The sequence below is a fragment of the Miniopterus schreibersii genome (assembly GCF_964146895.1).
Source record: "Miniopterus schreibersii genome assembly, chromosome: 9".
NCBI classification, from domain to species: domain Eukaryota; kingdom Metazoa; phylum Chordata; class Mammalia; order Chiroptera; family Miniopteridae; genus Miniopterus; species Miniopterus schreibersii.
Genome location: NC_138118.1, coordinates 74,388,714 through 74,532,892, shown reverse-complemented (window position 1 = coordinate 74,532,892; position 144,179 = coordinate 74,388,714). Strand labels below are relative to the sequence as shown.

Sequence of the window (144,179 nt, the reverse complement as noted above, 5' to 3'; positions counted from 1 at the left end):
CCCCTTACGTTAAGAAAAACGGAGAAAGCCGAGGCAGCGTGCTCTGGTCGGCTTCATTCCTGGTTCCTTTATAATAATTTGCCTGAAACATACCCAAGACGGAGCTAACCCCTGGACATACACAGAAAATAGCAAATGACTATTACATATCTGACATTTGAAATAACATGTTTCTGGAGGGTTGGCATTACAAGAGTCATTTCACTTCAAAATGTTATTCCTAATGTAATTTTTTAAAATTCATAAGAGGCACTTGCTAGAATTCATCGTAGCACTAAAGTCACTCAAAAGACAGAGGTCAAATTCATTTCATTTCTTTTATGTTTTCTTCTCTCTGCTAGATGAAATAAATGATTAAGCCTAGAACACTTGGCAGTTCAGCGAATGTGCTCCGTGGCACCATTACAAGATCGATTTTCTCAATACAGGAGTCTTTCTAGGGTGCACATTGCTTAGCTGACATCTGTCGCTGTTGTCATGGCAGCGCTCTCTCCAGCATAGTGAGAGGTCAGGCCTGACAGGGAAGGCCTCGCCAGCTCTACCCCAGTCACTTCAAGGTTAACAGCCAATGGACCAAAGAAATAGGCAATTATAGTACAGTCAATTCCGGTTAAGGAAATATCTGAGAAGTAAATATGTCTGATAAGTGAATGGAAATGAAACAGTCAATGCTATTGATGTGATCCCATAATATCAATAGCATTTTGTGGTGCAGTTTGGTTGTTCCCTGCAAGATTTCCATGCTCAAAGAAATCTAGCAAGAGAGAGACTATGCAAAACTTCATTACACTGCCATTAGCTTCTGTACTTGAAAAGAGAATTCCCGAAAGTGGAGCCATGAATAGGAACCGGAGAGCCAAGTGTCTTCAGGGAAGAAGAGCAAAGAAGATTCCCTGGGTGTCCATCCCCTGCTGGTTTAGTGCCCTGATGTTTCCATGTGAGCCTTAACGAGATTCTCAGCATCTCAAAGGAAATTGACTAAAATAGTATTTCTCATTGCTACCCCTTACTAAATTTACTACTTATCAGGATGAAAGTCCTTTCTGTGGTTTCAACAGCCCTGAAAAATATCAAGCTTTCCAAATTACCAACATGTTGGAATTAATAATTTCCAATGATATACATTTCTAAAGCATAACTTTTGATAGACAGGAAAAAGGGATTGCAGTAATAGACATTCTTTGAATAGAATTAGAAAAATGACAGGTGGAACTAAAATGTAAAGATTTTCAATTACAAGTTGCATAGCCCAGGAACTCGGTTACTGACAACCTCTGCAGGTTCATTAAAGTACACACGTTCATATTACCCACCCCTGATTAAATCTTGCACTTAGTATAAAGAGATCTTTCGATTTCAGCAGACACCTGAACAAATGGCAATGACTATTCTTCAGCTGTGAGATTTTGTTACTCACAAAGAAGAGCGGGAAATTACAGGTAAAAAAAAAAAAAATGCTTATGTTGTCACTGTGGTTGTGGGTCTCAGATTTTTGTCACACTGTTCTCAGCTGTGGTCACTGTAGACCATGGCGACTGCTGAGGTGGTTGGTCCACCCTTGGCCACATCAAGAGGGGGACCTCACCAAGCAGTGCTCAAGCTTCACCTGCTGGTTTCACAACTTGTTCCCCAGAATTCTCACTAATTAACCGAAGCCATCGTGTCTTCCTCTTGCTCCATGGGTGGAAGCTGGCTCAGCACCTAAGCTGGCAAGCTGACCTTCCTCCCTTCAGCCTGATGGTGTCTTGAGAACCAAGGGCTTCATTTGAAAATTCAGCAGGATTTTAGAAGGGTTATGTGTAGATGCAAGAAAGAGGAACCCACTCAGATGAGCTTAAGTGTAGAGAATTCTAGTAAAGGGACAACAGGTAATCCTGGAAAGGGTTGGGAACACAGGAAACAAATTACATGCAAACAAAGAGAAAGGAGAACTGGAACTGGAAAACAGAAACCAGGATTATTCCCTCTCCCTGTATCTCATCTCTGCCACGCTTTTCTTCCTCACTCTATCTCACCTGCTCTCAACAAGTCTCCTGCTTTCAACACGCTTAACCTGCGCAGCCTTTCAGTCCTGGCATCATTCTTACCTTATTAACTCAGTTTCTCAGTGCCCAAATTTCAAATCCCCGTACGACAGTCTGGTTAGCTCAGCCCAGACAACAAATTGCTCCTCCCACACTCAGGAGCCCCACTGGATTTAACCAGCTGGGGTGAAGGTTAGGGTGGGTATGGTCATGCAATTTAAACACGCCTGCCTCTTGGGGAGAACATTTTGTAAAGTATAGGATTATCTAACCACTAGGCTGTATACCTGAAACCAATGCAAGCAATATTAAAAGTAAAATGTAATTTCAAAATTTTAAAATTAAAAATAAACATGACTGTCCAGGCCTACCCCTTAAGCAAGGGCAAGGTACATACTCAAAACATACCCTCTATGTCGCCTACAAAGGTCAAAGATGACACGTATATTGAAAATCCTCCACGTGCCCAAAAGAGTTCTAAAGAAATGATGCCAAGATGGTTATTGGACATTGTAACTGTGAATTTGCGTTAGCTGGGTATTAGCGGAGAGCTCCCCATTGGTATAAAATGACCACCCCTGCAAAAATACTGCACCAACTCCTTCCTTGCCTAATTGCAGGATAAAATACACACTCTTACGCCGTGGCCTTCACAACGGGCTTTTGCAGCATTGCACCGTGTCCCTCTGCAGGCTGTTTGTCCTGCGCTTCAGCTACGCTGAGCTGTGTCTGTTCCCTGCCGAGCCCCACCTTCCATCTCTCGGGCCTCCCTCCACGCCACCGCTGTTTCCACTCCGTCTTCTCTCTGGGCCACACTATAATTAAATATAACCAACACATAGGGGCTCTCCAAGAATAACTAGGGGGTAATGAATGGCCCTTGGGAATAGGGTCTTTTCTCAAGCAGATAGTTTCAATGGACATTCATGTCATTTGTTAAGAGAAAGCATACAGGGCCTGTCCTTGGGGGCCAGCGGGGATGCCAGCTCCCTCATAAAACCTTCCCTTGACTACCCAGATGAAAGATCAATAATCTCTCCTTAGAGGAAGCATTTATTGTCTCTATCGCTGTTTTCCAAGTGTACGAACTGGTGGGTCCTTGAGTTACAAGCCCGCAGACGGTTGAGAAAGTGCATTAGAAGTTAAACCCTGTCACTTGAGGAGTTGTTTGAGCCGTGTCCAGTCATAAACTAGGGACCTGAAATGACATGGCAGTTCTGAGTTATTAGCTTGACCTCAAGTTGATCTGGAATACCATTTTACTAATATTTAGACGATCATTAAAACAAAACACAGCCCTGGCCAGTGTGGCTCAGTGATTAGGGCGTCAGCCCGCGCACCAGCCCTAGCGGTGCCTCTCTCACATCCACGTGCTGTTGTTCTTTCTCTCTCTCTTCCCCTCCCTTCCACTCTCTCTAAAAAAAAAAAAAAAAAAAAAAAAAAAAATCAATGGAAAAAATATCCTCAGGTGAGGATTTAAAAACAAAAACAAAAAGCCACAAATCATTATTACCAAATCTCTTCTAAATGCTTAACTATTCAAGGCCTGTGTGGTCCGCATACCCAGAACACTCTGATTTCAAATCGCTGGGCCCACATGGAATTAACCAGAAACCACCTTCGCCATTTTGATTTGACTATGTAGCTCTGGTTTGTAGAAACAAAAACAAACAAACAAACAAGCAAAAACCAGCCCCCGAAGCAAGGCGTATTAAATCCCTCCTATTTACTCCTGGTAAAGCCATAATTCCAGGACTCACTTTGGACCATGATAGGCTTCCCACTTGTTCACCTGTGAACCTACTCAAACACTGACCCTGGGCTTTTACGGACCCAGCAATTCTAGACACGTCACCTCAGCAGGAACGCCTATCATTTGCTACAGCAAGAGCGCAGAGAGCTGCTTTGTACTCTCAGATGCTGTGAAAAGCTACAGCACTGACTCCATCTGAGGGCCTTCTGTCTATTTGTCATCTCCAGGCAAATCTGAGAATTGCTGTGGGAAAGACAGAGGTGACTTATTTCGGTCCTTTGTCCTATTCTCGGGTTGATTTTTTCAGATTTGAGCTGTGGCTATTTTTAAAAATCCCATATCCAATATATAAGATGCCAGGAACTTTGCCAGGCATCTAAGAATACAGATACCTTATAGCCTAATGCAGAAGACAGATATGAAAACAGATAATGCGATCGAATAAATTTTGCAAATGAGGTACATTCTAAAGGCTGTGAGATCTCAGGGAGAAAATGGGTAACACTTGCTCAGACAATTTGGGAGAGGGTCATAGAAAAGGATCTTTTGGGTGGGGTATTGTATTAGTTATCGATTGCTGCATAACAAATTACCCCAAAACATAGCTGCTTAAAGTAAACCATTTTTTTCTCTACATTTCTGTGAGTCAAGAATTTGAGAGCTGGCTCAATCAAGGTTTGTCATGAGGTGGCAATCAAGTTCCTTCACATGGCTGTTGGAAGGAGGCCTCCCTCAGTTCATCTCAGTGGGGCTTCTTCATGGGGCTACTTGAGTGTCCTCATGAAATGTCAGCTGGCTTTCCCAAGCATGAGTAAACTGAGAGAGACACAGAGGCAGAGAGACAGAGAGGTCCTAGCTTGGATATCACATGCCACCACTTTCTGCATATTCTATTCATTAAAGTTACTAAGCACAGCTCACACTTTAGGGGATGGCAATTAGGCCCCATCTTTTAAAGAAAGAAGCATCATAGAACTCATGGACATATTTTTAAATCACCATGAGTACTGAAGAATGAATAGAAGCTTTCTACAGAGAAATAGAGAGGGAATGGTCTGGACAGAAGGAACAGCATGTACAGGTGTGAAAAACCATGAGTTTCAAGAAAAGTGAGGAATTCACCGGAGGTGTCCAAACTTATTTTAGCCTTTTAATTAGACAAAATCTTACAAAGAATCCCAGTACACAAAACAAATAAAATTTGTTCTACTACAGTTGAAAACAAGTGAAGGAAGGAGAAAGGGAACTCCCACTCCAAGGCAGCCTTTGGGAGAACTCCTGGAGGCTCTACTAGAACTTTACTAGTTGTTTGAAAGCCACTGCTATACCCAACAGCTATTAGGGTTCATCTATAGGTACAAGACATATTCTGTTAGTCTTTGTCTTACTAGGTAACAAATTATGTTCTTGTTCTATAACTGGGCTGTAATTAAATAAAAAGTAAAGAAAATTCTTATTAAAAAGAGAATAATGATCTTGTTGCAATATGGGGAAATCCCAATTTACTAATGGGATATATTCCACTTGTAAGAGGGCTCTTTAGAATTCTGTGTATCAGTTAGCTCTGGTACAAAGATTCTGTGTAACAAACCATCCCAAAACTCAGTGGCTTAAAACAACTTTTATTTATTCTCACAGCTGCAGGTCAACTGAAGATCAGCTCATTTAAGCTGCTACTCAGTTCCACGGCTCTGCTTCAAGTTGTAGGTCAGCTAAAGGGGTAGCAGCTGCCCATGGAAAGCTCATCTCATAGAGAGAGGAAAATCGCAAAAGGGTGTGAGAGGCAAGCAGATAAAAAGCAAAGCCTCTTAAGACCTAGGTCAGGATTGGCACACTTTTGCCCATCAGGCTGGCCAAAACAAGTTCCATGGACCAGCCCAAAATCAAAGGGTAGGAAAATACACTCTACCCACCTGAGGCTAAAGCAAGAGGGTGAAGAATTGGAGCCAATCAATCACTCAATCTACTACATTTTCAATGTTTATTTTATAAAAACAAAATTTAAATCGTAGCTTATCATATTTAGCTCATCAAAACTGATTTAATGCTAACAAGAGTAACACCAGTGGCCTAGCTTCAGGTAATCGGATGACGCGGACACTTTTTTTTTTTTTTTTTTTAAGGCACATTTTTTAAGTAAGCCAAGTTTGTCTTCCCAGCTCACCTTCTTCACCCCCTTCTCAACAATGCTCACATCTCTCCACACGTGCCCTGCATCTTAGCTGCCCTAAATCCCTCACCTCTATGCCTCACTCATCCCTCAACACTTCCCTCTTCCCAGTTATTTCAGCCCCCAAATTCAGAACTCTGAACCCAATATAGACCCTCCCAGCTGGCTGCCAAAAGGAAACCCATCTGATTTATCCAATTCACATTCACATATGAATGGCCCGTTGCTTCTTAACACTCCCCAAGATATTTGCCTTTTGAAAGGAGCCTGTCCCATAGCCCAGTGGTCCTCCCACTGGTGAGATTCAAGACAGTAAACACATGGGTAGAAGTGAAAAAGTCTGGGTTATTTTCCAAAAAGGGGATCATGTCTTACATAGGCCTGCCAGCTACTCTCATTTTGTGAAGGAATTGCCATTCACACATGTGGAGCCTGCTGTATTCACTTTATTACTCTCAGTTCTAATAGTTTCTTTTCCTCTCTGTGCCGCTACAGGGAACTGAACTCACCAAGAGAAGATAAATGTCAGTGGTGTGATTTACATCTCATTACAGGGACCAGTGTTGTTTCCCATTCTGAAATTCACTCCATAGGCCAAATCTTTAAAGACTTTCTTTTTTATTTCCCAACATTAAAATGACATATTTCAACATGATATATGCTTACTTTGACTTAGGAAGAGCTTAATGATTTGGCCCCTGCATTGTGTTTTCATGCGAACATCCCTATTTTGAACAAACAAACAAACAAAAAGAAATCACTATCTTGAGAACAATGCTATTAATCATCTTTGAAAATGTGTTTACTTTTAAAGACAGATCATAAAGAAAGATTCCAAGTATTAAATTTTAGTGACACCACTTTTCTACCCTATTCAAATGTCTGTGTGCAGACAAAGGGAAGTGGGAAGTTGAGAATTGAGGATACCACGTAAAAGACTAATCTGAATAATTTGGACCAAAAAATATAGCTTTATTGATCCTGAGGTATGAATTTATGTATGGTTCATTTCTGCTGATGTTTTCATGACAAAAAACAGCAATGCCTATATGCCTTATGACAGTATTATCATGTCATATTTTAGCCACTTTGAGACGCCTTTGAAATAGTCAATATCCTCCCCCATCACTTTGCCATGCAAACTACAGTACCTACCGTCAAGCCACCTGCGGATGGGCCCATAGGAGCAATTATTTCTCTTTTTGTCTAGTCAAGTGTCAATAACCACAGCACTGACTTCAGGTAGCCTACGTTAGGTTAGTATTTGGGGTCTGTTCATTAACAAGCTCCTTCTCACATATTTTCATACATTAGCCAAAGAGGTTCTCCAAATTACATACTATCTAAGAAAGAATGCTTTTCTCTTATTTCTTAACAATCAAATTCTGATCAAGTCTAAATATAGTCAAAACTCTCAGTGATGAGAACTGAGAAAAGAGGTGGGTAATAAGAATAATCGTTGGAAAGGCTAAGTACCCCACCCCTTGAACGGCAGGGCAGTCAATCACTCGTCAGTCAGGAAGCTATACCCTTATTATTGACTCATTAAGAGCAAACTCAGAGGTTAATGGCTGCAATGAGGCATGGGGTTCGGAGCAACATTTCTAGACCCTACATTTACCAGCCACAACTTGGGCAAGTTATTTAACCCCTCTCCGCCTCGGTTTCTTTACCAACCAGTGAGGATGACAATACATACCTCTTAGAAGTAAAGATGGAATGAGTCCTTATGTTCGACGTGTTCGGAGCAGCGCCTGGCACCCAGTGAGCGTCCATCAGGGTCGGCTGCCCTGGTCATGTCACCACCATCATCATCATCACCTGTGGATTCCTCTTCACCATGTGGTCTCTTTCCTCTTGACGCAGGTATTTGAGAGCAGCTGAATCGGCTCATAGCTGGTTCGAATTCTTGCATTTCTACTTAAACATTGCGGCTGGGAGTGCAGCTAGGACAGGCGCCGAGACCTTGGCGCGATCTAACAAAGCCGAAATGCCGGGTCCCTATAAGCTCACAGCGCCACGCTCAGGCATACCAGGAAAGGAATTTTTAGACCTGTGCACAAAAAGACTCGGTTGGATTAGAATTCATGGAACGTGGTTTGTAATAACAACAGCAACAGAAATGGAGACACCCAGATGGTCATCAGCAAGAGAAGGGATAAATGTCTTATTCAAACAACAGATAACAAACAGTAGGGAATATAAAGTATGTCACATGTATCCACTTGGACAAATCTCACAAACATAATATTGAGTAAAAAGGCAACTCGTGGAAGAATGTATCAGTGTGACCCCCTTTACCTACGGTTCAACCCCATGGGAAACGTGCTAAAAAACAGGAACGAGACGCACAACATCCTGACCGAGGTTGCCCCCGGGAGTAAGAGGGGCGGTATTGGAGTCTCCCTGGTGGTAATAATGCATTTTTTCATTTCGGTGGGTATATAAGTAGACATTCACTTTATTGCAAGGTTTAATAACTCACATGTATTATGAATCTGCAAGCTGTTTAACATTTTTTTGAAAAGTTCTTCAATAAAGAAAAAATAAAAGCACCGCGTTGCTTGGCCAGGCTATTTTTCTCGGGTGGCACCCCCATTTACACACTTGCGGCAGCACAAATTTAAAACGGCCCGTGTCTCCCCTGGTGCGCCAGGCCCTCTCCTGCCGTGTTTCTCTTTAGGTCCAGCCAGGAGGACGCTCTGCCTCCACTGGCATTTGTGATTGTCTCTTAATATAAGAACATAATATCTGCCGAAATGACCTGGACGCCTCTTCTCACAAGCGTTACCTATCGCCTCACAGGGCAGGAGGTGGGTTTGCTTTCCTACATTGCAAAGAAGACATGGAAGCACAAATCAACCACAATCTCCCCGCCCAACTGTGACAGTCGCTCAGCTTCCTTCAGGCGACTTCTATTCTGTTTTACCCCCAAAGGCCCCCCACGCCCACCCCGTGCCTTCCTTCTGCCTTGGCAAACCACCCACAAGTTCTTTTGGAAGTCGGAGAGCTATAAATCTTAAATTTAAAAAAACCATAAGAGAATGGCACCTCTGGGATTAAAACCCAACTCTCCTGATTACAGGTTCCGTAACTGAACATCCTCTAAATGGGATTTAAATCCATGCTCGCTGTTCATTATGCAACAACACGCAAGAGGAGAGCTGGGGAGGGGACGGAGCGCTGAGAGCTCGGCCCGCACTCACCACTCACCACTCACCACTCACCACTCACCACTCACCCGATGCCGGGAACTAGGCCCAGCCAGGCCAGGCCACCCAGCGGCCCTCCCCCCTTCCGCAGCCCCCCAGGGCTTCTCTCTGCATTATTTATTTATTTCCCAAACTTGGGGGTGGGAGAGGAAAGAGATGAAGAAAAGGAAGTGATTTTTCTTAATAGGTTTGCTCTCCTCGCTCAGGTAGAATCAATGCGAGTGGGTTGGAGCACACTCCCTGCCCTCCCTCCCCTCCACACTGCTTCCTTCCACTGTAAATAATTCAGATAATTACCACCACCCTCCCCCCAGGCTGTCCCCCTGGACGGTGCGGTGGGGTGGCCGGTAATGGGGCTGAGGCTGGGGGGTGGCACCAGCAGCGAGGCCGCAGGGCCTCGGCCTGTCCTTCTGAGCAGGAGGACCTGCTTCCCTGGGAGCGGCTGGCGTTCTGCTAAGGGCCCTGGGAGCCGCACAGATTTTAAAAGGCTGCTCTAATCTAGATTCTCCGTTTGTCATACTAATTTCCATCTTTGTGCATGAGAATAAAGCTTTTATGAGAGGCTCTAAGGCACCTTCCCACTCCCCCTCCAAAAAAAAAAGTGTGCCTTTTCTCCCAACCTCACCTCTTCCTAGAATTTTTACGTAGGTTATTTCTTCATGTAAACCCTTCGCTCACCTATGTGGGCCTTATTAACAAACATTTTTAGGAGCGGGGACGTTCTACTTCGGAACTGCAATAAAGTTCAGGTAGAGATGGCGCGAGTTACAATATGAGAAAGACCCCGGGCATGTGCCCTGACAGGGGACTGAACCGGCGACCTCTTGGTTCAGGGGTCGACACTCTACCACTGAGCAACACCGGCCAGGTATAAACAATATTTTTTTTTAAAAAAAACGGCATAGGCAGGAGGGTTATGGTCCCAGCTTGTTACTGGCATTGGGCAGGTGGCCATTAAAGAAAAAGCAGGACAACAGCTCTCACTCACCCCTCTGAGCTGGTGGATAGGCCTTGAGGGGTGCAGGGCAGTGGCCTTCGAAGCCCTGGGGCTCTCCAGGCTGCCCCAATACAATGGGAGTAGAGGTTGGTCTCTTTGCTCTGCCGCCCTTCTCAGGGTCAAGAGGGACAGATGCCACGAGGCTCTAAATCTGACCTGCCCGGTGCTGCAGGCGCTCAGTCATCAGTCACACTGGCCCATTTCATGGCTAAGTGGCGGCCTTGCTGGACAGTGCAGACACAGAGCATTTCCACCACCTAGAAAGTTCTGTTGGGCAAGGTTGCTCTAACGCCCACACGCTGCAGAAGACGGGAAGGCGGGCTAACCACCTGGGGAAGCCTTTCGAAAGGGAAGGAAAATGATCTCCAACCCGCAGTCGCTTCCACATTTGGTGCAGCCGTTCAAATAAGTAAATATCCCCGGGAACGAGCGTGGCACCCGGTGTTTTGAAGACCCGTTTCTCCCCGACGGAGCCTTGCGATGCAGCGGCACAGCGCTTCTCCACGGGGCCCTGTCCCTCGGCGGCCTACCCGCCCTTTCCATTCGGTGCTCTTCATTGCTAACGTGGCGAAGTTTTTGGAGAGCGGAAAAAGAACATACTCTGGGTAAAAGTGATTTTTTTCATATTCTAAAAAAGAGAAAAGAATTATTGCAAAATACAGTATGTGGAATAAATTCCAAGATACTAGCATTTTATGAAAAGGTGAGACATGGTTATCATCCCACCATCTGTTGCATCTGAGCAAGGACCAGGTTGAGCCCTCGGGTGTCTGTCCCCCACCTTCTATCAGGGGCCAGGCACTGTAGCTGGCTCTGGGGCTTACAAATGTCCCAGACAGATGCCAAGCTCACCATCAACGCAGGAAATGGAAAGTAAAACAACAGGATGCCCTAGAAGGGCTTTCAGCAGGAGAGGGGTGTGAGCCTGGCTGAAATCTGAATGCCGTGTGTACACTCACTGGATGTGCTTCAAGATATACACGATTCCTTGCTTGGCTGGTGTGGCTCAGCGGTGGAGCATCAACCTAGGATCCAGGAGATCACGGTTCGATTCCCGGTCAGGGCACATGCCCGCGTTGCAGGCTTGATCCCCACCGGTGGGGGAACGTGCAGGAGGCAGCCGATCAATGACTCTCTCATCATTGATGTTTCTCTCTCTCTCTCTCTCTCCCTCTCCCTTCCTCTCTCTGAATAAAGATATATATTTTTTGAAAAAGATATACATGATTCTGACTTCATCATTTTCAAAGGCCATATTTAAATAAAACAAATATTAGGAAACTGAAAAATACTGGTATGTTTTACTGTAAAAAAAAAAAATAGCACAGGATATGGAATATTGGTTTGCTGAATTTCTAGTGTTACCATCACCAGTAACAGCAGAATTTCAAAAGATTTCTTCTGACATCCAGAATGTTACGCACTTGTTTCAAATATGTTTTACCCTTTTTAAGGAACTCTGATGTCTGGCATGGCTTGTGTTTACCTCGATTTTCAGCTCAGTAGTCCAGATATTTATTCAATCTTCTATTTAGTCATCCGTTCTTTATGCCTTTGTTCACCCACACACATTTTCCGTTTCAACGAAACCACACTGGGCATCTGCGATGCCACGGACTGCCACGCTGCGGAGAGTCAAATATGCATCAGAAACCTCCCCAGCCAGCAGGCTAGGTAAGACATTCATTCATTTGTTCATTCATTCGTTTTCCCAGTCAGTATTTGCACTGAGGACTGCCATGTGCCAGGCATTACGATAAACCTTCTTTCAAGGTTTTGCAGTCACAAAGGAGAGAGAAACAAGCGCAGTCACTATAACAAAGGCAGTGACCATCTGCAAGAGAAGTGCAGGGACAGAAAGTAATTAGGGGTTTGGAATCATGGGAGCCCACTTCCTGCTGGGAGAGGAGGTTGGCTTCCTGGAAGAGGTGGCATTTGAGCTAGATCTTAGAGTGGAAAGCCACTGGAGGTGTGCAGACTCAGGGAGACAGAGGAAAGGAGGGACAGGGTATTCCAATTTAGCTGGACATCAAGCTGAGTTAAGGGAAGTAGGGGGAGAAAAGGCCGGACAGGCAGGTCACAGGGGTGACAGAGGACTTGAATGTCGACTGTGCCAGAAACTTCCCACCCGAAGACCATCCTAGTCAGCAGTGGAAAGCAGATTCCAGCACCCGCCCCTATTGACGAGGGGCAGCCACTTTATCCTCACTCGTAAATACTTAAGAGCCTCTGTCCTTTAGGCCCACTGGGTGACTGGTACCCCACGCTGTGGGAAGTCATTATGCATCGGTTACAATGCCGGGGGCCAGCGACACCAGAATCACATTCCAACTTCGTTCCTCTCCTTTCAAATGTTTACCTTATAGTTCAATGCATCTTCAGAGTGACAGATCTTTTACAAAAGCCACACGATTACCCCAGGAGAGTCAAGAAAAGGATTCATCCTCAAGGAGCAGAGATTCGTAGCTTGGGCGGTGGGAAGAACCCTGGGCTTGACGCCAGAAGACACCCCCGGCCTGGCTCTGCCATTCAGCGGCAGGGGCGTTGGGCAGAGCACACTCAAGCTCTGACCCTCAATTTCTTACCTTCCTGTAAAAGGGAGGGAGATAAATGAGGTCTGCCCTCACTCAGCTACAAAATACTGGGAACACAGAAGCTATTATTACATTTAGATAAGAGTTTGGGAGAGTTATACTGGTTCATCATCTGACAAAAACAAACCCAGAATAACTTTTTCTTTGTGAATAATGCCCTCTCCCTCTTCAAAGCACTAATTTTTTTCTAACTTAAAGCTACCATTTCTTTTAAAATATTTTATATCTACATTGAGATTATTTCCTCTGCTCTTCTTTTATTTTTTTTCTTAGCTCTTGCTTGTTTGTTACTTAATTTACAGAAAGCAAAAGATTCATTTTGTGATTTAAATTTTGAAACTGATCATGAATCCCTTGAATTCCTTCTGTGCACTTAAAATCATATTGCTGGCCCGGGAAGATACTCAGGGAGACAGAGAAAAAGGGGGACAAAGACATTACAATCTCATCAGTTACTTAAGATAATTTATGTTGTTACATTATGTGTATAGTTAGAAAATCTAAATAAAACAATAACTGAAGGTGAGGCTGTAGCTGAGACCACGTGCTTCGGGGCATAGAAAAATAGAGAACTCCCCCAAGGCAGGAGCAGGCAGGGCAAGTTTTATCCAGTGGGTGGGTCTGGGGTGAGCTCTGACGGTGGGCAAGATTTGAATGGAAGACAGGAGAGGGTGGGCACCCCAGGCCCTAAGAAGGCAAAGCGAGGGTTACAAGCGGTACATGACCATGGATGGGCCAATGAGAAAAGTGGCAGGTCAGGTGGATAGAAACTGTGGCACAATCAAATCCGTGACAATTCCTTAGTCTTCCTTGGCATTCACATCCTTGGCGCTTTTGACAATTACAGGTCAGTAATTCTTCCAAATGGGTTTGTCTGATGTTTTTTCATAATTATAGTGAGGTTATGCAGATTAGTAAGAATACCACAAAAATAATGTGTCTTCTGTGCGTCGTGGGGGTGGGGAGTGGGAGGGACTGTCTTATTACTGGTGGTTGGTTAAGGGGCAGCTGCTGGGTTTCACCACCATACAGTGCCTACTTTTCTTTTGTAATTAATAAGCATCTTGAGACAGATGCTTTGAGACTATACAAATACCCTGTCTCTCCTCAAATCACCCGCTGATTTCAGCACCGACCAGTGGATCTTGCGTGCACTGATGCTAACTGCAGCATTTGCAGAATCCTAGCTCGCACCCCCGAAACTAGAGGGAAGCAGCTAATGAACCATCCCCCTCGCTTCCCAGCCCGAACCTGACCAGTAATGAGATCTGAACCAAGTGTGCAAAGGGGTAGAAAGGCCCAGCTCCTGAAAGGAAGGAGCCTCGGCCACAATTTCGAGGCTGCTTTGCAGAGTCGACTGAACAGCAGTTGACAGACCTTGCTCAGAAGGCAAAGAGGACAACCAGGGAGCACAACCAACTTCCATGCTAATCAGGGTGAATAAAGCCATGACCCAGAACAGAAAACCACAGGGCCCTGTTTAACACAACCAGGGAACTCCACTCATTCAGCCAGACACCGTGTTTTCCATTTGTAATTAGAGTCACAAAGAAACAGCCTCCTCGTGCCCTACGCCACAAGCAGAACCCCAGACAACATCCTCATTTTCAATAACTCTTCCCCTTTATCTCACTCTGCCTGATGCCTAATAAGCTGATTGCTATTTACTTTGGACCAACAGCTAATCTGTTAATGATTGATTTTAAATTTTTACAGTCATTTGTCTCTAGCAGGACCTGAGACTGCAAAAGGCAGGCCTTTCCTACATGATGAATTGGCTTTTTCTTCTTAAAAAAAAAGGAAGAAAGAAAGAAAAAGAAAAGAAAGAAAGGAAAAAGAAAAACGTGGAAGTCAAAAGTCTTTGTGGTTGCATTCTGCTGACGAAGAGTTGACACTGACATTCCACGAGAAATTTCAATGCAATAAAAGAAACGGCAACTCTCCCTCTAAGACCCATCTGCCTTTGAAATTGCCAGCAAATAATACGAGTGGACATTTTGCTAATGGTGACATGGGGTAAAGACCCTCTTTCGTATGAAGCAAATTGTAATTGTACTATAAGTTTACAGAGCCTAAAATTCTTAATTAACAAAATTGATGCTCATGGCCCAACCGTAATGGGATCTCTAAACAAATGCCGTCACTGTCCTTTCAAACGATCTAAATTGCACACCATATATGTGCATTTTTGTCGGATATATGCAGAAAAGTGAATTTTGCCTCCCATTTCAAAAAAGGCTCTTGAATCGGCAATGGTTGTTTTAACTGCTATCACACAGCAGCTCTGCAGTTTCCTCCCCGCTTCTAAAAGCGGAGCTGCGGAGAGCTACTGTGTCCCCAGGAGCAGGGGAGCCCCACGCCTGGAGCGCTGCGCACATCTCAGCCCGCAGCCTCGGCAAAGCTAAGCTTGCCTCGGACACGCCATCTCCAATTTTGTAAATAAGAACGACTCCCGTGGCTAGCATTCCCATCAAATATTTATTAAAACGCACCCAAAGCCCTCCCGCCTCAAAGTGGAATTGGGCTCATCCAAGTGTCTCCGACAGATGAGTGTGATTTTAAATGTGACCTGCTAGGCTGATTGGGGAGAATCACTTGGTTAGTTCTATAAATGTCTAACCACTATGCTGTGCACCTGAAACTCACACAGTATTGAATGTCGACTACAATTGAAAAAAATTTACCTTTAAATTTAAAAACAAAGCAAAACAAACAGAAACATGAACCAACACTTCCACAAAGCGCAAAGGAAGCGTGCGGGTCCGGAGCGGTGTTTTGGTGGCTGTAAGCAGTGGCGGGTCTTCCTGGAGAGCCAGTGGCATAAATTCACAGAGCTGACATTTGGCAGAGCCTCTAAAAGGAAAGGCTAAACCGTTGGAAGGATAAAAGCCCTAATCTTATTAATATTTTAGATCCTGCAAGACATGGAGGCTCCATCTGCCATCAGCAAGGCCTGAGGAAGAGTCGAGGTGGCGGGGGACAGAAACCACGGCCTCTGAAATGGTCTACTGACCTTCCTGGGAGGCAGGTATCATGTGACACGATTGCCTATCTCAGCAGACCTGCTGGAAACGGGAGAAAGTGTTAAATATAACCAGGTAGACAGTGATGAATTGACACACTGAGCAATCGAACGCTTCAGTAATCAGCCTAAGGATCTGATATCAACATTTTTCAGTTTTGTCCAAATTCATTGAAAGGTGTGCTTTAGCAAGTTCACTTCTCATTGGCAAGACCTTTCATCTTCCCGCGGCTTTTCTGATTGGATTCCGTGTCGTCACTGCTTTGGGTGGCTCTCCCACGAGAAGCAGACAGACTGTTCACTTGTGGGAGAAGAGGGACCCGGAGGAGCACAGATATAAATGGGTTCTACTCCCACATTAATTTAAAAACTATTAAATATCTATCAAAATGGTTATTTAGAAAGAATTATTAAAGCCGTGGTGTATGAAAATGCATCAGGTACTGTGTTCTAACAGCACAGTAAACCTGCAACATTGAAATATCGCCCTCTACTTTGCAGGAGGGAGCTTCTATAACTATAATTCTAATTATAGACCTCTAATTAATGTCTACATGGCTTCAGATTACCTCATTAAATCTTTGCAATACTTATATTATCCCCAGACAATCTCTATCCATTAGAATAAAGAAATCCTTTAAAATAACTTTTTAAAATGCTACTGATGTGCTTTTCTTTTTATGAGACACATAAGTCATACAACTCACTTTAAGGTTTCATTCATCTTCATAGAAGTGTTCCAAAAACTCTTTAATTCAGAAACACTTTTTGTCCCTGGTTCAGCTGTAACAAGGCTGTCAGCTGAAGTCACTCCCTTCTTTGACACTTAAATAAAAACTGACTCAAACGTCCATCCTACATCCTGTGGGAACTCGTGTGTTCTCCCCTAGATTTCTGAGAATTCCTTAGAGCATGTATTTTCATAGTCACTTCTCTCTCCAATACTTCTTTGGACTAGATTTTTTTTTTTACAGTTTTTTAAAAATATATTTTTATTGATTTCAAAGAGAGAGGAAGGGAGAGGGAGATAGAAACATCAATGATGAGAGTCATCCATCAGCTGCCTCCTGCACGCCCCCTACTGGGGATGGAGCCCGAAACTCCGGCATGTGCCCCGACCGGGAAGCAAACAGTAACCTCCTGGTCATGGGTTGACGCTCAACCACTGAGCCATCCAGGCTGGGCTGGACTAGATTCTTGTTCTCACTGTCTCTCATCTCTTACAGTTGCCCTGTGCCAACCTAGATTTTGAAGCTAAGCACTTTTACTTGATTTCTGCCAAAACACCCCTCAAAAAAAGTATCCGTGTTGAGCAGACTCTATTTCCTTAAAAGTCTCTCATGAAATGTATCACAGCACCACCTTGCTTTCTCCTTTACTTCATGCCCCCCCTTCCTTTTTCTCCTCTGCTCTTCCCATCCCCAAATTCCTATAAATTTCTTCCACAGAGCAATTGTCTGTCTCCTAGCCCAGCTCCAGGCTATCTCCTGAGGGCCTTATCTTCATAGCCAAATGCTTCCATTAGGGTGGTAGACAGTCTCCTCCCTGAGAGGAATTCCTGGCTAGCTCTTAAAATAACAGATTTTTCCTCTGGGCTGCTCATATATTACAAGAAAGATCTAATTCCTGCAAACATTCAGGAAAAGAAACACAAAGAACAACTCCATTTGTGATAAGCACCCTAGGAAAACATGGAAAGTCTACAACAGATAGGAATATAGAATCAGAATTTGGGGCACTATACTTGAGGGCAGGGCTTGAGGGGACTCTGCTTTCAAATTCACCCTGAGAATGGTCAGTTAAATGATTGAGTCACAGATAGCTACAGAGCCATGTTGAGCTGGAAATAAGCTTTCATCCAAGTATCTTCCTAAGACTCTAAGCTCCCGGCTTTCCCCAGGAAGCCCAGTGTGGGAGCACCATAAATGGGCTGTGTGTGGGACTGATTTCCTCTTGCGGACTAAGCCAGCACCTAAAATGAGACAACGCTCTGATGCTTGGATGGGTAGAAAGAATTCCAGGAACTGACAAGAAGTTAATTGCTTTCCCTTCCCTCCCAGCTTGACTACAGGAGATAAAGCATCTCGCCAATACCCATACGCTTCAGGCCACTCAGAACCATATGGACAACAACTCAGCGTCTGACTCACGTGCCCGCATTAGATCAACAACCTTAGGAGAGTGTGAAAGTCCCAGATCCGTGAACACAAATAGAGGATGACTCGATCTATTGGCAAATTCAGACACATCCTAACATCTCTATTGGGATCATTGATGCAGAAGAATTTTACTTTAAAAATGCTTAAATGGGTTGCTATTCCAGGAATTTTTTTCTGGCTCCCGTAGCAAAGCAATGATGATTTCTAAACAGATAACAAAAGTTAACTAGGTTCAAGCCTAAACAAGAATTTGCATCTTAGTTCACTGCTGGAAGTGTATGTGCCATGTCTACTATGTTTAACTCAATGGGAGGCAGAAGTGAGAATATCCATCAGTATAAAATGGAATAAAATCATTGCAAACTACTTGAGAGGGAATCAAGTAGTTAACTCTATTAAAATTGGTTGCACCCTGGTCGGGTGGCTCAGTTGGTTGGAAACACCAAAAGGTTTCCAGTTCAGTCCCCAGCCGGGGAGTGGATAGATATGACATTGATCAGTTGCCTCCCAATGTCACATCGATGTTTCTCTCTCTGTTTCCCTTCCTCTCTCTCTAAAAATAATCAATAAAAACACATATGAGGGTAAGAATTTAAAAAAAATCAGTTGTAACCCATGTCCTTTAAATTATAATATATATGATTTGATAAATTCATATTTAATTCATATATTTTACATATGATAATAGCAAACATTTTTATAATACTTACTGTAAGCCAGGCACTATTGTAAGAACTTTATATATACTAACTCATGTATTCATCACAACTACTATTATTCCCATTTTACATCTTGGGAAACTGAGACATAGAGAGATAGTATAACTCACCTGAGGTCACACATAACAAATAGCCAAACTGGGATTTCAATGCAGGTCTGGCTGACCAGGCTTGTACACTTGGCCTCTGGACTACAGAACTTCCACTAAACGTCACCTCGCAGCTGACCCTCAGCAACTTCACAGTAGGAGCACCAAAAACAAGATCCACTAAGTAGAGGTTTGAGGACACAGGCACACCTCACAAATCCAGCCTAGCTGCAGGGAGGGCAAAGGCTGAATTAAGGGAATTTGCATTACAAAGTATTTTAGAGAGCACTGGTTTGGTTCATTCCAAATGCATACAGAGCCTTCAACCACAAGCTATTAAGTGTGTCAAGTATAGGTTGGGGGGGGGGGCTGCTTAAAAAACTATACTATTCAATATGGCACAATATTAAAAAATAATTTAACACATTCCTTATACTCTTACTTGAACTATTCATTCTTTTGCAAGTCATTTCTCCACTGAAAATACGAGGGGAAATAGTAGCCTGGCCAGGTGAACCAGTGCACGCTTTGCATAATCAGGATGCATGGAGACTACACGGCACAGCGATGGGTCTGAATCTCTAGCCTAGCCCACGAGACGCTGCAGGCCTGCAAATGCATCTTGCCCTAGCCGCCTTGCATGCAAGCACCCCTCTGATGCGGGCAGTTGGCGATCCCAGCCATGTCTGAACTTGAAAAGGCAGGAGGGTAGGACGCGTTCCTCCAACCCCCACAACTCCATTCTCTCTTCAGTTATTATCCGCAGCCCTTCACTCGCACATGGCATAAACACTTACTTGTTCATGCGCCTGTTTAATTAATTTCTGCCTAATCTTTTTTCTCCTAAGACTCCAAAGAGTAAGTATACCCAGCAGCGCTGACTGCCCTCTGTTCTCCCTTTTCGGCAAAGGCGAGGATCTGTTCGGGGATCTACCCACCCGCACATAACTCGGGATTAACCCTAACTGAGCCAAGCCGGTAACTGGTTTGGCTGTGTGCGAGTGAGCGGATGTCAGCTGAAGGGTTTCCAGAAAAGTCAGCTGGAGGGCTTCTGGGTTTCTGTATAAAAACATACAAGAGGAAGAGAGACGCTCTCTCTCCATTTCTGCTGCATGTTACTATGTTGAGATGTGATGTCTGGAGCTGCAGCAGCCATTTAGGACTATGAGACCAGCTGGCCTGAAAATGACAGAGCAGAAGGATGAGAAGAACCTGGGCCAGGCATGATGTCACAGAGCCACCAAATTAACCACAGAACCTCTCTGCTTTCACCTTTCTACTGGTATGAAAGACTCACAACCCTGCAAAATACATTTTTCTATCTGTCTTATTCCGAGCACTCACTGGCTCAGCAAGTGGAGTCAGGGCTTTCTGCTGCTCTGAGCTGAAACCTGATTGTAAATTCACTTTAATGAATTTGTTCAACATGTATTAATTAAGCACCTACTATCCCCGGGCATTGTTCTAGAACTTGGGGAGAGAGCAATAAATAAAACAGACAAGTCCCTGCCTTTTGGATATATGTTCTAGTAGGGACCTCACTTTGGGCAATGCCTTATACACATAGCACAGCACAAAATGGGAAGAGAGAAGGCATCCAGCACTGGAAGGATGGGAGGAAAGCTGCCTTTATTTGCATCAGAGCCCTTTTCAAACGCTGTTTGTCAGTCATCAGAGCAGCATGGTGATATTGGTATTATGGCCCCATTTTACAGGTGGGAATACAGGGGCTCAGATCATAAACGGCAGAGCCAGGATAAGAATCCAGGTCTTCACCAACTCTGACACTCTTTCGGCTCTCCTGATACATCAGGTCTGCAGGGTGGTGAGAGGGTCAACTATAGTAGCAAAGCTAGACGCCCCCGGATCCTGGGGTGCCGGTATGGGGACAGGTCATGGATACAGGTCTCCTACCTGGTCTTGGACCGACAAAGGGCCATTGTGGGCCCTGTGATGACTGTAAACAGGACAAGGCAGTAAAATTCAGGACAATCTCAAACAGATGGACAGCTGGCCACTGTGAGATAAACTCAGAGCTCTCGATGAGTCGGTGACAGCGCAGGAAGGAGCGGAGATGAGGGCTCTGAAGGGTCTGTGATTTCCTGGCCTGTCAGCACTGATCCAGGCTGCCCCGCAGGGATGTGGCCCCACCCTCTGTAGAAAATAAACAGGAACAGCTCCTGGGTCACAGATAGGTTGACAAAAGGGAGGGGAGAGGAGGACAGCTGGGGATTTTGCAATAATAATGCATAAAGAAATCCTTCCAGAAACTTCTGCCTGGGAGCCACTTAGGGACACAATGAAGGTGGTTCCCATTTCTTGAGCAATTGGTACATGCCAGGCAGTGTGCTAAGTCCTTCCTCTGTAGGACCATATTATGAAGTTAATTCTCTTGCTATTCTTGTTTTTACAGATGAGGAAACCAAGGCACCGAGAGCTTTAGTAACTTGTCGAGGGTCTCAGAACAGATAAGGGGCAGAGCTGGGGTTTGAGCCAAGTCTGTCTTTTAATTCCTTCCTCTATGCTCCCCTCTCTGACGGTTTATGGCGCTTGAAGACCCTGGGCGCTCGCACCCTCCACTCTGATGTAGGACAGTGCTTTTCAGTCGATCCAAAGTGAAGGACCCGTTTGCTTGCTCATCTGTGTTTCGTCCAGTCTGCCATGGATGGACACAGAGGCCTAATCCACTCCTCGCCCAGCCCACTCAGCATCCCCTGAGACCACCCTCTGGCCCTTCTCAGACGGTGCAGCAGTGTCAGATCACTGTGGAGTTTTAGCTCTAAACATTTCCTCTCAGTTTCTATGTGTGTCTCATTGCAGATTAGCAGTGAACAGTTCAGACAGGCACCGGGCCACAGAGCACACTTTACCCAGCACTGATCTAGGACACTTACTCTGCAGGCCCCTGGACCTGAGAAGGCCAGAGGGCCATTTGACAGTAGTGACTATTTGTCCACACAGGTACATCTCAAAGAAGGAGAGCCTAACATTTAAAAATTCAAGTGAAAAAAAAAGTGGAAGCAAAGACATTGATGAAAAAAAAGGTAGTTCACAGGCCTAAAAGCATAGTATAAATCACCCAAAAGCATATTATAACCACTTTCATATTATAAACCACTAAGATACAATTATCTAACAGTAAAAGAACAGAGAAGTAATTCTGGTAAAGGCAGTCATTGGAATAGTACATAGCCATTGGAGGGATAGACATGATGTTAAATAGAAAACAAGACTGACATAAAATTACATAAATAGTATGATCCCATCTTTAACACATCAAAATCTGCTATCAAGAAAGGACTTTATAGCTCAGCTGGCGTGGCTCAGCGGTTGAGCACCTATGTATGATCCAGGAGGTCGCAGTGCGATTCCCAGTCAGGGAGGGCACATGCCCGGGTTGCGGGCTTGATCCCCAGTAGGGTGCGTACAGGAGGCAACCAATCAATGACTCATTGATGTTTCTCTCTCTCCCTCTCCCTTCCCTCTCTCTAAAATCAATAAAAACATATTTTAAAAAAAGAAATCACTTTATCAACAATTTTGTCCTTAATTGTAATTTGGTAGATTATTTTAGCTATTGGCTAGCATCAATTTTTTCCTTAGCATACTTGTTAACATCTAGCTGTTATAAATTCATTCTCACTAAGGTGTAAACGACTGATAATGCCTAATATTTCCCAGGGAGCACTTGCCCTTTAATGGGAGACATCATTAGCTAAAAGAAATTGTCTGATTTCAATAGAAATAATACTTTGAAGCCAGGGAACAGATAAAACTGACTGGAATCCCTGGTATTATATGCCACATGCTCACAAGCTTGGTCCAAGCTCTTCTCCTTCCAAATGAAAAAACAAGAGTCCTTACCTACACCAGCAAACCACGAGGCCAAAAATATAAATGGCTGCCTTGTTCATCCACTGAGAAGGTATATATGTGAAGGCTTTTGAATTATTTAGGATTTAAAACTCACCTACCTCTCAAAAGAATTTAAAAACACCGAAGAAAATTTAAACAATTCAATTTTTAAAAAACAGAATAAAAACAGCTTACAATATCCAAATAATAGCTATAAAGATACTACTATAGCGGAGCAATGAATTTAATTTACATTTTCCTCCCAGGACACAGCATTATTTTTTACTCAACAAAAATTTGCTGATGGACTGTATCTCCCACTAGCACTTCTCACATCAGGTGTTCAAAATGAACAAACTTAATGAGAGTGCAGCAACTTCAAGGTTTAATTATTTCTTCCTAAAGAATCCTGTAGAAATCAATACATAAGTTGCGAAGGATTTGGGAAATTCCAAAGCAACCGCACACTCCGATAATGGTTTTATTTTTCCACTAGGCCGTTCAAAGCATCTCAGGCCTGAAGCACATTATGTGTGATTGCTTTATAATGCAGCGAGAGCTCAACAGACGCCCCTTCCCCTCACCTCACCATCAGATGACCCACACAGGTCGAATTTGGTGTCAAGCAAATTAAAAGTGTTATTTTATTATCCAAAGTAATTGTTTAAGTATTAAAAGACCATTATGCTGAATGGGCTATGTTGGTGATGATGCCATTAAGCGTTCGGGGCTAACTACTGGTTGAGCTGAATGCCCAGGCCTATGAGAGCCTTCTCGGAGCTCTCCTGTATGTGGCAAATCATTCTTAACCGGGTACTCCAAATGGTCTGTGTACCTCAGATACATTTTTCTAAGCCATTAACTCACGGAAGGCCCTCCTCAATTCTCCAAGCGACCATTAGTGAACAGTGTAGGAAGAAAGACCCCGGCCTCCCACTGTGATGTGGCTGAGGCTCAGAGCCACTCGTCGGATGCCATCTCTATTCACGTCAAATGTACTAGGATGCGAGGGGGGGCCAGAGAAGAGAAGGCTATTAGAACAGTGCTTTCATTAGAGCATTTTTAAAAAATCTTCTAAATACAAATACATTTTTGGAAGCCTCAAGGAATCTCAACTTTGTAAAAAATTTCGAAATAAACTCCTTAGCCTGGCCCTCAAAGCTCCCGTATCTGAGGACTCGCTGAGTACTAACCCCCCCATTAGGGGATTCAAGTATCATCGCTGATGTTTGCAAAGCCCTGCCAGGTTTCCTATTTTACAGATGGGAACAGAAGTTCAGAGAGGAGAATCTGCCCGAAGCTTCGTGGTGACCTGCAAGTTATAGCAAAGATCCGCTTGGGTTTGTCTCTAAAACACAGGCTTTTACTGCAGACTGACTCCCTAAAACACAGCCATCCAGCTTCAAGCGTAGTCTTTGCCAGGGGGGAGCTTATTTAAGTCCATAAACTAAGAACCATATGGTTAATCATAAAACCATCAAACCCCCATAAAATACCCAGAAACAAACTTTACAAGAAACGGGCAAGATCTATTTGTGAGACACACACATCCAGGGACATTCAAACAAAGGCCGGAATAACTGGAAAATCGTGTCTCATTCCTACACAAGGCTCAGAATTGCAAAGAAGCCAATTCTCCCCCCACCCCCAAACTAATCTATAAATTAAATGCAATTCTAACGAAATTCCCAACAGGATCTTCTTTGAAACTTTGACAAACGATTCTAAAGTTCACCTGGAAGAATAAACATTGAAGAACAGCCAGGAAATTTCTAAAAAATGAACAGTAATAAGATATTAAAATGTGTGGTCCTGGCTCAGAAATGCAGTGATCAAATGACCATGGTAGAAAGTACATGTGGACTTTTAGTACATAATAGAAGTAGCATTTTATATCAGTGGGAATAATATAAATTATTAAAGAAATGATCTTGAAAAAACTAGCCAGCCATTTGGAAGAATAAATAGAGCTGGATCCCAGCCTCACTCTTTATACTGAGTTAAACTCCAGAGGGATCAACAATTTAAATGTAAAAATTGGAACTATAAAAGTAGCAGGGGGAAAAAGATGAAGGCTTTTATTACCCAGAGAAAATGACAGTCTTGCTTATCACGAGTCAAAAGCCATAAATACAAAGGAAAAAACCTGATAAATTTTATTTTATTTTAAAAAATCTAAAGCCCTTGTAATTTTTAAAAGACAAATGACAAATTGAAAAATATTTGCAACACATATGATTTTTAAAGAACTAATATACTAATCTAAAAGGAGTATATAAAATACTTTCTTCTTTATATTCCTCAACATTGTTTGATTTATTTTACAATGAGCAAATACCATTTTTTTCTACTGAGAAAAATAATAAAGCTGTTCTTATTTTTAAAAATAAGTATTTGTTTAACCAGGCCTATGTCCTCCGGCATTAACTTCCAATATTTAAAGCCCCAACCAAACACTTTAGATCAACCCTAACCACAGGGATTCTCAAAGTTGGATGCACTTAACAATCACCGGGGGAGATTTTATTGCTGATTTCAGGGGTAAAGGAATTTGCCTTTAAATTTTAACAAGTATCTTGATGTGTCTTCCCTGCTAACCTCACTTCGAAAACTACTGCAGTAGCATATCCAATCACAGAACATTTTAACCGGCAAAAAAAGTATACTGGGAGACTATCTCTGAATTACCAGGAGATGTGGAAATATCCAGCGCTTCTTAAAGTAGCATTAACCATTAAAGAATTGCTATCTCTGTCTCATAGCTTTGGTGGCCTCTTAAGATCTGATGTGAAAATGTTAGTGCCAAATGAAACTTATTTATCTAGGTTTTATCCTCAAGCTCTCTTACATTTTATGCCAGGAAAACAATTCAGAATGACACTGAATGCTCTGCAGCCCCTTGATGTGAAGTATGGGGGCTCTGCCTTCTGCAGTTAAATGACTCTTACAGGAATTCAATCCGTGTGCAGTCTAAATTTCATTTACTGAAGGTGCCACATATGTTTTCTAAGGTGAAAAAAAATTCTGATTCCTTACTGGAACTTTTCTGCTTCGTCTTGACAATCTGATTTTCTCAAAAACTCGGAATGACCTTTGCAAGTTTCAATGGGCTCTTTGTTCCCTCAGTTTTCACGGCAGTGTTAGGAGCTTCACAGGCTTTAAGTATTGAGACACTAGTACAGTTCACTAGGTATGTGTGGCATTCAAAGCCATCTTGCTGGATTAAAAACTCAACATTTCATGTCAATTGGTGACGTCTAGATTTAAATATATTCTACTTTGAGAGATCTCCTATAATTGGATTTTTCAAAGGATATGAAGACCTTAGAAACTGATCAGTTTTTCTAATTATTTCTTTTTTAAACTTTTAGTGACAAGTACTTAGGTTCTACCACCTACATGTTTAGGCTTTTAGTCATTTCTCTCTTCATATATAGGTATTCTATACCTTTTTATTGTTTATCTAACAATGGGTCATTCCTCCCTTCTTCGCTCATTATTTGATCAATATCTATTGAGCGCCTAGATATGGTCTAGTTACTTTGCTAGATCATAAGAACGTAAGAATTTTTGGACACTAATTCTAAATGATATAATTTTGTTCTTTCCTGAGCTTTCCCAGGAAGGAACCAAATTTCACAGTCATAATATGGCTCCAGAACTATCCACTATACAACTACTGTGAAGTTAGTCTCTTGGTAAAGTCCATGAAAAAATTTTAGGGTGATTTCTTACCAGTTAGGGACTAGCAACTGGCATCACTTTCATCTGTTGCTCATGGTCCCCAGATGGGTACTTTTGGACCTCATAGTCTTCACTGGTGTAAAAATACCTAAGCTTCCTGACACTCGATGATTATATGACATGCTCTGACAGTGGCTGTACCTCAGACCAGTTAAGGGACACACTCTTTCACAATGACCATTCTTCCCCTAAATTCTTACCTTTCCTCCTTGAATCTGGGAGTGGATCATTGATGAAAGACTCTGCTGTCTGAACAAGGAGTGCATGTGCCCCAAATCCTCACAATGATTTGGGATTGCCACCTACACACCCAAGTAGTAAGAATTCTCACTGTTCATATTCTCAGCAACCTTGTGTTGTGGTTTGATTTCTGAGAAAATTAGAAATTTATTCACCCAGGCTTTGCTCATGCCAATGAAAATATCAAATTTGGTTCCATCAGGAGCTCCTCTTGGAGGTTGTTTCCATGGATTCCACTTATGAGAAAATCTCCGAGGAAGCTCTTTTGGAAATCCCCAATATCTGCATGTGGGGCAGAAGGCTTGACTCTGTGAGGTTTCAGCAGAGCCTCTCAGCCCTCTTGCTTTGACTTATAAAATTCAAGACTCTGGACAGTGACCAATAGGGTTGACAAGACATCTTTTTTTAAATAACTCAGGACCTTCACCTGACCCTCTGATCTTAGGCAAGTCACTGACACAAAATATGTTATTGTGACATGTGTTTGGTCCTATGGGAAGGCTGCTTGTGTTTACTTTGTTTGCTTCTAGATAGCCTCAAATACAACTTTGAAAACCCTGAGACTAAACACTGGGGGAATTACGGAAAGTTCATCTGGAAGTCAGCACAGACTTCATCCGAGTTCCTCATTCTTTTGGGTCAGATGGGCTGGGTAATAATTCTCAAAGAGTATTGGTGTCAGCTTGGAGGGAGGTCTCTAATCAATAGGCCACAGGGTTCTCTGCCTCTTTAGACATTGCCTCAGTCAAAATGTTTCCCTCGGCCACAGATGAGGACATGGATGGCATGCTTATCAAATCCAGTGAAATTCATTCAGTGTGTGAATCCCAAGAAACAGGACACTTGACATCCAACTTTGCAGTTTGTTTCAGTGAAACCATTTAAGCAGTGTCTGCAACTTTCAGTGAAGATAGGATTTCATTGCATATGAAGAGTAATTATCAAAAGATTTATACTGTTTGCTGTTGTTGTGTTTAGTCTTTCTCATTAGTCTTTCTCTCCCTCTCCCTCCCTCCCTCCCTCCCTCCCTCCCTCCCTCCCTCCCTCCCTCCCTCCCTCCCTCCCTCCCTCCCTCTCTCTCTCTCTCTCTCACCAAAAAGTATATGCCATTTTTGAAATCACAGTAAGTGGCCAGAAGAGTTAGGCCCAACAATTTTTTTTAAATATATTTTTATTGATTTCAAAGAGAGAGGAAGGGAGAGGGAGAGATAGAAACATCAATGATGAGAGACAGTCATTGATCAGCTGCCTCCTGCACACCCCTGACTGGGGATCAAGCCCACAACCCGGGCATGTGCCCTGACCAGGAACTGAACTGCAATCTCCTGGATCCTAAGTCAATGCTCAACCACTGAGCCACGCCAGCCAAACAAGTCCAGCAAATTTTAACCACCATTTTCTACCATCTTAAAGGAATACCCCAAGATATCACACAGGGCTCCTTGGCACACAGAACAGAAGATGAAGTTTTTACAGGCAAGTTCAAGTCCTGCAGCTCAAGGCTGTAGAATTTTGGAGCCAACAAAAAAATATTAGACATGATCTAGCCTAAATAAACATCCCAATTTACAAATGGGGCACTTTAAAGCTACAGGATTTCCAAGGCTTCCGAATGTCCTACTACAATTCAGATGCAGAGCCCGAATGAGAGCCCCACTCCTTCCTTGTACCTCACTCCCTTTATGCTCCAGGACACCCAGCTCAAGGCCTCCTCATAAGTAGGCAGTGATCCCCTTCTTTGGACCCCCCACCCCCACCCCGTGAGCCATTCACACCAGCATTCCCACAAAGCTCCACCCCTTCCATTGCGATTTCCTCTGGCTAGCAGTCCTTCCTTGCTGGTCTGGAAACCATTCCCTAAACATCTTCCAAGGTCCAGCTCAGACGTCAAACTTTGGGGAAACTATTACTCCATCACAGTTAGCTGCTCACTGTTCACTTTGCTGTACTATGTGAATTTCCAAACTGGTTTACAGCTCTCTGTCTCTCTCCCACGTGAAGCTGCTGGGAACAGAGACTAGATGTCAGAATCCCCAGCTTCAGGTACAGCCAGGTATACAGTGGACAATAAATGGCCAAATTTGAAAATGCGAATAAACAACAGTTAAAAGAAAGAAACAAAATGACAACATTAGGCCAGGCTCCATTCCATAATTCTGTGAAAGTCAAGGAGCTCACTATCCAGTGGAGAAGTCGTTTTAACTTCCCAACAAATGTTTGTTGAATGATGAGTTAACGTGATCTAATTCCAGTTTTCCCATATTGATGGGCTATAACCGAAGTTCAACAGGTCTCAGCATGTGCTGTGGAGCAATTATTTCTTATCATGACTAACAGGACTTCCTACTTTACAGTCCGACTTCCCCACTTCACTGCATTTATCGCAGGCCCCGGTGCTGGGCTCTCACCACAAAGCCGAGCAGAGAACCTGGTGGGAAAACTCACTCCCGCACATCCCAAGTGTGCTCCGTGCTGGAATGCTGTGCTGGCCGGAGCGGGAAAACAGCAACTGTTAGCTGGAGCGTAAGGTTGTATAATCAGTCTAGTTATCAACTTGGCAATATGTATCACCACTTTAAATGGGCATCCTTTTGTCCCAGCATTGCCACTGCTAAAAATGAATCCTATAAACATAGGGGCACAAATCTGCCAATCTAATAAGGCTATTCATGGCAGTAATGGTTGAAATGGCATAAATTTTAAAACTTTTACATCCCTACCTTGGAATTCCACGCAATCATTACAAAGGATACAACAGATGTAAATATTCTGAAAAGGAAAGATGTTCCATATATGATTACCTCAAAATCCCAGGCATTGAAGAGTGATGTTTGGCATTAACTCATTTGTGTGAACGAAGAAAAGATACACAAATTTGTATATGTATAAACATTACTGAAAAGATATACAAAAAATATTAACAGATTATAACAACAGTGGCATAGAAGAAAAGAGGGATGGGAGAATTTTACATTTAATTTCATACACTTCTACAGTGTTTGAATTATTTTAACATTGAATATATTACTTTTATGATTTCCAAAATTTTCTTCCATCTCCTTACCACCTTCTTGTGGTTTCTATTTCAGGTTAGTCAACTGGATTTTCTCAGGAATGAGGTTATTGTTCCATATTAACTCTCTCAAACTCATATGCATCTCCCAACTTACTCTGTCCAAATGAGTTTTGACTTTAAATATGACCTTTCCTGGGTCTTGAGCTTATTATTAATCCATGAAACCATCAGTGCATGGGACCCCCCCAAATCCAGGTATTGAAAAGCACGTTAAAACATCACGGGTTAAAACATCAACAAATATCAGCAATGCCACACTGTCATGATGCAGGAGGTCAAAGACTTGTGCACTCTGCACCAGGAATCACAAGGGGACCTAACTGGGGCAGTTCTGGTTCTGCCATTAGGACCAGGAGCCCTCCAATCTCCATGAAAGTGCATAAGACACTGCCATTATCCCCGGGTCATTGCCACGATAGGCCCAAACAACTCCAGTCTATCGTGTCAATGTGTATTTAGGGAGTCTTTAATGCACGGATCATTGGCGAGCTTCGCCGTAAAAGCCCTGCAGGAGCGGTGGCCGTGTGTGGAGTCAATGCACACCCGGGACTCCCCTGTGCCTGGATCATTTGCAGTGCACTGTGTGGATGCACACTCCAGGAGCCCTTACTCCACAGCCTGGGCGAGCCAAGAAACAATGTACACCAAAAATACCTATGAGATGGTTGTTACAGTGCATACACAGTAGTCACTCTTCGAAATGGCATGTCAGCAAGTTTAGTGTGCGACAAATAACTCCTCAAAGACACAAAACACTCCTAGAGGCCCAACTCCACACACGGACGGGTGGTCCATGGAACTGTAGCACGACTGGCGGGAGCGTGTGTCTTTCCATACAGTGAACAAGGGGAAAGGACCAGCCAGTTCGTGCAACCGAAGCTGCTTCGACTCAGTGTTGTCAAGGTTTTCAATATAACCCCAATTATCTCCTAATTATGTTCTGGGGCGTTTGATGCTTAACACGCGAGAATCTTCCCTCTCTCCCTGCCCTGTTCCAAAGCACCTGCAAGGTAAGGTGAGAGGGTTAGAGAAAAGCTCCTTGCGTCTTAAGCTTCTAGACCAGCACCATCCAACAGAACCGGAGTGTGAGCCACATATCATTTGAAATGTTCTTTGTAGCCACATTTTTTAAAAGGTAGAAAGAATCACACTTAATAGATTTTAATCATATATTTTTTTCCCCCAACATACCCAAAATATCGCTTCAATGGCCAATCAATACTTTAAAATAATTAATGAGACAGCTTCCACCCTTTCTGTCACACGGAGTCTCCACAACCCAGTCTGTACTTTCCGCTTCTGGCCCGTCTCAGGAAGGGTTTGGGCCACATTTCGGGCGCTCAGTTGCGGCCAGTGGCTGCCAGTGGCCCGCACAGCTACAGAGGCGTCAGAAAATGCGTCCCCCGCAGCTTCCAAGCCGGCTGTCCTCCGTCACCTACCATCTCAAGGCAGGTGCGTGTGTGGCTTTCCACCTCATGTCCCTACCCGCGCTGAACCTGCCCAACAGCCTTCTCTTAGCCCCGAGTGGGCAGCTGCGTTTGGGTTTTGTCACCATAAAAATGACCACAAGCAGGCATTCAGAAAGGGGAGGAAACCACTTGAGGACAAAGCGATCATGGCGAGGAGATCAGGGGCTGCTGGGGGAAGCGAAGAGAGCTGAGTGGGAAGTGCCCGCGGGTGGCCTCGCTGCCACCACCTCTCCCCCAGCTGTGCTGGGGCGCGTGGGGTGCGGGCAGCCGGCCCGGGGAGGGTCCGGGGGACCTGGGGCTGAGTCTTTCCCGGCGACACACGAGGCGGGAGGGGGTGCGAGGGGAGGGAGACAGACAAAGGCTCGAGGGAAGAAAGGGAGGGAAGAGGGCGACGGGACAGGCGCGGGGCGCGGGGCGCGGGGCGCGGGGCGCGGGGCGCGGGGCGCGGGGCGCGGGGCGCGGGGCGCGGGGCGCGGGGCGCGGGGCGCGGGGCGCGGGGCGCCTGGGCAGACAAAGCGCGGGTGGCCGCGGGGAGGAGCGGGGCGTTGCGCGCTCCTCGGGGGCCTCGCGGCCGCGCGGGGGGCAGGGCGAAGCGGCGGCTCTGCGGGAGAATCAGGCTCCGCCACACTCGGGGCGCCGCTGACAACTTCATTACCTCCGCGTATAAAAATGACTGCGGGCGGATGCAAATGGCTCGGCGGCCCGGCGGCCTGCCTGCGGCCCGCGCCCCTGCGCCACGCCCCGGATCCGGACCCGGACCCGCCCGCCCCGCCCCGGGTCTGAGGGCCCCAGTGCACCCCGGTTTGGAGAAAGAAATGCGGGGGGAAGCTGAGCACTGCGGATCCACTAAGATTTGCACGTGCATGTTAAGCAAATGCCCGGGCTCTGAGCCGTCGCCTAATTCACGCGTGGAAATGCCGGGGAAATTGCGCACCCCGCGGGTGGGATTCATAACTGAACCCGCGCTGGGCCCCGACCGCCACGCCCCTGCGGCCGATTAGGGTGAGCGCGTCCCCAGCGCCCCCTTGCGCCTTTCGAGCAACGGCGAGGGGGGTGCTCCCCGCGCCCCGGCCACAGGACGGTGCGGCGGCAGAGCCCCCCCCCCCCCCCCCCCCCCCGAACCCCCGCCAACCCGGGCAGGTCCCGCGCAAAGGACAAGCCGCTCCAGGGCCTCCCCTCCCGCAGGGGGCAGCCGCGCTCCCCGGAGGACGCCGCCTCCCGCTGTGGCCGCTCCGGTTACTGCGCGTGGGCTCAGGAGCTCCTCGAGGACCGGGGCTGGGTCGCTGTTACTAACAGCAGCAGCAGCAGCAATAATAGTGAACATCTACTGAGGGCTCGCCATGCACAAAACATTATGCCAACTGCTCGACCTCGGCTCTTTTTGCCACGACCCTACTGCTCTCCTGGAAACCGAGGCGTAGGGAAGCCCTGCAAGGGACTCAGGGCAACCCGGCTGGGAAGGGGGGCGCTGGGGTGGGAAAGCGGCCTGCCTCCCTCCGGAGCCGGCGCTCTCCACCCCTCTGCAGTATTTCTTTGCAGCTGACACTGCTGTCCCACGCCCCCTCCCTTCTCCCACCCACCCCACCTCCCAGGGCCATTCCTTCCTCTCCCCCGGGGCAGAGGGTGAATCCTAAATAGTCTAAATCTGTCTGATCAACCCCTTCTTTTGTCCAGGGCTCGGTTCAGAAAGAGCATGTGACCAGTGCTGGCCAACAAAAGGAAGGGGACATCTGCTGGGGGTCCTGGGAACTGCTTCCTTGCTCTAAAAAAGGACACAGAAGGGATTCCCACTCCTGCTGGGTGGTATCCTGGCACTGTGTGTGGTTTGATGGTGTTCGCTGCCTGGTAACCGTGGGGTAGCCAGCCAGCAGAGCTGCTCTTTGAGTAGCTAGAGTTGCAGGATTTAGTTGTCTTAGTGAGAGGGCTGAAGTTCAGGCAGGTCTCCTTCTAGCCCATCTCTAAGGCAGGGAAGTCATGATGTCGCCTGTTTATTTAGGTGAATTCCCTTTTGATAGGAGAGGAAACATAAAGCATTAAGCGAATGAAAAACTCCAGAAATTTGCTCATATCTCTTTCCTTCTGTGTTTCCCTTTCTCCATCAGTAAAATGACAAAAGTGGGTCAGCTCCCAGGCACGTAAAATGGGACCTCACACTTCCAGCTTCTTGTTCTGGTCACTCACCTCCAACCTCATTCAGTCTCAAGGTTCTAAGCAGCTTTCCCCAACTCCCTTTGCCATGGAGACATCTCTTTGTGGACACAAGCAAGGCACTTTTCCCCTCCCAGGGCATCAGACCCCCAATCCAACTGCTGTGCCCACCAACACCCCAGTGTCTGAGCTTGCCTGAATTCCATATGTTGTCTTCCGGCCTCCAAAGTCTCTATAGAGAACTTGCATCTGGTTTTGAACGTTTTGGAAAACAATGGCTACTTAACCAGTCACTTTAAAACGTACAATCCAAATTAGAATGTAAATTGGATTTTTATTGTGTCATTAAAATCATGCACATTTTTCATTCAAGTATGCAAAAATGTCTATAAAATGCATACTATATGCTTTAACAATTCATCCAGAATCAATGAGTGGTGACCTGCACAAATATCTCTATTGTTTCTCAGAAAGGAAGCCAAAACTGCTCAGCAAGACATTCAGACACTCCACCATCTGTACCTAACCAGCTCCAGCCTTATCTGTCTACCATTGTATACCATCAAAACACAGTTACACTTCAAAGTCTCTAGAATGCCCTTGACCCCATCTCCAACTATTCACATACCGCTGATCCTTCCAGGTCCCAATTAAATACCACCTCTTACAAGAAGCCTTTCTCATTCCTCACATTTAGTGACACAAAATATTGAGTTACCTAGAATTTGTTCTCAGTGATATTGAGTAATATTACACCCAGTATTCTTAAAATAATGCACATGTCCAAATAGCAGAGGATTTAACTATTCTCATGCAAACAAGTAAAATGAGTGATAAATATTATCAGCAGAATGTATACACCTCACTCCCAATTGAAGGTGAGCTGTTCTCTTAGATGTGATAAAAATAAGGCTTCTTACACCTCTTGTTTTTGTTAAGATAATTTTGATGTAAATCATAGAAAACTTGGTCTCTACTTGCTTACACAACAAGAAAAATGTATCTCCTGAAGAAGTCTCAAGGTAGCAGGTGCTGAGGTTAATTCAATGGCTCAATAATGTTTAATATTGTCAAGGACCCAGGTTCTTCTATTTTTCCATCCTCAGCTTGTTGACCTTGTCCTTAGTTAACTCTCCTCAAGGTCTCGAAATGGCAGCCATTGTTCCTGGCATCACATGAAGACATGGAGAGTCCAGACAAAAGAGTGGGACTGTTCTTACCTTAAATTTCTTCTTAAGAGTGGGGAAATTATACCAGAAGACCCATCCAAAGATCTTTTCTCATTTTTCATTAGCCAGAATGGGGTCACATGCCTATCTCTAACTTTTTACTGGCAAGGGAGATGAGATGATGACATTAAGTCAGGATTTACCCTAGATTATACTGGGGGCTAGAGAAAGGCGGCGGATAGGAAAGGCAATATCAAAACGAAAGGTGAATTTTAGCCAGTCTCCCAGTCATTGGTTTCTGCATACAAACCATCCCAAAACTAACTGGCTTTAAAAAATAATTTACTTTTCTCACATGGCTGGTGTGGCTCAGGGTTAAGCATCATCAGCCTATGATCCAGGAGATCGGGGTTCGATTCCCGGTCAGGGCACATGCCCAGGTTTCGGGCTTGATCCCCAGTAGGGGGCGTGCAGGAGGCAGCCGATCAATGACTCTCATCATTGATGTTTCTCTCTCTCTCTCTCTCCCTCTCTCTGAAATCAATAAAAAAATATTTTTAAAAATAATAATAATAATGTATTTTTCTCAAGGATATGGATTTGAGGGGAAAAGGAGTGATTCCCAAGAAAGAAGGGAACTAAAAGTATCTCTCTGCAACTTAAGATAGTTTATCATTTGGAAGTCAAAAATAGTCGCATTTAGATTATTCTTGTATTGGTTCTTTCCACAAAATACATTTTCCCAAAAAATGGTATATATGGCTTTAGTCAATAGCGAATTGATTGGCTGAGTTCAACTAGTAAATTTCTTCCTGGGTAGTAAAATCATGTTTGCTTTTTTTCCTAAATAACTAGCCACAGAATGGATTCCACCTAGGGGTTTCCCTTAACAATATTAATGCTGGACTGAACTTAGCCATTTCTGTCCTAAATTCTTTAGTTTGTAAACACCTGAGAATTAAGGTCAGGAGAATAGCAAATAATTCCTTTGATTTAGCAAATAAGTTGATCATTGGATTATTCGCCATCAGCATATTACCCTTTTGAAAACCTGTAAATCACCAAAGCTTTTGAGGGCAAAATTATTAAATAACCATTCCCCTCTTTTAATCAAGGCAGGTAGGGAAGTTGCAACACGCACTCTATGTTTTGTGATGTCACTTCCCTATCCTAAACAGGACTTCCAGTTCTCTTTTAACTTTTATATATGGGAGGCGGAAAGTTCTTAAGGGGTGGCTAGAGCTAGATTCATATCATTTACTAACATAATACATGGACTTCCTTTTGTGATTATATCTTCTATCTTCTAATAAATGTGTAACTGCCTCTATAACAAGACCTGTCAGATGATGAATGTTCCTATGAAAGTACTACCTCTCTCCCCTCTTTTTTTCAAGAAGCTCATGGACTTGCGTGCACAAAATCTGATGTACTTCAGCCATCTCTGTGAATCGGACCGTTGAGCCAGAATGACAGCCCTCCAATTTGATAAGTGAAAAAAGTGAGGCCCTACGATTCAGAAAACTTTCTCGAAGTTTCCAGGCTAGTTAGTGGTAGTGTGGGATCTCATTTTCTTGTTTTCTGGTTGATTGCCCTTTATGCCGTGCAATGCTATGAATGATTAACATTAAGGACAGAACTAAATCTAATCAGGTTATCAGTCAAACTCCTTACTATGGAGTTGGTGGCACCCACTCAGCCATTCCCTGCAGGGGCAGGTTTCATACGATATCCTCAGGGGCAGAGAGCGTGTCCTCTGACCTCCAGCCCATCAGATCCAGAGATCCCAGCCACCAGTATGTCCCATCAGGGCCCACTCACAGGTATTTCTCCTCAAATCCATTTCATGACATTTCTCAGCAGCCCAGGCAAACCGAGGGTGCAGGAATGAGCTGAACAAGGAGCCCCTCTCCTGCACCCCACCAGCTAGTGAACAAAGGGGGAAACGGAAGAGTCCAGTGGATAACGCATCGCTTGCCATCTTTTCACCATTGGAGAATTCAAAGCCAAATTTTAAGAATAGAATCTAACAGTTCAATCCCAAAAGTAGGATTTTCCTTCCCCAACCTTAGCTGAATTTTCTCCATTAAACAATTGTTTAGGTTTAGAAACCCTGGGGCCTGTATTTTCTCAACATGGAATTCTTCCAACTTGCAGCATTCACGCAAACCCACCGCTCATGGTTCAAATCATACATTTCTAGACAGGAAAAGGGGAAGTGTGCTCCAATTCACTAATATTTTTAAAATAATCGAAGCACAACTAAGAAAATGAAGCCTGCTGTCCCCTCCTCCTCCTCTCGCCCTTCTTCTCTGACCAACAATCGCATAATGCGCACTAATGAGGTAGATCGTGTGAAGAATTTTCTTCTCTTACCGTTGCCCATTCTTAATAAATTTTACACTGACAACTATAAAGTGAACATTTTGGATTTATGCACCTAACCTAATTACATATGCCGCATGTACGCATTTCATTATTTACTTGACAGATTCATTCCTTGATATCATAAATAATTAAACAAGAATCAAATATTAACAATCAGATACATGTTAATTCTCCTCAAATCTGTAGAAACAAACTATATTTTCATCTTCAGTTCAACAAGCACTGATTAAAATTTCTTCATTAGGCACATTTCCTAAGCAAAGTTCTCCATCTACTTTTCTTACTTTCACTGAAAATTAAAACCTGGAGCAAATTATTCCTGAATTACTTCATGGGGGAAAAATGAATATAACAGTCTTTCCAATAAGCCATTGGCTTTGTGATCGTGCTCAAGCACTGCTATGTCTTCTATATGAAACATTAATCTGTGTGTTTGTTAGGAATTTTCAAATATGGTTTTTAGTACGAGCTGGGAACCAGCATATTGGTAGCTGGTAGTATATTACCAGAGCTTCTTGTCTAGTGAGGTAATGGTTTCAACCAAACAATTGTTTTGTAACTTAAAGAATAATTTCGAGGCCTTATGGCTCATGCTAGAATTAAACTTACTGGGGCTGAAAATGTACCCCGAGGTCCAAGTGTAGCTGTTCCTTTTTCTGCTTTCATGAGCTAGGTTTAAATTTTTTTATTCAAGTACATCAACATCTTCATTGATCAAACTATTCTCACATTCTATCAAATTTGCTTTGGTAGAGCATACCATACAATTTCGTCATTTAGAAAATATTAAAGATTCATAGATAGCCACATTATTCATAATACAAGATTAATGCCAGGCTGACAGGTTTTTGTAAAGACCTGAGTCTTTTTTTTCTAAGTGCATATACCGTATCTATGTGAAATGTACCTCTGATGGTGCATATTGATCACTCCCGTCTCTTCTCTTCTAATGCTAAAGAGAGAATATTATGGGATGATTGTCAGGGTTAGTGTGTCTCTGACCTACACATGTACTATTAATAATTTATGAGCTGACTTGAAATACAGCACCAAGAAACCAACTGAAGACCCCTCCGCCGCCTGGGCTGACAGAGACTCGGCTTGACAGCAGGTGCACCCAGACTTTGGGGGTCTGCTGTTAAGACACACAGAGACACACATGCTCTAAGTGTCAGAGCTGACTGAGGGGAAGGAAGCCAGGCTTCTTTGTTAGCCATTTCAGGTAGCTACATTTACCTCATTTTATCCTACACTTTCCGTGGCATGAGATTTCCTTTTTAAATTATTTAATCATATTGTCAAGGGAGCTCATATTGTCTATAAACATCTGAGGACCTAAATTCAAACAATGTGGAGCAAATGATTAGGCCTTTCTTCTTGTTTTCCCTTCACACCCAGAGGTTGGCTGGTGTGTATCCTTCCAGACTGTTCTATGCTTATACAGAGACAGAGGAGGTGGGAAAAGAGAGTTCCTTCTATCCTCAAAAACAGTAGAGCACCCTATATACTGTTTGCTTTTTTCACTCAACAATATGTCGAAGATGTTCCCCATATCAGCACATACATTTGTAGCTCATTTTTTAAACAGCAATACAGTCTTCCATTTTATAGAGAGGTACACACCATAGCTCATTTATCTATTCCATCATTAATAGATTGTTAAGCCATTTCAGATTTTTCACAATTAAAAAACAATGCTGCACACACTGGACGTATATGCTGTGTACCTGCTCAACTATTTTACTAAGACAGATTTCCCCACGATAGTTCTAGTGGTAGAATTGCTAGGTCAGTAACTGATTTTTTAAAAACTCCTTAATCCATTATTAGGCAAGAATTCATAAATATTCCTACTAAGGATTTAAACAGTATAATATTTCATTAATAGATTTGCTCATAACATTTAAGTGCTTTCTTAAAGTATATTTTTAAACCTTGAATACTATAGAGTAATCTAGGAAAAGGCTGTCTAAGTTTTAGTTACATTCATTTCATGTGTGAGTAGCTTTATGCAAAAAAAGCAAACTAAAGTCTAAGTTGCTTCTAATGGTTTAGCAACATGTCATCAAGCCACATGTCTGAATATATTATTTTTAACCTCAATGTCCAAAGCAGCCAGTCTTCATTTTAACAATGCTACAAGTAACTGCCCTTAAAAGTGTGTTATTAAAGATTGACAACTATTAAACGGCTGGATGCTTTTCAAAATAGGTTCAAAAAATTTTTATGTTTGAAAACATTTCATCCAGGAAATCTAATTAAACACATAGTATGTTTATGTGAAACCGCCGCAAGTTGGTATATCTGTAAAATGCTCTGCTCTTTTAAATGACTCGAAGCCTTGCAGCCTCATGGTGACCCAGTTGCCTGTCGTGTTCTATTATGTGAGCTGGAATATGCTCTCAGGAAACACGCCTCTCATCCGATGACAGGCCTCCTATCTGCCAGGAGTCATGAAAATAGGAAGATGGATCATTTCACGTAGAGATTTTCTTTAGCAAGAAGATCAAGGGAAACCTTGTTATGCCAAATGACTTACTAGTCAAAAGTAGCCAGGACACTGAAAACTGGAAACTAGTTAATGGTTCGTAACAAGTCAGAAATAAAGACATTCGACCAAGAAAATGACATTAAGCAGCACCGGCTACAGGAGGAAAGAGCAGCCTGTCAGAATCAGGGACGGCTGTGGTGACAGGTAGACAATAAAACGGGACGACACCGGTTCCCCTCACCGGGGGTGTTTCCAACAGCTTTCTCTCGGGAGTTTCCAGGCGTTTCCTTTGTAGGAAACCTTGCCTCTAAAACCGGCCCCAGACCCTTTGGAGGGCTTATTAAAATTCTCCTTCTGTGTCAGAGTGTGTTACGCTGGCACCCGCAGTGAATTCTTCATTGTTCACAGCGAAGGGAGCGGGGACAACAGTCGGGTGGGTGGGGGAGCTCGGGGCAAGCTCCTGAGAGGGAAGCGAGTCCCAGGGGACACTGGGCGCAGGCCCCCGGCGTGGCGGACGGCACACGTCCAAACAGAGCAATACGGCGCATGATGCATATTTCAGATTCAGCTCGGTACCCATTACACCTGCAAATGGATTTCACACGCCGCTGGATGTCCAGCAGCACCATGAGGAGGACACTGTTCTCATTTTTAAGAGAAATATTCCTCCACTCACTCTTTGCCCCCAAACTGTAGCTATAACAGTGCACCCCTACCTGCCTCATCATGGGCTCCAAAGGCTAAGCCACGGAAGAATTGAAAAAGAGCAAAGATGCTGGGCTGGTGTTGCTCAGTGGTTGAGCATTGACCTAGGATCCAGGAGATCGGGGTTCGATTCCTGGTCAGGGCACATGCCCGGGTTGCAGGCTCCATCCCCAGTCTGGGGTGCGCAGGAGGCAGCCGATCAATGACACTCTCATCATTGATATTTCTATCTCTCATTCCCTCTCCCTTCTTCTCTCTCTAAAATCAATTAAAAAAATATTATTTAAAAAAAAAGCAAAGAACCCAGTTATTGCCCAATGAGTTCTTTAATGAGTTTCAAAAATGAGTCCACTTTATCTAAAATAATGCTATCACTGTTTTTTACTTAACGCTGTTCTAATGTAAAGTTATTTCACATACATCTATTGAAAGTATTAGAACACCACTAAACAGTCTTCTAAACCATTTCTCTCTTTTTTATTCTATTCCCAATGCATTTTAGGCTGCATGGCAAAATAAACATTTCATAATCTTTTTCAGCTACTTTTTTTTCCCTACTAATGTCATTGCAACCAGTGGGAGGTCTGTATTTTCCACACTGCAGCTCCACATCTCAAATTATTTCTGATATAGATTAGCTGTCCCTTAGTGAGTGATGAAAGACAAAATCCCAGCCTCTTTAAGCCAGTCTCCTCTGACAGCATGCACATATTTACATGAAATAAAAAGCAAATGTTTGTTCTTTTCACACAAGCTGTCAACTCAAACTCGGGTTGTTTAGAGACCTGTTCAGACAAACAGAATTGGGACTGATTACATGATATATGATAAAAAATCAATGATAGGTAAAAATCAAAGATTATTTATAAGGAAGTAAAGAGCCTGGCCAGTGTGGCTCAGTTGGTTGAGTGCCCTCCCAGGCACCAAGAGGTCTGGGTTCGAACCCCCTCCCTCCATGGGGGCACGTGCCCAGGTTGTGGGCTCAATCCCCAGTAGGGGGCGTGCAGGAGGGGGCCAGTTGATGTTTCTCTCTCATCGATGTTTCTCTCTCTCTCTCTCCCTTCCTCTCTAAAAAGAATCAATAAAAACATATTTTTTAAAAATTTACTTAAAAAAGTAAAGAGTAGACATGCAACTACATAGCACACTGACAATTAAAACCTCATTGTTTATTCATTTGACTGCTTGGTTAAGAAACCCTGGGCTTAATTTTAGTTGCTTGCTTGTCAGAGTATTAACTTCTGCTCCATGGCAGGGAGAGGTATAAGACAATGTTTGTTACCCTAAAAAGTTTCCAATTAAAGTTGATTTTCAGCTTTTTTCTCTCCAGGGAACTTTCTAATAGCTAATAGGAAATATTCTGGAGTCAGGCAAGCTGAGCATTCCTGATGTCACTGTCACCTAATCAGGGCCACTGGGCCACCATCTCCAGTTGCCCAGCACACTGCCGCTTCTGCTTAGGCAGAGGGCTACTCCTGAGTGCGCGGCCTGGGGACTGGTCACGCTTCCAGGGGCAGATTCCCGTCACCACAGCCCCCAGGCCCTGCTCTGCCTCGGCTCCCCTGGGAAACACCTCAATCCTGCGGGTGAATTTCGCCTGCCCTGGGCCCACTCTGTCACAAGCACAAGGACTGAGCTTGTCCTGCCTCCCGTGGACAGCACCCATCTGCTGAACACACATTTTAATAAGTAAACTCTATTTCCAGGCAAACACCTATTGGTCTTAACAAGAAAAGAGCATCTCTACAAGATTCTCTGGAAAGAAATCCTGTCAGTGCCACTCACTCTACCTGCAAAGACAAGGCCTGTAATTACTTTCCCTTCTTCATTTCCTCGTCTGGACAAGGCAACGGGAGCAGGAGAACCTAGCATTTTCCCCAGGTACCCTCCAGAAGGTGCGTCGGCCTCTCGGGCTGGCATCAGAAAATTTCATTATCTGTATTTGTATCAGTGGCTCGCTGCACAAAGAGAACCGGGGGGCAGAGGAGAGCAGGCAGGGCCGCAAACAGCAGCCAGCCGATTGTATATATGCAAATGCTTGCAGATTCCTGCCCGCCTCCCGTCTACAGCCCGCAACCCAAGCCTGGTCAGCCCTCCGCTCCCAGGCTGCCAGGCATGTTGTGGTTTTTGAAGGAAAATATTCAGAAAACGCTGAACTTTCAGCCACTGGGACTGAATCTAACTCAAAGCCTACTACTACAGGAAAGGCGAATGCATAAATATAAGCATTGGTTTCTCTAGGAAGACAGGAGCTGCGCAGAGGGTGAAAACAAGATGCCCTGGGAGGGGGAGGGCAGGGGAGGGCAAGGGAGGGGGGAGGGAGGGGGGAGGGGGGGAATAGTTACAAGCAGCTCTCCAGCAGGATTGTCAGAGGACTGAAATGTCGCCTCTTGGCATCACAGTTGTATATTCGCATGAACAGCCTGGGCAGGGAGGGACATGGAAAACTGGAAACAGGCACAATGAAGAAAATGCCCCAAATTCCAATTCATAAATACAAACTGCTCACTTTCAAGCAAATATGCATAGAGTTTGAAAACGGCAGCAAGAATCATCATGTATTTTGTTTTGTCTTGAAATCCATTTTTCCCAAATCATAATGCTTATGGAAATTTTCATGACTTTATTTGTATATATTTACTCTCTACATTTATTCTACTCCATGCAAATCGGTAATAATTCACCGATATGTATACCTTTCTCAGAGTAATACAGTTTCTCCTCAAAAATATGCTGTGAGGTAGAGTCAGCATTATACCCATTTTACAGGTAAAAAACCCAATGCTCAGGTGTTCGGCCCACTCCTGAACCAATCACCTGAGCCAGGAAAATACCATTGCTCTGATTGCCCGTAACTCAAAAGTTATAGCCCCCTCTGGGCATGAAGACTGAATCAGCTCCACTGAAAACTGAGAATGAAGAGGGCTGGCCCCCGAGGAAAAGCAAGAGATTTGCCGGAGAAGAATGGACAGTGGGCAGTAAACCAATGGATGGCCACTACCCTCAACCATGGCACCTGATAATTCATTCTGTCTTGTACCAGGGTTGGCTGTTTTCATGTGTAGCTGCCCCCGGCTTGAGGACCCCTGAGAAAAAGGACTGTTTGTTATCATTGTATCCCCTGCAGAACCCAAGACAATCCTCTGAATATAGTACATGCTCAATAAATGTTTCTTCACATAAATGAATTCATTAAACTAGCTTAAATTAGTTCTTCTTTTGCTCATTTTAAGTTCTGTGGCGTCTATCTTTTTGTTACATGAAAATACACAAAGTTTCAAACACACACCTTTTAACACTTTAAAAGACAGGGTCCCAACAGGTAAGTTATCTTCATAATGTATACATATATTGACTCTCCTCTAAAACCATTCTCTCAGCTAATTTTACACGGGTGAGAAAGAGAGCACGATTCTGTGTTGGCCCTCTAAGCACTTCACTTAGCTGCTCTGTTTTTGTTCAGCAAATGTTGCATTCGCTGAAAATTCAAGTGTATGCAACTCATGCAGCCTTTCACAAGGTATCATTATGCGGTTGTCATCACTGGGTTTCCCTGCAGTGTAGAAATGTCCTTAGTCTACCTGAGTGATTTAATTTCCATCTCCATGGCCTTTCTCGAGGACCCCCTCAAATCCTATCATCTCAAATGTGGCATTCTCTCCTCCCTCCTGGACACAGCCATCCAGCTAGAGACTTTGCCCGGCCTTGCTTGCAGATGTGGCCACGCGACTAAGTTCCTACCAAGTGATGGAGCGACGTGTGCAACTTCCAGAGGTCTTCTTAAAGAGGTCCGAACTCTGACTTAGAATAAGGAGGGCCTTGATGGGGGATATAAATGAGACAGGTTTGGCCAGGTGAAGGTAACTTTAAATTGAGTGACGGGCACATGGGGATGTATTATACTACGTTATCCCTACATTTGTGTATGTTTGAGACTTTCTATTGAAAAATAAATGAAATGGTGCTCACCCCAAGTTGTGCTCCCTCCTTTCTCCTTACAGGCTGGACATAGGGAATGACAATCTGGAAAGCACATGCTGAGGATGGGAGAGCCAGTCCACCAGCCTGGGTCCCTGAGTGACTTCCTGGAGCAGGGCTTGTCCATCTGCCTTCGAGAGTTCCTGAAAGAGAAGTTGATTTCTCACGCACTTGAGCCATTGCCTTTTGGGGTCTCTTTGTTACAGTGTTCCCCATGGAATTTCAGCTCCCTATTTGCTTACATTCTATTACAAACTGTCTCCTTTACGCCAACAGACAGTATCATCTCACCTGCCTTCAACATTCCTTTATTTTTCACTTTTTAAAAGTCTGCTGGTATTAGAACTCGACAAATGTTTCTTATTGTTACTTTTTTTGTTCCTCTAGAAGTCAGGCTGAACTACAGGCTACACAAATACCTAGACTGCACCAAGACAACCTTAAATTAAATTGCTCACAGTACAACTCACTGTCAAAATCCTTACAAAAATGTCACTTCTGAGTTTGGAGGTCTACTATTTAACATAGCAATGGACAAACTTGATTCAGAAAAGAACCCTAAGAAAGTTTGGGGGGTTAAAATTAGACTCTTTTCGTGTTTTTTAGGAGATTTTAGTAAAGCTTTAAATTACTCTTTAACTACTTTTTAAAAGTCAGACTGGGTTTCAGGTTTGCATGGGGTTCTGTGACATAGCAACATATGTTTGGAGAAACCTGTCCATATAGTCAAATGTTTCAACTTAATCATCCACCAATTATTGAATGTCACTCTACTATATAAACACTGCACTAGGCACAGTCTCTTATCAGAAACAAGTTGATCAAAAGAAACACTACACCACAATATTTTAATGAGTGGTCTCTTTGATCAGTGAAAAGCATAATCTCGAGCAAAGATTTCTGACTGCCATGTAGACTTCATGAATGGACAATTATATTACCATTTCAAGGTCTACCGCCAAAGAGGAATGGGAAATGCGGCACTGAAACAGAGCGCCCTCGGTCACCCTCAGGACAACTGAAGCTTCCAAGTTCAAGGAGACAAACACCTCTGAATTGCCTACTGCCATTCTCTCTAAGCTCTTCTGCTACTTTTGCTGGTTGTGCCACAGGAAAGGGACTTTAAGAAGGGTCTGCAGACCTTTTGTCTACCTTATGACAGTAATTCACCAACTCTAGAATGTGCTCCATATTAAACTGTGGGCTGGAGCTGGGTGGAGTGTGGGGGGAGTCAGAGATGAAATGCAGTCCTCACCCTCCAGGGGTGACTCCCTGTGGAGGGGGACAGACGGGTGACCAACCATGCAGGGGGATGAATGGTGCCATAAGGTACATGGGGACATAGGTGGGTCCTGCTCCAGAAACACTATGAAAGGGCACCTGACTTATGGTGGGTGTGGTCAGAGTGGCATCATCTCACGGGAGACACTTCATCAGTCTGAATAACTAAAGGGAATTAGTCAAGCAAGAAGGCATTGGGAAGGGGAAAGGAAAAGACCCTCCCAAGCAGAGGGAACACACTGTGATTTCATTACCACCTCACCCCTGCTCTCAGGGTGTCAATGAAGAAACAAACTCCAGCAGGGAGAGGGGTGTGCTCCAGGCCACTCATCTTGTAAGCAGTGAAACAGGTTTAAACTTAGCACCATCCTCCCTGCCTCCTATAGAACCTGGTCTCTGAAGGGGAGGCCTTCTCTCTTAGTGATATCCACACCTTCCCTTGAACCCTGGCCTCAAGGACACCTGAGGTGAATGCAAGTGTCCCTTAATCATTCTGGGAAGGAATCCAAAGTATTATAAATCCGAAAGATCATAGAGTTTTAGATTCTCTTCTTCTAATCAGTTTAAGAAAACTGCATACAGCAACCTCCCGCCCACACACACACAATTAAGGACTCGGTCTACATTAACATATGAAAGGCACTGAGAAGTCCTGCAGAAAAATTAATGTTAAACTTTGTTTAACTCAATGTGTCTAAAATGTTATTGACCATGAAAGCCTCTACCCGACCTCCCTTTTTTTAGTAACACTTATTAACACCTGTAAAGACATTCTGTATTCAAGCTTCTTACCATACTGATGAGGAAACTGCAGTCAGGGGAGGGTGGGAGCTGCCTTTGGGTCTGGGCTAGGCACAGAGCCAGAACCAATGTACCAGACTTCCTTCCAGTCAACACTCTCTCCAGGAAATCACACTTCAATATGTCCAGTCCATAGCTCTGATATATAAACAGTACACACAGCACATGAGTTGATAACCTTGTAATTGTCAACTTAAAAATTACCCTTTTAAAAAATACAAAGAAATCCCTAGGTGCGAGCTGAGATGGTGTATACAAATTTGAAGCGTGTTTATATGCACTATTAATCGCCCTTGTCATGGTTTATACTAGTTATCCAAGTCTTGCTGATATAGATTGTTTATCTTCACAGCCTTCCCACTAAAATAATAATACCAAGAGCAACTACCAGCACTCTTTTTGCTCTCAATGTGAAGGATCACATTAATATACCGATGCAATTTCTAGTGTTTATCTTCATGCATTCATTCAAATGGAACCCCAGCTCAAGAAATCACTCGTTAACAAGATAATCACAAAACAAATCTTTGTACCAAGTCCTTCATTGCTAGATCAAATCCCATTGTCACTAACTAAAAAAATAAAAATAAAAAAATCTTTACTTTGGAATTTGGTTGGAATCAAGACAACAATAAAAGGGAGGGTATGGAAATGTCTAATCCTCCCCCCAGAGAGCTGGAAATCTTTTTTGTTTTTGCAAAGATTTGTATTGTAACAATATTTGTTATATTAAAATTTAAGTTGTGCTTCTTTGGAATTTTTTAAAAGGTAATATACAAAGTAAAAAACATATTTCAAGAGTGGTCAGTCCCCAACTCTGAAGAGTACTTACGAGTAATAACATATTAGGAGAGGTCAGTCGGGCTCTCCGTCTGGAAAGCTAAATGTTCCGTGCCTGTATCCTGCATTTGTTACCAAAGCCTTCTTTATCAGCAGGGGGAGGTAAATGATACCCTGAAAGTGTTTTAAACATGCAACTTCGCTTATCTGCGTGTATTAATGATCCTTATGGCAGCTGTTATATTAACCTTATCGCATGGCGCAGCAGTGGGGGGAACCTATTATAAAAGGAAGGAAAAGAAAAAGCATTTAGTTTCATCTTTTTTTTCAACCTAGCAATTTTCTGATTGTCAAGTGCGGGGAGTGAAAGTTAGATTTTGACTAGGCTTTTTTAGAATCTCAGAGAAGAAACTAGACATTTCCCAATGGGTGAGTCATTGACCATCACACACGGCTAAGAGGACACAGATTAGATTATTGATGAAACGCTCATTATGTGAGTTCTGGAATCCGGGGGTCCACAGAGGAGCTCTGACCCTGGGACAGTGAGTGGCTCCCGAGAAAGCCAGCCTCTCCTTCAAGGCTCTGAATTGCTCATTTGTAGCTATGACATTACAAGAAATGCCATTTGCCCCTCATAAGACTTCTGTTTCCTTCTTCATACAATCTCTGGGCTCACAAAGAGGAAACTCAAAGGCTCCGTCTTTTAATCCCTTTGAACGTTGACAACAATACCCAAGCTGACCCTGAGCCCCTTCCCTTCCCACTCCCTCCAGGTGTTTGAGAAGCCGCCTAACTTTGTGACCGAAATGAATGTTTTCATTCAGCCGCAAAGGCTTGCGCTCCACGCGCACCAGCCGAGGGAGCACGGGCCCCCTCCATTCCTTCAGCCAGGTAATAGCCTCCTCCCTTTTTCTCTTTTCTTTTTTTCATTATGCCTTTAATGCAGAGCAGGGCTACTGATTACAAAGAGGCAGTTTGACTCCAGCAATAGGTCTTCCTCACTAATCCTTACTGTCATGGAAATTCCAGCTGCTGCAAGAATGAGGCTCAATCCATATTTGCCAGCTCTAATATGAAATCTGTCAGAGCCCAAATTAATGAGTTCCAAATTCCTTACATCACGATAACAGGTTAAGACTGGTCAATTAATTACATAAATCCTTCCCGATTCATTGTGCGTTTGCAGCCCAGATTGTGTCTTACATTACTCCACGACACAAGGCCTTTTGGCTCCTGTTGTTCCACAGAAAGGCCCCATTTAAGTGGAGGCTGCCTGCCACGGCAAAATGTTAAATGTCACACGTTAAATTTGCACTTTTCTGTAATTGCTTTTGTTAAAAAAAAAAAAAAAAAAAAATTAAATTAAATGAAAGCACAGGGCTCCCAGTACACCACTGTGCAAAAGGCTGGAATTGTACTGAATGGATCCCAGCGCAGGCACCTCCCTATCTGTTACCTCTTACAGTTCCCACAGTCCCCTCCCTACCTGGTGCCCAGGAAGCAGCAGAATCCAGGACATGCGTGTTTGTGAAAATAAACCAAGTTTCCCTTAGCAGCAAATATATATAGATTCAGAATATTCAGAATGTTCAAAATGGAATTATTTTGTTGTTGTTGTTTAAAGGTTGACCCTGTGCTGAGAAAGCAAGAATTCTCCTACTTGATGGCCTTTGAACTGAAGTATCAGCTTCTTCCAGCTGGCCAGCCTGGGGACTTTAACTGGGACATCAGGTCTGCAGATTTTATTTTTAATATACCTATATTTATTTCAGAGATAGGGAGAGAGAGAAACATCAATGATGAGAGAGTCATTGATCGGCTGCCTCCTGCATGCCCGACTGGGGTTCGAGCCCAAAACCCAGTCATGTGCCCTGACCAGGAATCGAACCACCATCTCCTGGATCCTAGGTCCATGCTCAACCGCTGAGCCACACCGGCCGCGCTAAAATGCGATTCGTTACATAGCCAGCTTCCCTTGTTTGCCATTAAAAACATTACCTACATAAGACGCTATGTGATCACGTTCTCGGGAACACAGATTGCTGAAATGACGTGTGTGTTACACATGTGCAGGCCTTTGCGTCCAAAAGGGAAGCTGCTGATGGCTCTGCTATTCGGATTGTAGCCGGGACCCACCTACGGAGGGAGAACGCTCGAGAATTAAGATCTCAGAGGTCTTCAGGAATCTTCCGGGCCAAACCTTTCCCTTTTTAAAACCTCAGGATGCGCCTGGAATCACAGCTGGTGAGACCCGCTGTGGATCTGCAGCTGCAGACTCCTTCACCTCAGCGCACTCCCTGCGAAGTGGCCCTTTCGGGTGCTTAGGGGCTCTGCGCGCAATGGAACCGGTTCGCTGGGCTTCCTTCGTCACCCGGCTGCGGGCTGGGCCTTCTGCAAATGCACCAGCCAGCGGCTGCGGCGCCGGCACAGGCTGACATCTAAGGGGCGTAGGTCCTTCCGCTCGGCGGCCGGCACCGCGGCGCCGCGCAGACACCCGCCAGCCGTGCGCCGCTGGCCCGGCAGCGCCCCCCTCTGTCCTTCGGCCGCCTTGCACCCTCTGCCGCGGCCGCGCGCTTCTCTGTTCCAGGGCCCAGAAAGCTCGGCTCCCCGGCTTAAAGGGGTGGAGGACTGGGCTCTCCCCGCACGCCCCCAACCTCACACACACACACGCACACCCCCCACACCCCACCCTCCCCCTACCTACCCCGACCCAGGGCTGTTTCTAGACCCGCAGGAGCGCGCTTCTCCCCAGCGGCCCAGTCCCCCCACCAGGCGCCACTGCGCCCTCCCTCTCCAGACGGGAGGGAGCGGGTTAAAGCGCCCGCAGGTCGGCCCTGCAGGTTTTAGGGTCCTGGGAAGACTAAAGGGGAGCCGGGTCAACCACTGGGTGCGGTGCGTGCGCATATAAACAATTGGGACGCGTGGGTCTCGCCCAGCCCCGCGGCGCCCCCGGGCACCCGCGCGGACCCCCCAGCCCTAGCCACACCCAGGCCGCGGGCGGCCGCTCGTCGCCCCCTCTTGGGCCCGATGGCGGGGCCTCAGCACCGCGCCCGCATCTGCAGAACAAAGACTCGGGTCCAGCCCTGCGTGGGAAAGGCCGCCGCCGCCTCCCCCGGCTCCAGGCGGCCGACCCTGACCGCGCGGCCCTGGACACCCACCCTGGCGGCGGGGTCCCGGCTCCACGCGCGCTCGCAAACCCAGCCGGGGCCCTGGAGACGACGCACGGGCGGCCCCGGGGGGCCACCGGTTTTCCAAGCTCCCTCCCACGCCGAACCCGCCACCCCAAGCCCGTCTGTATATTGCTTTTGTCACGGCTCTGGAGCAGCCAGAGTTGTCATCTCGGGGCTGGGAAGGCGCCCGCGCGGGCCCGCGCGGGGAGCAGGTGGGGCGGGCGCGAGGGCGCTGCAGGCTGTGCGTCAATCGCCGCCTTTTTGCGGTTGTTGTTCCCACTCACCACCCGCCTCCCCGCCTCCCCCCAAGGTTTTTTTTTTTTTTCTTTCCTTTCTTTCTTTCCGCAGCGCAGTTGCTATGGGTTACCAGGGCGGTTGCCATGGGTTACCGGGCCGAGGCCGGCTGGCTCGCTACCTGCCAGCCCGTCGCCGCCGCCGCGGGCGCAGCGGCCCGGGCGGGAGGCGGCGGGAGCGCGCGTGTGCGGGTCGCGGCGCGGGGAGTGCGCGCGGGCGGCGGGGCCGCAGCCAACAGGCGGCCGAGGGGCAGCCGCGGGAGCGGCCCCGCCAGTGGGTGGGGGGCAAAGCTATAAGAAGGCCCGGAGGTAAGCACCGAGCAAAAGCGCCACCGCGAGTCCGCCCGCGCGGCGCCTGGGGCCCGGAGCCGAGCGGGGCGCCGGCGGCCGGACCTCCGCGTCTCGCCGGGGAGGAAGGGTCGCGCCTCCTCGGCGTGGCATGTGCACAGTGTCTTTAGACCGCAATTGAAAGTCCGCAGCAAACTGTAGCGCTTTTTGGGGTTTTTTCCTCTCTATCTTTTGAAAAGAAGTCTTTGGAATTTTGGAGAAAAAGAAAAGGGTCATTAACTACCAGAGTTTTCGCAGCTAAAAAAATTAGTGCCCAACGCACTGTTCCTTTCCAAGGATCTGGAAAAGTTTCCAGCAGCAGTGGAGAGCAGTGGTGCCTGCCTTAGAGGGACAATGGTGACTCGTTCTGTGAGATCCTATGGCCAAGGGTCGAGCCAAGATCCTTTGTAAATATTTCAGATGTTAAAAGAAATTGTTGCTTATTTACAGCCTTCGAAAATTTTTGGGACTCCATTCTATTAAAATGTGTTCGTTTCTTACGACCTTTACTTGCAAAGAGAACGGGATCTGTGCTTTGTCCAGTTGCAATAGCTAATTTCAGGAAAGCATTTTGTCTTTGAAAATGTGTTTCCAGATTTAAAAAAGTAACAAAAGGTCTGTATTCCAAACAAAAGCAGAAAGTTGTATAGAAATTGTTTCCTCCATTAAAAAGATGCTGCGTTGTATTCATAGGATACCAACTAAGTAATTTAAATATTGAGAGGAAAACTATTTTGAAATAAAATAAGCTTTTGCTTTGTCATCTTTGTCCTAAGATTTTAGAGGCCTTTTGTGAAGGGGCTGTTCCTTTATGGCTGAAATACTGAAAACCTTATTTGTACCACAGCAGCTCAATAATGATGAATCCTTAAGGCACCAAAAATAAAATATAAATTGAGTTCAGAACAACATTCCATTTATTGTTGGATATAACGGTAATTGTGGCCAGGCTAAATGAATTTGTTTAAATTCTTAATGGCCATAAAAGAGATTTTAAGGTTATTGCATATCACTTGTTTGTATTTAATTATTCAATAAAACGTGAACTAGGCTTGAAAAGCTCCTGCATTATATTTAATATCTTAAGGGACATAACTACTTAAAGATAAGCATTTCTCTAACTTAGTAATTTTTAAAACTTGAAATTTGAACTAGAATTTAAGTCACTCTCTTCCAAGTGAGACTTTAAAAGGAGCCCTAAGTAACAGGTTTTGACTTTCATTGTTGACCCCTTTGGGCTATATATAAAACCAGTCCTCAAACAAAACACATAAGCCCCCTTTATAGGTGAATAGTTTACACAGGGAAATGCAGCTTTGACAAACATAAATCATAAAACACCCAGGATTAGAATTCTTTAAATTTAAGTTACATTAAAAATAGCTTTAAATAAATATCTATTCTATTTAGTTTAGTTACTTGAGTAATTCTTGTCTTTTCCTAAAGAAAACTTTATAAAAATATTCCAGAGAAAAACAAGAGACTTGAACAAAGCCAGAGAGCCACTGGGGCTGAAGTTCATCTAAACACCTCAGCTGCTGAGTATCAGCTTTAAAGGTGCTTAGCTATCAAAACAGCCAAGCCAAAGCCAGAGCCTCAAACGTGTATAACCAGAGTGAATATTAAAGAAAATTTTACCCAACTTCTTCATTAAAAATTACCGATCGTTCAAAACACACTGAATTTAGGTCTAAAGTCAGAAGAAATACATTCTCGGATAAAACAAGTGATCCAACAAACTAGATTTTTTTCATGTTTAATGTGAAAACGATGACCTCGTGAAGTTTGCATACCACAGTGTTAAGCATTACTTAATATGCATTTTGGTGGCTGTTTACATCCTCTATAGATAATGTGACAATTGGTGGCATATATTACATGCTTTTCAAAACTACTGAAAAACAGAAATAATGTGAATTCAAATACATATCGCAGAGGAGCTGGGGCTAGCTCTTAAAAGACAGGATGGTAAACTTTACATGTTGGCAAGATAAAAAGAAATTGCTAAACCTCTTTTTTTCTGTATTAAAATAATGAGTCTTAGATGATAAAGTAACAAGATCCAATACGTTAAATCAGAATATTTACATAATAAGTTAAATAATGTTTTAGACCAAACCAAAAAAACAAAAAACAGAAATCAGAAATTATGGACATTATTCTTCTTCTAAATTTAATTTTTTTCTATTGCTTCTTAGTTACAAGCATTTCAAAGGCTTTTTAATAATATGGAAACTTTTAAACTCCTAATTAAAATGAAGTGAGGTCACATTTAAAGCAACAAGTTATCCCAGTTATGTAAAAATACCTTCCTGTTAGTTTCAGAGGTATTTTGCACCATTCAACAGGGAAGAAACCTGGATAATTATCTCAAGAAAATGCTGCCTCATCTGAAATTTGAAGTTCAATGTAGTTTAAGACATTTTCTCTTTGGGCCACGAAAAAAAAAATAGTAAGATTTTATTAAATTATATTAAGTTATACCAATTCTCTGGCAGGTACCTAAAAAGAAAGGGCTTTTTAAAAATGAATAATTCTGAAATTAACAAGTTGGTATCCTTTTCTAAATTATGGGAATACTTATTGGTAACATTAAATTTATTTTTATAAGGTCCTACTTCTAACTTAAAGCTAAGTAACAAGTAACCACCACTGACAAAGTTATCTAGTGATAGGAAGTTGCACATTTAGTCAGAAAATAAATCATGAACCTGTAATTCTAGTTACACAGTGATAATGAAAACAAATGATTTGTCTCCGGAAACCATGTGTTAAAGCTGATTTTGGACAAGGAAACTGTATTTCTGAATCGATATATTGCAAATATATAAGCAAAGTTACTAGCCTATTTCTGTTTTGTCTAAGATGTAAACATTATTTTAACGTGTCTCTATTCATAAGATACCTTCCCATCTAAGTGTGAAATAGAATACTGGAAAGGTTCGACACTCTTAAAATATTTCAAACACCCAAAAGCAAAGTGCTTCCCCAGTGCAGGGGAGGGACCCGCAAAATATCAGCCACATGTCTGAAGGAGATGGTCGGGCCTAGGCTCAGTTTCATAGTGGCTAAGCTCATACGTGCTGTGTTTGCAGTGACACTGCCCATTGACACAGAAGGAATCCTCTTTCTAGATTTTAAATGCTACCTATTTACTCGTCTTTTCAAATTCAGTAAAACCAACCAGGATTTTTTTTTTAAACATGTAAACCATTTCATTTGAGGGCAGGATCTTGTCTTACCAATAATGTTTGCCTATAAAGGAGAGTGTTGCAATCACAGGCTTTTAGCTTCTTAGCCAAAATAACACAACATAAAAACAGCACTAATAATCCAGCGTCTTGAAGAATTTAAATACCTAATAGCATGACAGTGAGCTTTAGGTAAGAGTATGTCATTAGCGAGCTTTCTTCTCTACGACTGGACATAATTTGCTGTTCCTCCGTTGGTCACACTGGAATTCTTTTTTTTTCGGGATTCCTGCGGAGCCGGGCTCATTTTACACCCGTGTGAACTGCTGTCATCGCGACTGTGTCCAAACCCAGAGGATGAACTGGAAAAGGAGAGAGGGGGGAAAATAATAAAAAGAGGAAATTGGTTTTCACAACACACTCAAAGCCTGAGTAACAGAGGAGAACTGTAATTATCTCCAGTCACAAAGAGAGACAGGAAATTTGGACTTTTAATTAGCCATTTGGAGTGCAGTTGGATATTTTTTTAGCTAGATAATTTAAACGCAAATAATTCAAGTCTGACTAAATGAAAGTCACATAATCAGAATGCAGATAATTGAATTTCGACTGCATTCATTAATGCAGCGTGGAGGTGTGCGTGAGGACCACTATGATGAGCTGTCACAACTCAATACAATCTCAGTCAATTAATTTTCTCACTATCTTAGGATCCCATCCACAAGAAGGGGAAGCGTGTGCGGACGCCCGGGTCAGGCAGAGACACGCGCGGCCTGCGGCCACGGGGGGAAGTACCTCTGGGGACCGTGACCCGCGTGGGGCTCGCCTTTCCCGTCCTCGTCTTCTTCGGGGAAGCGCCTGTTCATCAGGGCGAACTTGCGGATGGCGTCCTCCACGGAGTACCGGGTCTGCCCCGACACGCAGGCCTCGATGTCGTCGGAGGTCAGGTGGCTCTGCAGGAAGAGGTGCAGGCTGCTGTCCGAGAGCAGCAGCGCGTTGTGCAGCACCCTGGGCAGAGCAGAGGCGGTCAGCGGGCATGGGCACCGGGCACGCCCGCGCCGCCCTGGGCCCTGCCTCCCAGGGGGCGAAGCACATGCTAACTTGTGTTCCAGCCTCTGGACGTCCAGGTGAGTACGCACACGAAGCTGATCGTTAAGAACATCTGTCAGAAGAACAGCTCCAAGGACGTTCCTTCCATTTAACCATCTGTGACGGCCGCGTGGATTCATTACGGAAATATTTTGCGTATGTAGTCACAGAAACTTACTTAAACAAAACAAGAGAAAACTGACTGCCAACCAGCATGTCAATCCTGTGATCTTTACAGGCGAGGCTTTCGGGAAAACATCAAAACGTTCAGCTACTATTAAAAGTTCTATTAAAAAGTCATCTCTTTATTGGAAGGAAAAACTTTACAGCTATGCTTCTGTACAAGTTTACAAGGGCTCGGTTGAGAGGTGGCTTTTTTTTTTTTTTTTGGAATCCCTAAGAGTGACTAGAAATGTCTCTGAAATCTTCAGTGGTGCGAAGAGTACAGATTTCAACTAGTGCCTCAGAACTGCAGGGAGGAGTAAACACCCCCTGTAGCAAAACCTACACATGCTCAAATTCATATTATCAATGAATGTGTTTTCTCCTGACAAAGTATACCCTGATATTTAAATAAAAACTTTTTATCTTTTTTAGCAAAGATTTCTGTGTATGATCATTTCTAACTAAGACCAGTTAGTTGGAGGAGACAAAACCAAAACACTAAAACCCAAGTATAATTTTGCCCAACATGAGACTTTTCATAGAGACCTATGAAAAATAGATTATGTATTTAAGAATGAATGGACCTTACCTAATACTGTGCATTTTTTTTTTTAACAAGTAACTAGAAAAGTGCATCTCTTTGGGTCATCCATATTTAATTTACTTAAAACCCATGGTCATGTGAATTTTTTCCTTTCCTTCCACATGAAAGAGAATTATTTTTTCAAGAAGGCCAACATCTGGAAAAGCGCAGTACCCACAACCAAAATCTAGCCGTCCCCTTGGCTGCAACAGGCTTACAAATGTGGTTTCAGAAAATATTCTTTACTGGCCTACAGAAAGGAAAAGTGAAACCTTTTTAAAAGGCAAAATCTCCAGCAAAGCAGCTGAACACTTCCTCTCCCTCCGTGGCCTCTGCCCCGGGTTCCCCAGAAGATGGCCCTGTCACATGATAAAGATTAATCTACCAAATACAAGTAGTAACGTGGCCAATTCCTCTCACTGCTCCCGAGATTCTCCGCATGGACAGATGTTCGCCACTCTTTTCTAAACACTTCAGATCCAGAGGAGACGCGTATGGCGATGGCCCGTTAACACGAACTTGCACTCGCAGGGTTTGAACCAAGTGCCCCCGCCAGCCGGGGTTCGAGGAACTATTCACAGGATTATACTTACTGCTTTGTGTCTGGTGGAAATGCGTTTTATTTTCTTTATAAAATAATGGGTAATCTTTAAAATTGATTTTAGATGCTTCGAGGCATTACACCACAAAAGTAATGAGCACTAATGCCAATGCTATTGGACACAAATTCATTTTCGCTTTATTTCACGTCCAGAGCAATCCTGCTGAGCCTTGAACTGCTCGCGCCGTGGGGAACGGGCCGGGACCCACCCCACGGGCGCGGCAGACAAAGGGGACCGGAGCCCGCTGGTCGCGACCTCAAGGCTACTGTCTTCTTTCCCGGGCTATAATTCAATTTCCAATTTTACTGTACATTAGACCCATTAGTTCCCAGTGTTTGCTTTTCTGCTTAATGCTGCCATCTGGAGGCCACGCAGGAGAAAAGCGACAGGGAGCTGGGCACACCCCGCTCTCGGTTCCCAGGCAGGGGACGCGCTGGGGGGACCTCTGACCACCCGCAGGGCCTGAGGTTCAAAGACAGCACATCTGCTCCGCACAGCTCTGCGGTGTTCAATTCACTCGGCCCGGCCGGCGAAATTTATGCCCCCGTGCCCCACCGGTATGAGTTTTCAGCAAGCAAAAAGAATTTCTAATGTATTTATGATTTTTATTTTTAGTTAGATATTTCATTCCCAAATTAAAAATACGAAATGTGGAGAGTGTTCTCCCACGTGGCTCGGTGAGCGTCACTGGTTCATTGAACGCGATATCGGGTTTAATATATATCAGCGAGTGTTGTGACTGCCATCACCACAATATTAAATCTTATTTTTACCTTAGTCATATTTGTGCCACATTTTCCACAAACAAATCTAATTGCAGTGAATCAACTTCAAACTTAATATAAAGAGTACTTTGTAAAACAGTCAATAAAATGTCATCGTTATAAGCCTCCATAAAAATAAATGTATGCAATCCTTAAGCCTTTATAAAAGGAACAAAAAAATAGCCTCTAGAATTTTTAAGGAATTTGTGAAAAGCTATTTACAACCTGAGTCCAAAGTGATTCCTGTCCCCATGACAACTTTAAACTACACAGAGCAAAACCCGTTTTTCTCTTGAATTGGACACAGTCGAAAATCTGGTTTTCCTCAACGTGATTTTATTAGGTGGGTTATATATTGGTTCAGTTGAATATGTAGCTATGCAAAAACATTTAATCGTAACTAAGGATGCCCTGGGTCTACCGTACCCAGTGTGATGACGCACACACACATCTGTATCACATGTGGAAGGTTAGCAGTGTGATGTAGGAAAAAAATTCTAATTCAGCCTGTTTACCTCTTACCATGAGAAAAAAAGAAAAGCTACAGACCTTCACTGAAGGCGTTCATGAACTGTGCTGTGGTGCCCTCTACTGAACACAGACATAAAACTCTGTGCGTGTGTGTGCGTGTGCGTGTGCGTGTGCGTGTGTGTGCGCACAAAACTAACTGTAATGTTTCCATGATATCCTTTGGTAAAAAAAGAACTATAATATTCCTTAAATTTTAAAGAAATACAAAAAGCCTACATTGAAGGTACGTGTAGTTACGTTAATGGGATGACTTCAGTAAAGGAGAGTTAGCTCCCATTCGTGGCATCAATCAAACGTAAAAAATTAGTAGGGATGCCATTTTCACAGTTGGAGTCTTACCAACAGAGTTTATAATTTTAGCCTAGAACTTTCTTTTGCCACAGATACTAGTAGAAGTGACTTATAATTTATAATTATCCTGGGGTCCAAAGGGGAGGTCATAGCTTGAGATCAAGATTGAGGGAAAATGAATATATCTGAAAAATCTTGCAATCATACTGACCACATTTAACTAGCATTTAAAAGCTCTGCTAACTGTAAACTTGCCAGTTCCTGGGATTAATATAGTGCCTCCACCTTTCCTATAATTTCCTTGTCTATAAAATTGAAATGATACCTAACTCCTAATATTATTGTAGGTATTGAGATAAAATGTGTAAAAAGCTATACATATAGTAAGTGTTCAATAAATGGTATAAATTATTTTTTGGCACCTACTGAAAGAAACAACTTTCTAATTCCTCTATGAAGACTGGCCTGCATCTGTACTTTGCTATTAAATATAAATTATTTCACAAATTACCTTAAAATGAAAAAAAGCTGTTCTATTATATACACACACATATGCCCAGAGAGAGAGCAGCATCTTGGTTTCGAAGGGTTTGACCATATTAAGTGCCCCTGGTTCATAACTTCAAAACTTATGAACCTGATTTTTTAAAAATCTACCACACAAGTACCAGTACCCAGCCTGGCCCCAAAGTAGTCACTTAATAAACAGTTTTTCCTCTAATACATTATTTGAATGGCACAACCACCCAGTGAAGTCGGCAAAGCATGGGTAACATTATTACACTCTTTATAGCAAACCAAGGCTCCAAGGCATGAAGTGACATAGCCAAAAAATGCCCTGGCCAGTTTGGCTCGGTGGTTAGAGCGTTGGCCTGCAGACTGAAGGGTCCTGGGTTTGATGCCTCAGTTGCAGGCTCCATCCCTGGCCGGGTTGGGGAGTGTGCGGGAGGCAACCAATCGATGTGTCTCTCACATCAATGTCCCCCCCCTTTCTCTCTCCCCCCTTCCTTCTCCCTTTCTCCCTTCCACTCTCTCTGAAAAGCAATGGAAAAAATATCCTCAGGTGAGAATTTTTAAAAAAATAAAAATAAAAAATATAGCCAGAAAACAATCAGGAGCCAAGACTCGTGGGACACCTGGAGCCCAGCTTGTCGAGCTCCTAATCCAAGACACTTTTCACTCTGACGTCTGCATCAAATTCAGCCAGCGAGCAGCCAAACAACACAGAACACAAAAAGAACCGCGTGCAAGCCTAACTCCACTGCAGCCGAATGGCACTCGCTCGGGTCACTAATTTGGTAGGAGCAACTGCGAGAGGGAAGGTCACGTTCAAAACAATGAAGTGGTTCCTGGTCAAAAACACATGCCCTGCGATCAGCTAGCAACATAAATACAGAGACACATGCTGTCCTTTGACCTCACATAAGGAGACCTCTCTGCAGAGACAAGCAGCTCCCCAGTGCTGGCAGGACTGCGGGAACTGGCTGGCCCTGCCCAGGCCTCACAGGCAGTGGCCAGTCTGCAGCTTCCCTGAGCAGCATCTGGAGTGACAGGTCATTCTGCAAACTTGGACTGCAGGGACCACATCTTAAGGGAGAGGCCATCAGCCACCTGGGTCTCAGACAGATAACAATTAAAATCGGAGCAGTCCCCAAAGGGAAAAGGCAGGAATAACTTGACCAGGTCTTTGTTTCTCAAGCCTGTGATACCCAAAAGAATCCCACTGTAATGTTTTCCCAGGACTCGGCTCAGTTACTCGGTCTTCTGGCATCATGTCATTTTCATTCCTCTGGCTTCTTTTTATTTTACGGCCCTCCCTTCCCTCAGTTTATAATCTTGGATGTTTCTGTTTGTCTCCATGACCCCTTCAAAGGCAAGGCACTCTATCAATCAATAGCAATAATTATTAATATTCATGGGCATACTTAATGCCCAACGCCGTTATGAATGAGCCACATGGAGAGAAGGCAGTATATATTATTTCAGGCTAGCTCTAAGGTGCCATGTAGTGAACTCAAAAGGAGATTACTTCAGATCCTGAAGCTAGTAGAAAAGACAGTCCAGGAGACCAGGCCCTGCCACTTAATCAGCAGTCATACGACTCAGCCTATATTCTTTTTTATAAAATAGGAAGTTAGAAAAATTAGCTCAAATCTATTTCATTTTTAAGTGCATCAAACAAATAACGGCCAATACTCAGATACCACACATTATATGCCACACTGCTGTGAGTGCTTTACATTCATTAACTCAGGTCATCCTCTCAACAATCTTATAAAGTAGGTGCTATTGACTCGGCTTTACAGATGGGAAAACACAGGCACAGAGGGCGTAAAAGACTTGCCCAAGCGCCCAGCTAATAATCCCAGCCAGGATTCGAACCCAGGCAGTCTGGCCTCAGAGTCTGTGTGCAAACCAATGCGCTGTCCCATGGGATGGGAATTCCGGCATTCCAGGGTGGGGAAAAAGAGAAATTATAGTAGTGGGAATTTAAGTCGCCTTAACTACAGTACCTCCCATCACCAAGGAATCCAGAGTTAATAGCCCAATGAGACTATCAAACACCAATAAATACCCTCTTATAAATATCCCCTCTAAAGAGCAGAGTCAAGCTACTCATTTAGAAGAGCCCAGAAGGGTATTAGCAGCCCACTGAAGAGCTGACTTTCGTCCATCAATCCCAACTGTTGTAAATAAAGACAGTTTTCAAGAAGTGCCTTTTTAATAAGGCACATCTGTTTCCCGGCAGATTTTACTTTTGTCAGCGAAACTCCCAAGTAATTTGGCTCTGCTTTACAGCTTATGGGACCATGTATTTATCATCTGACTCAATTAGTTCATTGTTTTCTTTCTAGATTTGGTCCCGAATACGCACCATCAGATACGCGCCACAAGGTGGCGCTCTAATACAGGAAATGAACGGCTGGGATTCGCTCTAAATCATCAGATTTCGGAGACAATCCTGTTCCCCCTCCCTCATCACAGGATGCTCAGCTTTTGCAAAAAGCACTTTTCTCGAATCGCCTGTGTGGACACACGAGCTTCTGCACACTTACTTTCTGAGGAAATCCTCCAAACCCTGGCGCCGCTGATCCACATGCTGGCGATTGTTCATGTTGAAAAACAGGTTTTTAGATGGAAGTTCTGGCAGTTGTCTTATAAGAAAAAAAAAAATTATAATCATCAAATTAGGGTAGTTAAGTTACAGAAATCCCTCAAAGTGAAAGCAAGTTATGCATGATAATTATCACACAGTGATTACATATTACATATTAGTTATATAATAGGGATAAGAGAATATTCACTTAAAGAAAACCCAATTTTTAAACATTTTTGAGGCTTTTCATGGTTAATACCCATAAAAGTCAGTGGAATTCAAATGATAAATTTTGAATTCAGATGCCACAGCCACACAACTAACTAAAGTTATCATTACAATCAGGAAGAATGCCTATAAAAGCCTTCATAATTTATACACCTATAAATCGATGCATATCAAAGTTCTAAATATGGAATATAATAATCGAGTCTCCTCGATATGCTCTTTAAACCACTTACACCAGCAGTGCATTACTTTGGAGTCTCTGCCTCAGCCACACAAATTCTCTGTATCTTCTTCGGACACAGGATGTTTTCATTGTAAAACACATGCTATTGGTCTGTTCAGAGAAAAGAAAAATAAATATAAGCCTCACTTGAGGGAAAAAATGCTTTTCTTACATCTATAACTCACTATATGCCCCTCAAAATTTGTTTAAATAAGATTTTTAAAACCAAAAATACATTTTCATTTAAACCGGGCTCAAATCTTGCACATAAACCACCAATATGACAGCCCTGAGGACAGCTGGGGTGGCAAAAATGAGCAGGTTCATCTGGGGCGAGCCATTCACTCCCTGCGCCTCTGGCTCGCCTATTAGCACTGCTTTCCAAGAAGAATCATAACTACAAAGTCCTGAAGCATAAGCGACCAGTAAAAACTGAGAGTCATCCACTGTGTTTTAATACTGTCCACCTGTCCAAGTAGCTGCAGAAGCCTTTGGGGACTAGAGACACCTTCTCCTGGTCTCCAACATGACATCACAGAAGCGATCATGCCCTTGACAAGGCCAACACTACCGATCGCACAAATCACGGGGAGTCCTGAAATCACTTTTAAACAAGAGAACAGCATTTCCCTTCTCTAGTAGACACGCGAGGGAATGTGATCTGAGTTAGAGAGGGGTGAGAGGCACAGGGACAAACATCCCCACGGTGACCCAAATCCCAGGCCTGCTCTGCTATAGGGAAATCACTTCAACTCCAGTTTCTAGAGTGATAAAACGGGGCGCAGCGGTATGTACCTATTTCACAGGGTAGCTGTGAAGGTCGATAACAAGCGCTTGGCAAATGTTACCCATTAACATCATTACTAGTTACTAGATGTTGGTTTCCTTCCAGCTCCCCTAAGGCCACCTGCAGAGTCCCCATCCTCAGCAAAATGGCAGAGCTTCTCCTTTGGGTAACACAAGAGTTGGGCAAATGTTTGTCTACTGATTTTGTAAGATCTCCATCCTCCATTGATTTCAAATTTCTATTTCATCATCTTTACATTACCAAATGAGAACTTTTTGGCCCCCCAAATTTATATTATTTCAAGAACTATTATGCCACCATTTAATAAGCACCCAGCAGTTGTTTTCCTTGGGAAACGTGATTATGCGCGTTAGTTCTTAAACTGTTCCCAGGAAATGGATGAGTCTCTGGCATCCCTCAGGAAACCTGGGCTGCAGAGAGGTTACATTAAGGGACCTGCCCCTAACGTAGTGATTGGTCTCAATCGCATCATCTTTGACGACAGAACAGCAAAATGTGCTGGACGGAGTTTGTGGCACAGTAACATCCTGTGTGTGGATTTCAAAGCACCCCAGGGCCTCGCTCTAAGGTGATCCTTGGGGAGTAAGAAAGCAGGCCGCGCCGGCAGGTGTGGCTCAGTGGTTGAGCATCGACCTGGGATCCAGGAGATTGAGGTTCGATTCCCAGTCAGGGCACATGCCTGGGCTGTGGGCTCCTTAGTCAATCGATGACTCTCTCATCACTGATGTTTCTCTCTCTCTTCCCTCTCCCTTCCTCTCTCTGAAATCAATAAAAACATATTTAAAAAAAGGAAGAAAGCAGGCCATTTGCACCAGAATTAGTGTCCTAACAAGGCCGGGGCAGGTATCCTGTCGGTGCTCCCTCCCCAGAGAGGACCAGGCCGCTGCGGGGACCCTACCCCAGGTACTCACTGGGCCAATTTCAAGTCCCTTTCATTTCTCTGTTCAGATTCACTGTGGATCCAATAACTGGAGATCCAGCCGGTGCCTGCACCTGACAAAGGTCCATCTACCTCTAAGTCCTTCATTTGCAGAACAAGTTCAGGAGAGTGTATATTATTGATTACCCACCTCTAGAGTCCACTTGTTTAAAATTCCAAGTAAATGCTAAGATTTCAGAGTCACCTGATATCATTTCCCTTGAGGTTAATTTACAGGGGTCAAACACCGGCTTCTCTACCTGCAAAGCTCTATGGGTATAGCACCTAAGGGAGGCTGACCAGGACTCTCCGAACCCCCCATCGATTCTTAATTGCACAACAGGATCAGAGGACGCTGAGATCACTAGTTTATTACATTCCTCTAAATCTATCTGCTTGTGTCTGCTACCTACCAGGCCAAGATTTATTCATTGTCAATCTATTAGCATTTCAGAGAAACGCCAGAACATCACCAAATAATATTTGTGGAACCCATCATTTCTGGCTCCAGGTGGACACTTCTGAATCCATATCATGCTACTTGAGTAGCAGAGAAAGACCTGTGCTGTCATAGCTCCCTGAGGGGAATCAAATGTCACACCTACCATCAAGCATGTGACACGACGCACAAATGTTTTAGAGGAAGTTAAAAGGCAACTAAAGAATTCGTTTCATTTCCAAAGGCTTAATCTTACATATTTGTGTTATAATTTCCCACACAGAATTTACATCTGTGCGACTTTCTGAGCAAACCCAAAACAAAATCAAAATACAAAGTGTACCCTGGCAATGGCCTTCAACACTACCATCAAAAAAGCAGCTCTGAGTTTTTACTTTGTTTATTTTCTAAATTGGAGAACCCTGAGGGGAAAAAAGAAAGGAGAAAAAAAGAAAAGTTTTATGTCTAGTGATTGTGTGTCCAATATACCAATTTAGCTACTTACAACTTGTGCTATGTTGTCACAGATAAAACCTGGGCTGTTGCTATGCTCCCGAGAAAAGTCTAGACTAAATCAGATGGGAAAAGTGACTATAGGCATGATCAAGGCCATAAAACTCTAACACATGGGCCAAGTCCAGCTTGTCACTTGTCTTTACAAATAAAGTTTTATTAGAACACAACTACACTCATTCATTGATGTCTTATTTATGGCTGCTTCCACCCTCCAAGAGCAGAATCGAGTAGTGTTGAGAGAGATTGTGTGGCCCACAGAGCTGAAGACCTTTACTACTGGCCCTCCACAGAAGTTTGCTGACCTTGTTCAAGATGATCACAGAAGGCCACAAGCAGCGTAACATTGCTCAAGAGATTATGACGGAGCATTATTTCCAAATAAAGAACATCATTTCTGGTACTTTACTTGTGTTGATTACTCAGAATCTAGACAAAGGCTAGATAATTGCACATATTCAGTTCCTACTTTCTCAGTCTACATATAAAACACTGCAGGTCTCTTCTCCGGAGAACTCTGCATCCTCTTAAAACAGAAGATTTATCAAGCGATATATAGGGTGTCCCAAAAAAATGTATACACACACTTTGAATAATTATACAGGCACTGTTTATTAAAACACACTTCATTTTCAAAATTGAGCTATCAGCTGTTACATTTTTGTGACGATATATGTATACAGTGTATACATTTTGGGGGGACACCCTGTATTTATTACCCAGAAATATGCTGTAACAGATCATAAATACCATTAATGAGGTATAAATATTCTTTAACTGTGAATTTTAGATGTAGGCACATCTTCGTGCAGGCAATAAACATTAAAATATTAATATTAACAAAGGTACAAAAAAGAATTGAAATAAGAAAATTTTCAACTTTAGGGAACATCTTACTACCTCCTTTAAGATACAAGCATTAGTAGTAATCATTAAAATTCAGTTCTTTGAATTAGGAAAACTTTACAAATGTCCACTGTAAGTATATCATAGTATTTCATCAAACACATGCTACTAAAAATCACTACTGACGGCGTACTTACATGAATACATATCTCGTAGTCGATATAAGAATGCCAGAAGTCCTCCTTCTGAATCCTAGGGTCTCGAACCCAGACACTCACGAACTCCTGTAAGGGCATCACAAACAGAGAGCTGTTTGGGGACTGCAAGTGGGACTGGAAAGAGATGAGAGAAATGACTGTGCTAGAGCAAAGCGGAAATGAGCCTCAACCAATGTGGTTACGATCCTTTAAAAAACAAGAAGTTAATGAATTGGGCACCATAGAAAGCCCCCAAAAAAAGAACACTTTTGCCACAAAATGGAATTTTTAAAATAATTCAAAACCAAGCTGGGTGCACTTCTGGAGAGTTTTGCAGGTTATGTGAAGACAGTAAGAAAGTATACTTTACAACGGAATCTTAATTTTCAATCATGAAAAATAGGTTCATGTTTTTCTCAAATTTTAAAAGCAGTCATTTCTTATTTCTTCATCTCTCTAAATTAAAATTATAGGCCCTGCGTCACTTCCCAGAACCAAGTAAGGGTAGCAAAGGTCATGCGGAAAGCAAGCAACAGGGTTGAAAATGATTTGGGGTATGCACCCCAGCTTCATGAGGATAGGCTTAGTTAAAAACACTGCCCTGGCCTGGCCGGTTGGCTCAGCGGTTAGAGCGTTGGCCCGCAGACTGAAGGGCCCTGGGTTCATCCCGGCCCAGGGCAGGTGCCTCGGTTGCAGGCTCAATGCCCGGCCCCCGGTCGGTGTGCAGTGTTGTTCAGTGGTTAGAGCGTCGACCTGCACACCAGAAGGTCTGGGGTTCGATTCCCAGTCAAGAGCACGTGCCTGGGTTGCAGGTTCAATCCACACCCCTGGGCAGGGCAGGCAACCAGTTGATGTGTCCCTCTCACATCGATGTCTCTCCCCTCCTCCCCTGCTCCCTTCCACTCTTTCTAAAGAATCACTGGAAAAAATATCCTCACTCCTTGGGTGAGGCTTAACTATATATATATATATGTATGTATATAACAGTGACCACCAAGGAAAAAATGAGAACATGTATAACAAAAATGTATTACGCTTGCATGATAAATATTAAAGTATAATTTATTTGATAAGTATTAAAGTATAATTTATTCAATTGGTGATTATAAATTTGTTAATGGAATTTAATTTTTAGTATTTTAACTTTTGGGTTAAAAAAAGAGGGATTTCAAGGCTGAAATTTTAGCCATTTCTTACTGCTTTCTTTGACACACCTGAGAGGCAGGCTGCAAACATGCTGGAGCGGAAGGGAAGAAAGAGTGTGGGGTTTTCTGGACAGAGCACCCTCATTCTATTAGGCAGATACTCAAATGAGAATTTTCAGTACAGAGTAATTTAAAAAGGAGAAACACAGTCCACAGTCCCTGAAAATAACCTTCGCCACCTATCAAGTTCACCTTCTAAGACAACATGCACTCTGTCCTTGCACTGCAGACCTCTGCCCCACCACCGGCCCTCGTTAATGTTCCAAAAAGTCTTATTTTAAAATCTTTTCATTATGCATTTTTAATGTCATTCAGAAGACAGAGAGGCAATAAAAATGAGGTAACAATACAGTGATGCTCTAAATGTTTGGGCTATTATTTCTCAAAAGCACTTTCTAAATTGTAAGGGGCACCATAAAAACAATTGTGAAAGCAAAGTATTTGTAATAGCCCCTCACTCCATATAGTGTGATCGGGTTAGGGGTGAAATACATCCTGCCTGGAGATGGAAACTGAAGGAAACTAAACCCAGGCAAGGCCGTCAGTCTGTCCACATTTCACCTTGTCTCGTGTGTGTGTGTGTGTGTGTGTGTGTGTGTACTTTATGACTTCTTCACTGGCACAAAGATGAATATATTACTATTATATATTAAAACCTTGTCTTTGACCTAAATGTTCATTTTTTTTTTCCTGATTAAAAAAAAATTTTAACATTTTCATGGGCCCCTAAAAGCACTGCGGGCCCTGGGCACTGTGCCTAATGGAGGTGGGCTGAGCCTACACGCTGAGCAAGGGACCCCGCTCTGAGCCAGATGGCTCCTAGTCATCAAGTCACATGTGAGCCACGCTGCCTCGCCGGGGACTGGCAGCTCTGTTTTTCCACAGGAGAGGCAGAAGTCCTCAAATATACCAAAAGGGAAATTAAGTATTTCCAACAGCTCAATGTTCCATATTAACAGAACACGCGCACCTGTGGCTGAAACGGGGGCCTTGGCACAGGTCAAACAAAAACGAAAGGCCAGAAAACACATTGTCAATTTGCTACAAACTTGTGATTTCAAAAAAATGTTTCTGACCGTAAGCTATGAAATCCACATACCCCCGAACACTCAATCTATTACTAATCGATGATGAACGATGACAAATCGTTCCGGAATAAATCCGGTCTTCTTTTTCCTATTTGTTTGCTGTTGTCCAGTTGTTAACAAATATGAGTAACACGTCCCTTTTCACGGGAAGATCACCGAAACTGCGGTCACAAGACTAGGGAAAAATTCTGTCACCCACTTCTTAAATTATGAACTTATTCACTGAGCCTCTGTTTCCACATCTGGAAAATAGGAATAATGCCCGTGCAACCTACCTCAGCTGTTTAATTAGAAGAACCAAATTATAAAATACTGGTGAAAATACTGGGCAATTTTTCATTAGGTGCTACATGAACATAGAGTATTATTATATTTTTCTATGTAAACTATTATGCCATAGAAAGGGAAAGGCTTCTAAACCCAAGCACTGAGGTCCTCATACAAACACTGGCAGTAAGGAAAGGTTAACCAGCTGTGTATGTTCTTTAACAGCAAAAACTATTAAGAATCCAACAGCAAACACCCACACTAATTTTTCAGGGAAAGGCGGAGTGACCTGACGATTGCATAGCACTTCCTCGGAGCAAGCCCTTCGGATATTTGTGAAAGGAATGGACAGCATAGCGACAAGTCTGCAGAGTCTCTTTTCTTCAGCTCCGTGGGTAGGTAGTCTCAGGTCTACCATTGTTACTACTCATTAAGTTTAATCTTTTGGGATAAGGGGACGTTGAATACTTATTCTAAAACCATGCTGGGGGGAAATGGTAGGACACAGTGAAAACCTTTAACTTGGTTAGAGTGCTAAATGCCCCCTTCTCCTGCGGCTGCCGGGCTTCCCTCCTCCCTGTTCCCTCTCTTCTTGGTTCTGTTTCATGCCGCTGCGGCCCCGAGGGTCATCCAGGCTGCTCTGGTTCAAGGGCCACCTGCCCACCATTAATTGCTGCGAGGGCTGCTAATTGATCTCCGGGCCTGTATCCAATTCATCCCCCACCCGAAGGCAAGCATGGCTCCAAAGCACACATCCGATGACGTCATTTTCCTGCTGAAAATCCTTCAAATCCTGCCCCATGACCTTCAAGATCAGGTTCAAACTCCTTCGCTAGCACAAGGGAGCCTTCCAGGGTGTTCACCCTGCTTACCTCCGAGGGCTGAGCGAAGGTCCCCACACACAACGTGCCATTTCATACCTGCACGCCTTTGGGCAAGCTGTTCTCTCTGCCTGGACAGCTGTCCCCACCCCACTTTCTGCTTTGTTTTTCTTCTTGGTTGTCTTCTTTTATTTTCTCCTAACTCCAATTCAGTGTTCAAAAATGCAACTCGGTCTCTGGAGATGCTCAGATTCATCCACTCTGACTTACAGGTTTGACCCCCCTAAGCCCCTGCCTCTGGGCAGACCTCGCTGCCCAGCTCGCCGCACTAACCGTACGGTAGTTACCCGCAGGTCTCCTCTAGCAGGTGCTGAGCTCCTTTAGGAAAGCAGCCTGTCTCCTAGGACTTGAATGCCTGGTGCATCCAATGCATTCCACTATCCTTAATGAATGCATGCATGCCTGCAGGAGTGAGTGAATTGCCTTGGGGGGGTAGCTCAAACTTCAGTTGAAATAAAAACCTCCATCCACTTGGGTTCCAGGGCTTCATGAACAGCGATAAGTTATTTAGCAGCTGCTCTAAAGTTTATCTTAAGTGAGCAAGCCCCTTCCACTGAGGGTGCGCCGATTAACAGCACATGCTGCCAGGGGATGTTTCAGACCCGTGAGGACTGTTTCCCACCGCCCTAAAGGACCCCAGAAGCACCTATTTACACAGAAATCATTGAAAAATCATTCCGATAGCTTCAATAACTTGGGTCCCCGAAGGCCTGTACCAGACAACAATTTGTTTGGCTCGTTGAAGTTAAAATATGTACTTGGAAGTAATAAAAGTACACTTATTTTAAAATATCCTGTCGCTCAGATGGGCCTCCCCTCCCCCACCCCGCAATTAGGAGGAATTAGGGAAGTTCAGCCGAGCTTCCAGCTACAAATCGCACACCCAGGAAGCGGGTGCACCTCCGATCCCCTAATTAGACACGTCCCTCGTGGCGGTGCCCGCCATCCGTCTCGGGGACGCCGACAGGCCGCCCGCCACACAGGGCAGCTCAGGGCTCCACACCTCCAATCATATGGATTTCCTATGAAAATTGCTTCGGCAGCAGCAGTTACTCAATTTAATAACCTTATTAAACACTTTAATGACTTCTTGGGCCTAATGACGGTATCTAGGATGGAGGTGGAAGCCAGGCAGAGAATTAAAAATTTAAACTCACTGATCCCTACTGTTCTCCATGGGAAAACGGGCTTCTGAAGAGAGCCCGCTAGACTCTTTGACAATCTAATCCCCGTGTCCTCTTATAATAATCGCTCTTTGATTTTAATATACTCTCTCTCCCCACACCACCCCAAGTTCAATCTTTGTCCACTTACCCACCTACCTTGTCTTTTTTTTCTTTCTTAGCCCTGATATGAGATGAAATTAACAATAAAAATAGCTGTATTGTACGGGGCACTGACACGGGCCAGGCACGGTAGTAAGTGTTTCACACGTGTTTTGCTTTCATCTTGACAGCAATCCTAAGAGGTCAGTAATATCAGCATCCCATTTTACAGACAAGAAAAAGACGGCTTCTAAAGCTTAAGCAGCTGGCCCCAAGTCAAACGGCCAAGAGGCTGAGGGAGGTTTCAGATTCAGGCCACCTTGCTCCAAAGCCTAACCTCTCAAACATGTTCTCTTCAGTGGCTCTTTTAGCAATACTAAGTCTCAGTCACTTAAATTTCACTGTAATTGCATTATTTTGGAGGGGAAAACATTATCTTCTTTGCTATTCGCTAAAACATCCGTTGAAACAACATGGTCTTCTGAAACTCTGTACCGCGAGACTTTGTATTTCATTTTTCCATTTCTAGCTCCAAGCATAGGATCAGCACATAGTTAGTGCTCATGAAATGTTTGAGAGTTAATTAGATTACAAATAAGATTAGAAAACAAAGGATGTACAGGTTCTGCATGCTGAAAATTACAGGATGCTGTTAAAAGAAATCAAAGAAACATATGCACATACTTCTTTGTATACGTCTATAAAATATCATGTCTCTACTGTGTTCATGCATTAAAAGACACATCATAATAAAGAGACAAATTCTCCCCGAACTGATTATAGGCTTAATGAAAGTTCTGTAAAAACCTCAGGAAGATTTTATTTTTGAAGATATAGATAAGCATATTATAAAATTTACATGGAAAGGCAAAGGCCCTAGAGAAGTCAAAATAATTTTGAAAAAGAATAAAGCAGGGAAAATCTCTGTTGCTGAGACCTATAAAAATATGCCCAACTGAGTGTTGACAAAGGTGTGAAAATAATTCAGTGGAGGAGAGAGAGCCTTTGTAGTAAGTAGTTCTAGAACAACTGGACATCCACAGGCCATAAGGGGAACCTCAACCTACCCCTGGCACCTTACACAGAAATTAATGCAAAATGGGTCACAGAGCTAAATGTAAACATAAAACTTTTAGAAAAAATACAAGAGAAAAATCTTGGGGACCCAGGACTAGACGAAGAGGTCTTAGACTTGACACCACAAGGACAAGATATATAAGAAAAAAAGTGACAGACTGGACCTCACCCAAACTAAAAAACCTCTGCTCTGCAAAAGACCCCGTGAAGAAGTTGAAAAGACAAATTACAGACTGGAGGAAAATAGTTGCAAATCAAGCATCCCTCAAAGGACTTGTATCTAGAATATACAAAGAGCGCCCCAAACTCAGCATTTAAAAAAGCAAAGAATTCAGTTAGGAAGCAGGCAAAACACATGAAGAGACATTTCACCAAGGAGGACAGATAGATGCCAAGAAGCACAGGAAACGATGTTGAACATCATGAGCCGCTAGGGAAACGCACATCAACGCCACAATGTCCATCACCACACACCCAGCACACTTTCTAGGGGCATTAGCACTATTTTTTATTTTAGCCCTTTTGATAGCTGTAGCATTTAAATTTTCCACTGCAGTCTAGCTTTAATCTTTATAGTACAGTAAATATGACTGTTCTAATGGTAAAATATTTACTCAGATTACCAAAAAATGAGTAGAGACAAAAGCTAACAAAGCAAAATCTCTGGGTATTAGTGGGTATTAATCTTTCATAGCCTCGATGAGAATTTTCTATCACAAAAATGAAAACTTGTTTCATTTTGTACTCACTTTCTCAGGGCTTTTTTTTTCTTTTCCAATTCCAAAGTAGTGTTTTACACGCTTATGTGTTTAAACTGGAGAATCGTTCACGCATTCATTCATTTATCCATACAATTGAAATGTATTGAACACCAACTCTGTGCTACACAGCCAATGCTTACAGAATTTAATCCACGCCTTTTTCTCCAGAATTCCACTCGGAACTTCTGCACAATCTCAAAACTAAAGTTCAGTGCCCTGAGCGGTGCCGGGTTCGATTCCCAGCCAGGGCGCTGCGGGCTCGATCCCCAGTGAGGGGTGTGCGGGAGGCAGCCCATCGGGGTTTTGCTCTCACATCAATGTTTCTCTCTCTCTTCCTCTCCCTTCCTCTTTCTCTCTCTTAAAAAAAATCAATAACAGCCCGGCCGGGTGTGGCTCAGTGGTTGAGCGTCAACCTAGGATCCAGGCGATCGGGGTTCGATTCCCGGTCAAGGCACATGCCCAGGTCGTGGGCTCGATGAATAACTCTCTCATCATTGATGTTTCTGTCTCTCTCTCTCCCTCTCCTTTCCTCTCTCTGAAATCAATAAAGATATATTTTTTAAAAAAATCAATAACAGAAATATATTAAATATAAATTTTTTTAAAAACTAAAACTAAAGTTTAGCCATTTTACACACTACATTCTTTACAAATAGCAAGCTTGGGAGGCAGAAGGACTGTATCAAGTAACCTTCCTTTATTTCCTAATAATATTCATGACAAATAACCTAAAAGGCATACTACCAGGGATGTTACTTGCCACTTTATTGCCTGGAGTGTGCTTAATGCCATGTCCTTGAAGGTTTGAATGATGAATTTTAAGAAAGCTTATATTACTTCGGGATAAACAACCGTGGATGAGGTTCAGCGAGCCCCGCCTTTGCAGGACTTAATAATAGTTCATGATGTTGCAAAAGAAATTTAAAAAAATCGTTCATGATGCTGGAAGTTTCTTTACACAAGTCCTGTCCAAAATTAAGGAGTTACCTTTCTGTATCACATAATACATTAGGAAAAGTGCAATGGAAAAATTCATCTTTTTGCAACAAGAAATAAGAGCCAACCTGTGTTAAAAGGCACCACGAGGACTCAGTCAGCAAAATCCTGAATATGAAAACCTCTCCGGGACAAAAGATGGAGTTCCTTTAACCAATAAATTGCAAAGGGAGAAAACGGCAGAATGATGGACTTTAAGCAATATACTACCCAGATGCGATGTGTGGTCCTAATCTGGGTCATGATTAGAACAGCAAATACATAAATTTTCCTCAATGTAATCAGGGAAACGTGAACACTGACTGAATATTTGATGGTACGAAGGCACTAATGTTAATTATTTAAGGTGTGATAATGTGGTTTGTTTGTAAGAAGGGTCAGTTGTTGACATGCAGACTGAGATAGTTACAGATGAAATTCCAGAATGTCTAGACTTTGTTTCAAAGTAATTCACCGCCAGGGCAGGAGGGAATGGGTGGGGGTGGGGAGATGGCTTGGTCATGAATTAATAATGTGCTAATTATTGAAACCTTAGGTACAGAAGGGTCCATTATATTATTCTCGCTACTGTGTGCATGTTTAAAATTTCATAATGAAAAGTTAAAACCAGAGAAAGTAAAAAAAAAAAAAAGAGGAAAGGAGAAAGGAAGGGAGGGAGGAAGAGAGGGGACCCCTAGAAGACTGCTTTAGAAAAAGGAACAGGAGTGGCACCTGAAAGTGAAAGTTGGTCAGAAGCATGGATCTGAAAATGTGAACCATTTGTTTAACATGTACTGACACCATTCACATAATGATACCCTAATACTTATCCACCTTCAAAAGTAAGATTTTTTTTCATTATTATAGAAACAAAACATGTATGTGGTTAAAGATATACTTTTATTTATATATAAAAGTTCAACTACAGCCCTGGCTGGTTTGGCTCAATGGTTAGAGAGTCGGCCCAAGGACTGAAGGGTCACGGGTTCGATTCCAGTCAAGGGCACAAACCTCCGTTGCAGGCATGTGCCGGAGGCAACCAATCAATGTGTCTCTCTCACGTCAGTGTTTCTCTCTCTGTCTCTCCCTCTGTCTCTGCCCCTCCCTTCCACCCTCTCTAAAAAAAAAATCAGTGGAAAAAATATCCTCAGGTGAGAATAACAACAACAAAAAATTCAAATACAGGTGAGCACACCATGCAAATGAAGTCCTCCTACTGGGCCCCAGTTTCTTGCCTACCTACTTAGGACTTTTATGTGTAATTTATATTTTATATATATAATTGGCATATATACACATATAAAATTTTTAACATGAATGGAGTATGCTATAAATAGTTTTGTACCTTCCTTTATTCGCTGCACAATCTTTTAGAAATCTTGATATCTGAGCGTATATAATTCAATGTTATTTGTTTTAAAAAACGGTTTATTTTATAACTGTTTTAGATACACAGAAAAATTGTGAAGATAGCAGAGAACTCCCGTCTGCCCCACGCCCAGTTTCCCCTGTTATTATATCACATCTGACAGGCAGGGGGGGAAGGAGGAAGGAAGAATAACAAATTTAGTTTCAGGGAGTGGGAGAGTGTTTTGTCTTGTCTTGTCTTGTCACTCCCCTTCAAAGTCCCCAGCATCACAGGACCCCAGGTGGAAGCCCTGCTTATGGGAGAGTCTTTAATGATATTCATTGGTTCCAGCCCAGTCAGTCTCTAATCAACTTCCCAATATCAAAACCCTGCTCTCCTAGAGCAAGCCTCAAATGCCACCATCAGTCAGCATAACCTACCTTGACGACATATACGCCAAGCTTAGAGCCAACCCATCCAAAACAGGAGCACATCCCTCCCATCTGTCCCTGGAGGGCCCTGTCTCCTCCCTCGTGGCACGGTCCCCAGGGTGCCGGGAACCCTCCGGGCCCACGTGGGCCTGCTGCACTCAGGGTGTCACCCACCACAGAGCTGATGGATTCAGCGTCAGTAAGGTGTCGGTAACTGGTAGTGGCCACTGTGTTCAGCACGAAATGTGTACATTTTGAAGGCGGAAAAAAACCAACCCTCATCCTAAAGATACAAATCTCTAAAGGCAGAATTCAGCCATCGTGATGCAGGAGAGAGAGGAGATACACACACACGAAAGGAGATGCACACACTCTCCCATTTACACCGAGTGAGCCCTGGGCGGGGGAAGGAACCCCTGCCTTGGAGGGGCCGGGGTGTCAGGCCCCCAGAAACAGGCTGCGCAGCGGGAGGAAACTGCTTATTAACACACCGCAGAGGGTGGGCCCAGCGCGGCTGGAGGAGGGGGCTTCAGTAAGGCAGGAAAACCAAACTGCTCCTTCTGGACATCAGAATATACAAAGAACGAAAATGCCTCACTCCACAAAAGACACCGTCTGAGACGCGTTCCCTGTCACAGCCACCTGCCTTTTCATTAGGATTCTGGGTTCTGTCTCATTAAACAGAAGGGTTGATTCAGTTGGGTCCGTCTAATTATTCTTATTAAAATATGTAACCATAATATTTTAATTGTAAATTAAAGTTGCATGCATGAATGAGTCTGAATTCATTTTAATTTTACAATGGCCCAATGCCAAGGCCATTTTTATGGGGAAGATCCATCAGCTCGGATACTGCTCTCCTGGGAATTCAAACCCATGTGCAAATGGAACATGTTTAACTAACAAGGGAGACTCGCACTCCCTGTTCTCCTCTCTCTAGATTTATTACAGTAATAAAGCTATTTTAACAAGAGAGACTGCATTTGGTTCCCCACCCCCCAAATCTTTTAAAAAAAAAAAATTACCAAACTTCTAGGCTGGCACTACCAGTTAGGTAGAACAGAGATGTCACTCTGGGCTGTTTGAATCTTGAACAAGGATGGTAAATAGCTCTCAATTCATGTGCCAACCTCATGATTAATTAGTACCGTCTGCTGTGGGTGCCGGGAGTTTACACACACACTGCCCCTTGGTCTAGATTCTAGAACAATCAATGGGATTGTATTGCATTCAGCCCTTCCATATGCAGTTAGGTAGGACCTGAATAATTTTCCACCAAACAACCACCAGCCACGAGGATATTTAAAGACTCAGCCAAAACCTCCTCCACTTCTAACTGGCAATGAGGACAGGGAGCTGTTGAGGTAGGCGGTGAGATAAAAATACCTTTTATAATTGAGGCTTTAGAGACACCTCTTTGTGATTTCTAAGCTTAGTCAGACAACCTGGTGTGAAGTCTGGGGGAAGAAAGATTGTTCCAGGCGGTGGGAAAAACATCTATGAAAGCCCAGGGCCCAGAGTGCAGAGCAGTCAACACTAAATAAGCTCTGAAATGAGGAGTGAGAAGTGCGCTGGGGTCGGGGGAGGGGCAGGAGATGAGCCTGGAGAAGGAAACAGGGTCAGATCATAAGAGGTCTTAGAAACCTCATTTGGGAGTTTTGACTTTGTTCTAAGAGCAACGCATTAGAAGCCAGGTAATTCGGCCACATGTAGAAAATGGGTTGGTAAGTGATGAGCTTATATTACTCTATGCCCGGAATCTAGCCCTGTGGGGCAGTTTCATGCTGAGGGGCTAAAGTAAATTTCTGAATATTACACCTCTTTTCCTCTACAGTATTTTTTCCTTTTCGGCTGAAGGGCTCTCCAGTTTAAAATTCCTTAATGTGATAATACTATTACATAATTATTTATAATAAAGGAATTTTGCGAGGTCAGTAAAATGCTTTCTTTATGTAATTGGTTAAAATTTGTGTCTCGTTTCTATTCACTGAAATCAGTTCATAATAAAAATCAAGCGATTAAACCAACCCAGAAAAGAAAAAAAAAAAGCTTCTAATTGGAGACAAGTCTTTGTGGCTTTCACTAGCAGTTTTCCCCCAGAGAAGAACCTCTAAAATGTGCCTCTGGAACAGTACTGGAGATGGGCACGACCCCACTCCCTTGGCACAGCCGGCCCAGGTCAGGCCCATGCAGGTGGGTAGGAGCATTCACCTGACCCGAAGGGAGGTCTGGCCTCTGCCCTGGGCTCCTGGGAGGTGCCCTCAGGGCCCCAGCAATGTCCCGCCTGAAAGGAATCTTTGTTTGCCTGGCCTTTGGCCACTGGACAGTCTGACAATGTGAATATGACGGGGGCTCAGGGTCACGCTGTATCAGGTGTGACGCCTAAAGGAACTGGAGACTAAAGGTGTGAACTTGACCCCAGGAGGAATGGAGACTGAAAGTCAACCACACAGTAAACACTGAGCCCCAATGACACCAAGGTTTGGTGAGCTCCCCTGTGCATATTGTCACACACAGACAGCAGGAAGATGACTCCTTAAGGAAAGGACAACCAGAAGCTCCACATTTGACCCCTCCCCAACTTTGCCCTATGTCTCTTCCTTGGACTGGTTCTGATTCGTATCCTTCCCTATAAAAAACCGTAACCGTGAGTGTAACAGCTCTCAGTGAGTTCCGTGAACTTTTCCTGTGAATTATCAAAGCTGAGGATGTTTGGGGAACCCTGGAACTTATCACTGGTGTCATAAATGAGGGCAGCTGTGTGGGGACTTGAAGTTTGGCCAACTTCACGGAGAATGTATGTCCTGAAGCCAGCAGCTTGGTCCCAGAACTAGTATAGAAAGACAGGGGAAAGGACACCTGACCTTGGAACTGTGTGGGGCTACCTTGGGGGGTGGGGTAAGTTGGGGGACTGACAGGAAAGGGACACAAGGTACCTCCTGGGGTGCTAAAAGCATCTATACCTTGATCCAAGTGGCTGCGACCCAGATGTAAACATAAGGAAAAATCCACTGAGCCGTACTCATAAGATCAGGGCATTTTAACCACTTTACTATACATGCTATACCCAATTTTTAAAAGTTTAAAACAAAAAACACAGCCTTTGAAAATGAGGGAGCCCAGCCTGTAATTTAAGGATGAAGTAGGCTCGACTGCTGAGGAGAACCTGAACCCAAGGGCAGGGCTGGTGAGATTCAACGAAGGAGTTTGTGGAAGGATTCCCTGAACTGGATTGTTTAGTGCTTTCGATTTGGACAAGGTGGTTGTGTGCCTATGTCTGTGAGTGAGTGTGTGTATGTGTGTGTGTCTGTCTGTGTGCGTGCGCATGTACCCTAAAAAGGCCGGTGTGCGGCTGTTCAGTTGCATTAGACTCACCTAGTGACCATGTGTGTGGCACAAGAGGAGACAGGGCAGGACAAGCTGGTCCTTCTGTGGGACAGCCACTCAGCAAAGGGTTGGTGTGGCCGTGGTCCTACCCTCCCATTAGACGGAAGCTCCGGAAGCTGGGATTGGAGGCCTGAGAGGTCAGGCTGGGTTGGGGACAGCCTTGCCCGCGTGTGACACCAAGCCAAGAGTTCTAAGAGGCACCAGCAGGGCAAAACTGAAAGTAATGGCAGACAGTTGCCCTGGGCTGTTACCAGAGGTGGGGAAAGTCAGGGGTGAGGCCACTGAGTAGAAAAACAAGAACTCGGGCTGGGGGAAGCTGTTTCAAGCAGAGGGTAGGGGAAGAGTCTGGGAGAAGTCTGAGTCATGGGGAAAGATACTTTGATAATGGGGGGGAGGGGGCTGAGCTGAGAAACCGCTCAGTCTCAAAGAATGAGAGCTGGGAGAGGGCAGCTGTGCTTTGCTCATTCAGGAGCCCTCCCCCAGGAAGCCCGACCGCACCTTGACCTTGACTCTCCACCACAGACTTGTGGTTAGTGAATGAAGAACTAACCTGCAGTGAGTCAAAACGCACAGATCATTTACTTCTGGATTTCTGATGACATACCTCTTTCTGTTGTTCTGGAAGCATCTTCAGCATAGGACACGATCAATCTGAAAATAAGATACCAGCACTCGGTGACTTGGAACCTGGAGCAGATAAGCCTCTCCTGGCTGCCCACCCAAATCCCCGAGAGCCTGCCCGCCCTGCGCACCCTGCCCACCGTGGTCTCGGGAAGGGAAACCTCTGCTGTTCCCTCCCCCGTGTCCACACTAACTGGGATATCGGTCCACACTGGGGCTGGGGAGTTTGGGACTCGGCAAGTCCAAGGCAGCTAGATGATGACAGGTCCTCAAACTGGAAGGCCAGACAGAGTGGGACTGGAGTGACGGCCTTGGGGTTCAGAGGAAGCCTGAGATGTGGGGGAGCAGAGGGACCCTGAGGGCCAGCCAGGATGCCGGTTGGCAGTGAGATGGAGAAAAAGGGAAAAGATGTCCAGAGAGATCCACCTCTGAGAACAGCCCTGACGGTTCTGCCAGCAACTCAGCCTTTCAAGGAACAGGTCGTTCCTGTGGCATTTAAGCCACTCCAGTGTCCAGATAACAGATGGTGTGGCCCCAAGAGGGACGAAGGTCAGGACCTTGACTCTGACCTTCCAGTTAGTGAGTCAGCCTATCAGTTGACTCCAGGCCCCGCAGGTCCTGGGGTGTCTACTGTCCTTTAAACCCTCATTTATTACAGAGGTCATCGGAGTTAACATCTGCTCCCTGCCCTCCCTCTCCCCAAATTTAATCCCTTGACTACATGCACAATCTATAGTCTTACAACCGAAAGGTAGTTATGGCTACCGGGTCACTATTTGCCTTTATTTTGATCACACTACGTCTGTACCCATTTTCCAGATAACTATTATTATCCACAAGTATTTCCTGAGTCCTTGGCACTGTGGGGAATATGAGGAAGCCAGGACAGTCGCTCCGGCCTCCAGTGCCATTCACATGGTGTCAGGGGGGAGATAACCCACAGCACACAGAGGAAAGGAACTCCTCCGGAGGTGAGCGACGCACAGCATGAGCAGCAGGCGGGCTCCCGGGGGAAGGAAGTTCCTTTCACCTGGAGTGGGCAGGGAGAGTGAGGAATTCCAATGTTCATGAGAATAAGAGGGAACACAGGTGTGACGGTGGCATGGACAGAGGATGGAAAAAACACAGCAGACAATCAAGAGATGGTGACCAGGCCAGATCAGCTGAGGGAATGGATTCTTGGAGGGTGGAGTGGGTTGAATTGTTGCCACCAAAAAGATATATCTGTGCCCTCTGGAACCTGTGAATGTGATCTTATTTGGAAAAGGGGGCTTTGCAGGTGGGTGGGCCCTAAATCCAATGCCAAGTTACCTCTTATAAAACACAGAAGAGGAGAGAACACCCCCCCACACACAGAGGAGATGGCATGTGAAGATGGAAGCAGCAACTGGAGTAATGCAGCCACAAGCCAAGGACACTTGGAGCCACCAGAAGCTGGAAGGGGGAAGAAGGATCCTCCCCTAGAGCTTACAGAGGGAGCACAGTCCTACCAACGCCTTGATTTCGGATTTCTCCAGAATTTGAGAAAATAAATTTCTGTTGTTCAAAGGCACCAAATCTGTGGTAGTTTCTTCTAGCAGCCACAGGCAACAACACAGAGAAGGTGTGGGGGATTAGATTAGAAAGATAGGCTGGGTCATAGCTGGGAAGAAGGGAATTCACTCATTCATTCATGCCTTCACCCAGTAAATATTTATAAAGCTCCTACTATGTGCATGTGCTGGACTAGGAGTGGGATATACAGTGGAGTACAGAGCAGACTCAGGGCTTATGAGATGATTTCACAATTATAATGTGTAAATGATATGAAAGGAAGGGAAAGGTCACCCTATATGAGAATGGAGGGACTAAATGGGGGACAGGTGTTGGCTGGGAAGGCTTTACTGAGAAAGTGGCATTTAAGCTAGGCCTAAAGAATGGTGTAATTTTGCCAGGAATGCAAAAGGAGAAAGACACTCTAAGCGGAAGGACTGTCATGTGCAAAGGGGCAGAGGCTAGAGGGAGGAGTTGCTCGACTTCGGGTTATTGAAAGGATTCCTGTATCAGATGACAGTGAGACCTCGGGTTGCATCCATCTCAGGATCTGGCCGTGGTCCCTACACACACTACACTGCCCCACACAGCTGTACCTCTGCCCAGGTAGGTCCTCTACCCTCATGCCTCTGCCCCTTCCAGATCCCCTGCAAACTCCCACTCCCCTTTCATGATTCTGCTCAGAAATCACTTCCCCTCCCTTGCCTGGCTCTTTGCCCCCATTACACAGCATGCTGTGCAGTCCCTGGTTAACGTTAACCTTGTTTGCATCATAATATTTGTATATTCCGTCTCTCCAACTGGTTGAATTTCTCCAACAGAGCCTATCTGTGTTTTCTTGTGTATAAACTTCACAATGATCTGGTGAGGGAGATGTGAGTGTCCTCACTTTACACACTTAAGAAAACAGAAGTAGAGGGATTAAGCTGCCCCAAGCCACACTCGAGAGAGCTCAAGTCCAGTTTCAAGTCAAGGAGATCTGCTTTCCAACCCTGTTCTCTCCACTGCCCAAGGCTGCCTCCGTGACCGTGACAGGAACCAACAGTTCAGAGTTGGGCCTAGTTCTCCCTGAAGGGCTTGGGCTTTTCCTACGCGGGCAGAAGACTCTGCAGTTCTACCAGGGGGTCGGCCACCCTGAGATGCTACAGACCACGGCAAACTATGAAAAGGTTAAGCCAGCCCCAAACATTATGGAGGCCCACACTGCCAACCTTAAATATCTTACATTTGGACACTGGGATGGGGGATGGTTGGAGGGGGAAAGACTCATTTTTTACTCCACATACATCCTATTGTTGGAATTTTTCCAGTTCACACAATTAATATTCTACTTTTTGAAGTATGAATTATTTAAAATAAATTAAGTACCACAATTCTATCAGATGAAATAGTGACTCTAACATAAATTACAAAAGATTTCTATTTCATGTAAAGTAAAAAGCAGATTCGAATGCAAGAAGAGACGCTACCTTTATGACACAACATAAAATGGTGTTTGGTACTGGACCTTGCCATGGCAACTACTCATGGGGAGAGGAAACTAAATGATAGCGCAATAGTGACGGATTGAGATAAAAGGTCAATTGTCTATAATTTGGCAAACCGAAGCTGCTAAACAGAAATCAACCCCTAACAAAATGATGTTGTCCTGGCAGTGTGTAAAATTTTAGATTGGTTTAGATTTCCAACTTGCCCAGCCCATGTGTCTGGGAGAACTCTTGCCTCACTGGAAGACTTTGAGGCCAGTGAGTATGGAAATATGCCTCCAGGTGACCTGCAAAAGGCTGCCCTTAGAGCATCTGTCTCCCACCAGCACGGGACAACCACGCACACCTGGACGGTCACCCGCTGCAACCCACTCTCCTTCCCACTTCCCTCCTCCAAGGATTACTAGATCTCACACCATTCTAAACAACGGGAATGATTTCTCAAGCCTGTTGTTCAGGTTGGAGTTGGGTACCACAGATGACAGGTGTGTGTGCTGTCCCAGCGCCAAGAAACACAGCAGCTACAGAAACTCGCCCGAGAGACTCCATGCGCGTCTTCGCACCCCGATACCCGCCTTGAGAGCGTGATTTGCCAAAACCAGAAACTTCAGGAGAAAACTGCCTCCATTTCCACCTTGGAATATTTCTTCTATAAAATACAAAATGTCTGTGAAACCAAGTTAAAATTCTACAGAGCAGGGGTCTGCAATTTTGTTCTATAAAGGGCTAGATGGCAAATATTTGAGGCTTGGCTGGTCATCCGGTGTCTGTCGAAATGACTGGAGTCTGCGGTTCAGTGAGAACACACCCACAGGCGAGAGGTAACGGAATGAGCACAGCTGTGTTCCAGTAAAACTTTATCTACAAAAACAGGTGGACCCTGCCTGTGGTGCAATGAATAGCGTGCTTCAGTTCTGTACCTTAATAAGCCCTTTCTTAGATGAACAGGCAGAACCTCTGCAAGCCTGAACCCCATCTGCATACTATGGGTGGTCTCCTCTGAGAAGCAACCTACTGACCCAGAGTTTGTAGACTCTACGTGGGTGGGGCAAGAAAGGATTGCATACTTTTCCAATGGTGAAATAAGGAATAACAAGTATGGTTTATACCATTCTTTTACATGAAAATAAAGGAGGGGTGTTAAGTAGCATAATTTTGGGTTTTCCTACCATCCCGTGTCAAAGGCTGATTAACCCAACAAATTTGCTAATCGTGAAATGAGACTGGAGTAGCATCAAAGCCACAAGGACATCCTAAACAGAATGACATGGCTTTATCAAATATCTACACTTATCTACCCACTGTAACAATATATAATTTCATAAACCAAACAGATATGATTTTCTGTGTTTCCAACACAGAAGCCAAGAGAAATCTCCTGTGCTCCTAGAAGACAATCCAGGTGGATTCGTAACTAACCTCAGGGTGGGCAGGGCCTTTCTAAGAGGAAGAAGAGATAAATGTATTTTATAAGAAATAACTTTTGTATCTTTGCTGTGTCAGAATAGTGTATTTTTGTCTATTAAATTAGAATGCTTCTTTAATGATAATATCCACTGCCGGCAAGCACCAAAATATGGAAACTGGACAGAGTGGGGCAGCCATGCATTTCCAGGGGCCAGCAGCATGTGCAGAACCATTTATAATCCAGGCCCAGGTGTTTCTTCCTGCCTGATCTCAGAACTTTAAAAAGGCAAGCGAGAGCCCGGCCGAGCATGGCTCAGTGGTTGAGCATCGACCTGGGATCCAGGCGATCAGGGTTCGATTCCCAGTCAGGGCACATGCCCGGGTTGCGGGCTCAATCAATGACTCCCTCATCATTGATGTTTCTATCTCTCTCTCCCTCTCCTTTCCTCTCTCTGAAATCAATAAAGATATATTTAAAAAAAAAAAAGGCAAGCGAAAAACGTAAAAACAAGCAGATATCTGAAATGTTAAATTTTGAGATAATAAAATCCTCACTTAAGTTTTTCTAGCACTTATCACAAAAGAAAATATTAAAGAGGATTAGCAATCTGAAAAAATACTGGTTCATAGCACGTAAAACAATGAAACTTGCTACATAATCTCTACAACATAATCTCTAGATGATCTCTACAGTGAGTTCCATTTATGGTCATGAGTATGACTGCTAGGCCAAATTTAGGGTTTAAAATCCAGGAACAAAAAATATGTATACTACAGAATTTCAACCTCACCACTATGTTGGTAGCATTTAGAAAAAGCTCTACTTTAGACTTACAGATGTTCTGGACACACAGCATGTGCATACTAAACCTCACCTCCACCTCCCTTCATACACACACTAAGGAGAGCCACAGCAGGGGGAGGGTTGTGTGTGTGCCAAACATAATAGAATAAACAGAATTGAAGGAAATAAGCTATAAAAAGCAGATGTTGGAGAGAGAAGCTAACCACTACACCAGCCAGGCAGGTAATACTGGATTTCCTAGCTTGTGCTGTGACATCCTCTCTCCTCAAAACAATCCTAACTTCCCAGATCAAATCTAAAAATATTTTCTACTGTTGCTGAAAGGTCTCCTTCCTGTTTTTATGCTACTAAGGTTCTCCAGATTAGTGATTTATCTGGGCCATTCATTTTCCTCTTTTAGGAAAGCAGATAAATTTCAGAAGGTAGGGGAGGGGTATTACTAATTTAAATATTAATGTGAATTACTCCAATCCAATTGCATTCCTATTAACTGAGAGCTATCTACCTTCAACTACTCACTCCCTTCCCCCAAGCCCACCACCACCTTAGAGTTTTAATTAGAATGAGAAAGAGGGAAAACCATTGATACCTGGGTGTATGGAGTTCTTGGCAAGCCGATGAATCCCTCAGTTCCCTGTTACAGAATCATGAAAGACCTGAGGACACAGCCTCCTAAAGAAGATAGAAAATGTCCTGTTCTCCTCTCCTGCCAACAATTGGAGATGTTTTTTCAGCTCTCTGTCCATTCTACCCCTTCACCTGGTAAGATGACTTTGCAGAAGTACTACCATGACTTCCCATCAAACTACTACCTGAAAGATGGCATAAAAAGAATAAAATACCTAGAATTAAATTTAACAAAAGAAGTGCAAAAATATACTCTGAAAGCTACAAAACATTGTTGAAAGAAATTAAAGAGCTAAGTAAATAGAAAAACATCCCATGTTCATGGATCAGGAGTCTTACCTTTGTTGAAATGGCAATTCTCCCCAAACTGATCTACAGATTCAATGCAATCTCTATCAAAATCTCAGCTGACTTCTTTGTACAAATTGACAAGCTGATTCTAAAATTCATGTCTACCTACAAGCAACCCAGAATAGCCAAAACAATCCTGAAGAAGAAGAACAAAGTAGGACTCCCACTTCCTGATTTCAAAACTTACTACGAAGCAACAGTACTCAAGACAGTGTGCAACTGGCACAAGGATAAACAAATAGATCAACAGAATACAACTGAGAGTCCAGAAATAAGCCCATATCTCTATGGTCAACTTATTTTCAACAAGGGTGCTGAAACCATTCAATGGAAAAAGAATAGTCTTTTCAATAAATGGTGCTGGGACAAGTGGATAGCCATACGCAAGAGAATGAAGTTGGACCCCTGCCTTATACCATTTATAAAAATTAACTCAAAATGGATCAAACACCTATACATAAAAAGAAAAACTGTGAAACTCTTAGAAGAAAACAGAAGTAAACCTTCATGGCCTTGTATTTAGCAAACAATTTTTAGATATAACACCAAAAGCATGAGCAACAAAAGAAAAATAAATTAGACTTCATGAAAATTAAAAATGCTCGTGTTTCAAAGGATACCATCAAGAATGTAAAAAGACAATGCACAGAATGGGAAAAGATATTTGCAAATCATATATCTGATAAGGAATTTGTATCTAAAACATATAAAGAACTTTTACAACTCAATAATAAAAATACTTAAGGATCTAATGCATAACATGGTGACTGAAGTTATTAATACTAAGCAAGCAAAATTGAAATTTTCTAAGCAAGCAAAACCTAAATGTTCTCACCAAAAACAAAGAAAAAGGCAAATAAGTGAGGTAACGGCTGTGTTAATTTCATGGGGGTATCCTTTCACAAATGTTTACATATATCAAATCATCACACTGTACGTTTTGCCAGTTATACCTCAATCAAGCTGTAATAGGCAGGTCACAGACGTGAGCAGAGCAAGGATGACGTGCCAGGTACAGAAGGTCACCAGGGCAGAAAGTCTTGGATACATAGCAAGGGGCAAAACTGGGAAAACAAGGACCTAGCCCCAGGATAACCATTGGACCCCAGCATATCTCTGGTCGGGGTTAGGCCCCCTGACCTTTCCTCCCTCGAGATAACATCTAGGCCTCAGTTGTATTTTAGCTCCAGGCCCAGAAAAGCAGCAAAACCAGACAAGTGACACAGTGGCTGCCTCAGGACCAGCTGCACTGACTAATGACTCCCCCCACCCGTGAAACCCTCCCCTGGGGCCTCCCCTAGGATTTCCACCTGCAAGAGAGAGAAATACCCTCAAGGCAAAGGACCCAGCACGCAGTCCCCCCCAGGGGAGCGCACCTGCACCATTCCCTTCCCCCTCTTCTTCCCTCTAAGGGGCCCCATGAGACTTGCAACCAGGGCAGCGGCAGCTCATCCGGGCTAACCCCCTGAACCTGTCTTAAGGCCCCCTTTTCTCTGACTTCCCAGTGAACCAAAGCAGCCCAGCCTACGCTAAGCCCTTTCTTGTTTCACTGTCCTAAGTGTGTTTTTGCTGCGGCCAATAAACTCTTGCTTGCTTTGGTGCACTTTGTCTCTTGATTGAAATCTTTCCTTCAAGAAAACAAGAATCAAGTTCTCTTCATCTCACCAGTAACAAAGCTAGAAAAATAATAATAATAATAAAAAGACTACTAACTCAATTCAAAAATGGGGAAAGGATCCTGAATAGGTGTTCCTCCAAGGAAGATTTACAAATGGCACATGAAAAGATGTCCAACATCATTAGTCATCGGGGAAAAGCAAGTCAAAAATATAGTGATGAGACAGGCCAGTAAGCCAGGACAATTGGAATAGGGAAACTGAGGCAGAGAGCTACACAAACTGCAGAGCAATTTACAGCAGATACAAGGTCACCACCCTAGAAATAATATCTACGCCTCAGTTGTATTTCAGCTCCAGACCCAGAAAAGCAGCAAAACCTGGTGGGTGACACCAGGACCTGCTGCAATGACTAACGACCCCCTGCCCTGACACTGACCAATTGGTGAAGACCAGAACCCTGAAGAGCACACCTAGAAAACTGATGAATATTCTGCTGAAACCCTCCCCTGAGATCTCCCCTAAGATTCCCACCTTTGAGAAAGAGATAAAGCCTCAACACTAAGGACCCAGCATCCGCTCTCCCTCTGGAGAGCAGGCCCCTCGATTCCCTTCCCCTCTTCTTCCCGCACAGGCACGCACCTCCTAAACTCTAAGGGACCCCACAAGACTTGCAACCAGGGCAGCAATGGGCAGCAGCAGCTCGTCCCAGGCTCACCCCTGAACCTGATCCCAAGGCCCCGTTTTCTCTGACTTCCCAGAGAGCCAGGGAAGCCCAGCCTAGGCTCTCCTGGTGCTTCTTCTATGCTAGGCCCTTTCTAGTTTTACATCCCCAGCTTTAATAAATGTTCCCTCATAGTTATCTGGACTCGTGTTGTGAAATTTTTCCTGCATAAAGTCAAGAACGCACACACTACCGGCTGGCCCCAGGCAGATCCACCAAGGGCCAGGTCCCCTTTCCGGTAACAGTGATATACCATTTCACACCCACTAGGCTGGCTAGAACCAGAGAGTCGGATAATAATAAATGTTGGCAAGAATATAGAGAAATTGGAACCCACATACACTGCAGGTGAAAATAAAAAATGGTGCAGCCACTTTAGAAAACAGCCTGGCAGTTCCTCAAACAATTAAGCCTAGACTTAGGAGTGGAAGGTATACACCCATGAAAAATGAAAACAAGTATCCACACATAAATATCAGCATTATTCATAATAGCCAAAACGTGGAAATAACCCAAATGTCCATCAATAAATGGATAAACAAAATGTGGTTTATCCATACAGTGGAATATTATTCGACAATAAAAAGAAATGAAATACTGATACAGGCTACAACTTAGTCCATATATTATAAAAATCCGTTCACATGAAAGTACAGGATAGGGAAATCTATAATGACAGGAAATAGACTATTTTGGGCTTGGGTGAGGTGGGGGAAGAGGTGGAGATTAGGGGTATAATAGCAGTGATAGCTACAGGGCCATGAAACAACATAATAAAAATATTCTGAAGTTGACTGTGGTACCGGTTGCACATATCTGTGAATATACTAAACACTTTAATTGGGTAAATTGTACTGTATGTGAATATGTCAATAAAGTGTCAATGTAAGAAATGTTCGAACCTGTAAGAATTTTTATGAGTTTATTTGAGCCAAACTGACAATTGCTGGGAAGCAAAACCTCAGCGGATTGAGAAAATGCTCCAGAAAATGACAGTTTTGCACCTTATTTTATATATTACAATCAAAAGAGGAGGCATAAGTGGGTTCCATGAAATCCACTGGGGATAGATTAGGGAGGTGGGAGAAACCAAAGGGGAGGGGACCTCTGGGATTGCATAAAAAGTAAAATGACAGACACATAGGTGGGTACAGGACGGTTAACAATCAACAATTAACATGATAACAGAAAGTTAGGGGATTTTCGGTCTCCACCCTAGTGCAGTGGTTGTGCCTGGGGGGTCAGGTAAAAGGGAAGTTACTTTGACAATCCAAAGGTATGTTGTCACAGATGCAGAAAGACAAGAGGCAGGCTCAGTTAAGAGAAAGGTTGACTTTGTCAGGGAAGATTCTAGCCTAGGACAGGACTGCCCGCCTTGACCTGCTGTTAGTTAGAAAGTGTTCATTTCAGACCATCTTATGTGGTCACTTTGGTCTCTGAGTCTGTAAGGCCGCCACGCAGGCCTCCCCCGAGCTTGTCAGGTTTACTATGTTGCCCCTTTCATCCACAAAAGGTGTTTAGAAAGCCTTGGCCGGTTTCACTCAGGGGTTGGAGTGACAGCCTGCAGACTGAAGGGTGCCGGGTTCAATTCCGGCCAAAGGCACATACGTTGGTTGCAGGCTCAATTCTGGCCCCGGTCAGGACCAGTGCAGAGGCGACCAATCGATGTGTCTCTCCCACATCCATGTTTCTCTCTCTCTCTCTCTCTCTCCCCCCCCAACCCCCTTCCACTCGCTGAAAAGCAGTGGGAAAAATTATCCTTGGGTGAGGATTGAAAAAAAAAAAAAGGTGTTAAAAAAAGGTACAACCTGCAACCCCGAACCTGACCTGTTTCATTCACGGCCTAGTGTCCCTCATCCTGCAAATCACAATGTCTGCCAAGCTGAAGGCCCTCCAGGCATCCTCCATCCCCTGGGGCTCTCCCATCCCCGCCTGGCTCTGACCCAGCCTTTCTCTGACATCTCCTTTTCTAACCCTTCCTTGCACTGGGCCGGGAAACACTTAGCCTAGAGCCAGCAAGTGTCCACATTCAAACCCATCTCAGCAGCATTATCTTAACCAGACCCTGGTTTCTCCACCTTCCCTTCCCTGTAAACTTCCCCGGTCAAAGCTGATCGGTTCATCAGCGCTTCCATTTCTCAAGACCGGAGGGGGGGGGGAGAGTTCTTCCTAGCTTCCTCCCTGCTCTTGCCTTAGCTTATCTCCTTCATTCCTGTGACCTAACCCTTCGTTTAGCAGCATGTATTTACCGCAATCCCCAACAGAAACTGTTCGAAATAGAACCTCGAAGGCCCACCTAAAAGCCCTCCCTCCCTTGTGTCTGCCCCTCCCGCTCGGTCCACTCTCCCACTGGATGGAAAGCCGCCGGAGCTTGGATCCTGCCCCTCAATCCTCCCTCTGGACTCCCCATGCCACCCAAATGCTCTCCCTCCAGGAGCCTCAGTTTCTGCTTCCATCGAGACACCAGCCACTTCCACGTGTCAATCCCCAGACGGGGCTCAGCATAACTGTGTCTCTTCCATTTTTCTCTCTTGTCTTGTCCACGACTGAAGAAAATCCGGTCATTTCTGAGACAGGCCCCATCGCCAGGTTATCGTGAGCTCCGGCTTCACTGGGCTCCTCCAGGCTCAGGAGTCTTTCCACTCATCCAGGCAGCTCCAGGCCTTTACCTCCAGCCTCCTCCCTCCTCCCAGGTCTGCTCCCCGCCTGCCGACTGTTAACTGTATCTCCCAGTTCATCAAGTCAGTGAGACCGGGTCCACACTCTTCATCTCATCTCAGTCCCCCGCCCCCTTGAAATCTGCCCTAGATTCACCCACTGCCCTCAGAGAAAACCATCAAGCGCCTCCGTCTTCACGATCTCCCCTACCTCCTCCCAGACACTGGCCCGTCAATTTTCCACCCCTTAATGGCTCCAACTTCTTTTCTTTATTCTTTTTTTAAATATCTTTATTGATTTCAGAGAGAGGAAGGGAGAGGGAGAGAGAGAGAGAAACATCAATAAGAGAGTCATTGATCGGCTGCCTCCTGCACGTCCCCGATTGGGGATCGAGCCTGCAACCTGGGCAAGTGCCATGACTGGGACTCGAACCATGATCTCCTGGATTATAGATCGATGCTCAACCGCTGAGCCACACTGGCCAGGCCCAACTTCTCCCTTTTCACTAGGCTTTTCCTCCTTCCTCAACAAGCAAGCTCAAGTTCTCACCCCAGTGTAGACCGGCAGCCCTGGCTGATTCACTCAACCTGTTAAAGACCAGGCTCCTCTGCAGGCATCAGGGACAGGGCAACGAACAAGGCAACCAGGTCCCTGGTCTCCCCTACATCACAGTGGGGGTGGAACAAAAGTAAATGTGTAAATAAATAAATGGACAAGATAATGAATGAGCTTAATGAAGGAAATGAAACAGGGTGATGTGATCAAGAGTGACTACGGGGACTTGGGGGGACTGCTTCACATTCGGGTCTTTAGGAAAGGCTTCTCCGAGGAGGTGACATTTGAGCCAAAACCTGAAAGGCAAAAGGGAGCCAGCGACAAGACAGTCACTCCAGGAAGTCGATGGCCAGTGCCAAAGCCCCAAGGCGGAATAAGCTTGGAATATGTGGGGAACTGAAAGAAGCCACTGTGGCTGGGGTGTGGTGGGCGAGGGCAGCAAGCTCAGAGAGGGGGGCAGGGCCCGTGGACCGTGGTGGAGAATCCGCGGGGAGGCTGCTGCCATCGAACAGGCCAGAGGTGAGGGAGGCTCAGACGCAGCAGCAGCGGAGGTGTGTACGAGGCGAAGAAACGGTTGATGTTTCAGCATTTGTGCTCAGGGCCTGCAGGTGACATGCTGAGGCCCACATGGGGGAGGGGGCATTCTTCCCTCAACTTGTGCAGTGACACCAAGGGCTGGTCTTGAATTGCACACAGTAAGGGGCATGTTCTTGGTGGGGGACGTGGGTGGTTTCAGTGGTGAGGAACCACATGGCTCCCTAGCAGAAGTCACAGACTCAATGTCACCTTCCGCTTTAATAGGGCAGTTCGCCAGCAGGCTGCCAGCAGCCCTCTTCTCTGCAGCTCTACACCCATTCCCGGAATCGGCCACCATGCCCATGTCACTCGCTAAGGGGTCCGGAATCAGAACTGCCTCTGAGGCCAGCCTGGCCACCTCTTGTGAGCATCTCCATCTAGACATCCTGCAGGCACTTCAAATTTACTGTGTCCAACCCAGGCTGGCTGTCACACCCCTTTTCCACAACCTATCCAATTCTACCACCTCTGCGTTATCCGTTTCTATTAATGGTGCGACATCTACACAGCGACTCCGGTGGGAATCCCAAAAACTGCCTCGGGTTCCTTCCTGTCCCTTAGTTTCCAAGTCCAATTGGTCAGCAAGCCCTACCAATCCTCTCCCTAAACGCCTCCTGAGTCCATTCCCTCCCTTCTCCCAGCCTCCAACGTCAATGGACTAGTTCAGGCCCTTGTCATTTCTCTCCTGGACCCTAGCTGGGATAATGGCAGATTCCCAGCACCTGACACACTTAGCAGGCTCTCAGTTAATGCTTTTTGAATGAATAAATGAGAGAGAGAGAGAAAGTACGTGAATGAACCAAATGACTGCGTGAACAAGTGAGGAAATCAATCAATAAATAAACAAAAGAATAAATGCAAGCTGTGTAGAAACAAAGAAAACTAAGGGATATATAGTCTAGTGGAGGAAATGCAACCAAGCCAGGACAAGGCATTAGGTGATCAACAGACTGCTACGTGGGGGGGGGAACTAACATACTGTGAGTCTTGCAGTGGTCAAGCACTAACCCACACACTGCACACACAGTTCAAACATGACTCACCCAGCCACCATGTGATACACTGCGCTCCAGATAAGGAAACTGACATGCAAAGAAGTGAAATAACCTTCTGAGGTCACCTGCCTCATAAGTGGCAGGGTTCACATTCAAACCTAGGTCCGCAGGCCCCAAATCCCATGTTGGTCATGGACACAGGTTTAGAAGACAGGTTGGACTTCAGAAGATAATAATAATAACCAACACAAGAGTGCTTTACTATTCTAGAAGCTTTACTTCTATCCTCAGAGAAGGATGGTAGGTAGGAATATTATCCCCATTTTACAGGATCTGATTATCAGTCCGATGACAGGTTCGATATCATAATACTTCCCATTTTCGTACTACACGTGAACAATGAGCTTTAAGAGGAGGGAGAAGGTGGAGAAAAGCAGGGGGTGGGGTTTTGTTACATGAGTGTTTAGGGTAAAAACAAACTTAGGCACATTGGTTTGGCTGAGCCCCCAGTTATGTAAGGCCTAAACTATTGAACCCTTCTTCTAAAGCATGCGGTCTTTACACGCATATAATTCCTGACTATTCTTTTCAGAGAGTGTGAACATAGCAGGTCCTCCCAGGCTGGCAAAGCAACAGTGAGAAGCCCGGTGAAGCAACCTCACCACCACCCAGAGATGGCCCCGGGGGGAGTGAAAGAATAGCCTCAGGGAGGCAAGAATCCCTCGTACAGGCGCTACCAAGATCAAGTGTCTGCTTGGTGAACAATTCTAGAGGCCCGCTGAACAACACTGGACCTGCAGTTAACAACGCTGCTCTGTGCACTTATAAAGTTGTTAAGTGTTCTTACTACACTAAAATAACATTTTTTTTAAAATGGTCAGCTATCTGCCAAGTGGTTTCCGAGTTATTTCGAGTTAGCTCTACGGAAAGGACTGAGAGAAACTCTAGGATCCCTAAAATGCTGCAAACACAGACACACGCCCCCGCCTGCCTCTTCTATATACACCCCCCCACGCCCCTTCCTCCACTGCCACTTACCTTCTACATCCTAATTCCTACACGTATCTTTTTTTAATTGGGGCAACACAACGCTGGTGAATAAGATGACACAGGCTTCAAGTGTACAGTTCTGTGATACAGCATCTGTCTACTGCCTCGTGTATGCATCGCCCAAAGTCTAGTCTCCTTCCATCACCATATATCTGACTCCCTTTACCGTCTTCACCTGCCCCAACCTGTATCTTTTTTTTTTAAATCCTCCCTTGATGATATTTTTTCTATTGCTTTTCAGAGAGAGTGGAAGGGGGAGGGAGGGAGAGAGAGGGGGAAAGAGAGAGGAACATCGATGTGAGAGACAGGTTGATTGGTGCCTCCTGCACATGCCCCGACCTGGGCTGGGAATCGAGCCCTTGGCCAGAATCTAACCCGGGACCGTTTATTCCGAGGGCTGACGCTCTAACCACTGAACCAAACCAGCTAGGGCTCCACCTGTATCTTTTTAATGTAGATGCTCTGTCCGTTCCTGAGAGAGGCAGCATGGTGTCTAAAAGAAAAAAATGAAGCTCTATTCCCAACCCAGCTACCATCTGAGGGCAGAGCTTCTCCAAGTCTGTTTCCTCAGCTCAAAATGACAAAGGGAGAGGAAGGGGCGTTAAGCTACACTGTGATCTCAAGCGCCCTATACGAGTCTCATGTGAAAATGTTAAGAATTATGTGTGGCCAACACTCAGAATGAGGTAAATCCACAGCCAGATCCACACGCAACTGCTGGCATTGAATTTCCTCAGATGTCAGATTCGGCAACTCAAACCGCTTCATCACAGCGCTCCTACGTCTCCAGTTACTCCTCCTGGCAGGGACAGTCAAGTCCACAGAGACCGAGCTTCTGTCATTTGCTGCAGAAGCAGAATTCCTCTCCCCATGCCTGTGTGCAGGCCTGGGAAGCGGCCTCATGTCCGGGGAGCACACCTGGGCGCCACGCTCACCTGTCTCAGCTGTCAAGAGGGTGACTCCCCCTGGTTTCACTCCCAGAGGTGCTGACAGATGGGAAAGACCAGGCACAAGTGTAAGTGTGACCCAGCTGTGAGCACTGGGGGAGAAAAGAGGGATTCCCCATGTGAGGGAGGGAAAGGGAAAGCGAAAGCGAAAGGAAAAACAAAGCAATCTCAGATGTTTCCCCACCCACCACCCGGAACCAAGGGGACCCTGAGCCCAGGCCACTGGTCACAGGGAGGCCTCTGTCCTGGTAAACCAAAGGCCAACACTTAAAATCACAACTTGGCCCTGTCATGGACATGACCACATACCCATAAGCTATCATCACATATGCTTTTGATTCTTGTCTGTTATCTGTCTCCACAAGAGCTGGCACAGTGGCTGTTTCCATCACTAATTTTGACTGGTTGCTTGACACAGTACCAGCCACGATGTAGGTACTCAGTGAATGGTAATGGATGGATGGTGGATGGATGAATAAATGAATGAATGAATGCTAGCATATTCGCAATGCTCGCTGAGGTGGGCAAAGGATTGTGGTCTCTGTTTCTGAGATAAGAAGAGGCATTTCGTGGAAATGATGACTTGCCCAAGAACAAGCAGCCCAGGGCATTTCCTCTAGGGCCATAATAAATCCCTGTGTTATCACCCACCTGTCCTTTTGCATAGTTTCCCTTACTATATAATGCAGCATAACAGAGGCCCTGAAAGACGACACTCTATCACCTAAGTTTTTAGCGGGTAAAAGCAGAGGTAAGAGGAGGGCAGAAGGACACGAAGAGCCAGGAGCCTAAAGCTCTTGAGGAAGAAGTCCTGGCTGAGGGTCCCCAATTTCAGGGGTGGATCCCTGAGAGGCCTGGGGCCTCCCAGAGCGAGCAAGAGGAATCTGGCCACTGTGAGGGCAGAGGGGTTTCCAAAGGTGGAGGAAAACGCACAGGGAAGAGGCTGGAAAATCCAGATTCCTGTTTCTGCTTAAGTGTCCCTACCTCAGGATGTTTCTCTCCAAGAGCCCTGGAGACTCTCGTGGCTCATTTGCTCAGAACCAGCTCTACACCTGAGAGGCTGCAAATCACAAATGGCCACGGCCAGGAGGGAGCTGGCTTCCAAGAAAACAAGGATAGGCCCGGGTTCCCCCTCCGTCCCCCAGGCCCAGCTATCGGCCTGTGGGACCTGCCAGATCACACAGCTGAGGTTTCTGCCCCTCATTCTATGGGGACACAGAAGAGGCAGAAAACCTGCTTTGAAGAAAACTATGCGTGTCCACGCACAAGAGCCAGGGATAGATACCAGAGTTCTCTCTCCGGGGACACCAAGCCCTGGTGACTTAGTACCCATCAGGTTCTAGGTAGTGGCCCCTGAACCCACGTGCAGGGTGGCACAGGGAGCACAGAGGAGAGTGGGGAGTGATCTCCTTGGTTAGAGGTGAAGGTGAGGAGACAGAGAAGACAAGGTGAGTGGGCAGAAGATTCTGGAGTCAGGCTCAGAAGCTAACCCTGTCACCCCACTTAAAGAAACCTGATCAGCGTCCTGACTCTCCTGTCATCTTACCTGCGAACCCTCCAGGGCACCGAGTGGACGTGCTTCAGTGCAGCTCCCAAGGCCACATCTTCTGTCTCCAGGCTCCTAAACAGGGTTCTTTCCTGCTCCCTCCCCTCCAGTGTCCCACCCATGTCAGGTGAGAGCCTTCCTCTTCCTGTCCCAGCAGTGGCCCTGCTGTCCCCATGCTCCACCTCTCTCTGCGTGCCTCTGCCTTACCCATCCATTATAGCAAAATATCAACAGCAAACACGTCCACAGCCCTCAGCAGTCAGCAGCAGAGCCCTCACAGCACGACTGAGACCACTGCCTTCTCCCCCCGCCTCCCCTGACCCCCTGTGGACAGCTCCTTACAAATCTCCATGTCACTTCCCATAGTGGCATGGCGTGATGACCGGCTAGATTCTTGTGGTCTGTCCCCTCCTGGATTAGAACGCTCATGAGAACAAGGCTTCAGGGTTATTTCTATATCATTTTTGTATCAGTTTCCTGTGGCTGCTGTGACAACTTGCCATCAACTTAGTGACTTAAAACAACACAAATTCATTATCTTATAGTTCTGTAGGTCAGAAATCCAACACAGATACCTCTAGGCTAAAACCAAGGCACCTGCAGGGCTGCGTTCCTTCCGCGGACGCTAGGGGAGAAATGTTTCCTTGCCTTTTCCAGCTCCCAGACGCCGCCTGCATTCCTTGGCTCATGGAATGAGCCAATCTCTTTGTCCATCTTGAAAGCCAGCCACGTATCATCTCTTCATCTCTCTGACCCTTCTTCTGCAGTCACATCTCCCTCTGACCACAGCCAGGGAAGGTTCTCTGCTTTTAAGGACCCATGTGATTTGAGTGGGCCCAGCTGGACAACCCAGCATAATCTCCCCAGCTCAAGACCCTTAATGTAACCATATCTGCAAAGCCCCTTTTGCCGTGAAGAAAACATGTCCACCGGTTCTGGGGATTAGGATGCCGACACCTTTGGGGTCCATTATTCCACCTACCACAGTCTTTGTATATAAGCCTTGAACACAGTGGTCACCTGGCAAGTATGGAACTGAATCCCCATCACAGTTCAGCTGCACCAGCCCCTGAATGCTTGATTATATGGCCTCTGATTGTCATGTACATTAATCTTGTGTCCCTAAACTGACCAAGAACTCTTTGAAGGAGACTGTCTCCCCTCTTAGTAGCCCCAAATTGTGACAGTGTGGTGGACTATGCACTATCCAATAATAAAGATGTCTAATAATCTGGGGAATCAAACAAAATTTATTTTGTATTTTACTTTTATTAATTTTTAAAATGTAACACCTATTTCAAAATAAAATAATACAAAAGGGTATAAAGTGAAAACTGCCTCTTTCCCCTACCTCCCAGTCATTTTTCACCCTTCCAGAGATATTCTATGCATATGCAACCATATGTCATACTTATTTGCCTCCCTCCTTTTCTGTAAAACAGGAGCACCCCATACAGTCCTTCCTGTGCCTCACTCTGCACAATGGAGACTCCCCAGCAGTTATCCGCTGTGTTCTTGTTATTTTTGTGGCTACGTACTATCCCATGGTGCAGACACGGCAGAATTCATTCCACCAGCCCCCACTGATAACTCTTTTGCTATGATAAACAGTGCTCAGTGGATACCTATGAATTTATCTGAAGGATAAACTTCTATAATTGGTATTTCTGAGTCAAGCGAGACCGTGTGAATTATTAACTCTGACGGACACTGGCAAGGTGCCGCCTGCAGAGAACTGACACACATTCAGCAAGCACGCGTGAGTTCTGTCTGTCTGTCCTTCCTCACATGGGTGGTTTGCAAATTTTTCTATCTTTGCCAATCTCAGATAAGTGAAATGTGTATATTTCAGTGTAATTTAGTTGATATTTTAAAAATGTATGAAATCAAGCATTTTCCATGTTTCCTGAATTTATTTTACATGGACTGTTTGTTCATATCCTGTGACCATTTTCCTATAGAGTTATGTTCTTTTTCTTACTGATTTATCGTTCTCTACGCATCAGGGAAATTAATCCTTAATACTTAACGTGAAGTGCAAATATATTTTCCCAGTTTATAATCTGTCTTTTGTTTTTCTATTGGGGCTTCTGCTCTGCTGTTTTCAGGTAATGAACTTGATCGACCTTTTCCTTGTGGCTTCTAGGTTTTGCACCGTACTTAGAGCTCCCCTTCCTACTGCAAAGCTACAAAAATATTCTCCTTTGGGATATTCTAGAGACTAGTCATCTATGAGCAATGAGAAGTTCTCTTGTGTGGTCGTGGATTACATCCTGGCCAGAGGATCCACATTGGCCCCAATGTACACAAACAAAATTTCATTTTTTAGGTAGCTTTTATCTTGTGGTACTCGGCAGTTTATAAAGCACTGTTTCCTGACAGTCAGTGGGGCAGGGAGTGTAGGGCTTCTCTGCTTGGTTTTACAGAACAGGACACCAATACCCAGAGAGGTGAAAAGACCACCGAAAGCCACACGGTGTGGTCCAGACTCAAACCAAGGACTCCCGATTGCCAGGAGTTTTCCTCCTCCCCCCACAACCCCTCTCTTAACGAAACGATGACATCCACATGCATTAAAATCTTAAAGGCTGTCTCCAAAGCCATTTCCAAATAACTTCAAAAGAACGTGAATAATAACTTTTCTATTTAAAATAAACACTAATTACTTAAGTGGGCCACAAGTGGTCCAATTAACCAGTGACTCATCCTCAATGCCATGCCAATGTTCTCAGCACTTGACAGAAGTCCATGTTCCTACGCTGTGCCCATATCACCCTGTAAAATGTGATTGAAAAGAGATGGGTAAAGTATAGCAAGGGAATACAGTCAATAACATTCTAATAACTATGCACAGTGCCAGGTGGGTCCTTGAAATATTGGGGGGACCACTTTGTAAAGTAGATGATTGTCTAACCACTATGCTGTACATCTGAAACTAATACAAAATAATATTGAATGTCAACTATGACTGAAAAATAAAGAAAGAAAAGAGATGTAACGTTCCCAGATCTCAAGGTTTCTGAGTGGATGGATGTGAAGAGCAGAGCTTCTCAGTGTGGGGAGAGGGAGAAGGTGAGGTATATCCAAATTGGGAGGGCTCTTTTCAAACTATTACACATACTCCAGCCTTCACCACCAGCCGCCCCCAAAAGTCCCACTCCAGGAGCGCATCGCATGCCCCCCCAAGTGTACTGATGATAGGAAATTGTTTGAAACCCTTTGTACCAGGGTCTGTATTTGCACAACCCCTACAAACCACACTCCTCTGCTCTCCAACCAACCCTTTGTCTCAACTCTTCTGCACATACAGTGTCCAGTGGCCCTAAGGAGGTGAGTGCTGAAACTCCCACCACAGGCCTCTGGTGCCTCTTGTTCCCTCTGACACTCCTCCCACTGCCCCCACCCCACCCCACCCACCAAGGCGGCTCCTTCCCATCCTGCAGGTCTTGGCTTAAATGCCACCTCCTCAGAGGGGCCTTCCCTGACCACTCACTAAAGCAAACTCCCCCAGTAAGGCTTTATCTACCCTTTTATTTCCTCAGAATTGATCACAGTTTTTATTATTTTATTTGTTAATCTATTTTCTTGTCTATTGTCTGTCTTCTCAAAAGTCCCATGAGGGCAGGGACTTTGTCTAAATCATTCATACTTTATAACCCTGGCACTTAGCAGAGTGCCTGGCACGTAGCAGGTGCTCAATAAATACTGGGTCCAGTAGATTTGACTGAATTAGTCCCAGCTGATTTTCTCCATTTCTGCATCTCCATCGTTTCTAAGCAGCCCAACGACCACGTGCCTCCCCTGCCAGGCCACCTCCTCCCACCCATGGTTAACCACGTGCCTAGGGGGAAAAAGAAAGCTTTTAGCCAGTAAGAACCCAGAGTGGACTGTTGTGAAGGCCACATGTCTTCCTCTGTTGTTCTCTATCTCCTCCTGACCTAATCCACTGCATTGTGGAAGATGAGATTGGGGGAGAGGTAGTGTTAAAGTTATGCCATTAATAATCAAAAAAAGCAATCAAACTAAAAATGACTCACTGTTAACTACGTGCCAGACACTGTGCGAAGCTTGTGATATGAATTATCTCCTCTAACCCTCAAGAGAACCCCACAAGCCAAGTCTTAGTACCCCAATTTTACAAATACGGAAAACAGTGCCCAAGGTCATGCGGCCGGTAAGTGAAGGAGCCAGGATCCAAACCCAGGTAGCTGAACTCAGGAAAGCCCTCCCTCTTAACAACCACACAGTACCCCCAACATCGAACATGGCTTCCAAGCTACCTGCTTAGAAATAAATGCTTAAGGTAGCAATTAGAGGATACCAACCAATAAGTTGAGTTACTAATGTCTCAAATGCCTTAGGGATGTGAGGTGGGAGCAGAGTTCTGCCTGTATATGAACCTGAGAACCAACAGCCAAAGATCTGGAAATGACTGTCTCATCCTCAGAAAGGAGGTAATACTGGAAAAAGTGTAGTAAAGGCCTCTTCAGGGTCTTTAGCTATAAAGAGTAACTAAGCCCTAGCTGGTCTGGCTCAGTGGTTAGAGTGTCAGCCTGTGGAATAAAGGGTCCTGGGTTCAATTCCTGCCAAGGGCATGTATCTCGGTTGCAGGCTCGATCCCGGGCCCTGGTCAGGGCACATGCAGGAGGCAACCCATCCATGCCTCTCTCGCACATCGATGTTTCTCTCTCTCTCTCTCTCCCTCTCTCTCTTTTTTTCTTTCCCTTCCTCTCTGGGGTGAGTATTAAGAAAAAGAAAAGGGTACAGGTATGCAAATTAGAGACAAAAGTCAGCATTAAATGTTCCTCTTTGAAACTGAGTAATAAATTTTGTTTCAGAAAGGAAGAGCATTGCGACACACTGGAAATAACAACCTTCCACAAAGTCCCAGCCTCGGTCGGTCCGCGAAGAGCTGCCACCGGGGAGGTTAATTTCAGTTACTTGTTCAAACAGCAACACCGGGAATTGTAACCCACTTGTCAAGTTCAAATGTGCCCAGAGTGACATCAGTCCAGATTTGGAGAACTGGCAAGTAATATGAGGAGCAAGCAAGGAGGGAGATCTGTGTTTTGAGGAAGATCTGCAGTTTTTCGAAAGAGCAGGAGGGGCACAGGGCATGGGCAAGCCAGCAGAGCTGTCGCACGCCACGCGGCCCGTGAATTCTTATTCTGCCCTTCGCCAAGGGAAATCATTTAACTGCTCTGAGCCTCAGTTTCCCCACTGGTTAAAAGGGGGTAACTGCCTACTTCATGGATCTGCTGTAAAGATCAAATGAGCAAATGTGGAGGCATGTGCCTGGAGCTCACTGTTAGCTGCTGTCACTTTCCATTATTGGTCCTAGGCTTTTCCAAGACCCCAGAGGGGAAAACTGCTGAGGGCTCTTCCTCAGGATCACCCAGCACTTACTCCTTTAAAAAAAAATTCCTCTTCAAGTATCTGTTTTGTCAGATGGGACTGTAAGATTTACAAGGGCAGAATATTTTGAATCTTGACACTCTGAAACCCAGCCCACACACAGAAAACACACACTTTGGCCTTTCCCCTGCAGCAAATCGTTTACCCTTGGATGTCCATGGCCTGGCCTTGACCCAAGAAGGCTAAGATAAGACGTGAAGAAAGTCCCTTTAAAAGTGGGTAAAATGCCAAAGTTATTCCTTCGGCTATTTGCCTGAAGTACTGCCTGTAACCCAAGGGCATTTGACACATGTTATCTGCAGGCTCAGTTTGGCAAAGTTCTCAAAACAGAGGTGGCAGTTTTCCAATGCTTCCCAACCATCAAGAGAACGAGCTGACTAGGAAAATCCAGCATCCGGTCTGCGCCGCCTTGTAAATCATTAAACTGATTTCCTGAACTTTCATGTGCGTTTGGGCAGAAGAGGCCCAGATCTTGGGGTCCGAGCATCCAGAGATAGTTGATAAAATGGCCCTGGCCTCCTGCTCTGAGACACCAGAACCCTGAGCTATGGTAACACCGCCCCCCAGCCCAGGCAGTGACCTGGGGTACTGCAGACACCATCGCCTTCTCCCAGCCCTTCCAAATGCCCCTCTGCCATAAGAAGAGCTGCTACGTCAGTCAGACGGGGGGTAACCACCATGCAAACTCTTTTTGTGCGTTTGTCTTTATAATTTCTAAGGAGCCCAAGTTCCCTACATACAAAGCCCCTTTTTCTGCTCTGCACTTTGAACCCTTTGGGTTTGTAAGTTTGAGAGAGGAACTGGGAATCTCCATAGCCGTGGAGGGAAAAGACCTGGAGCTCATGGGAAAGCAAGGAGGGAGGGAGGGGCAGGGCTGAGAGGCAGAGAGAGGGACCCAGGCCCATGAGACGGTAGAAGGTCATCTATGTCATTTTTAGCACAGGCATGCTTAAGTATTGCCTTTTTTTTTTTTTTTTTTTAAGTACTACATACCCATTATTCTTAAAAATAAGAGGTTTATTATTTTGGTACTTTTTCCTGTAAGTTTAAATTTATTTCAAATTTTAAAAGTTTAAAAAAATAGGCATTTATTGATGAAATCCTGCACACTGCCATCCCCTTTCTAATCCCACTCTCCAAAAGGCAACGACTATCTGCAACTTGGACCATATCCTTCCTGACCTTATTTTTTTCAAAAAATGAGATCATACTATACCTACTATTCTGCACGTTGCTTTCATTACTTAAGTATATAATGGACATTCTCCCTATCAGCTCGTTTAGAGCAATGTCCCCCTTTATTCAAGCAGGCAAGTGTTTCTAAGGGATAAAGTCCTAGAAATGGACCTGATGTGTCAGAAAGAAGGCAAATTCTTCAGTGTTCTAAACACTGCCAAAGTGCCTTTCCAAAAGATTGTACCAGTTTACACTCCCGCAAAAGTATATGGTGACAATCTATTTTCCCATACCCTCACCAACACTGATGTTATCAACCTAAGCAAAAATGGTTTGTTGTTTTTAACCCACACTTATCTGATTATTAATCAGCTTGCACATTTTAATCTTCATATGTAAATGACCTAGGAACAGTCTTGGCTTGTATGTTTATTGGATTATTTTTTTGTATTGATTCCTAAGATTCTATTATACCTATTGCAACTGTTTGCTTTACTGCTTTGTCACCTGCCTCTTAACTTTATGGCATCTTTTTCCTTAGTGAAGTATAATGTTTCCTGAAGTTAGATCACTATTTTCCTTTATTTCTGAGTGTGGTGAGGCCTTTCCTCCTCTAGTTATTTTGTTAAACCTCTTAGATATATGTGTGTGTGTATATATATATTTTAATCCTCACCTGAGGTTTTCCATTGCTTTTCAGAGAGAGTGGAAGAGAGAGAGAGAAACATCAGTGTGAGAGAGACACATCGATTGGTTGCTTCCTGCTCGCCCACTGTCCAGGGACGGGGATTGAGCCTGCAACTGAGATATGTGCCCTTGGCCAAAATTGAACCCAGGACCCTTCAGTCTGTGGCCCGATGCTCTAACCACTGAGCCAAACAGGCTAGGGAAATATGTATATATATTTTAAGATGTATAATTTTAGTTTTGACATTTAATCCTTAATCTAAATAGGATTTACTTGTGTGAATGGTGTGAGGCATGTATCTCATTTTTTCCTAAGTAGACAGCCAACTGTCCCCACAGACTTTTCCCCAGTCAATGTCATCGTGCACTCAATTCCTACCTTTACAATAGAACCATTTCTGGACTTCCTATTCCTAGTCCCACATGACATATTTTGATGTCTGGCTGAACAATACATTACAAAATGTATTGCCTAAAGAAAACAAAAAAACAAAAATGTATTGCCTATTAATACAGATCTATTTTTCCAGGCAAATTTTATGTTTGTAAAACTTAAATGAAGTTCAAGGGCGAGCCTAACCTAATATAGAAAGGCCTCACTGCCTGTTAGTCCTATTTTGTCATTAGAGCATCAACCTTTGGCCTGGAGGTGGCTTTACTTCCCAGTGACTCGCATACAGGAAATTTCAGACTTCACGGAATGTTGTTTCAATTTACAAATCTCTCACCAAGAACTTCCCAACCCTACAATTCCACCAAGAGGCCTGAATGGCCTCCTCATGTTCTGAATCTTTCTACCTTCTCCTCCAAACAATTTTAAACTCTTGGCTCATCTTTCAGGGTTGTAGAACCCGGTCCTAAATCGTAGCAGAATGATTCAGCAGATAAGACGTCGTGCCAAAGGCTGTACTTTAATAGGCACTTCCCCTGTGCTGGTGGCTGTGGCAGCCCAGCGGGAGGGCCGGGAGTCTGCTGGCATTTCATAATTGATTCCCCTGGCACCACTTATTCCAAAGGGAAATATTGGGGTGTGATGGAAAGAATATGAGACCGGAAACCTGAGTTTTAGTCCCTGTTCTACTTCTTTTTTAAAAAAATAATTTTTTAAAAATATATCTTTATTGATTTCAGAGAGAGGAAGGGAGAGGAAGAGAGAGAAACATCAGTGATGAGTCACTGATGGGCTGCCTCCTGCACACCCCCTGCTGGGGATCAAGGAGCCCACAACCCGGGCCTGTGCCCTGACCGGGAATCGAACCCTGATTACCTGGATCCCAGATCCACGTTCAACAGCTGAGCCACGCCCAGCCGGGCCCTATTCTACTTCTAACTAGCTCCGCAGTTTAGGTTAAGTTTTTCTGCCTCTTCATTAGGCCTCAGTTGCCTCATGTAAAAAATGAAATTAAAAAAATAAAAAGATTAAAATAAAATAAAAATAAGAGAATTTTAAAAAATGAGATTATTAGAAGAGTCATTACTAACCTTTCTTTCCACCATGGGTGACCCTTTAAGAATCTAAAGTAAGCTGTGGGTTCTCTCCCCCAGAATAATGCACTTTCGCACATGGGTACGAAATCATACAATTTCAGGGGGTTCGCAGACTCCCTAAAGCCTATCTGCGTTTCCAAGGTCAAGATCACTGAGCCCTACCCTACTACAAGCTGTTTTTTTGCTTGCTTGTTTTGTTTTGTTTTTTGAGAGTATGTTTATTAAAGCTGGGGACAGGGAAACAAAGGAAGGGCTTAGGGTAGGAGAAGCAACAGGAGAGCCTAGGCATGTTACAGAAAAGGAATGTTACAGAAAAGGAGAGAGCCAAGGCGGGGCTGCTTTTAGCTCACTGGAAAGTCCGAAAAAGGGGGCCTTGGAGACAGGTTCAGGGAGATAGCTGGGATGAGATGCCACTGCAAGTCTCACGGGGACCCTTAGAACTTAGGGAGAAAAGGTAAAGATACAGGCCCAGGGAAGAAAGGCATGGGCACGCTCCAGAGAGAGCCCACCCTACCGCAGCTTTTAAAGATAACAGAGTGTGGCAGAAATGTGCACAAAATCACAAAACCTTAAGTGAAACTGAGTCACTTACAGGACTAAAAGCATCTCCTCCGCAGAGACTGGGAGAAAGGACTGGTTATTAGGGAAAAATTAATGAAAGTGCCAATTAAGAGTTGCCCTTGACCGAGGCCTGGCTAAGCCCTTTACCCGCGTTCACAGGGGAGTAGCATTCCAGGACCAGGCTGCCTAGTTCAGATCTTGGCTCCATCATTTACTACTTGTCTGACTTGGGCCCTGTGCCTCAGTTTCTTCATCTGTAAAATAAGGGCAGGAAGGCTAAAAACAGTACTTATCTCAAGGACTGTTATTATACAGGGGGTAGTTGAAACAGGGTCTGGCTACTATAGAAATCTAGGACGCACTTGCTGGCTGGCTAAAATTGTGAGCTGAAGAGTTTAGGGAAGTCATAAATATCATGATGCCTCAGTTTCCCCAATTTAAATAGAATCTGCTTCGTAAGTTGGTTGTGAGGATTAATGAGGCTACCAGATAAAAGCCCTTTTCACAATGCCTAGCATATCAGAAGTGCCCAGTAAATTTCAGCTATTGTCATTAACAATTCTGGGGGACATGGATTATCATCATTACCTTAATTTATTTCTGAATAAAGGATAAATCAGACTTAGGTTAAGTGCCCTGCTGATAGCACCTCAGCTAGCCAATGTCTGTGCCAAGATTTCACCTCTGATGAGCTGGAAACCAGAAGCTGGAACCACTACCATGTACAACCTGTTATTTCAACAGGGCTTAGAGAACAAAAAGGGTGATTATTACTTACTGGATTACTAAAAGAAAGAAAGAGGCCAGCGATAACAGTCCAAATTTTGGAGTATGCTCCGTGGAGGTCAACCATGACTTTGGCCGAAAGCCCTTCTTTGCCACTCTTAGAAATAAAAGACTGTTGTCCTCAGTTGGTCAGAGCATCGTCCCAATACGCCAAGGTTGTGGGTTCAATCCCCGGTCAGGGCACATACAAGAAGCAACCAGTGAGTGCATAAATAAGTGGAACAGCAAATTGATGTTTCCCTCTTTCTCTCTCTCTCTCTCAATCCCTTCCTCTCTATATGTAAAAAAAATCAATAAATTAAATAAAATAAAAAAGAAATGAAATGAAAGACTGCAAAGGCTGGACCTTGCTCTCAAGCAGTTCTAAGCTCTTCACAAGTAGTTGTTAAACCACAGCCCAAACTCAAAAAACAAGCCATTTCCCAAAATAGCTTACCTAACCCAGTGAACCCTTCAAAATGAAAGTAGAAATGTTAAGACTGAGGAAAGATATCAAGAGTGCTCCAAAGTCAGGTCCAACTGCTGCTATAGAACACAAAAGTTAATCTTTAATTCGTACACTTTTATTTGGAAAAGAATGAAGATGTTTATTTCTATTTTCCAGGTACAAAGCTCCAGGAAGCCTTCCGATAAGTAAAACAAGAGGAAGTTCACATTGCAGCCCAGTGGGGACAGAAGTGGAGAGTGCCAGTCAAGAGAGCCCTGGTTGTCAGTCCAATAAATTCAATAAAAAGGGGGCGGGGGGAGGAGAGAGTGAGCCCTGGGGAGGAGCATGTCACCTGAATGGGTCTCCACTCTTCCAACACCAAGTTCCTCACCTCCGTGAAACCGTCACCTCGAAAATGAGAATGAAATAGGCGGAAGAAACAGCATGATCCAGTAAAATACAAGTCGGTGCTAATCACATTACTTCGCATCTTATATTTACTTCTTGATGTATTTTATTTTTGTATCTTTATACAAAACAGCCCCATGCCTTTAAAAAAAGGAACAGGCATCACTGGAAGTAAGGACAGAAGTAGCAGAAGCACCTCACCTCACCTCTGTTCTCGGACGGAGGGGTCCCATCTAAGCTTGGTCAACGCATGGAGAAGTCAGCTCTCACTAGTTGCATCCACACCATCCCCTCCGGCCCAGGGGAATAAAGGGAGTTTATACGTCCCACGCCCCCAAAGGCGGGGAGAACCCTGCAGGAGTCAGCAGCCCACAGAACTCTAGGCCTGTTTCTACTCCCATCCCCTCCCAAGGCCTTAATTACCCCATCCCTAAAATGAAAGGTTTGAGTGAGATTACATGAAAGCCTCCTGCCTGCTCTGAATTTCTAATTCCATTATTCTTACAGGTAAACATCTCTTGCCCAAATAAAAGCCCTTTGTTCTGTTAAAAAAAAAAAAAAAGAGAGAGAGAGAGAGACAACAGGCCCAAAATGGAGTCACTTATGCTAAGCTCCACATCACCAAACCAAGACAATACCCAGTTTAATTAGTGTCAGCCTCCACCAGGAGGAGAATCCTGAATCAATGTGGAATTACCTGGTCAGTACCAGTGAGGTAATCTGCTTGACAGACCCCTGCCTTCCCCTAAGGAAGGTGACCTTCCCACAGCCAACCCACTTTTTGCTGGTGTAACTCCCACCGGCTTCCTCCTGCCTATAAAAGTCTTCCATTTTGTACCACTCCGGGGAGCTCCTTTCTGTCTGCTGGATGGGCTGCCACCCGATGCATGGATCACTGAATAAAGTCAGTAAGATTTTTTAAATGGGCTCAGTTGAATTATTTTTAAGGCTTTCACGCTGGACGTGTTGCTCTAAGTCCCGTGACCACTCCCCCCCAAAACCTGTGCATCACCTTAACCCAAGTGTGATGCATCAGAACCGAAAAGCAGGCTGTTGCTTTCCGGAGGCACCAAACCTGGTGCTCAGGCAACGTGGATTTTCTCTCAATCCCATAATCCCACTAAAATAAACCAAACCCTGCTGCCCGTCCCAATTCCTAAAGCCCAAGCTCCCCGCGCACGGGTTACAATAACGCCCACGGAGCCCGGCCTGGTGCAAGGTGCCACAGCTCTCTGCCACCCAGGGGCGCAGCGCTGCCCCACCCTCTCCCCTTTTCGGCCCCGACGCCCTGGATCGAGGGGTTCCGTGCCCTCCCGCGGCGAACGACCCCGCATAGCTCAGCTGGGGAGCGGGCAGCTCCGGCCCCAGACCCCGGAGACCCCAACCCCCTCCCAGCCCGCGGCGAGCCGCCCCGGGGCGCCCCGGGAAGGGCCGCACGCCCCCGGGAAGGCGAGGGCGGCCGGCTGGTCCCCCGGCCGTGGCCCCCACCCGGGCGGAGCGGGGCGGCCTCCCCGCAGGTCTTCTGTCACTTACGCGGCAGCAGCGGGCGGGCGGGCAGCGCAGGGCGGCGCGCGGCGGACTTTGCTGACTCAAAGGCGCGGCGGCGGCGAGCGCCCGGGAGCGCACCCGAGCGCAGCCCCGCGCGCCCCGCGCACGCAGCGGCCCCGCGCCCGCGCTCAGCCCCGCCGCCGGCCACTGGCTTCCGCCGCCCGGCCGCGGCCGTCGCGCCGCCCCAGCCAGGTGCAGCTCCGCGCCCCCCCCCGTCCCCCCTCCGGCCCCCGCGGGAGGCGAGCCAGCCCCGGCCCGCGGGCTGCGGAGAGCGGTGCAGCCGCGGGGGGGCGCCCGCGCGCCGGAGCCCGGGTCCCTGAAATCAGAGCAGGGAGGAAGGACCCCAGCCCGCCCGACGCCGAGGCTGGAGGTGTGCGAGCGGCACCTTTGCACCGCCACTGGAAAGCCGCCTCGAGCTCGCTGACCCCGCGCCCTTAGCGATGGGGAGGACCGATGAGTGGGGAGAGGGGTGGGTAGCTTGCGCGACAAGCAGGACAGATGGACCGCTAGGTGGGGGACATAGGGATGTGCACGCTAACGGCTGCCAGCTTTTCTCTCTGTCTGAAATCTTTCATAATAAAACGTTTGGGGAAAAGAAATGAGATCTGTCGAGGGGCCTGAATCAGTGAATCATTTCCCAAGCGGCACCTTGGGCTGTGTTGGACCCACCCGCTTGCATGGAGAATAAATGGTATGTTTACTGGTCTCTGTATTTACTATGTATACTCTTCTGCTTATTAACAAAAAGAAAGTTTGCTGTAAAACGGTGCCGTGTTGCCTGAGCAGCCCCGTACATCTGATAGCATCCTTTTCTCTTGGCCTCATTTAATCTCGTGTTGTTTTGCACAGTAACATGCAGTACAGGCTTGTAGCCTTGGAGCAATAGGACCTGTCATACAGCCTGGGTGTGTTGTAGGTTGTACCATCTGGGCTTGTGTAAGTGCACTAGGACATTTGCACAAGGATGAAATCACCTAATGACGTGTTTATCAGAATTCATTCTCGGCATTAAGCAACTTATGACTGTAATCACTGAAATTGCTTGTTGGCGACTACATGGCAGAAAAATAAACGTAGCCTAATATTTCATTTTTCAAGCACGAATTTTCTCTTTAAATATAGTTGGCTGCCGATTATCATTCAGGGCCATTCCAGGCCCAACTGAAAATGCACATGGCAGTCCTCCCCACCTAAATCGATTTTGTGTAAGAAAACTCTGAAATCTGCAATGTTATGTCTTCAATTTTTGGATCCTGGACTTGCATCACTGCAGCTTGACTCAGGTATTTAATTTCCTGAAATTGCACCCAAGTCATAACACACAAGTGAAGGTAAACATGATCACCTTTGAAAATCAAATTAAAGTGTATTTTTCAAATTCTTGTCTCTATGTACCACAAAGAAAGGCATTTTGACTGGAAAACAAAATACACTGTGTGTCTAAGATCCTGAGAGATTTTTCAAAATCTAAATCTTTCTGAATTTATTATCGTCAAGAACATGACCTTACAACTGTGGACAGAGCAGCAAAAACCTTTGGTGGGCCTATTGGAGGTCATTTAATATGTTAGAATTATGGCCCTAATGGAAAGGAAGAATATGAAAAGAATTTAAAATAGAATGAAGCAATAATGGACTATTTTAACCCATTTCATCAGTGTAGCAGCTGGGTGGTGTTTCTGGCTTAAGAATTGTAATGTGCAAACTGAATTCAGGGGACTGAGCTACGTGAGTGCTACTTTTTTAAAAGGTTGTGAGTTTTTGTTATACCATCAATGGGCAGGTAAACTGGGACTTTCTGGTGCTTAAGAAATTATAGCCTGCTAACATAATCACCATAAAATTGCTCTTAAGAAATTCTTTTACCTGCCCAAATCCTGCCTCAACAGTGACCTCTACATTTACTGGGTTCAAACCCAAGCTTTAGCACCTCTCGCTCTTGATCCTGGGAGTGATAACAGTAAGGTTGTTGTGGGGATTAAGTGAAATAACTCAGGTTAAGCCCTTGGAACTGTGCTGGGTACATAGTAAATGCCTGATAAATTTAATTTATAATTATAACTTTGTTATGGTAACTGTTATTATAACTTGACCCTCTAATCTCCCATCTCCAAGCTAAGTACTCTTAGTTAGACATATTAAGGAAAGCTACGTTCACCCCCTGCCTCTAACTCAAAAGTCAATAAGAAGACACTGAGTCCTTCCTCCATGTCCTGGGAAAATTGAAAGTGAAAATGAAAGTTGCCCGGACTCGGTGTTCAGAAATTATAATTAACTGATACATTAAAAACTCTCTAAATTTACATGAGTGGTCCTGCCTTTTTGAGAAACACTGTCATGGTGGAAATTCATAACGTACAGAAGATGGTTTTTATTATTCATCAAAACAATGATGGGAAGTGAGCAAAAAAATTAAACACATGACAAATAATTTGGACTTTGATTTCTGATCTTTACAAGTATACTCTTTTTTCAGTAGTACAAAGACATACAGATTAATGTGGATAAAAATAACCATCCTTGATTGTCAATCTAATGTGTTTTTTGAAATACCTCTTACGCAGCCCTCCCCAAAGAAAAACTAGAAAAACGTTTTTGAGCCTGAACACCTGTTTGTAAGATAAAGGGGTGTAGACTCACCTATCTTCCCGCCCCTTCGTCTCCCTCACTTTTGTTAGTGGCCTGCTGTTCTCTCAGGTGACCCCAAACCTACTAACTTGGCACTGCCTGTGGCCTGCGCCCTTCCCCATCCACTCAGGCGCAAGTCCCGTCCATTTCCCGCGGTCAGATCTCATTACTCTCTGCTTTCTGTCTGTCTGTCCAAACTCAGACTCTCAGAAGCCTGCAATCGCCTCTTCACAGTGGTTTGATTTAGTGGTTTTCAACCACTTTTAGCAAGGGCATCCTTTCTTTAAATGAGCCCCCTTTATAAGATAAAGAGAAACAGAACTTTATTACTACACATTTATTTGAAGACTTAGGTTTTGTAACATTTGTTTATCATAAAGAAATCCATGACGACCGGAAGCTGCTTTCTTGAACACCAACATTTTTAGCCAGGGATTTGTTAATGATTGCTGGAATGTCCTATCAGGGTCAACATCCAATTTACTTCTCTATCTGGTCGCTCAGGATTGAGTAAATTCCAATCTGCTCAGAGAAGCCTTTATAACATTTGTAGACAGTTTAAGATTTTCTTCACTCTAAGCATTCAGAAGTGTGAAAGAGAGTAGTTGAAATTTTCATTTCAAAGATGAAGCACTTGATGCTAGACTTCAGGTGGTGAGCACACAACGGAGTATAAAGTTGCACACCTGAAATGTATATAACGTTATTAACCAATGTTACCCCCATACATTTAATAAAAGTAAATAAATAAATAGGGGGAAAAGATGAAGCACTAAGAATATCTAACACATCCTCATGCTTTATCACAAACAGAAAAAGCCGGTAAGAAGACCAATATTTACAATAAATGCAAACATGTCTATAATGGGAATTATTGCCACACAACATGCTAGGTGTTCGGCTGTCTTTTCACAGCTGTATAAGAAAACTCCTGTGTTTCTCCTTTACTCTCACATGACTACCACACTCGCAACACTTCTGACACCAGATGTGTGGGTTTTCCACACATTGAGCAGTTCTGCGACACCAGCTGGGCGTCCTGCAGTTCCAGTGAGTTCTGACACTGTCCACGTGGAGTCAGGGCTAGATCCCACAGGTTGTGTTCAGTCTCATGAGACTGCTCAGACTTCAGACGCCAATCGCAAGTTCCCGGTTGTCACTCGCTATAGTCAGGGTTACCATGACCCCCTCTTTGGGTTTAATAATTGCTAGAATGGCTCACAGGACTCAGGAAAACATGTTTACTGGCTTACTTTGAAATAAAGGATATGGTAAATGATACAGATGAAGAGGTACGTGGGCGAGGTTTGGAAGGGTCCCCATGTAGCTGTGTTCAGCAACTCAGGAGCTCTCTGAATCCCTACTTGAAGGATTTTTATGGAAGTGTCTTTGCTCAGGCATGATCAATCATTAATTTAGTTTCCAGTCCCTCCTCCCTTCTTGGAGGATTGGGGAGGGGGAATTCCAGGCTTTTAATCATGGCTTGGTCTTCCCGGTGACTAGGCCCCATCCTGAAGTGATCCAGGAGCCCACCTCATTAGCACAAAAGACTCTCCAAGGGATCTTGGAAATTCCAAGGAATTTAGGAACTGTCAGAAAACAGGGTGAAAGACCAAATATTAAAATAAACAATCTAGTGTTCTCATCATTTAAGAAACTGAAAGGATTTTTAGGAGTCTGTGCCAGGAACTGAGGGCAGAGACCAATATATATATACTTTTTTCCCCTATTATTTCACAACCACCAGTCGGAGTGTACACCAAGAGAGAGGTGGACCTCTTGCCAGTATTTCACAGGCCTCACCCGCAAGGATGCTGCGGTGAAGTCCTGTCCTTTTCGTTTTGTTAAAATATCTTCATTCCCTTAAAAAAAAGAAAGACCCAAAAAAGCTTCACATTATCATATACTGCATTTTAAAAGCACTGGCTTCAATGGCGGATTTTATTTTATTAGTACAAACTAAAAATAATAAATTGGTTGGTTAAAACTGACCAAAACCAAACAAAACTTAGCAGTACTGAGTATATCTTGACCGTAAGGCCAATCTCAAGTCATGTAAGTTCTAGGCCTTTGATATAAATTGCAGTATGGTTTAGTTAGCACCAAAGGTCAACCAAAGAACACCAGTGGGGAAGCCATCCTCTTGGAGCAGCAGGAGTTCCCGCTCTGCTGGTACTATAGCTTTTATTTTATACACGTGCTACTAGCTCTGCATCCCGGGTGCATTACAGTCATAACCATGGGGAGGTAGCAGAGTGCAGATTTAAGGCTCCAGGCCAAAAGCTCCCTTCTCATCCCGAAGCTTCTGCTTAACAGGCAAATGTCCTCAGGCAACTGGCTTCGTCCTTCCAAGCCTCAGTTTTCTTATATGTGAAATAGTCCCTACCCACAGGGTTGGAGTTAGGAGATGTGTATAAATTTCTTAGCCCAATACTGCAGCAGAATAAGAAAGAGCTTCGTAAATATTACTTCAACATTGTCTCTAGTGGGCATCTCATCTTTCCTGAATGAATGCTTGCCTCATAGCCAAATCTCATATGACAACTCCTGCAGAACAGGATATACTTATACTCATGTATAAATGACAGCTTTCTCTCAGTGGACATGCAAGGGCCTAATTTTTAAAAATAACAGGTCTTTGTATATGTACAAAATAACCCTGAGAGGATACATTCTGGTGAGGGTACTCTGTAACCTTCTGAGCCTTTCAAATATTATATATAGAGTGCCTTCAAAATTATGTGAACAAAGTGAGAGACAAACACTAAAGATATGAACAGACAACTCGCAAAAGAGGAACTATCAAGAGCTAATGAAGCATGGAAGGAGAATCCATGCTCCACTGGTTAGCTTAGTCAATAATTTTTAGTTGACAGTATCTCATGTCTGTCTGACTACCACACTTGCGCAGCTGATTTTGCATCTAATATGATTGTTTCTAAGATTTTAAAACATATGCATGAAAAAGGTTAAAATATGTATATCAAAATACTCACATAGTGAGTTTAAACATTTTTTGCACTTCTTTTCATTTATTTTTTAGACTGAATAAGAATGACCTTTGGAGCCCGGCTGGTGTGGCTCAGTGGTCGAGCATCGACCCATGCATGAACCAAGAGTCACCGGCAGGATTCCTGGTCAGGGCACATGCCCGGGTTTCAGGCTCGGTCCCTATTAGGATGCGTGCAGGAGACGGCCAATCGATGTTTCTCTCTATTCCTCTATCCCTCTCCCATCAATAAAATCAATAAAATAAAAAATCAATAAAAAACATTTAAAAAAAAGAATTACCTCTGGAATAGAAAGTAGCTTTATTAGAAATGCTTCTGAGCACGACGTTTCCTGCTTTGCTTTTAATAACATGCTGTAAATACTAAGTAATACTAAGTTCCCACTTAGCTCTCACTCTGAAGGTGTTTATACTAATGGCTATTGACTTTGCCCATCTTATCTTTTTTTACTTGTATTAAATCCAGCTTTCTGGGGAATTTCCTCTCAATTAGGCTTGTGTTATTCCATGTTCCCATGGTGAGGGCAGAAGTAGACACAGGAACCTGTTGTCATGGATGTAGATGACGCAAAGTTGGCTTAAGAATGTGATGACAAGATAGTATAATTATGTGGTCTCTGACAAAGTAGTCCCTTTTTTTCTTCAAATTAAGTCAGTGAAAGAAAATTTGACAATGGTTTCCATAGAGTGTTTTGAATTATGTGGATATGAGGGGAGGTGTCTAGTGGTGTGAAGGTCAAACCTGGAGGTGACACAAAGCCCTAACGTAAACTCTCATCTTAGTTCTGTCACTGACTCGCTGTCTGAGGCCCTCTGAGCCCATTTCCAAAAGGGTTTAAACCAATGACCTCGTGCGATGTCCCACTGTTCAGAATAGTGCCCTAGATCCGGGTAATGCTATTTACAGCTTTCAGAATCTTTGCATGAAGGTTCCTTTGTCCTTCTCAGAGCATCCTATATTCTGCAAACAACAAGGTGTTTACTTTACAGGTGGTTAAACTGGAGACAGACTGAAGTTAACGAGATCTCTCAGCTGGGTTGTGGGACAACAGAGATCTAACCTCTACAGGAAAAATACACAAGCAGCAAGTGTCTGTGAAGTGTCTCCCATGAGTAGTCACCAGGACAGGGGCATGTTATGGCACTTTTAATCCTCCCAGCCATGAAGGCCAAGTGACAATTTTTATTCCCATTAAACCCATAAGGAAGTGAGGCACAAAGAGCATTGGTGAGTTCCCAGAGGCCAGGGGTAGTAAAGGGCAGATCTCAGGTATGAGCCCAGGACTTCAGGTTCTGTGTCCAATGTTCTGGAATGGATTTTTTAAACAATACTTAAAAAAATACTAACATTATTGCTTAAACAATGTCTTCTGAGGGTCAGAATCGTGGCTACCTTTGGGATGGGGGGATGAAGATGGGAAACGGGCATGAATGAACTCTACTGCAAGAAGGAAATGCTGTCTATCTTGATCAGGTGATGGTCCTAGAGTTGTTTACATATGTAACAAGTCACGCACCCTTAAGATTTATGCACTTTGTCATCTGTAAATGATATCTCAGTAAAGGACTGTAAAAAGTATTACCTACTGTCCTACCCCAACACCTGTGTTACATCACTGTCTTCAGTGTGTATATGCAAGCTTGGAATGTGGTCTTGTTCACTTGGTATTTTGAAAATATTTTTCCAAGTTGTCTCATAATATGCAGATTTGTCATTTTGAAACGATGATGTTGACACTTTTAGAAATGTTTTCCTTTTTTTTTAAATCCTCGCCTGAGAATATTTTTTCCCATTGCTCTTCAGAGAGAGTGGAAGGGAGAGAGAGGGGGGGGAGAGAGAGAAAGGGAGAGAAACATCAATGTGAGAGAGACACATCAAGTGGTTGCCTCCCACTCAAGACCAGACCAGGGCCGAGCCTGCAACCGAGGTACATGCCCTTGGCCAGAATCGATCCGGGGACCCTTCCATCCATGGGCCAACACTCTAACCACTGGGCCAAACCGGCCAGGGCTCACTTGATTTTTAAAGCCTCCCCGCAAGCTTGGAAAGACAGGCGTTATTGTCCTCATTTTGTAAGTAAAAGCAAATAAGACCCAAAGAAATTAAATGATTTTACTTATGATTGATTGATTTTCAATCTATTTCTAAAAATATCAGAGGTGGTAGTTAACACTCCAGCTGTACTGGGCAGTTAATTACCCCCATTTTATAGATGGGGTAACTGTAACATAGAGAAGCCAAGGTTAATTAACTTACCAAAAGCCATACAGTTATTAAATGCACAGCTAGGAATTTTAACTCTAAAACCTACTGATTACGCTATCCTTTGAAGAAATACCTCCTATTCTACCTTCAGCACCAAAATATTCTAACATCTCACCTCCTCTCAGTGACAATCACTATTAAAATTTTATTCATGCCTTTTATCTCCTTTAATGCATATTACTTAGTATTGTATTAAACATCTTATCTACAAACAGTGCAATACTATATAGGTTTTCTATATTTGCAATGTATCTATAATATTTCCCAGTTTCAATGTTCTTCCTCAAAATTCTTTCAAATGGCTACACTGAGGCCATAATATATCTGCCATACTCCACCATTCCTCTGCTGTTTGACATTTTGCTAGGCACATGCCATTTGAATTCCATTTTTCACATCATTTAATAGCTTTATAGAACTAGGAGCTCAACAAAGAAGTATAAGGAGTCACCAACCTCTTGAAGACAGATGAGAAGTGTATGTTTTCTCTCGACTCTGTCTCAACAGACATTCTCAACAGAGCATAGTTTCATAGGTAAAATGAAAATATTTTGAAGATCGATATAGATGTTACTGCTTCATTAATAAAAGTATAAACATTGTCAGACCCATCTAAGGAGGTGCCATTCCTCCTTAAAGGATTACTCATGCGTCCTGGGTTTGTTTTTTCCCATGCTGGTAGCCTGTCAGATTAGCAAAGCTAGTTTCATCCGGTTTTCCAAAAGCATTCAGTGTGAAAGACAAGAAAGGCATCTGTATTAGGTGTCTATTGCTGCATAGCAAATTACTCTAAAACTAGCAGCTTAAAACAAGAAGCATTTATTATCTCACGGTTTCTGAGAGTCAAGGATCCAGGAGTGGCTTATCAGTGGTTCTGAGAGTTCCTCACAATGGTGCAGTAGAGCTGTTGGCTGGAGCTCAATCATCTCCAGGCTCGACTGTGGCCAGAGAACCCACCTCCAGGCTCACTCACAAAGTTGTCAGCAGCCCTCGGGTCCTCGCTGGCTGTTGGCTGGAAGCATCAGTTCACCAGGCAGGCCTGCCCATGGGCTGCTCACCGCTTGGCACCTAGCTTACTTCAGAGCAAGCGACCTGAGGTTGGGGGTGGGGGTAGAGAGCACCCAAGACTGCAATGTTTTATAACCTGTCTTGGAGGTGACATACCATCTTTTCTGCTGTATGCTTTTGGACACAGAGACCGAGGCTGATAGAGTGTGGGAGAGAACTGCCGAAGGGCACGAATGCCAGGAGACAGTCCCTGGGGGCCCTCTTGGAGGTTGCCCACCGGGCATCTAAGCAACACTTCCTGCCTCCTGAAGATCAGCAGAAACAAGGGGACACAACTTCATTTTTAAACAGTGAGTACCTACTCAGGGGCTCCGGGAATTGTAAGCTTCCCCGTGGATTGCCAAGCCCCATGTGGTCTGTACAGGCATATGTGGCTGGGGGTATAAATTTCCTCCTCTCTCGGTGGTATCTAATTGGCATTTAGCCACATTTTCTGTCGTGCTTATCTGACATCTAGACATTGTTGGCAAGGCACTGTTGGTATTAGTGACTTCATTATAGGCTTCTATTTCCCCATTAAAGTAGCTATCCTTATATAAAATTCCACCGAATCTCTACTCATAAGATTACCGGTGTGTGTATTTTTTTACATTAAATGCTTTTTTTCACCCGGCAGGTGTGGTTCAGTGGTTAACATCAACCCATAAACCAGGAGGTAGAGGTTTGATTCCCGGTCAGGGCACATGCCCGGGTTTCTGGCTAGATCTCCAGTAGGGGGCGTGCAGGAGGCAGCTGATCAATGTCTCTCTCATCGATGTTTCTATCTCTCTCTCCCTCTCCCTTCCTCTCTCTGAAATCAATAAAAATGTATTTAAAAAAATAAAATTAAATTAAAAATGCTTCTTTCCCCCCTGAAGGTTTCCAACTTTAACAATTATGGCATCTTTTCTTAGAGTCTTTGTTTTACTGTGGGTACAAATTTATATACTCCAGTTTGTATTAGAGAAGAAACATGTACCATTGCGGGCATTTGATGCATATAAGAATGTAGCTATACTACTTACTCTTAAATTTGCCTGTGCCCAAGTAAAAGCTTCTGTTAACCTATAATTTAAAAAAATTGTAGATTCAAGCAATTTGTCCTTCCTCCCAATTTGTTTTTTTGAAGAGTGGATTTCTTTATATCTTTTTGGGCATCCATCCTATGTTTATAAAATGATTCTTCCTGAACAATGAAATTCTGTATGTAGGAACAAACAGGCTATGGATTATTGATATGGAGTCAAGAAATAATCAGACTAGTGTTTCCTTTGTTGCTATGATACAGTAATGAGACAGGCTAGTAAGCCAGGACAAGCAGAATAGGGAAACTAGACAGTTAAAAAAGCGGTATGCAGCCATCTAGTAAATCTAGATGCCAAGCAGCTTTCAGCCATATAATAAATCCTATTTTCCCTAAACCTGGACACTTAAGAGGAAATGGTTTACACTTTTCCTCCCAAACAGAGGGTAAATAGCTTAAATCACCCTACTCAGGGAGACAGAAAGCAGAAACCCAATTAGTGCCGTTTGCCAACCACACCCAAGAACAGATGAAATCAAGGGAATAAATCTCATTTTGACATGTGAGCATAAAACTGATGAATATTCTATAGAGATCCTCCCATAAACTCCCAGCCTTTAAAACCCCTCAAAAGGAAGGCCCCAGGTCACGGTCTCCCTCCCAGGAGTACACCCACGCCTTTCCCTTCCCTCTATCCTTCTCCCACAGGCACGCGTCTCCTAAACTCTAAGGGACCCCACAAGGTTTGCAACCAGGGCAGCAATGGGCAGTGGCAGCTTGTCTGGGGCTAACCCCTGAATCTGTCCCCAAGGCCCCATTTTTCCCTGACTTCTTAGTGAGCCAAAGCCACCCGTTCTAGGCTCATTTCCTCACCTAGTCCCTCTCCTGTCATCCTAGGCCCTTACTTGTTTCACTGTCTCCAGCTTTAATTCTCTAAAATTCACCTGGACTGGTGAGGTGAAGTTTTCCTACCCCAAATCAAGAACCCACACACTACCGGCCTGCCCTAGGTAGACCCCCTCAGGACCAGGTGCCCTTTCTGGTAACAGTAACGCTGTGTGATCTAGATGTGCTGTGAACTAGAGATATTATTTGGAATAATATACACACATGAACTACGTCTGTCTAGGGCTGGAAGTGTCTGGGTTATAAAGTGAGTTAAATTTTTGGCCAATGGCAGGTAAGGACATTGTAAAGAATGAGCCTATAAACGTAGGTGGAAATGGTCTTTAGGCTCTGCGAGCACGTGGATGTGTGTGGTGCTTGAACAGGCAACTGGCTGAGACTTTATTCAGCTCTTTGTGCACAGAGGCTCAACAGTGAATGTGACACAGTTCTTGTCCCCTAGGAGCTTGTCAGAGGAAGACAGGCAAATGAAGTAGCCATTACAGTACCTCAAGGAGAGGTACGCTGGGCAGAGACAGGAAGCTCATGGCAGGAAGCCTAACTCATAAATTTGTTTTAAGGGGAAAATGTAAGTCAGTAGGTAGAGGGTAACTGAAGGCAGAAAGAAGTAGGTAACGTGGGCTAAATGTGGGTTTCTATGGAAAGTTATCTCACAAGGTGATCTGATCATAAATTCCTAACTGGACAGGCCTTGGTAGGGAGTCACTGCCCTAGGCATTTAGCTTTTTTAGTGAAAGGTTTATTTTTGTCTGAAGCAAAATCTGTCCATTGTTTCTGTGCATGTAGGTTAACACATTTTTTTTTTTATAATTCTAATTTCTTTTTTAAAAACTACATATTGATTTCAGAAAGATGAAGGGAGAGGGAGAGATCGAGATAGAAGCATCAATGATGAGAGACCCATTGGAGATTGAGCCTGGAATGTGCCCCAGACCAGGAATCGAACCTCGATCTCCTGGATGGTAGGTTGATGCTCAACCTCTGAGGCATGCCGGCTGGGCACATGCCTTTTAACTAAACCACAACCATCCTCAAGTGAGCACATAATCTTGTGAACTATCCTGTAATCCAATCCCTGCTTGCTTTCTCACACCTCCATGTGATCATCCTAACTTTCCCTCCTTGATTTCAAATGCATAAGAGAAGTTGCAGAAACAGTTACTGTTGGGAGCATGTGAGATCTTGGCTCAAATAAACTTATGAAAATTCTCTACAGGTTGGACGTTCCTTACATTGACAGTAAGAAATGGAGCAGGTAGCCCAGCCGGAGTGGTTCAGCGGTTGAGCAGCGGCCTATGACCCAGGAGATAGAGGTTCGATTCCCAGTCAGGGCACCTGCCCAGGTTTCAGGCTCGACTCCCAGTGGGGACTGTGCAGGAGGCAGCCCATCGATGACTCTCTCATCAATGATGTTTCTCTCTCTCCCTCTGAAATCAATAAAGACATATTTTAAAAATAAATTAGGCTTCAGGATTTTGGAGAAAGAAGTGTAAATTCTGACTCACCCAAACTACAGCACTTGAAATTTAAAAACACATGATTTTGCCCTTTTCAGCCTTTATATGATCTATATACTGAGTTTGCCTTATTTGGGGGGTTTACTCTTCTTTTGGCAGATCCTTTTCAAGGTTTTGAATGGCAGAAACGCTGTTTTCAAGCCCAAATTGAAATCGAGCCTTCCTTCCCTTCCTCCAATTGCTTCCAGGTCCTCTTCTCAGTGCTAGGGGCCCAGCAGTGGGAAAGTCTGGCTCCCCTGCGCTTACATTCTCGCAGAGGGAGAAAACAAAAGCTCGAGTCCCCTCCTGCCCTCATTTGCATACCCACTGCCTGAAGCGAGATCAGTACCCCATTTTTTATAAAAATACGAGAGAGAAGTGTAATTTAAGAACCCTCCCCTATTAGACATAACGCTCCGGTGCTGGAGAGGTGCTGAGCTCGGCTTTCTGTGAGCTGGGTGACAAACTGCAAGAGATTCGACAGCATCCCCTCTGCAGAATGTTCCAACTTTTATCTTTTTCAGCCCATCGCAGATAAGTTTCCATTACTCAGAAAGTTTTCCTGGTGCCGAGGAATCAGATGTCCATGAAAGCTAAACAAAGAGACTCGAGGAGTGAGAAGGTACCACAGGAACCTCATTGTGACACTATTTGCTAGAAAGATGAATTAACTTTAAAGCGAGTCCATCTTGGGATGTAGCCAAAGGTATTCAGTTACTGAAATACCAAAAGGCCTTGTGAAGCAGTGGCAGGGATCCTGGCTGTGAGATCTCCCTTCTCGAATTCCCCAGGGCCCACTGTATCCAGCCTCTTCCCCTGGGGATCTGCCCCTCATTTCTCTTCTCACTTCTCTCTCCTACTGCTCATCAAAGTGGCTTTGGGGCTCTAAAAATATTAGCTTAACAGTTAACATCACTGTACTGTATACTTACAATTTTGTTAAGAATGATGTCTTGCCCTGGCCAGTTTGGCTCAGGGGTTAGAGCGTTGGCTCTTAGACTGGAGGGTCCTGGGTTCGATTCCAGCCAAGGGCAGGTACCTCGGTTGCAGGCTCAATCCCTGGCCTCTGTTGGGGTGCATGCGGGAGGCAACCAATCAATGTCTCTCTCTCACATTGATATTTCTCTCTCTCTCTCTCCCTTCCACTCTCTCTGAAGAGCAATGAAAAAAATATCCTTAGGTAAGGATTAAAAAACAAAACAGAACAAAACAAAGGATGCTGTCTTGTGTTATATGTCATTTTTTTCACAATGAACGATTTCAAAAAAATAATAAAAATATGAGCTTAATATACCAGAATAACCAATTCAGAATATGAAATTAGGGTGTTATCAATATCCAATAAATGCACCAGGGGAATAGGTAAAAGTTGATGGATACCACTGAGCTTGATCCTTATGATTTAAAAAAAAAAGGCTGCTATGAAAGGTCACTTAATATTAGCTTCTGTGTCATTTTTTTTTTTTAAGAAGCTAAAATGCAGACCTGAACAAGGATGAAAAGTTGAGTCTATGGTTTTTATTTTTTAAAAGTGAAAATTATGCATTCATGGAACTACAAGAATAGCTTTAAATACCAATGCTGTCGTGCTCTCTGAAATCAATTTTCCCCCCTAATATTTATATTTAAGGAAAAGAGCAGATTTGAATCTTCACTGGAAAAGTAGAGTTGGTAGGAAGTTCTAGGATGTTCCAACATTGAAAAAATTCATGTTAGTTTCCTAAAAAGCAAGGACAAATGTTATTTTAAGAAAGCATTTTCAAACTGGCTGAAATTCTTTGCATTAGTTATACATTTTGTTTATATAAAACACCTTTTTCTGGGAAGCACTCTTCCTGTGATTGACCCAATCATATTTTCCCACATACCTGTTTACAGTTGATAATTTAAGGAAGGACATCTGACCGAAGCCAGGTTAATCTGCGATCTCTTAAAGGATTTTTGAATTGGATAGGAGAGAGAGAAAAACTTAATGTCTCTTTAGAGGCAGACTTGGGGATTTGGAAGCTAACAGTTTTTTATTTTTATTTTAGAGAGAGGAATGGGGGGGTGAGAGAGAGAGAGAGAACTGATTTGTTGTTCCACTTACTTATGTATTCATTGGTTGCTGGCAACCTTGGCATATCAGGAGGATGCTCTAACCGAGTTACCCAGCCAGGGCTCGCCAACACTTGCGTTTATGTGATCAGTTCCAGAGAAGAGAGCCAATAACCAGAGAAGGCAAGTCTTGGGGTTGTGTCAGCCCAGGGTTCCTGTTATCCTGAAGCTTATGGTGGAAACTGGTTATAATATTTACCTGGTCCTTACTAAGGACCAGACATTGACCTCTAGGAGTTTTCATGTTTCTCATTTAACCCTAAAAATCCCATGAGATAAATATCTTCATTATCATTCTCTAAGTATTACAGATGAGAATATTAAGGCATAGGGAGGTTAAGTAACTACAATAAATAGCTGAGCTGGAAAAAAAAAAGGGGGGGGGATAAAACCATTAAAGAAAAATAGTTGAGCTGGGATTCAAACCCATGGGGTCAAACTCCAGAGCCAGTGCCCTGAACCACTGTTATTTTTGTCTCTTGACCAGTAATTTCCCCTAGCAAAGCAAGTTTGAGTTGGCTATCTCCCACTTTCAGCCAAATTATGTAATATGTACTGTAGGAGTACCAAGTACAGTTGACCCTTGAACAGAGGGAGAGGGGCTGGAGCGCTGACACCCTCCCCGCACAGTCAAAAATCCACACATAACTTTTGACTCCTCCAGAACTTGCTTCTTGGTGTTTATAGGGAGACTGACCCAAGGACCCCTTAAGGACACCAAAATGTGCAGATGTTCAATTCCCCCATATAAAATAGTGTAGGTCAATGCATACAATTGGATTTCCGCATCTGTGGACCCTGCAACTGCAGATCGTAAACAGTACGAGCATTTCTTGAAAAATAAATGTGTGTATGTGGACCCACACAATTCAAACTGCTGTTCAGGGGTCAACCGTAATACACAAAGGAATCAAAGGAATGCCTCAATCTAAGGGTCTCCAAAGACATTTAGTATCTTTCACCTCAAACTTCTCTTTCCTTTCTCACTAAATAGCATTTTCATCCATCCACAATGAAATGAAATCTCGGAGTCATTCTGGTTCCATTCCTTCCCAGGCCCATCACCTCATTTTATATCGCAAAGTTTCATTCTACACACACATATTGGGCAGTTGCTATAGACAACACTCTATTTCCTAACCAGTCCCTTTCTTTATTCCCACAGCTAATGCCCTAGAGTTCATGTAAATAGCATTGCTCTTTAATTGTTTTAGGCTCTAGTTCCCTCCCCTGTAAAATGGGGTCAATCATACCTACCACCCCACAGAGCTATTTGAAGATTAAATAAGATAAAGTATGAAAAACACTTAGCACAGTAGTCAACAACTGTTAGGTATTTCTTCTAGGAACTAGATAATTCTCATATGTGCTCGTGGAGATTTTAATTCTTTGTTTTTATAGCAAAAACATGAACTATAATGGGAAAATAGACTCCAAATGAATACAATTTCCTATTTTTGTACTTCTCCAGGTGACTTATGATTGTCTGCAGAAATCTTTCAACTTAATATAAATTTAGAATATACATATAAAATCCCATCAAAAACCCCAACAATCCTCAATTCCCCCCCCCAATTATTCTATTGAGAGGTAAGTTAATAATTGTTGTGATCTGAAAAGTACAGCACATTCATAGGAGGCACTATATTCAGGAAAGAGATCAAGCTATGAGGATTCTTAACAAGACAGACTGGCATGTACTACAACTTCCTTGATTATATTGTAGTTGATTAAAATTGTTCTAAGTTGTTAAAATTGCTCCCCGTTCAGTGAAAGGTACTCATTAATTTATTCAACCAATAAGGGACTATCTTATAGGCTACAAATACACATACTATTCATTCTTCACTTCATATTAGAGATTATCTTTCCTAGACACCCAATTTTCACATCGGTTTAATAAAACAAAATAATGTATATTATAAAAATCAAATATAAGACACCTATTCATCCTTACCCCTTAAAACACACACATACACGCAGAGAAAATTTAAAGGCACTTTTCATTAGCTTTCTAGGGGAATGTAACCTATACATATGAGCCCAGCTAGGAGCCTAGTGGGATATTTAAGACAAACACAAACCTGAGCTGTTCATTGTATGACAGAAATAGAAAATGAAAATATAGTAATGACCAAGCTGAAGCTCATGTCCTCACATTTTCTTTCCAACATATTCTCTTCATTGCCTGCTTAAGGTTCAGAAACTTGGAAATTACTGTCCATGGTAATTACTACCAAACACCCTGTGCAGTATCAGGTCCTGTCAGAATTACCAAGAACCAGATCTCTGGTTTATAAACAAGGGACATTCATTTATCTTCAACTACAAAAGGAAAGCACAGGGAGGGGGGAAAAGCAATGAAGGACCGCAATATTAAAACTTCAGGGGTTTGAAAAGTAGCTTATTGATGATAAACTGTAGGTCAGTGTCCCCTTGTCTCAATGGTATTACATTTGGGGATCTTGCCAAACCAGTATTTATCCAGGTGTTCAAACAGATTCCAGGCCCTTAATGAAACAGAAAAACTTCAGCTTTATCTGCTGGCCAACTTTTTTTGTAGTGCTGTGATTATTTTCTTTGATCCACAGGATTAGGAAAACTTTCCTATCTATACCTCCAACTTCTTCCCAGTGATATTGATGTCCGCATCGGCAAACAAAGATCACAAACCGCACTGGCCAGGTGGCTCAGTTGGTTAGAATGTCGTCCTGTACACCAACAGATTGTGGGTTCGGTTCCCCGTCAGGACACATAGCTAGGTTGTGGGTTGGATCCCTGGTTGGGGCACATACAGGAGGCAACGGATCGGTATTTCTTTCCCCTTCCTCTCTCCAAAAATCAATAAAAACATGTCCTCAGATGAGGATTTAAAAAATTTGTATTAGTTTTATGTGTCAACTCTAGTCATTCTTTATCTTCTAGATTTTGTGTTGTTTAAAAATACCTTTTATATCCTGAAATTGAAATTATATGGATTTTTTTTTTTTAATTGATTTCAGAGAGAGAAAGGGAGAGGGGGAGAGATAGAAACATCAATGATGAGTCATTGACCGGCTGCCTCCTGCAGGCCCCAGACCGGGGGGGATCAAGCCCGCAATCCGGGCATGTGCCCTGACTGGGAATCGAACTGCGATCTCCTGGATCCTAGGTCGATGCTCAACTGCTGAGCCACACCCAGCCGGGCTGGATATTCTTTTAAATTTTCATTAAGTCACCTTTACCGTCATGCCTTTAACCAGAGATTTTGTTGAATATTGTGATGAAGGTTTCTGATTTTTGTGTTTTCTAATCCTCACCCAAGGCTATGTTTTCATTGACTTTGAGAGCAAGGGAGAGGGAGGAACGTCGATGGGTTATCCACACTGCCGGGCTGGGGCACCTTCCCAAGCTTCGACTCCCCCTCCCACCCCGTGGGAACACATGAAGGCCATCTGTAGGCGACCGGGAGACCTTGGGAGCCCAGCCAGCCTCTTGGTCAGGGGAGAAGCTGCTTCTGAACGTGAGCCTGAACTATAAACCCAAGAGAAACAGCTTGAGTTTTGATTTCACACAGCCACCCTGCATGCTGTTTGCTTTGTTCTCTGTACTCCATGTAATCCTGTACTGGGAAAGTTTGGGTTGTATTAAAACAATTGTGCCCACCAGCTGCCCCCGGTGTACACCAAAGTCCTAATAAAACCATGTCTCTCACAGCCAGTTTTCTGGGTTATTTCTTTGGAATCCACAAACAATAATACACTAAGGTTTCCCCGTATTTTGGCTCTTTGCATAATATCCCTGTATTAAAATAAAACATTTTTGGCAGCTCTTTCTCTAGAGCACACCAGTGCCTTGCCCCTCCTCCTTACCCCAGGCACCTTCTCTCTGCCTTTTGTTTTCATAAGTTTCAACAGCTTTTTTTTTTGCCTCTGTAACTTTTTTCCTGAGCCCACACAGCCCAGGTGGCTCACTTCTACCTGTGACTTTCTAAAATAAACATTTTCTTGTAAAAAATAAAACACAAAACTTTTTGACTACTAAGTTATAAGACATTGTTCTAAGTGTCTCTCACGTACACATTTCATCTTTATAGAAACCACAACTTACCTACTTTATAGATGAAGAACTGAGGCATAGAAAGTAACAACTTGAGGGACTACGCTACACCGGTTTTGAAGATGGAAAGGGCCAGAAACCAAGGAACGTAGACGGCCTCTAGAAAAATAACCAAGGAAATAGACTTTACCATTAGAGCCTCCTTGGAAGGAAGCAGGTGTTACCCTTGACTTTAGTCCAGTGAGACCAATTTTGGACTTCTGACTTCCAGAACTGTTCAGGTCATAAACTTATGTTGTTTTAAGCAATTAAATTTGTGGCAACTTTTTTACAGCACTGATAAGAAACTAATACAACATAAAGAGGGACTTTTTTTTTTTAAATTGAGGTTAAGTCACATAAACGTGTGTTAGTTTCAAGTACATGACATAGTAATTCAGTGTATACATTGTGGAATGATTTCCTTTTCTCTGTGTGGATTTTGGGAATTAGTAGAAACAGATCTAGTACAATTGGATCACTCCTATCAGAAGACCTGTTTTTCAGATGGAGTTTTAATAAACTATATTCTAAGTATCAAAATTTCACATGAAATTAATCCCCCCCCCCCAAAAAGCATTTTTGTGGAAACACATATCTGTGGATGTTTCTACTCAGTATAAAGACAATCAGATGAAGAAAAAGTCTAACCACATAAAGGAATATAAAACTATTTATTGACCACTGTTTACCAGTATTTACAATAAAGTAAACAATATACAGTTGGGTAACATTCTTTTTACTACAAAGCTACTGTTTTTCCTGGCTTCTGCTGAACCAGTAACCCAAATACTGAGACTGAGCCTACATGTAAGGAATGAGCTGGAGTAAAGAGAAAACATGCAGGTCAAGAGTTTAGATTACAAAAGTTTGCCCACCCATTTATTCCAGCAGGTCCTAAATTGCCGCGGTCTCTAATGATCTGATTCGGTATCCACAAATAAAGTCATACACATTCCATGATCTTAACTTTTTAGTCAATATAGCACAGGGATTTCAACTTCTTGAAAAGGAACAGTGTACTAGGCGATACCTTTAAAAATAAGTGTTGCTTGCCTAATTAAAACACATGAGGGTTTGTCTAGTTTTCTCATTTGGGTGGGGCGGTTGTTGATAGTGATAAAATTTTCCTTTCTGGGGTTTTGCAAATAAACTTGCATTTATGATTGTAGATATGGATTCTGATATGGCTACTTTTGAATTGTCCAACTTAAACTGCCTACATTATATTTAAAGTGCCCAATTAATTACAAATTATCTATTTAATTTCAAAGGTCAAAGCTTCAGGAAAAATTTCAATTTAACTTTAAGTGATTTCTTAGGTTGCTGAAAATGATGGCAGCCCAAGAAACATGAGCTTATGTATGGTTGTGAAATGCCTTTTTTGTTTTGGTTAAAAAAGAAAAAAGAAAAAAAGAAAGGAAAATCATTTACATATGTATACACACACCCACCCCCAAATAAACAAAAACCCCACAATGATCCTTAGGCATATATGAGTTAAACACAAATTCTGACTGAGTAATGACTATGCAGATTTCCTCCAACATTTAGAAAAGCTGTTCTCCAATGCAGAGGAAAAAACACACCATGGTATCAAATGTTCTTTTCTGATAAAGGAAGAGACTACAGAAAGCTTTTGTTCAAAGTAACCAGTGCTACAGATGCAACCCCCCCAACAACTCCCCCAGTACTACTTCAAAACAAACATATCAAACTTGATTTTCATTAGAATGCAGTTCTTTCTTCACACTAATAAATCAAAAAAAAAACACCAAGACCCAGATTTTATATATATATATAAATATATATAAAAAGCAACGCAAACAATTATTGGGCTTCGTCTTCTGGACAGGAATGCCAAGTTAGTCTCTCTTCATAAAAAGCAATTACAATTTGAGGACACTTCATATTTGCCTCTTTTGCCAGCACCAAATCAGCCTCATCTGAATCTTTCCTGTTGTGAAAAAAAGAAAAAAAATCAGCTAAAAGTCTAAACCCTTTTTGCCAAATGAGAATTGTTTGATAAATCATAACTTAATCAAAGGTTATTTAATGCTTCAGGAGGGTTATGTGGTACTTGTGCCAGAGTTCCAATAAAATTTCTTTTTACAAAACAGGTCAGTTTGCCAACCTTTACTTTGAAATGCTATTAGCAAAGGTAATTAGAATCACCTTTTCAGCAGATTATTCTCTAATGATGGAAACTGTATTTATAAAACCTTTTCTAGCTAAAAACCTCACAAAAAAAAAAAAAAAAAAAAAAAAGCCCATTGCCCTGGCCGGGGAGCTCAGCTTGTTAGAGCATCATCCCCAATACACCAAGGTTGTAGGTTCAATCCCCAGTAAGCACACAAAAGAATCAACCAATGAATGCATAAATAAGTGGAACAACAAATAGGTGTTTCTTTCCCTCCCTCCTTTCTTCTTCTCATTCTCTCAAAAAACAAAACAAAAAACCCCATCTATTTGTACTTTATCATATAACTGCAATCACCCCCACACTTACCATTTCATGAGAAACATTAACTCTCCACTGCTGTCTGTGGCACCAATTATTCGTTCAGGATCAAGACCTCTAGCAAAGCCTCTTGGTTTATCAGCCTGTTTAAGAGGTTAAATGATTATTTACTTAAATGTTCCCATACATTTTTCCATACAGCAAACTAAAAACCTTCCAATAGTGAAACAAATTGACTACAACACACCCCATATTTAGCACTAAAACACATCGTAATTTCTATTAACCTTACAAGCAGAAAAAAACACAAATCTGGATGTCTAAAAGCATTCTGAATCAAAACTTAAGAAAACAAACTAATCCCTTTATTTCTGATCAATTACTAATTATAAATCCTTGAAGTTAACATTTCAAATCACCTCCAGGAAATAGTCTAAATTACCCATATATTTATAAAGCACATACAAAAATACAAACAGCAAAGTAGTACAAGTAGTATAAAACTCAAGACTAATCAGTACTGTAATCAATCTGAATCATAAGAAATCTTATAAAATACTTCCTATAAACCAGTGATTCTGTCATTTGAGGGTTCCTGGGAATCCCTGAGACCTTTTAGGGTGTCTGTTTATCTGTAAAGTCCCCTCTTTTCATTTATTTGTTACTTGAGATTGTCTTCACATCCCTCCACCAAACATAACACAGCAAATCAAATAGAGAACTACTATTAAGCCAGATATTGAAAAGATTTGCAAAAATGTAAAATGACACTCTTCACATTTAAAGCTACTTTTCAGGAATAGTTATGAACATGCAAGAGGTTTTGCCATTCTTAAATGAATACACAAACATTTAGAAATTTCTATTCTTCGGGATCCTAAATAATTTTCTGGAGACCAAAAAAGTTCTAAGAGTTGTCAAGATAAACAAATCCTTTCACCCTATCCAGACTTTCATGTCAATATCCCAGACTCTGGAGTCAGATGCCTAGGTTAGCTAGAATTTGGTTCTAACCTCTACTAGCTGTGTGGCTCTGGGCAAGTTAACCTCTTTGTGGTTTAGAATACCCCAAAAAGAGGAATAATTATGCCATCTGTCTCACAGACTTTTTATGTATATGAAATGGAAATTAAGTTATTATTCAGAAGACTGCTTGGCACAACGTAAGGGCTCAATGCATGATAACTAGCTATTGTTACTAAACAGTGCTTCTGTTGAGACATACAGTAGTCCCTCGTGATCCACTCAAGAAAATACATTCAAGACCCAATGGGTACTTGAAACTGTGGATAGTACTAAACCCTACACACAACGTCTTCCCCTATACACATATACCCATAATAAAGTTTAATTTATACATTAGGCACAGTAAGAGATTAACTAGTAATAAAATAGATCAATTATAATATTGTATAATAAAAGTTACATGAACGTAGTCTCTCTCAAAATACCTTATTGTACTGTACTCACCCTTCTAGTGATGATGTGAGATGATAAAATGCCTACATGATGAGATGAATGACGTAGGCATTGTGATGTAGCTTTAAGCTACTAATGACCTTCTGATGATACATCAGAAGGAGGGATCATCTGCTCCCGGTGATCCTGGATCATTGAGCCATGACGATGTTGATGGTTGGATGTCAGGAGCAGAAATGTCGTTGGTTGGGAAAATTTAGTATTTTTGGAACTCAGTAGACCACTGGTAACTGAAACCACGGATATGAGGGGACTAGTGTATACTGATTCTTAACATTATTGCTTTTTTGCTTTGGCTGCTAAAGTATCCAGAACCAAATCTATAGCCAACCTGTTTCTCATCTGTAAAATGGAGATAATACCTATAATCTTAATAGAGATGTCATGAACACTTAATGGATTATCTGTAAAGTATATGGCATCTAGTCCAAATGATCAAATTTTAAATGAAAAGACCTTATCAAGAAACCTGTATTGTATGTTTTGTCCCAAGCCTAAATACTAATTCAGAACCAAGAACCTTTCCCAAACTACCATGCCCAGTACAAAGGGTAAGTATAATTTGTTTTGAAGTTGAAGGTAGAAGCAGAGTTATGTGATTTGCCCAAAGCCACAGAGACACCAGCAAAGATTGGAGCAAAACACACATGGAGTGAAACCAACTGTCTCAATTCACGTCAATAAAACAAAAAATGTTATCAAAGATTACATCAAAATCAAAGTATTGTTTCGCAATACTTTGATAATACAAAGATTGCATGCAGAAGTACTTGTGTTCAAAGCTGCTAATGGTCAACAATCAGTATGTGCTATGTGAATTGTTTTCACTGTACTGCAAGGAATTTCAATGACTTAATGTTAGTATTCTTTGTATTTAGGACTGCTAGTCTTGGATCACAGGAAATTGTGTGATCAGGTACCACATCCATGAACCTACCCCAAATAACACTAGCACAATTTAAATGGTATAAGCACTTACTGTATTTCTACAATGTAGGCTAAACCATGCCTATCTTTTTTGTCCTAGATCTTAAGCATTTTAAAAGGGCTTTTTAATGATATTTTAAAAGTATTCAAATTTTTAAAAGTATCCTGAAAGCATTTTAAACATCAAGCCATTAACCTTTTACAAAGAGCCAGCTTGGTGGGCAACATTTTATACTTACAGCATCTCTTTTCTTCTTTGATTTGCTATCATCAGATTCACTGTCAGATAAAGACTTTCTCTTTGTGCCATCTTTTTCTTTACCAGCTTTTTGAGAATTAAGAAATGCTTCAATTAACTCTGGGCAATCTAAATTTTCTTCAGGTTCCCAAGTATTGTCAGCACTGCATTCAGTTAAAAAAAAAAAAAAAGTTCATTCAATTAAACATGGTTTATCACCGTCGTCCAGATTCTTTTAATATACGTGAAAAGTCCTCTGTGATAACCATTTGTTCCCTACCCCTCACATTCTTTTGACACAATCTGACTATACTTCCCCCTTTATGTCTTCTTTCACAGCCCAAAGGGGCCATCTGCCATATTACCCCTAGGTTAACAAAACCTGATTCTAGTAGAATAACTGGAGCTAAAATTTTTCCAAATCATGAAAACCCACTTCAGAATTTCTCTGGAAGAGCTTTTAAAAAAATGTAGATTCTTAATTCCCACAGTAAATTACTTTAACAAATTAATCAGAAAATACCTAGCGTTAAGGCCTCTAATACTGCATTTTAAAATAATTCAGAGTCATTCTCCAATTTCTGCTGTCTGCTGAATGCTCAAGTTGAAAAATGATATAAAGAAGGGCTTGGCAACCGGAAAAAAGTCAAATCCAGCCTTCTGTGTGGCTGGCAAACTAAGAATGTTTTGTACATTTTTAACTGGTTGAGAAAAAATTTCAAAATGAAAATTATAAAATTAGAATTTTAGGGCTCATAAACAAGGGCTGGAAAGAAAACAAGCATCAATTACCAATTGTAAAAGTAAGATCATCCTTCACTAGTGATAGGCTTGCAAACTTTGTGTGCTCTGATCCAAAGAGCCTTTACACAAGATAAAGTGAAACTAATAATTTCAGAGATGCTAGGAAAGGTGTTATTAACCTCTGCTGATTTTCTGAGACTCCAAAAGAGCTGAAGTGGAGCCTCCATTCTGCAGTGTTCTTTTCGTTACAGCTTCCTATACTACCTAATACAGAGTACCACACATAGTAGGCTCTCAATCATACTAGTGGCCTTAAGTTTGGGGAGAAAGGGAGAAGAGGAGTTAGTTTCTTAACATTTAATGGGTAGGTCATAGAAACAAACAGCTTTAAGTGTCCCATGGGGTTAAAAAACCAAACAACAAAAACCAACTCTCTACCATATGAAGGTTATCAACTCTTTGGCAAACTGGTTAAATCTAATTTAAAAACAGTTCAGATTTACTTGCTTGGTTCAGCTATCGGTAGGAAATTTTTTTAGGGGTAAATTATGAACTTATGATAAATACTTAAGCTCAACTAAGGATACTGAAAAGATAAATAGGAAAACCTAAACCTTCCATTCAATTCATACTTCCCAAACTGCTAGGGGAGGTTGCTTTAAAATGTGAATGGTGAAGGTAGTAGATTACAGATAGCTGGAGCCTAATATTTAACTATCATACTCTTCATCTCCACCATCCTCAGAAAAAATTTTGTAGATCTCTACCTTTCCATTATTAATAGTTGCTGCCTGTGGAGCCTGTTTTTGGGGTGTAAGAAGAATCCAAGCAGATTAGCACATGATAAACTATTAAGGGTATAATTTCTGTGAGCAAGTTATTCACAAGACAGTTAATATTGTGGAGCAGTTATGAGAGCAACTACTAACAAGGAACATGAGGAACCACGGAGTTTAAAAAATGCCCAGACTAGTTCTTAGAGATTAGGATATGGTAAACTTACTGTAAGAGCTGGATCATAATGAGCACTTCTGTTTAAGACCTACTGGTCTACATTATAGAACTTCTATGTATTTTAGTGCCCTCCTTATGTAAGGAAATGATGTACATTAGGTATTCTAATTAGTACAATATCTAGCTACATTAAAATGAATCACATAGCCCTGGCCAGTGTGGCCCACTTGGTTGGGAGTAGGCCCGTGCACTGAAAGGTTTCAAGTTCGATTCCCAGGTAGGGGGGGCATGCAGGAGGCAGCTGATCAAGGGTCTGCTCTCACTGATGTTTCTCTCTCCCCCTTCTCCCTTCCTCTCAATAAAAAATCAATTAAAAATCTTTAAATAAATGCATTACATAGTAAACTATACTCTACAACAGTTCTATTGTACTTTCCAAGATAATCAACTAGTCTCGAATTTGCTTGGCTAAACTGTAGGCTAAAAATTTGGTGTTTTAAAACAGATCTCAAACAAGCTACCTTGGACTAAAAGAATTAAATTTAAAGAAATTTGGGAAAACTGATAAAAGATCTCAGGTTTTAAATGACACAAGTGCAGTCAAACATATACTAAAAGAGATTCACTTACTCTGTGAATCCCTTCCACTTCAGAAAATACTCCACCTTCCCATTCACTACGCGTCGGTCCAATACTTTTTCCACTACAAATTCTTCAGGCTCCGCCTCTTCAACTTTTTTACTCTTTCCATTTTGTTTCTTTCCCATTTTTTGCTAAAACAAAACAAAGAATTACAAAATACCTTCTTTTATTTTTGGGTACATTTTAATGGCTAAATTGCTTACATTATTGTTGAATTTGACACCTAAATTTTTACTTCCGTATGCCAGGGTAGACACCTTCTGAAAAAATAAAAGTCAACAGAAAGGAATACTTAATTCTGTTGGTTTAGCTTAACCCTATCACTTACCACCCTTCAATGAAATAATACAAAAAAATACTGTGGAAAATACTGTTACCTTTTCCTAGTCTTATTTCTAAATAGTCTACAAGGCTGTGTTTACTAAAGTTTTCACGCATTTTAACTACAACACAGCCACACACTAGAAGGTATCAGAAGATTAGATAGAGGACAAGAGTAGACAGTGATAGGTCTTAAGTGAACTATAAATCAGCTGAAATCATAGCCGTCAAACTCTAAGACCCCCCCCCCCTTTGTCAATTCAAACACCTATGTTAAAAGCCTCAGCAATATTAAAAAAGGGCTGACTGCAAGAATGAAAAAACATGGTTCAGAATCCTGGTATCAACTGCAGGGTCAAACAAGGAGACGATGAATAGACTAAAAAGGACAAGATTCTTTTTCCATCATCTCTGTTGGAGCAAAGCTATAATGCTGTCATTTCAAGAGGTCAAAATGCTGGATCAGTGTAATTGTGAAAAAAATCCTTCTTTCTTGGTTTCTCAAGTCTAAACTGGGCCCTGGCCAGGTAGCTCAGTTGGTTGAAGCCTTGTCCCATACACCAAAGAGCTTCAGGTTCGTTTCCCTGTCAGGGTGAGCAGAGGTGGCAACAAATCAATGTTTCCCTCTCTCTCTAAAATCAATAAACACATATCTCCAGGTGAGGAGTTAAAATAAAAAAGAGTCTGAATTGGTAGCCAACAAAATTCACGTTTTTTTTTAAAAAAAAACTATAACACTAAGAGGCAGAAGACCAAGCCCAACCCACTATTTTCTAATAACTCAAACAGATTTGTTACACAAGGACTGAAAATGAATAAATTTTTAAAACCTCACAGAACTAAATGGTTAATTAGAAAAGACTAAAGGGAAAAAAAACCCCAAATGTTATACTCATTTTATAATCGTTTCATCTTAAAACAGGTGCTATTAGAGCACAAAAAGTAACAGCAATGCCAAAAGATTACAAAAGGACATTAAAACGATGTAGTCATTTAGAGATACACACATCACTTGGTCACTACCCAACTGGTCAATTTTCTGCTTCTGTGCAGTATAGGAAGATTAAGTACGGTAGTTTAAAGAGTGAAGAAAAATTGGTGTGGGCAAAAGCTTATCAGACACTAATCCTAAATGTCAAACAAAATAGCTAGGTCCAGGAAGGTAAGAGAGGAACAGATGAAAGAGAATGACAAAAATAAACACAAAGTTAAAAGGATAAACCCTGATTAAAACAAATTGGCATAAAAAATGAAGAATTTATTACAACAGCACTCATAAGCTAGCCTGAAGTGCTCATGCCCCTTTCCCAACTTAGGTTATAGCACTGTTATCTCACAACACAAAGGAAATCATTTGGATATAGGTAAAGCCAATTCATTTATACACACTTTGCTTTCTTCACTGATTATGGAATTTGAAGGACAGTTCAATCCCGAAGGGGCAGAGAAGACGCTTTGTGCTTTTTCCACTGATGGCTTTGATGAGAATCATTTGTACCAGAGACTCACCAGACAAACTTTATATTTCATATTTCCCAGGGTATTTCATTTATGTGTCATCGTTAAATCTAACATGACACAAATTATAAATCACCGACTTGCCCTTTTTAGTGTGAAATCCAAGAGAATATACAAACCAAAACCAAATGTTTTGCTTTTATTTAGATGTTAATACTCACCTTTACATGCTTAAGATTATTATTAATGCAATGTGTTAGAATACTGTGGGAACCATAACTTTGAATTTCATGATTCTCATGTGACGATCCCAGTGTTTTTAAACTTATAACTGAATATACGTATGTCTTTACACATTCGTAGAACTTTTAATATTTAAGAACACAAACTCTGGATTCAAGAAATTGCTGGAGAGAAAAAATTTACTCAGAAGTTCAAGGTCTACTCTTCTCTCCTTCCTGGATGTATGAGCAAGTTGGTTCATTTTGTATATTAAAAAAAAAATTGCAATGATTCAAATTTAAGGCCCTTCTGTAGTTTAGAATAAGTTTGAAATATGACAAAGTGCCCAAAGTATTTGAAAGATTCAATGAGTTTTGTTCCCATCTAAGTGTACTGTACAAGATACCTGTTCTTTAAGCGGGGCAATACTGCAAATACTTGATTTCTCTAGAATTCAGTAGTGAATTAGGTAATATGCCAATTAACGAGGGCTTTACTGCTTTGTCTGCCCAAGCTTATAACATGTTCTTTCATGTTACATAAATACGTGCACTTTTATTTCAAGATAAGTATACTTAACATACATACTGTGCTCTACTCTCAAGATTAGGGTCCTTTAATTTAATCAATATACTATTAAGCCAAGTCAATAAGTATCTCAATGTGATGATTTCCTTTTGGCCGATAATTCCTCCCCGTAACACTGGGGAGTATTAATGGATGTCAATTTCTCAACCACTGAAATGCAAAGTTATAATTTTCAGGGGAAAAAATGAGTTAGATTCTTACATATTTTAGGTTTTTATTAACTTACCAATGTAGTTTTATTGGAGGCCATTTTTTATTGCAGGCTTGAAGAGCTATTACTAGAAAAATGCATGACAGTTAAAAGGAAGTCTGCATGACACAAAAAGGTAGCTAAACACAAGTTTTGTTTGGATTCCAAACCCCCCATGTAATACATATTCTCAAACATGTATACAAGTCCATAGAGCAGGCAAATTTGAACTCCTGTGTAAGTTGTTAGTAATATATGCCTGAGTATATCAGTCTTCTAACCAAGTGGGTCTAGAAACCTACTGGGGACAATGGTACTAAAACAGCTTTACAAGGCAAAAAAAAAAAAAAAAGACAATTTTTCCCCCAATCCGAATCTCATTTATATCATATTCAGCATTTATTTTAAAAATGGCCAAATGTTTTGGTTCAAAATCATACACCATTACCCAACCAAAATGGTAAACTACCCTCAATTTTTCCTCTAGGCCTCCTAATAGTCCTGAGAATCGCCTAGGTAATCCTAACTTGGCCTCTTCTTGGAAACCCTCCCTCTTTCCAGTCACTCGTTAAAAAACTAAAGCAAGAACACACCAAGCTGCTTCAGTCCCATTTGGTACCACTTAAAAACAAATCACCTCCTGGGCACGTCCAACCGCTCCCCTAAGAGCCAGGTCCCACCCCGGGTGAGGAAGCCGAGGCCCCCGGCCCCGCCCCCCACCCCCACCCCCACCCGGGAGCTCCGGCCTCGTGGTCAGCGCATCCGCGGGGAGAAACAAAGGCCGCGGCGCGGGGTTCAAGGGCACTGCGCCACGGGGCCCGCACTTTCCCCCGCCCAGCGGCGGCCACGTAACGGAGCTCGGGCCGCAGCCTCCCGACCCGCGGGCCGCGCCGAAGCCCCAGAGAACGCGCCGCCCTCCCCAAAGAGGCCCCGTCCCGGCCGAGCCCGAGAGGGGGAGGCGGGCCTCGCATTTTGATCGGGGGTGGGGGAGGGGTGAAGTAAAAGCGCTTTGTCTAAAAATAAGGCGGCTGCAGCCACAGTTCTCTACCCTCTCCAGGAGTCTCACCCCAACAAACTAGAGGCGCCCACCCCGCGCCAGGCCCGCGGTCGGGGGTCCCCGTTCGCCTCACGCCCCTGCCTCAGGGTCGGGTGGGGATGGGTAGGAGCCGGGAACGGGGGGGGGCGTCCCCGGGGCGCTTAAGTACCACCTCCGAGTGATCGTTAGAAAGACACCGCCTTCACCGCCTCCGTGCAGCTCCGGGTCCCGCGTCTCCCGCGTCTCCCGCGTCTCCGGCGTCTCCGGCCCTGCGCGCCTTCAGCTCGAGCCACATCCGAGGGGGAGGGGGCCGGGGCAACGCGCGCGGGGCTGCGGCGGGGAGAGGGGGGTTGGCACCGCCCACGCTACGCGACCACGAGGGGCGGAGCGGGCGGGCGCGCGCGCGCCCGGGGAGGGGGAGGGGCCGCAGGCCGCGCTGTGCCCGCCGGGAGCCCGACGCCAGACCCAGGGGGAGGGCGGTGGCAACAGCGGCACTTACGGTTCGCAGGGTGGCGCCCGGTGGTCCCCGGAGGGGAGGGAGAGGGAAGGAGGGGCGAGGACGTTGATCAAGGTCTTCTGGGCGGAGGCGTTTCTGCTTCGCTGCAGCAGCGCTGGCGCCAAAACCGGACTCCGCCCACTTCCTCGCTCTAGGGGTGGGTATCTCCAATTGCTGGGTGGTAGGGTGGTCACGAAACTTAGCTGGGGCCGAACCTGGGACGGCGGTGCGCCTTTCGGCCCCCGAGGGCTGGCCCCCAAAGATATTGACCAGAGTTAGGTTGGTGGAGCGTGAAGTGTAATTTGTTGACTAGAAGTCGCTTCGGGTGTTCCCGGAAGGGGCCGAGTCCGTCCTCTGCTCCGGGGGAGGGGGTGGGGGAAGAAAAAAGTGGGGAAGCTACAAAAATTTTTACGGCGTGAAGGCGAGATAAGGGGGTTATCAAAGGCACTGCAGAGGGGGCTGGACCTCTGAGCTGTGGATTATGCTCCACCCGAAAGCTTTAATTTCAAATTGCGCGACCGTTCCTCACCTGCCCTGCGCTAAGGCGGGGGGCTGGACCCAAGTCCCAGAGGGGGAAATACGCTGACTTGAGCCTTCGGCAATTCACTGATCCCTTTACGCAAGTGACGTCAAGCCCCCTGGCTGGAAAGGAGGGAGGAGTACGTACTTGGCGTAAGGAAGGCGTAGAGGGTTCCCGCCATTGGCGGCAGTTAAGACGTTCACGCAACGGCCTGACGTAAAGACGCGTTGGTGGGGGGGAAGGTTCTAGAAAAGCGGCGGCAGCGGCTCTAGCGGCAGTAGCAGCGGCGCCGGCTTGCCGTGCGGAGGTCCTTCTAGCGTTGTTGTTTCTCCAGCGGCGGCAGTTCTCACTACAGCGCCAGGACGAGTCCGGTTCGCGTTCGACCGCGGAGATCTCTCTCATCTCGCTCGGCTGCGGGAAATCGGGCTGAAGCGACTGAGTCCGCGATGGAGGTAACGGGTTTGAAATCAATGAGTTATTGGAAAGGGCATGGCGAGGCCGTTGGCGCCTCTGTGGAAGTCGGCTACCCGTCTCGAGGGAGAGCGGCATTGAAATTGGGCCACTTCAGAAGCGGTTGGTTTCGGGATATTTCTGAAGAGGGGGCGTTTGCGGAGGCCTGTTTATACGGCACTTTCCCCACCCTTCAGCCTCCCGGCGCCATTTCCCTTTGCTGGGGGTGGGGGATGGGGATCTCCCACATGGCGGACGCAGCCCCGCTTTAGTGTAAGTGAGGCGCGGAGGCGGCAATTTTTACGACCTTCTTAAAGCAGGCTGGTTTGGGGGCCCCGGCGCCCCTGCGTGTGAGCCTTTCGGCGGCCTTCGGGTCCTCCGGAGCGAGGCTGCGGAGGTTCCCCCTCCCCCTCTCCCGGGAACCGGATTTGGCGGCCGCCATTTTCATTCCTCTCCTTCCTCGCCGCGTTTTTCTCTTTAACTGTCTGAATTCTACTGCTTCGACTCCCTTATGAAAGAATAGAAGTGGTTAACTACTTTTCTTTTTCCCCGGGCCGTTTTCATGCCCTTTTGAGGTGGATTCCGAGTGTTTTGTGAGCTTGGATCTTTAAGCCTGCGCACCTCTTTAGAGGCTCGCTCCCTTCCCCTCGATGAAATGGCGCCATTGCGTTCAGAAGGCACGGCGAAGAGCGGGCGGGAGGGGGGTGCCAGGCTGGTTCGCACCGCTTAAGAGCCTAGAGGTAAAGCGACCTTTGGGGTGTTGAGCCCAGTTTTAAGGCGACCCGGACCACAAAGAAAACATTTTGTTTTCCAACCCTTATTTCTTTGAGTAACGGTTTTTTTCTGTGTCTGCGGTGACTAAAAAGGCCATTTGTCTTGTAACCAACTTTAAAGATAAATCAGGAGCCATCTGATTAATGCCGATTATGGGTGGCAATGGAGAAGGTTATGTGGTCGGGGACGTATTAAAGAAAATTTTATTTTCCTGAAGGATTCCCTTTGAATTGCATTTTTCGTATTCTAAATACTTCTACCTGTAAAGTTACTCTTGACTGGTTAAGACCACGCATCCTTATAAATATCAGGAAGTGAAATAAAAATGACTACCCTCAGACTTTGCTTAACACACAGCTCAGTCCTTTAATGCGTGTATTGCTGTGTCCAAGTTTTAGGCTGGGCCGCTGCTTATTTGAACTTTGTCACTTGCTTTTCTCATGTATGTTTGCAATCATGGTTGATCATTACATTGATAAGTATAAGGTCTCAAGCGAAGGGGGTTCTACCAGGGTATTTTCTTTGACCCTAAGCACGCTTGTAAAATAAATTTGTAATCGATAGTGGAAATCGGGTAAGTTTGGAGAAAACTGAGGTAAGTAATGAGCTTTTGCTTTTGTTAGTGATTTTTAAAAATTGTTGATGTACTTTTTAAATCTCAGTAATTTATTTGGGTCTTAAAAGATCTATTTCTGACGATACAGTACTTAGAATAGTAAAATCGGCTTAAGAATCCAAATATCGGTATGCCAAAGAATTAATCATTTTAATATACTTACATTTAAATGTATTGGGAGCTAGTCTGATAATTTGTTAACTGCTTTCAGAAATCTGAAAATTTTAAAATTAACTGCAGACAAAATCTCTGAGTTGCTTATCATTGTACTTTTTGTTAATGGGAGAATCATGCATGGAGGGAGAAGCCTCAATAGAACTGGTTTGAGCTGTCAGGCTATTTGCTGGGAATAAAATTTCCTTTTGTGTCAAAAGTCACATTTATTTGATCTTTTAGTTTGTAGTACACATTCGTAGCAGTTAGTCCTGGGCAATAGACCTATTCTGGTTTCTGAATATTTTAATTTGAAAACCTTGTCACCTGAAAACCGAACCAGGACTACCAATCCATGCTGAACTGGCAGCCTCAAATTTAGGACTGTTAATGCAGCATATTGGCTTGCTGGATTATGGGGATTAAAAGATTTCGGTCTAGGCTTTTTTCCTTTTTGCTTGTAAAATTAGAAACCAGTTTGCCAAAAGACCAGTAAGTTCAATACACTTAAGCTTTCTGGGTTTTCTTGTTTTTTAATAAATTAGTGAAGTATAAATGGTGGTAGTCGCAGTGTTCATTTAAACATTTCTATGTTAAATATTAATCATTTTGAAAAGTGATTACAGTGAATGTCTATTGCTGATTTCATGGCGGTTAGCTCTATAATATTCAGACTGTTTCTGAGTTGTCAATCTAAGTACCAAAAAATAGGAGTGCCCATGAAGCTGTGATGTAAATACATTAAAAATTTGTAATCCCAATGGAAAGTAGTTTAGTGGGGAAAGGATTTTTTTTTTCTTACTGTAATACATTAGAATCTCCACCAGAGGGAGCAATGAAGGAAGCAAATCTGATAAAAACTAAGTCCTGAAATGGTCAACTATGGGTTGTAAAGAACCAACTATTTTTATATTAAAAATGTCAGCTGAGTACTTAATGTTAAGCTCTTTGTTCTGGGATATAGGGCTGGATGCAAATTCTGGTAAGTCCTTTAACTCTTCAATGATGGGGAATAGATTTGTTCCTTTCTCCAAAAAGGTGGTGTTTTTTTTTTTTTTGTTTTCTTTCTCTTTTTTTTTTTTTTTTAAAGCTAAGTGATAGTGAGTTTATACGAAATAATGTCAAGTAAATTTAAACCAAGTATATGACTTTGAAACGTTTAGTACAGCTGACGCGATTTTTTGGTGTAACACAACTAATATACGCAGTTTAACATATGGTTTAAATTTGATGTAAGTTTTTTCTTTCCCTCCAGAAAACTTTAGAAACTGTTCCTTTGGAGAGGAAAAAGGTACTCTGCCAGCAGGTCACCTTATATTTAAGAATTTAATTTCCTGCATACAGAGAGAAAATGTAAATAAAAATTGAAATGGTCTTTTCCTTTGCAGAGAGAAAAGGAACAGTTCCGTAAACTCTTCATTGGTGGCTTGAGCTTTGAAACCACAGAAGAAAGTTTGAGGAACTACTACGAGCAATGGGGGAAACTTACAGACTGCGTGGTACGTTAAATATATAAAAGTGCTTTCACATACTAGTGCTTCAGCTGTTGGACTTCTGTATTTAAAATGATGAGTGACTCCTAGAGAAAATCACTTTAAAATCTAGGTTCTTCACTGAAAAATGCTATTTGAACAAATAACTAAACGAACTCCTTTCCCCATTGGTTTTAAAGGTAATGAGAGATCCTGCAAGCAAAAGATCAAGAGGATTTGGTTTTGTAACTTTTTCATCCATGGCTGAGGTTGATGCTGCCATGGCTGCAAGACCCCATTCAATTGATGGCAGAGTGGTTGAGCCAAAACGTGCTGTTGCAAGAGAGGTGAGCATAGTATTAACTTGGTGCAATAAATGCGAAGAAAATTTTGTCCCACTGAAGATAGAATGTAGTCTTTGAAAGAACTTGGTATCTAGCTCCATTTTTTTGTGTGTGTGTTTTTTTGTTTTTTTTTAAGCTACGGTAGTGTGGTCCTAGAGTAGCTTATTTGCCTGTTTTTCAAAAGACTAGTTTCTTTATAAGCTATTGCTTTACCTGGTGTTTTATCATAGGGTAGAAGCCATTTATGGTACCCAGAGATGCTGTCAATGTTTGGTTTATTGTGTCATGATTTTTCCCCCCTCCTACTACTATAGGAGTCTGGAAAGCCAGGGGCTCATGTAACTGTGAAGAAGCTGTTTGTTGGTGGGATTAAAGAAGATACTGAGGAACATCATCTTAGAGATTACTTTGAGGAATATGGAAAAATTGATACCATTGAGATAATTACTGATAGGCAGTCTGGAAAGAAAAGAGGCTTTGGATTTGTTACTTTTGATGACCATGATCCTGTGGATAAGATTGTGTGTAAGTGTATAAGCACTAGATGTGTGCTTTTTCATAGATTAAATTTTGGATATGTTCTATGACTTTATTAAAAAGGTGTACTTTGTAAGTTATAATTTATAGATTGCTGATTTATTGGAGCCTGAACTTTTCCCTTCCAGTGCAGAAATATCATACCATCAATGGTCATAATGCAGAAGTAAGAAAGGCTTTGTCTAGACAAGAAATGCAGGAAGTTCAAAGTTCTAGAAGTGGAAGAGGAGGTAACTTTTAATTCTATTTTGTCTTTTAACAACGTATTTGTGTAAATGCTTGTTACTAACTAGGGCAATTATTGTAGGCAACTTTGGTTTTGGAGATTCTCGCGGTGGCGGTGGAAATTTTGGACCAGGACCAGGAAGTAACTTTAGAGGAGGGTCTGGTAAGTTTAAGTTCTAAATGTTGAAGGGTGAATGTGCTTGACTGAAAAACTATGACTCACATTTGATTAGAATCAGGAAATCTGGCCTAATTTCAAGGAGTTATTCCTAAGTTTTTAAGTAGGTGGGATATTCTCATTTGGCCAGGGGAGAGGTAGTACTTGGGACATAACTCTTAAAACTAATAAAAGGACAATCAATTACAGAGATAATTTTATGGTCTTTTGATTTTTAAAAAGTTTTTAATCATGTTACCACCACCTTAAAAACAACCAAGCACATCTGAATAGTGAGTGAAAGTACCATAGAAGCTTTGCCTGTGGGCTTAAAAAGGTTTATATCTATGTTAAATTCTTTTGTTTCAGACTTCAAATATTTATCTGAATAAAATAATCAGGTGGGAACTGAAAGAATTGAGTTGAGCCCCCCATTTAATGTTATTTCTATGTTGAAATGAATCTTAAACTTGGGCTTACCAAATTCAATCCCCCAAATTAGGCAGTTATTCTGATTTAATTATATTTTGGTGTGTTTATTAAGAATAAAGCAGTAGTACTAGTGCTCAGCATAAAAGGAGATGGTTCCTAGTAATCAGTCAGCCACAGGTAATAATAGAGAATATGGAGGAAAGGAGGAAAAGAAACAGGATAGGTATATTAATCATAGGTAATCCTTTTTCTGTCCCTAACAGATGGCTATGGAAGTGGTCGAGGATTTGGGGATGGCTATAATGGGTATGGAGGAGGACCTGGAGGTCAGTTTGTTACACATTTTGATTTATGAGACTTAAAGTTTTAA

General features: G+C 43.7%; 3 protein-coding genes across 28 annotated transcripts in view; 1 reads left to right on the top strand and 2 right to left on the bottom strand.

The window, feature by feature from the left end:
• Positions 1 to 51,559: 51,559 nt before the first annotated feature.
• On the bottom strand, positions 51,560 to 107,949 carry SNX10 (sorting nexin 10). Of its 5 annotated transcripts, none has more exons than XM_081148128.1 (7): positions 107,808 to 107,949; positions 78,433 to 78,479; positions 65,144 to 65,230; positions 61,432 to 61,532; positions 60,930 to 61,028; positions 54,644 to 54,856; positions 51,560 to 54,210 (listed from the first exon to the last, which is right to left on the bottom strand). In XM_081148128.1, exons 2-7 carry the CDS (start codon positions 78,463 to 78,465, stop codon positions 54,072 to 54,074), a joined length of 672 nt encoding a protein of 223 aa, XP_081004254.1. In that variant the 5' UTR covers positions 78,466 to 78,479; positions 107,808 to 107,949; the 3' UTR covers positions 51,560 to 54,071. The 5 variants fall into 5 exon arrangements, with proteins under 5 accessions (XP_081004254.1, XP_081004256.1, XP_081004252.1 ...); XM_081148130.1 differs by having other exon boundaries at positions 78,379 to 78,479; positions 107,808 to 107,904; XM_081148126.1 differs by lacking the exon at positions 107,808 to 107,949 and adding an exon at positions 95,327 to 95,398.
• A 19,079-nt stretch (positions 107,950 to 127,028) lies between these two features.
• On the bottom strand, positions 127,029 to 138,696 carry CBX3 (chromobox 3). 2 transcript variants are annotated; one of them, XM_081146364.1, is made up of 7 exons: positions 138,133 to 138,696; positions 137,806 to 137,963; positions 136,634 to 136,685; positions 133,807 to 133,949; positions 131,480 to 131,642; positions 128,883 to 128,977; positions 127,029 to 128,330 (listed from the first exon to the last, which is right to left on the bottom strand). In XM_081146364.1, exons 3-7 carry the CDS (start codon positions 136,655 to 136,657, stop codon positions 128,204 to 128,206), a joined length of 552 nt encoding a protein of 183 aa, XP_081002490.1. In that variant the 5' UTR covers positions 136,658 to 136,685; positions 137,806 to 137,963; positions 138,133 to 138,696; the 3' UTR covers positions 127,029 to 128,203. The 2 variants fall into 2 exon arrangements, with proteins under 2 accessions (XP_081002490.1, XP_081002491.1); XM_081146365.1 differs by lacking the exon at positions 138,133 to 138,696 and having other exon boundaries at positions 136,634 to 136,679; positions 137,806 to 137,961.
• HNRNPA2B1 (heterogeneous nuclear ribonucleoprotein A2/B1) overlaps positions 138,037 to 144,179 on the top strand; it is an 11,092-nt gene continuing 4,949 nt past the window's right edge. For 3 of the 21 annotated variants that reach the window (XR_013999470.1, XM_081146355.1, XM_081146352.1), the window contains exons 1-8: positions 138,909 to 139,101; positions 141,898 to 141,933; positions 142,031 to 142,141; positions 142,315 to 142,461; positions 142,773 to 142,983; positions 143,124 to 143,225; positions 143,303 to 143,383; positions 144,073 to 144,135. Coding sequence is in view for 14 of the 21 variants with exons in the window: in XM_081146355.1 (XP_081002481.1) it covers positions 139,096 to 139,101; positions 141,898 to 141,933; positions 142,031 to 142,141; positions 142,315 to 142,461; positions 142,773 to 142,983; positions 143,124 to 143,225; positions 143,303 to 143,383; positions 144,073 to 144,135 (757 nt within the window). In the remaining 7 variants the exon portion in view is untranslated. Of the gene's footprint in view, positions 138,287 to 138,795; positions 139,102 to 141,897; positions 141,934 to 142,030; positions 142,142 to 142,314; positions 142,462 to 142,772; positions 142,984 to 143,123; positions 143,226 to 143,302; positions 143,384 to 144,072; positions 144,136 to 144,179 lie in introns of those variants that run through there. The other 18 variants (XR_013999464.1, XR_013999465.1, XM_081146361.1 and 15 more) reach the window with 13 other exon arrangements.

Coding starts and splice junctions, on each gene's coding strand:
- SNX10 (XM_081148128.1), bottom strand. CDS start 78,465: ATGCTGAAGATGCTTCCAGAACAACAGAAAGAG. Junction 61,533..65,143: donor ACTACGAGATATGTATTCAT/GTAAGTACGCCG, acceptor TTCTCTGAACAG/ACCAATAGCATGTGTTTTAC. Junction 54,857..60,929: donor TTGGAGGATTTCCTCAGAAA/GTAAGTGTGCAG, acceptor TGCTCTGCCCAG/GGTGCTGCACAACGCGCTGC.
- CBX3 (XM_081146364.1), bottom strand. CDS start 136,657: ATGGCCTCCAATAAAACTACATTG. Junction 131,643..133,806: donor AAGTGGAAGGGATTCACAGA/GTAAGTGAATCT, acceptor AACTGAATGCAG/TGCTGACAATACTTGGGAAC. Junction 128,331..128,882: donor TTAATGTTTCTCATGAAATG/GTAAGTGTGGGG, acceptor TTTTCACAACAG/GAAAGATTCAGATGAGGCTG.